The sequence below is a fragment of the Sorex araneus genome, chromosome 4, assembly GCF_027595985.1.
Source record: "Sorex araneus isolate mSorAra2 chromosome 4, mSorAra2.pri, whole genome shotgun sequence".
Lineage (NCBI taxonomy): Eukaryota > Metazoa > Chordata > Mammalia > Eulipotyphla > Soricidae > Sorex > Sorex araneus.
This window is the reverse complement of record NC_073305.1, coordinates 70411433-70555611: the sequence shown is the minus strand read 5'-3', so window position 1 is coordinate 70555611 and position 144179 is coordinate 70411433. Positions and strand designations below refer to the sequence as shown.

Sequence of the window (144179 nt, the reverse complement as noted above, 5' to 3'; positions counted from 1 at the left end):
TCTAAAGCTTTTGCGTGAGGACTGACCTGTCCAGTTCTTCCCTGGTGGGTCCCTCTGGGCAGCATCTCTATCACGGACACAGAACCGGATCCTTGCCTCATCCGGCCATGCTGGACCTAAACTCCTAGCCATGAGGGCTTATCAGGGCAAGGTCTCTAAGGCCAGAGGGGAGCAAGGGTACAGATTCTGCCTACAGAGCTCCTTTCCTTTGCTGCACTTAGAGCAGACGAGTGGCCATCTGTGATAGGGGACCAGGTTCGGCTGAAGTGGAAACGGAGGTTAAACCAAGGATTCTGAAGTGAATGAACTGGCTAAAGTTTCTCTTGGGGTCCAGGTGCCCAACACAGTACAACTTTCCTCATCCAGGCTTCCCCATCCCCGCTGGCCCCTTGATCCTCTGTCCGACAACTCCACATGTGGAAGAGTTTCTGGACCACACTCGAAATACTTTCGGATTAACGAGCATGTTTTGTGAAGATTCCTGCTGTGTTCTTCTGGGTGATGAGAGGAGAAATCACATCCAGCTTATCTTCAGTATTTTCTGTCTTTCCAGTCAATCTGTTTTGTTTTGCTTTTGTTTGTTTTGGGGGGGTCATACATCCAGCAATGCTCAGAGGTTACTCTTGGCTCTCCATCAGGAATTATTCCTAGTGGTACTTGAGGGACCACATGGGATATTGGAGATTGAACCCTGGTCAACTGCGTGCAAGGCAAGCCGCATGTAAGGCAAGCACCCTACCCACTGTGCTATCTATCACTCCCCCACTTTCCAGGGAATCTAGAGGCTGATGTCAGGAGTTATTTGACTTCTGATTTGGACCTATCCCATTGTATGGATGAGAAATCTAAGGTTTGGAGGGTAGAAGTGACTTCCATGAATCTCTCTGTGAGGGACCCCGCGGGAGGCGAGAGCAAATCTTTCTGGCAGCTTTCCCCCACAGCCTGTCCTGAATTCTAGAATTATTCACTCACAGTGTCATCGTAGGTCAGCAACACTGGTGTCACCTGAGACTTGGTTAGAAATGCAGAATTGCAAATCTAATTCCAGCCTTTGGGAAACAGATCCTGCATGTTAGCAAGCTTCCCTTAATTCACAAACACTAGAGAATTTGCAAAGCACTGGTCTAGAACTCATTATGCACCCTCACCCTCTTCCTTTCTCCTTTCTCATTGTGATGCCTACTGGGGCTACATTCAGCCCACTCTCAACATCTAATATACTAGCAATCCTGGTATTATTCTACATTATGTAGTTTCCTAGCAGAAAAGACATCTGTCCTGTATTCGGACATTTTTCCTTTGCCTTATTTAAAATCCTGAGCACGAGCTGGAAAGATATTACAGTAAGTAAGGTACTTGCATGTGCCTGACCCAAATTTGATTTCCAGCCCATATCATCCCCCAAGTCCCACCGGAAGTGAACTCTGAGCATAGAGCCAGGAGTAAGCCCTGAGCACCACTGGGTATGGCCCAACAAACAAAAATTCTGAGAAGGGGCCAGGGAGATAGATAGCTTGGTGGGCGAGGGTGCACGCTTGGCTTTGTTTTGATTCCTGGCACCACGTATACCTTCCCCCACCAGCACCATTAGACGTGACTCCTCTCCACTGAGCATGAAGCTGGGAGTAACCCCAAACACTGCCAGGTGTGGACCACCATCCCCCTGCCCTACTCCTCAATAAAAGCATAAACGAAACAACAAAAATATTAATGAGAAAAGCCTCCTGAGTGGAGTCCTTTTCAGAATGGGCAGGAGAATCCACTGCTTTGAACTTCTAATAGAAAAGATATGATAGACATTTAGTACTTAATAATCATTCCTGGTAGTGAAATGTAGGTAAGAGCAGTTTGGAGATAAGGGAGGGTGTGCAAACCTTTCTTATTCTCATGCCAAGACTGTAGAATCCGGAAACAAGGTCCTTCATGTGCCCACTCAGGGGGAAAATGTTTCTCGGCAATAGGCAGTGAAACAAAGTTTTCTAATTAATTCTCTTCTTATTAAACAGCTAAGGAGCTCGAGAGTGATTTTCAACCCTGGCTATGCATTAGAATAACTTGGGGAGTGTATTTACTTCAAAATGAGCCTTGGCGTTAGTCCTAGACTTCTTTCTTTCTTTCTTTCTTTCTTTCTTTCTTTCTTTCTTTCTTTCTTTCTTTCTTTCTTTCTTTCTTTCTTTCTTTCTTTCTTTCTTTCTTTCTTTCTTTCTTTCTTTCTTTCTTTCTTTCTTTCTTTCTTTCTTTCTCTCTTTCTCTCTTTCTCTCTTTCTCTCTTTCTCTCTTTCTCTCTTTCTCTCTTTCTCTCTTTCTCTCTTTCTCTCTTTCTCTCTTTCTTTCCTTTCTTTCCATTTTTGTTTTTGTTTTAGGACCACACCCAGCAATGCTCAGGGGTCACTCCTGGCTCTGCACTCAGGAATCACTCCCAGCAGGCTCTGAAGATCATATGGGATGCTGGAGATCAAATCCAGTCGGCTGCATGCAAGGCTAGTGCCTTCCCCATTCTACTATTGCTCCAGCCACTCTTTCCTTTTTCTTCTTTTCCTTTTCCTTTTTTTTTCTATTTTAAAAAATGGTCCATGCCTGATGGTGTTGTGGGGCTACTCATGGCTTGGTATTTGGGGCAGCCTCTGTTGGTTCTGGAGAAAGCATGTGGCAGAGGAATTATATCCCAGGCCTCTGGCATGCAAAGCATGCATTCCAGCCCACTGAACTCTCTCTTCAGCTCTAGGTTTTGTTTCTGGGGATCTCGAGGGTTGGGTCAAGGGTATATATAAATATATAATACATATATTTTGATGGGGCACTCCCTGCAACATGGATATGAGGATTTGGTGCTTGAGCTATTCAGGCTGGTAGTGCTAGGGAAGGTGGGGGGTTGCATGTGGCACCCTAGATTAAAATATTAGAAACTCGTGCATGCTAGGCATGTGCTCCTTGGCTCAAGACTATATTTACATATATATGTAATATGTATATTTACATATATTGTATATATACATCAGTTGTATCACTTGTCATCCCATTGATCTTCGATTTGCTCGAGCGGGTGCCAATAATGTCTCCAATAACGTACCTGTCATGTGTGAGTGTAGCCCAATGATATCTGCTCACTCCAGGAACACGAAGAGCCTCAAATCCTTCATTCAGGGTTTTGACAAAGAAGTCTGACCATCTCATTGGTGGGTGGCCACATGGTCTTTTGTCGTCCCGTGGAATCCAGTCAGTAACACCTCTAGTCCAGTGGTCGTCTATGAATCACATTACTTGTCCAGCCTATCTGATTTTTGACACCTTGGCAAACGAGACAGCGTTCCTGATTCTTTTTTTTTCTTCTTTTATTTTTAAAATTCTTTTTTATTTTATTGAATCACCGTGAGATAGTTTCAAGCTTTTTGTTTGGGTTACATTCTCACAATGATCAAACACCCATCCCTCCACCAGTGCACATTCCCCACCACCGAGGTGTCCCTGATTCTTGATCGTCAACAGAGGTCAGAACTCCGGATTCCTTCTCTCACTTGAGTGAAACATGATACTCCTAGTATGGCTCTTTTGATTCCTCTTTAGGATACCCGAATAGCATTCTCATACTGTTTTCATAGGGCCCAGGTCTCTGAGGTGTATGTTAGTGCAGGAAGAATGGTGGAGTCGAAAAGATGTGCCCAGAGCCGGAGGTTCTTCATCCTCTTAACCACTTCTTCTTGAAGGCGTTCCATGCTGCTCTCTTCCTCCTGCACAGTTCTGGCTCCAACTCATTCCTCATGTTGAGTTCTCAACCCAGTACACATAGCTGCTGCATTCAGAGATGTTCATTCCGTTGAGAGCAAATGGACTAGTCAGGGACTAGTTCGTTTTCATAAACATCATTTTGTTGAGATTCAGCTGCAGTCCGACCTTTCCACACTTGCAGTCAAAGTCGGCCAGCATTTGTGCTGCTTAGCTAATATTCGGCGTTATGAGAACGATGTCATCAGCGAAGCGGAGGTGGTGTAGTTGCCGACCGTCTATCTTCACTCCCATTCCTTCCCATTCCAGTCGTCGCATGACGTTCTTGAGGGTGGCACTGAAGAGTTTTGGTGAAATGGTATCACCCTGCCGCAACCCTCTCTTTATGTCAATGATTACTTCCTTGTAGAATGGTGAGATCCTGGTGGTGAATCCATAATACAGCTCTCGGAGGATCTTGATGTACTGAGTTTGAACTCCCTGTTTGGCTAGGGCTTTGATGACCGCTTCAGTCTCAACAGAATCGAAGGCCTTCTTTAAGTCGATGAACGTTATACAGAGCGGCATCTTGAACTCTCTCGAAACTTCAATGAGTTTGGTCACGGTGTGGATATGGTTGATCGTGCTGAATCCTTTTCAGAACCCAGCTTGCTCGATTGGTTCTTCTTCATCTAGTGTTCTGCATATTCTATTCAGGATGACTCAAGTAAACAACTTGTAGATGACGGATAACAGGCAGATTGGGCGATAGTTGCCGATGTCGTGGATGTCTCTCTTCTTGTACAACAGAATGGTCCTGCTGGTTTTCCATTGGTACGGAACCTTGCATTTGGACAGGTAGCGTGTGAAGAGCCGAGTCAGTGTATTGACAAGTACTGGTGGCAGATTCTTCAGGTGTTCAGGTCTGACCTTGTCTGGACCGAGTGCTATACGTGTCTTATGGCATGTCGGATTTCGGAAGGGATGACATTGAGAACGACATATCCATCCTGTGGAATTTGGTATGTGGGCAGGTGGACGTGGCTGTCAAAGAGATCCGAGTAGAAGTCGTGAATAATCCTCTCCATTGCCCTTCTGGAGGATATGATAGATCCATCAGGCTGTCGGAAGGCAGTCATCTTGGTCTTGTAGTTGGTGAAGGACAGGAGAGTGTTGTGAATACTTTTCCCGGCTTCTGCTGCATCGGCCAACACTGCTGCTCTTCTCTCTTTGGGGTCTTCCTTTATCGCTTCTCTGCACAGCTTTTCGAGCTCAGATGTTAGCTTGTGGTTGCCTGAGGCTCATGCCAAACCACGTTGGCAAATGAGCTTGAGAGTTTCCGAAGACAGGAGTCTATTTATGGCTTTCCCACTCTTGGCATTTTTCACACAATCATGGAGGTACTGAATCAGTCGATCGTATTCCTCATCGATGTTGTCAATGATGGGATATATACATACATATATATATATGTATATATATATGTATATATATATATATATATATATCTTGGTGGGGGCACATCCAGCAGTGATCAAGCTTCAGTCCTAGGTCTGAGCACAAGGATGACTCCTGGAGAGGCTTGGGGGTCCTATATGGGATTGTGGGGTACCTGGGATCAAACCCAGGGCAGCAGCATGCAAGGCAAGTGTCCTACTCATTGTACCATCTCTCTAGTCCCAAGACTGCATTTTAAAACACATCTAGGCGATCCCTACACTGTGAGGTAGGATAACTGCTAGAAACTCTGTCTTTCTCTCTCTTTCTCTTCTTTCCTTCCTTCCTTCCTTCCTTCCTTCCTTCCTTCCTTCCTCCCTCCCTCCCTCCCTCCCTCCCTCCCTCCCTCCCTGCTTGCTTTCTTTCTCTCTCTCTCTCTTTCTTTCTTTCTTTCTTTCTTTCTTTCTTTCTTTCTTTCTTTCTTTCTTTCTTTCTTTCTTTCTTTCTTTCTTTTTCTTTCTTTCTGTCTTTCTTTCCTTGACCAAACCTGACTGTACTCAGAGCTTACTCCTGGCTCTGTGCATAGGGATCACCCCTTACAGAGCTTGGGGTACCAAATGGGGTGCCAAGTTTGGGACCGGTTTGGTCCCGCCATGCAAGCCAAGCTTATCCACTGTACTTTCTCCCCAGTCTCCAGAAAAGTTATCTTCTAAGTTTATGGTAAGGATATGTGATTTAATATTTGATCCATATTTACAATATGGCTAAAGTTAAAATCTCTAAATCTTAATGATAGTTAAACCACCTGGAAATATTGCCCAAATTGAAATACTAAGGGCAGTTGATTCTAAGTGGTATTAAATGGTAATGACAACTTCATTAATCATTCATTCTTTCCAAATTTAGCAACGAACTAAAATGTAGTGTATTGAGGACTGACCTGAATCCTGACAGTCTATTTGTATACAGATCAACAACAAAATCCTCAAATTCTATATAGTTTGTACTCCAGTGTTTAGACTTTGAAAAAATACCTTTGAAAGACTATTGGTGAGGATTTTAGAGATATAAATTCTAGACAACATTCTTTGGAGTTGTCTGACCTTGGGTCAATTTTCTGCTCTGAAACTTAGACTATTGATTAAGCTAGTGGGATCAAAATTGGCTGACCAGGGGACCAGAGAGATAGTACAGCAGGTAAGCTACTTGTCTTGCGCTCAGCTGACCTGAGTTTGACCCCCAGCATCCCATATTTTCCCTTGAGCCTTGCCAAAAGTGATCCCTGAGTAGAGCTAGGAGTAAGCCTGACCACTGGGTATGACCCAAGAAACAAAACCAAACTGGCTAACTGGGACCAGGGAAATAGTGATTTAGAGTGCCTTGCAACCTTTATGAGCAACTGGTGATGAGTTCAAATTCCTGATGTGCCATGTGTGACAAATGTGATTTGGGCAGCTCTGCTGTCTGAACCCCAGCACACAAAAACAAAACCTAAAAAACTGGTTAACCATCAGATTTACCTGGAGAGCTTTGCAAACCCACAGATTTTGAGGTCCCAGACCTGTTAGATCTAAGCCTTTGAAGAAGAAGAAATCACTTTGGAAAAATTGGATCCCTGTAAAAAAGAATCCGTGTGGCCAGAGCAATAGTACAGCAGGAAGGGTGCCTGCCTTGCACATGGCCAACCTTGGTTTTATCCCAGGCATTATGGTTCCCTTCTGGACACCCCATATCCAACCCCACCAGGAGTGATCCCTGAGTGCAGAGCCAAAAGAAAGCCCTTAACATTGCCAGGTGTGGTCCCCAACCTCAAAATAAATAAATAAATAAAAATACAAAGAAGCTGCAAAAAGAAGCCATGGAGCTAAGGATGTGACTTTGAGGAAAGCACAAACCTGCCTGGGTCAGGTCTTCAGTTAGCTCTGGGGCTACAGCCAGCTGCCCCTCTGAATCCCAGCATCACCAGGCATGGCCCTCAAACTCAGAAGAAACATCCTGGGTAGACCCGCTGCTCTTTGCCCCTGTGTGCATCCATAATATTAGACCCACTCTTAACTTTTATATATATGCACTGTATCACTGTCATCCTGTTGTTCATCGATTTGCTCGAGCGGGCACCAGTAACGTCTCCATTGTGAGACTTGTTACTATTTTTGGCATATCGAATATGCCACGGGGAGCTTGTCAGGCTCTGCTGTGTCTCGGTAGCTTGCCGGGCTCTCTGAAAGGGACAGAGGAATCGAACCCAGGTCGGCCGCGTGCCAGGCAAACGCCCTACCCACTGTGCTATTTTTCAGTCCTATATATGCTAGAAGATGCTGGTTTGGGGGAAGGGCTGAGCCAGGGGGATAACACACAAATGGAAAGCACTTGTAAGGCACCATCTTTAACAACCTTTTCTCCACAGCTCCAGGTGTATGTCTGTGAGCTTCTGTTCAGGTCTTTCTAGGGCAGTTGCTAAATGTGCAGCTGCTGTCTCTTCAAATCACTTTCCAAAGCTGCTGAAAGGATGCCCGTTGGAAATTAAGTTCTTAGCAGGAAGAATATTTACTGCTACCCACCTCCCCTGACTTCAAAGCCAATTCTAACTTCAAGGCACCCCAAAAATCTTCCTGGCAAGCTTGTTGAAAATGGATTTCTGCACCTTCCTCTGATTCTAACTCAGGAGATTTGGGTTAGGTTGACAACCCTGCCTTCTTAGACAAGTGTCTGAGTCATGCAAATGTCTCTTACTCTCCCTGTTGGACTTACTGTGCAGGCTAAGTGCCAAGACTCTGCTGGGCCCACTAATGAATGAAGGGCTAAGTAAAATAGAGGGTGTTCTCATCGTGGAGGACTAGCTAGCCCTGACATCAAGCGAAGCACATGCTAAACCTCAGCTGCACCTTGAAAATATTGTGTGGCATGAAAGAAGCCAGACAAGAAAGGTCACACACTGCATGATTCCATTTATAAATGGGATGTCCAGAAGACGTGATTCGGAGAGACAGAAAGTAGATCAGTGGTTGTCAGGGGTTTGGGGGAGAGAAAATGGGAAGTGACTGCTATTGAATAGGGTCTTATTTGGGACTGATGAAAAGTTTTCAGATAGTGGTAAGCATTGCACAACTTTGGGAAAATATTAAAACCACTAAATTATATATTTTATATGGGTGGGTTTTGTGGTGTGTGAATTATATCTTAGCCATAAAGATAATCAACTCCTTGGCCAGATATGGATGCAGAAATGACTCAAAGGTTGGAGCACAGACTTTTCATGTAAGAGACCCAAGTTCCATCTCCAGCACCGCATGGTCCCCAGAGCACCACAGAAGTGACCTTTGGAGTCCTGAGCCAGGAGTAACCTCTGAGCACTACCAGATGTGACCCCAAAACCAGAAACAACAACAAAATCCCAACTGACTAGAAGCTGAATGAGGCGAAGATGTAGAGAAATCAGACCCCCAGGCCACTGTTGATAGAAACGTAATATGGGGCAGCTGCTATGTTCGAAAGCCATATGGAGGGTCCTTGAAAGAGTAAAAATAGAATCTCATGTGATCCATCAACTCTACTTCTGGGTACATCTCCAAAAGAAGTGGAGGCAGGATGTTAAAGAAATATGTATGTGCCCTGTTCCCAGCAGCAGTATTTATGATAGCCAACAGGTGGGAGCAACGCAAATGCCAGTGTTTGAAAGAAGAACGTGCATGGACATTGAAGGGCTGTCACTCATTCACATAAGGACTATCCTTCAGTCTTAAAGAAGGATATCCTGTCCCGTGATGCAACCTAGACAAATGTGACACCATTCTACAGAGTGAAAGAACCCAGTCACAAAAAGATAAATACCTTATGGCTTCATTTCCACGAGGCACCTAGAGAAACCGCACGAAGAGTGGGAGATGTGTGGAGGGTGCAGTTGCCAGAGTTTAGAAATTGAGATTTGTTGAGATGACAAGGTTGTGATGGGTCACATTTTGAGTACACATAACACCGCTGAAGTAACACAAGCTAAAAGCCACCATGGGCCAGAATGTAGCTCAGTGATAGGGCACCTGGGTTTCACCTCTGGCTTTGCAAAACCAAACAAGAAGTAGGTGCTTGTTTTCCAGGCTCTCTCCCTTTTCCTGCGGTCACTCACTGTCTGGCTCTCTCTCAGGTCACCAGCTGCAACCGGGCAGATTCTGGACAGTCCCACATGGTGGAGCGTTTGCCGCCTGCCAACGGCCTGCCACCACAGCCCTGAGCCTGGACTTGAACCAGCTAAGGGCTGCCAACATGTAAATGAGCTTGGAAGCAGACACCCCCCTACCTGTCAGATGAAGCTGCAGCACCGGCAGCCTTATGGGAGACCAGGTGGGGAGTTCAGTTGAACTGCAGCCGACTCTGGAAGTTGTGTGGTGCCGAAGATTTGTTGTGGAAGTGGCTAAATTCCAGGGTAATTTCTTGGGCAGCGATAGAAAAAAAACACACCATCACACGCAGTTTGCAACCTTTAGCAGCAACCTGCCTGTTGGAATACATGAACATATGTGTTGGAGTGGGGGTAGGGGTGGGAGGCTGGAGAGAGCACAAGTGGTGGACATATGTGTGTGCAAGGACCTTAGTTTGGTCACCAGCACCGTATGGTCACCAAGTCCTGTCAGCTATGGCCCCTAAGCACTATCTGGTCGCTGAGCACTGCCTGAATGTGGCTCTTATACCAAAAAGTGTGTGTTTTATGTTAATCCAAATAATGCCATTCACCCCCTCCTCAAATATCTACACTTTAATTCCTGGACCTTGTGAATGAAGTCAAGTCACATGGTGAGAGGAACTTTGAGGACAGAATTAAGGTTACACTTTGTTTGGGACCACACCAGGCAATGCTTAGGAGTTACTCCAGGCTCTGCACTTGGGGATCTCTCCTGGAAGTATTTGGGGGACCATATAGGATGCCAGGGATTGAACCCAGGTCAGCTGTGTGCAAGGCAAATGCCCTACCCCCTGTACTATTGCTCTGGCCCCAGATTACACAGTTTAAGAGAAATGACCCCAGATCACCCATCGAACTCTCCCTAGTCCCATAATCCTTCAGAATGGAGAGTGTTCCCTATCCACGGGAGGGAGATTGTCAGCAGGAGCAGACGATGGAGAGGTGCCAAGCGTAAGGAAGTTTCCACTGATGCCTGGCAGGGGCAAGAGATGAAGCCAGAGAACAACTGTGTGTGGCTTCTAGAAGCAAAGACCAGTCTCTGATGATAAAGAACTCAGGTCCTGTATTACTCGGGACCCAGTTCAGCCCAATCCCTGTAGACACTCATGCCTGAAGTCTCTTCAAAGGAGCTCAGCCCTGCTGACTTCTCAATTCCGTTCTGGGAGACTCAGAGCAGAGAACCAGGACTTGGAATCTCTGCAAAGGTGTGGGATTGTTTGCAGTCAGTAAGTTTGGGGTAATCTGTTAAGGCAACAACAGAAAATGAATACATCTCTCTCTCTCTCTCTCTCTCTCTCTCTCTCTATATATATATATATATATATATATATATATACACACAACTCCTGTTTGATGTATATATATATATATATATATATATATATATATATATATATGGTCTTTCTGCTTTTTTAGTACTTTTCCTGCCTGGTGCTTCAGCTCCGTGAAGGTTGCACGATGCTCTCTGTCATTTTCCACTTATCCTGTCGAGGTGATCATTCACTATCTCAGAACCTCTCTCAGTTGCAAGCTGGAATGCTCCATGCATTATTTTTCAAGGCTCTCGGGAAAGACCCTCCTTCTCCAAGAGCCTGGCATCTGGCTGGGAGCAAGAATGAATGTCTGCTGGTCGTTTCTGAGGCTGCTAATCAATACTTACCATTAGGATGACAACTTCATGCATCACTAAACTTTGACCTCTGTACCCCAGAGCAGTCCCAAGATACCAATTGATGTAAAGGCAATATACATATTCCTCAAATGCAAAACCTCTTTCATAGACTTCCCTGAATTCAATTTTAGAGACTTTGGAAAAATCAGTTTGCTTATTTCAGGATATTCATAAAGGATGCTGGTGTAAAGCTGATGTATTTTTTAAAAACGTATGCTTTAAAATTCCCATCTTCTACACAATTGGCTGGTGCTGGCATGAAGGATCCCTTAAACTGGTCACAAAAGCCAGTGACAAGAAAAGATATAAAGGCAAGCAGGTACCACCCTCCACTGGAAATCACATTCAGGCTTAAGGGCTCAATGGAACGTTTAAAAACTTAAAAGCTTTTAAGTTTTTTATCTACAATTTGAGGAATGTTATTTCCCAGTGTAGTCTGGGTCAGAGAACTCCTTCAAATATCACGATGCTCTCTGCATAAAAGGTGATGGTAGTCCTGTTTTTCTAGGTAAAATTCAAGTGTGGTCAATTGCCAAACAGTTGTTTGGGATTAAAGTCAGAGATGAGACTTGGAAAGAAAATACAGGGGATGCACACAGCCAACTCATGTTTGATCCCTGGCACTGCATATGGTTCCCTGAGCACCACCAGGAGTGATCCCTGATCACAGAGCCAGGAGTAAGCCCCGAGTACCATCGACTGTGGCCCAAAACAAAAACCAAGTCAACAAAAATTTAAAAAGCAAATTGGGGCAGTTATCAAGAGACAGTTATTTAAATGACATATATAATCTGAATGAACTAATTTGTTGGTTAACTATCCAGTCTCAGGGCCATACACTTAAATTTTTTGTGGAACCAGTTGTCAGCTTGAGTCAAAGAGAGGGTAGGGCTCTTGTCCTGCATGCAGCTAACTCAGGCTCGATCCCCTCTACATTCTTTTGAACACCACCAGGAGTGATTTCTGAGCACAGGGCTGGGAGCAAGAGCTGAGCACAACCAGGTATGTCTCAACAATAAATAAATCTGTCACTGTCATCCCATTGCTCATCGATTCGTTTGAGCGGGCACCAGTAACGTCTCTCATTGAGAGACTTATTGTTACTGGTTTTTTTGGGTCATATAAATAAATACATACATAAATAAATAAAGGGGTATTCCAGTGAAACCCAAGCGAAGAAAGAACAGGCAGACCTAAGGGCAACTGAAAAGTCAATTTGAACAACAAAATGTTACACCCTCTGTTTTTGTTCTTGCGACTCCTTCTTGAGACACGTGTCCTGGCTGTCGTCACTGTGTTCCTCCTGAATTTTCTTTTTAATTCTCAGACCCAAAGTTGAGAAGCCTTGAATCTATATCCTTTTTAGTTCTGTACGATGAACTTCATTCTGAGTCTGGATTTTAATCTATTTCATTGTAAATTCCCAGGAGATAATTTGTTCCATTGGGTGTTTAGCTTTTGTCCAGTCAGCTGTACCCCGGATGAGACAAGTCTTGTGAGACCTGGAAGGTCAGCCCCTCCAGAGGGTCCCTCGGGGAGGAAGAAAAGATAGATATCTCAGAACATTTTCTCATAACAGCATTTTTTTTTTCTTTTTGGGTCCCACCCTGCAGTACTTAGGGGTTACCTCTGGCTCTGCACTCAGGAATTACTCCTGGCAGTGCTTGGGGGACCATATGGGATGCTGGGAATTGAACCCTGGTCAGCTGCGTGCAAAGCAAATGCCCTACCCACTGTGCTATCGCTCCAGCCCCCATAGCAGCATCTTTGCTACCCCTCATGGATCTGCAAATGCTTTTTTTTTTCTTATTTTGGGTCACACCTGGCGATGCACAGGGGTTAGTCCTGGCTCATGCACTCAGACATTATTCCTGGCAGTGGTCAGGGGACCATATGGGATGCTGGGAATCAAACCCGGGTCGGCGGTGTGCAAGGCAAACGCCCTATCCGCTGTGCTATCACTCCAGCCCCGGATCTGCAAATGCTTTAAGAGTAGGAAACATTATTTTTTAAAATCAACACCATACTTAGTACCCCATCTACGCAAGATGCTCAATAAGTGGGGAAAAAAAAAGATAAAGTTGGGTGTGCCTACTTCCAGTCATACCTGCTTCAAATAGTTCCTATCATGATGGCCAAGGCCCATCTAACTACTAAAAAGAGGGTGGTTGGAGCCAGAATACTAGTACAGCCAGAATGCTAGTGTGCTTACCTCATATGCAGCCAAACTGGGGTTAGTCCCCAGCGCAGCGGGTAAAGCGTTTGCCTTGCATGCGGCCAAGCCAGCTTCGATTCCTCCGTCCCTCTCGGAGAGCCCGGCAAGCTACCGAGAGTATCCCACCTGCATGGCAGAGCCTGGCAAGCTACCCGTGGTATATTCGATATGCCAAAAACAGTAACAACTAGTCTCACAATGGAGATGTTACTGGTGCCCGCTCGAGCAAATCTATGAACAATGGGATGACAGTGCTACAGTGACAGTGATCCATATGGTCAGGAGTGATACCTGAGCACAGATTCAGGAGTCAGCCCTGAGCACTGCTGGGTGTGGCCTAAACACCAAAAGAAAGAAAAGTGCGGTTGGGGGTAGGGAGTAAGACTGATTGACTACACCTGTGTTCTTTCTCTTCCCCCCCTCCCCTCCCCCCACTCCTTGGCCAGGTTTAATAGTTGTTTTCCATGGGGAAAACATTACATAAAATGTCTTATCCATCATTTTTCAATTTATCTACTTATAATAACCCCAGAAGGGAAGTGGAGCTCAGAGAAGTTAAGTGATTTGCCCAAGGTCACACAGCTTTTACGTGCTGTGGCCAGTTCTGAACCTAAAGTCATAGCCTAGCCCTCTTAAGCACTGTATTTTTCCTTCTTCCTGTACTCTGAGGAGCCATGAATGAGGCCAAGAAGAGAGGTGTTGGCTGGGTCAATGCCAGTTTTGTGAACTAAACAAAATTCTGCCTTGCTAACAGTCTTTGAAAGCTTTTTGAATGTGGCCTTGGGCCTTTCACGGTTCTGAGGTTTTCCTCCACCTCCTCCTAATTGAGTCTTTCCAGTCCGAGCTACAGGATTTAAGTAATTCTACCTCACCACCAACAGAAAAAGGGTTCTCAGAATGTCCCTCCTTTCTCTTTAAACTGGGTGAGATTGTGCCCCCACCATTTGCTTTTAACAACTGGGAAACTTTCTGGGAATCTGACCCAAGGCTTGGTTTCAGGCCACCATTTTTTTTGTTGTTGTGCTTTGCATAATGAGCACTGAAATACAATACCTCCACTGACCTCTCCTCCCTAATTCATCCTTTGGCACCCGATGTCTTGCCCAGAGGAAGAAATCTTGCAGGATGTGAAGTGCTGTAGGCAACAGTCACCTTGACTGAGATAACATTATTTCTCAGCCCCTGGTTTAGCTTTTATCCCCTTTTGTTTCTTGCTTTGGGACCATATCTGGTGATGCTCAGGGCCTCCTCCTGCCTCTGTGTTCAGGGATCACTTCTGGGGATGCTCAGGGGGTCAAAGGGGAGACTACCTGCATGCAAGTCACCACCCTGATCCCTGTACTCCTGGCTCCTGCCTGCATTAGCTTTTACTTATGACTTGTAGTAACACCATTTCTAAATAATACTTTCAATCTTTCTGGCAAGGGAAGTGAAGTCATCCAAAGGGGGAGTGGGCTGTTGGTGCCCATACCTGGTTTTCTCATGTTGGTGGGAAGAATTTCTCCTCATCTGCCAAAGGAGGCAAGATCCCTGTCAAAGTCGGCAATCTTAGCAGTCTGGGAGTGACAGGGAAAGGACGAGAACTAGACCAACAACCTAGGACCAACAATTAATTATCCCTGAGCAAAGCAGGCTTGCCTTGGCACTCTTTCTGAAGAAGCCGGGAAGCTCTTCCAGCCAACCCCTCTGGGTGTAGATATGGGGTTACATCCATGGGTCGGGCGGGTGGCGCTTACCAAGTGCCATACACTTGTGATGCTTGAACATTTGATGGAATGTCACACACTTTAGTCACAGTGCCCACATGCACCTTGCTGCAGTGTACTGAAGATCAGACACTCTGTTTACGCACCAGGGGTCCCAAATATCTGGTTGCCAGGATGAATCGCCAGGCTGGAACTCCATGCACACGGCACCAGCAAGGATCCAACTCATGGCCTCAGGCTTGCAAGGCAGAGCTTTTGCCACTAAACCATCCAGTGTTCCTATTTATAGCTCCCTTCGTTTTGTTGTTTGGTACTCTTAAGATGCCTTTCCAGTACATTGTCATGATTTAAATTATGTATGTGTGCTCATCCAAAAATAGATACACTTGGAACAGAAATAAATCAACAGAAATATTGGGAGTTTCAGAATCACTTATCTCCTGCCCCCATCCCATTTCATTCCTGGAGGTACTTATGCCTAGGGATGACGAGGCAGTAATGAAGGTCATGGTGGTTAAAAGTGGTCAGTGGAAGGACTGGAGGTGCGGGGGGAAGGCACTTGCCTTGCACATGGTCAACCTCAATCCTCTGCACTGCATCTGGTCCCTTGAGCCCCACCAGGAGTGTTCACTGACACAGAACCAGGAGTCAGCCCGGAGCACTACCAGTTATGGCCCAAATCTCCACCTCACCTCCCCCAACCACCAAAAGGAAGCACAGACACAAGTGGGTTCACAGCTCATCTTTGTAACCCAAGGCAAATTGCCTCATCTACCTCATCTGTAAAGCAGAGATAATAAGGGTTTCCTCTCTTTCACCTGATTGTGAGGGACAGTGAAATGATGCACATAAAATGCTGACACCGAGCTGAGTGCATAGTGCCCATTAATGCCAACTCTTCCCTTCATGTTGCAAGATGTGAACCTATGTTCTGTCTGGGCACCTGTTAAGGCACTCAAAACAGACTTTGTCATCTTTTGTTGCAGGCTTTCTCTTCCCTGTGTGTGATGCCTTCCAAAGTTTTTACTGTAATTCTTCTGGAATTACCAGCAGGAAAAGAAAGAAGGAGGAAAATAAAAAGGCAAAATAAAAATTTTTAAAAAGCACTGGTTCATATTGCTGCTGCCAGCAAGGATTCTGGTTGTAATGATATGCACGTAGCCTGAGACCACACCCAGCCTACTTGTTCTCTGGGTCCCAGCAGTGTGCTGGATGCCTGAGGTGCTTGTAGACAAGGGAGCAAAGGTAGAAGGAATGGGTGTGTGCTACAGTAGTGGCAAATTGTGTGGGGAAATTTTTTTTTAAATAGGGTTGGAGTGATAGTACAGAGAGTAGGAGGTTCTCCTTGCACAAGGTCAACCTGGATTCAGTCCTCAGTACCACATATGATCCCCAGAGCCCTGCCTAGAATGATCCCTGAGCACAGAGTCCTGAGTACTTGAGCACTGCCAGGTGTGATTTTTAAAAAAAAGAAAATAAAAAGGAAGGAAGGGAGGGAGGGAGGGAGGAGGGAGGGAAGAAGGGAAGAAGGGGGGAGGGAAGAAGGGAAGAAGGGGAGGAGGGGAGAAGGGAAGGAGGGAGAGAGGAAGAGGGAGGAAGGAAAAAGGAAAACTCAGAAACTAGTCAAGTGAAAATATTCATGGCAGCAACTTTGCCATTCTTGTGTACAATTGCTCTGACCTTCAGAATAGAACAAAACTTCTAGGGACTTCTTTTTATCTAAAGAGGTGGTAAGTACAGTCGGTATGAGCCCTGCTTTGGGAATGATGCAGCCCTGAGTAGGATGCTATTACCTGAGGGACTCTGAGCAAATGATAAAGCATCTCTATTCCATGGTTTTCTTCTCTATAAAATTGAAATAGAAGTAGCATCGTATCACTTGTTCTGAGACTTCATGTAGATGATGAATGTGAAGCGCAGAGCATACAGTAAGTAATCAGAAGGTCCACTTTTCTCAACAGTACATCAACAGAATGATTACCTCTAGCTTGGTGGTTTTGAGCATAGGGATATAAGATCTGCAAAGCTGATAAAAGACCAGTTTTCTGTGCAAGTTTGGACTCAATAAGTGGTGACTATTCTAATGTATCTGTTGTGAACATCCACTTTCAAAGCTAATCATTTTCTTCGGAGCTTTTCCAGAACTTACTCCATTCAGCAAAGTCCCCCTCACTCCATCTCATCCGATGACCTGTGCCGTGTCTTTATCCTATGGAAAATGGCTTCTGATGGCTGACACTACTGGTTGACACCCTACCTGCCAGTAGCGCCTCTCCTAGTGGAGAGAATATTGGTCTGTTCAGTCAGTGCTGTGCCTCAGCGCTGGGAGAAATCATGATTGTTGCAAGCCATAAGCGGCACCTGATTTACCCTTCTAACTGAAATGAAGCATTTACAATACAGATTGCGGTTATGGGGGCATGGAAGTGAGCTTGGGGAAGTGAACGTCCCGTCTAGCAGCGGCCATGGAGCAAGCTCTGGCCAATGAGCTCTAAGGGAAAAGATTAAGAGGTGGCCTTCATTTTGATCTTCCTTCCTGCTTTATGTGCTGTTGGGGGTAAAAGCGATTCTTGGAGCCATGGTTGCTGTTTTGTGACATCGCTGAGCTGTCAGATGAACAATGGGACTGTTTTCCTCCACGCGTCTCTTATAACACACAATCATTGTTCTATGATCTGGCCTAGTGTAAATCTCTTTCTGCTACTTGGTTGATAAACCTCTTTTCTGATTGCCACACCTGGAAAATTATTGCTATGTAAATTCAGCAAATATAGAGATTTCTTCCTTTGCATTTGGGAAATCAGTGTGTTTACTCACTTGTTTAATTTGATTTTGGGTGAGAGTGGTGCTTGGGTACACTTCCCAGGTACACTCCCCAGCGTGGTAGTCGGGGGTCACTCCTTGGGGTGTTTCAGGGTCAGAGGGTGCTAGAGAAGTCACCCCAGGGCTCCAGTACAAAGCACATGCTCCAGCCCCTGGAGTTCTCTCCTATGCCCCTTCAAATCCTTACTTTCTCTCTCTCTCTTTTTTTTTTTAGCAGTTCTGGGATTGAACCCAGGGCCTCACATCAGGCAGCAAGTGAGCAACCACTGAACTATATCCATGACCCCATAATCAAGTATCTTTAAGTAAACAGCAGTCACTGTTCCTTCCTGGAAAGGTCATTAGTGACCTCTTGATTTCACCTAATTCCACATTCAGCTCATCTCCTGCTCCGTGCAACATTCTTATTCCTAGAGTAAGTTACTCCCCCACTATCTGGTTATTTCACTCTTTCTTCCTCTGATCCTTACTCTGGCTTTATTATTATTATCATTATTATTATTACTATTATTATATTATTTGCTTTTTGGGTCACATCCAGAAATGCACAGGGGTTACTCCTGGCTTTGCACTCAGGAATTAACCCTGGTGGTGCTCCGGGGGACCATATGGGATGCTGGGAATTGAACCCAGGCCTGCTGCTTGCAAGGCAAATGCCCTACCCGCTGTGCTATCGCTCTGCCCCTGATCCTTATTCTGGCTTTAGATGGTCAGTGGTTCCTCACTATTCATGAACTCTAACATTCTTCCCGGGGCCTTCTCATCTCTCATGAAGCACTTTCCTGAATGTCTTCTCTACTTCCAAGATTTTGACACATGATGGGGTGCCAAGGGATCCCACCCCCCATTTGCTTCTTCAGTGCCTCAGATCCACCTTTCTGTGAGAACAAGGGGTGCCTAGATGGATAGCCTCCAAGCCCATCAGTACCCTATTTCTGAACAGAACCAAGCATCCTCCCTAACTACCTCACCACTTACACCAGCCTTTCACAGGAAACCTCAGAGTCCTCCTGAGCAATCCCTTTTCTCCAGCAACCAATTTCCCAACATGTGGTACAGCTTCCCCAAGCTCACGGCCACAATAATGTCTGTATTGCAAGTGCTTCTTACATGCCTTCATGTTCTTCTCCAATCATCTGATTGCTGTTGGAGTGAATCTTTCAAACAGAAATTGAATCATATCACTGAATTAAAATTTTTTCTGGGTCGTGGGGCCAGAGTACAGTGGGGAGAGCATTTGCTTTGCATGCCAGTGACTCGGGTTCACTACCCAGAATCCCCTTTGGTTCCCCAAGCACCACCAGGAGTAAGACCTGAGTGCAGAGCCAGGAGTAATCCCTGAGCATCACTGGGGGATGCTCAGACTAAGAGTCGTTCAATGGTCATTGTCATTCCACACCCCCATCCCTATCCCTGTCAGTGACTAGTTGGTGATGTCTGACACAACCGGGAGGAAGTGCCACCAGTGCCACCTTTTTTTTAAAAAATATTTTTTTAGTGCCACCTTTTTGTGACCCAAAAAGAAAAAAATTTCCAGGCCAAAAAGATAGTATAAAGGGTAGGGGATTTGCCTTTCATGCCGCCGTCCCTGGTTCGAACCTATCAGCACACATGCTTTTCCACACACCACCAGGAGTGACCACTGAGCACAAAACCGAGACGAGCCCCAGAGCACTGTTGTATATGACCTAAACACCCCTCAATTTCAAGGGCGACATGCCGTTTGTGTGAAGGGGACCATGGGGTAGATTGGTATTATCCCTCCTGCTCTCCAAATAAAATCCACATTTTATCACAGGTGGGTGCTGTGACACAGATGTGACAGAAGGAACTCTCCATCCTTGACCAAATTTTGTGTTCAGTCTCCTACCATCTCCTTTATCACCTGCCCCACATCCTCTGCTCAGGTTCCTGAGAAAGCTTGTCCCCTCCTCTGTTTCCTCTGTTTTCCTTCTTTTCTGCATTCTGCTCTTACTCTCCATCTTCTGTTCCTAAATCAAACAGCTCTTCTTTGCAAAAGCATAGCTGTGTGTAGAACTGGGCAGACTTCCTCAACGTCACACCATCAACATTCACGGTTGGATCTTTGTTTTTCCCCAGGGCAGCCTTGTGCCTTGGGGGATACTCTGCTGCACCTGGGGCTTCTTCCTACCCTACCCTGGTGGCACTTCCTCCCGGTTGTGTCAGACATCACCAACTATTCACTGGCAGGGGTAGGGATGGGGGTGTGGAATGACAATGACCATTGAACTACTCCTAGTCTGGTTCCATTAGCCCTTAGCTAATACTCTTTCGTGATCATGGTCTCTTCAGCACATCTTTGCATTTCAGGGGTTGGTTGGTTTGTTGATCACACCTAGCAGTGCTGGCTTGGGGCTCAGGGGTCACTGCCAGCCTTGGAGAACCAGGCCTGCTGGGGATAGAAACTGGGCCTTCCAGATGTAAAGCATATGCTCAGCCAATTTATTAAGTTAGCTCTGCACAGACACCCCCACATATACACCAAAGCATAACTTTTTGTTTCTTTTATTTTGGGGTCCCACCTGGCAGTGCTCAGGGTTTATTCCTGGCTCTGCACTCAGGGATCACTCCTGGCGTGGCACAGAGGATCCTATGTGGTGCCAGGGATTGAACCCAGGTCGGTTGCATGCAAGGCAGGCTCTCTGCTCAGTGCACTACCTCTCTGCCCCCCACCAATACATCTTTGAGGTGACTTGTCTGCATCATCTGTTCTCTCCAGCAGGGCATCTCCCAGTGCCTGGCATTTTGGAAGGATATGGTAGAGTTTGTGGGAGCAAGATCTCTATAGGGCCTGCAACCTTCATTTGCTGGGGCCCAGACTGGTGCAGACTGCAATAGTGAACTCGTGGTTGAGTGAAGAAATTACTGATCTCCTTCTAAGAATTCTCTTTTTGAAATGGACTTTGGGGGAGAGCCGCACTTGGCAGTGCTGAGGTGCTACTCTGGACTCTGTGTTTGGGGGTTGCTCCTGGTGGAGTACAGGGGACCATGTGGTACTGGGGATGGCACCCAGCCTCCTGCATGGGAACCACACGCCCAGTCCATAGAGTTGCCTCTGGTCTGCAATTTCCACATCTTCACCTTTTCCCTCACTGGGCCATGCTAGGCCATGCATCAGGATCACCTCTGTGTGTGTGTGTGAGTGTGAGTGAGTGTGTATGTGTGTGTGTGTGTGTGTGTGTGTGTGTGTGTGTGTGTGGCACCAAGATCATCTCATGGCCTCACACTTTCTCACTAGGGCTCACCACCAGCAGGTGGTCTGGGTGGCCTCCATGCTGGTTGGTGGCATCTGGATTTGAACACAACTTTGTACTGGCAGGGCAGCACTTTCAGCCTCTCAGTCATCTCTTTGTCTCTGCTTTCAAGGCTCTTTTTGTTTGTTTGGGGGCCACACCCAGAGATACTCAGGGCTTACTCCTGCCTCTGCCTTCAGGAATTATTCCTGGAAATGTTCAGGGAACCATATGGGGTGCCAGGAATCAAACCCAGGTTGGCAGTGTGCAAGGCCCACCAGCTCTCTGGCCCATGAAGGCTTGACTGAAGCCCTTGCCACGATGACAACCTCTCCTTCTCTTCATGCCACATGTCTTTCACAAACTTCTGTCCCCCGGCATTGAGTACCCTGGCTGCTAATGACAAGAGTTCAATAATAAATGTTTGTGAAAATTAAAGCACATTCTATCATTTAGCTATTTTTCAAGAAACAGAAGGTTTGTCCCCCATCTCTGGGAGTTTCAGGATCAACCTTTTCCTTTCCCGCTGCTCCTGCTCAGGCTCTGGTTGCTCCCAGCTGTGCTTCCCCCAGGTCCATTCATCTTCTTTAGCCGCCTTCCAAAAGGAGGAACGGATGAGTGCTGCAGAGAATTGGGAATGAGACCCACATACCCACGCTCTCCCTGGCTGCTCTCAGGGCTAGAGCTGAATTCTCACAGGTCTAAAGACCAGATGGTGCGTTCTCACGAGCATTCCCTTGGCAGCGTCCCACTCCTAATAACTGACGGGCACGAAGCTCCCGTGGGTTCCCGCACGGGGAGCTGTGATAGTATTAAACTAGACCAACATTCAGAATCCTTCACAGCTGGGACTGCAGCACATGCTCTTGTATGTGGGTTCGATCCCCAGAACTGCTGGGTTCCCTGAGCACAGTAGCAAATGACCCCAGAGCCCAAGGGTGGTTCCCAAACACAAACACAGAATGGACAAATGAAAGCATCCTCACTGGCACACTGCTCAGTCTGCTTTAGAGGCTAAAATATTTAAGGAAGTGTTGGCATAACTTTGAATGCACGGAAAAGGGTTCGATGCATTCTTGAGTCACAAAGACTTGTGGGAAGAAGATGCTGAAGTTCCTATTTCTATTGAGACGTACTCTGTGCATACATGGCTGTACAGAGGCAGTGTTTGGTTGGAGGTCAGCTTTGTTTACCCAGTGATGCCAGAGGGCTAGAGAGAGAGGGTGCAAGACACTTGCCGTGCACACATCCAACCTCAGTTTGATCTCCACGCACCACAGGAATGATCCCTGAACACAAAGCCAAGAGCAAGCCTGGAACACCCCCAGGTATGGCCCCTCCCCAAAAAAGCAAAAACAAATTAAAAAAACAAAAACACCCCTCCCCCCAAACCAAGACTATAAACAGTCACGCTAGGTGCAGACACACATGCTGGACCTTTGAACTCTGTGTTGCAACCCAGATGTTTAGGTGATGAACTTGAGTCACTGACGGTAAGAGTGTATAGTGGTTTTCTAGCATCTTCCACGGGGAACCCTAAACTGTAGACTTGGCCCCAAGCCTACTTTCACTGCTAGAGTCAAGAAACAGTAGCAGCTGTGGTTGTTGCTGGGGGTGAGGGATCGTGCTCAGGGGAGCTGATGGTCTGGAGTAGGAGGAAGGGTACCGCAGAGGTCACAGAATTGACCCTGCTTAGCCGCTGTCCATGTTCACATTACTTGGAGAGGTTCTGCAACGAGAAACATGTTAGGCTTCTAATGGCATCTATGATGAACATGATTTTTGCAACTGAACAGGTTGAAAGCAATTGCTCTCACTACTTTGGTGGGGATGGCGGCTTGGGGGCCATGCCCAGTGATGCTCAAGGTTACTCCTGATTGTGCACTCAGGAATTACTCCTGGTGGGGCTCAGGGGACCATACTTGGGATGCTGGGGATCAAAACTGGGTTGGCCGCTTACAAGTGTAAGTGTAAGTATAAAGTGTAAATCTGCTGTACTATCGCTCTAGCCCCACCTCACTTCTTTTTTTTTTTTAAAGTTTTTATTTTATTGAATCACCGTGAAAAAAATACAAAGCTTTCAGGTTTAAGTCTCAGTCATATAATGATTGAACCCCCATCCCTTCACCAGTGCACATGTTCCACCACCAAGAATCCCAAAATACCCCCCTCCCACCCAGCCCCCACCTAAGTAGCTAATGATGTTCACTTTATTCTCTCTATACTTTGCATACATTCAATATTTCAATAGAGAACTCACTATTATTGTTTGGAATTTTCCCCAACAATCAGTCCTGCTGAAAAGGCATCATTTAATAATTTCTTTTCATTGCTGAGAATGAAGACTCTATGAACTCGCACAGCCACTGTTGCGGCCGCACGGTTTTGGATTTCTGATATTTTAGCTAGTTCACAGTCTAGGTGCATTTCTGTAAGAAGCCGCTCTGGGTTCCAAAATGGGTTAGAAGACTTCTGGGATCATAGTCTTTAGGAGCAGAGGGTTTGTTTTGCGTTCGGCAGCTCCGAATCTTATCTGGGCCGAGGGCGTGCCAGTAACACCAGCTTCCCAGGATCGCCTATGAGCCACAAAACTGCAAAATCCATACCTCTGGGTTGGGAGTCTTAGAAGGTGGCTCTCGCCACATGGATGTTGCTGCCGCCGCCATTTTCCGCGCAGAAAAACAGCCCACCTCACTTCTTAAAAGGAAGATTTACCCAACTATATAGTTCTTTGAGGGTTTGCCTTGTCCCACACTTGGTCTCAAAAACGTGCACAGAGTGAGGGGTTCAAATTCTCTGAATTTAATGCAAAGCACATATGTTGTTTGGGTTTTGTTTGTTTGTTTATTTGTATGGTTGCAAAATATGTTATACAAAAAAGAACCATCTAGCACGAAGATGGGAATTTAAACACAAACAAGGAGGCAACATATCTCTAATGAATGGAAACAACCACCTCCTTCACTTTCTCTACAAAACAAAAAATCAAATAAAAATAAAAGCCACTGTAGAAGGACTGTTTCATCCCCAGACTGTGGAATCTTATTGTTGACTGCTCTTCAAATGAGGAGTTCTGATGCCAAGCCTGGCTTAAGTTGGGAATTGTCAACAGGCAGCCGCTGTGGGCGGGCCTCAAGGGCCGGCGGATGTTGGCAGCCGGCAGTGTGCGTTCCAGGCTGGAGCGCTGACCCCAGCTTCCAGGCTCCCCACCCCACACTACACTCAAAGTGCTCCTGTCAAGGGCAGCAGTGACCTTCTAATTGCTAACTCCAAAGGGTCCTTTTCAGGCCACTTTTTCTGACCTGACCTCCCTTCTGCAGATGACATAATTGCCCACTCTTCCCTCCTTGAAATGCTCTCACCCTGTGCCTTCAATGACACTATCCTTGGCTGCCTGTTGGCTGGCCTTCCCCACGTCCCCTGCCCCACAGGCCCAGAGTGGCTGCTGTAGGCTGGGGCTCTGCCTGGGGCTCTGGGTTCATTTTCTTACCTACTCCTTACCACAGCTTTGGGAGGGATGGTGGGAGGGGCCACGGTTCCATTTCTCAGACAAGGCTATTGTGGCCCTGAGTAATGAAGGGTCCTCACCAAAGTCAATGGCTAATAAGCAACAGGATTAGAATTTTCATTTTAGGAGGTGGGAACTTAGAGCCAAATTCTCAACTATTCCACAGCAGTTTCCCTTCCTTGGGTAAGCCCTAATGTAGAGGTACTCCCCTCTCCTTTCCCCTTTCCTCTCTGTTCCTGCCCCAGTAGCACTGTAGCACTGTCGTCCTGGCGTTCATCGATTTGCTCGAGCGAGCAACAGTAATGTCTCCATTGTGAGACTTGTTACTTTTTTGGGTATATCGAATATGCCATGGGAAGCTTGCCAGGTTCTGCCATGTGGGAGAGATACTCTTCATAGCTTGCCGGGCTCTCCACGAGGGACAGAAGAATCGAACCCAGGTCGGCCGCATGCAAGGCAAACACCCTACCCGCAAGCTACCAAGAGTATCCCTCCTGCCCCAGTAGGCTCTCTTATTTTGTTTGTTTGTTTGGATTGGAGCAATAGCACATCGGGTAGGACATTTGCCTTGCACGCGGCCAACCCGGGTTTGATTCCTCTGTCTCTCTCGAAGAGCCTCGCAAGCTACCGAGAGTATCCCGCCCACACGGCAGAGCCTGGCAAGCTACCTGTGGCGTATTTGATATGCCAAAAACAGTAACAACTGTGTCACTGTCACTGTCATCCCGTTGCTCATCGATTTGCTCGAGCGGGCACCAGTAATGTCTCTACTGTGAGACTTGTTGTTATTGTTTTTGGCATATCGAATACACCACGGGTAGCTTGCCAGGCTCTGCCGTGTGGGCGAGATACTCTCAGTAGCTTGCCGGGCTCTCCAAAAGGGGCAGAGGAATCGAACTGGGGTGGGCCGTGTGCAAGGCAAACACCCTATCCACTGTGCTGCTGCTCCAGCCCAAACAGTAACAATAAGTCTCACAATGGAGATGTTGCTGGTGCCCGCTCGAGCAAATCAGTGAACAACTAGACGACAGTGCTACAGTTTGTTTGTTTGCTCTTTGGACCACACCCAGCAGTGCTCAGGGCCTACTCCTGGCTCTGCCTTCAGGGATCCCCCTGATCATTCAGGGATCACTCCTGGTGGTGCTTGAGGGACTTCATGGGGTTCCAGGGATCAAACCTGGGTCAATCACATGCACACCCTCCCCACTACACTGCCCCTCATCCCCAAGGCTCTCTTACATCTTTACTGACAGTTATTACTTCTCTGACACCTTCAGTACACATCTATCCTCTCATCCAGCTTGTTCCCAGCTTTCTCCAGCTGTCCATGCCACACATGCCCCTGATCCATATATGGCACTAGCCAAAGTTCATAATCACTGAAGGGTGGACACGTGATTGCAATTCACAGCCGACGAGGGAGATTTCTGGAGATACCAGGGAGAGATTTTTCTCCCCATTACAAAGATACATGAGCATTCAGAGAGAGCAAGAGCTCAATGGGCAGACTTTGAGCACAGGCTTTGCATGTGGGAGGCCCAAGCTCCATCCTTGGTACCACATGGTGCCCTGACCACCACCAGAAGCAGCCTGTGAGCACAGGGACAGGAGTAGCCCTACAGTACTTCCAGGTGTGGCTCAAAAACCAAAAATAAAAATAAAAGACAAACAAAACATATTTTTGTTTTTTTGACTTTCCCTAGGTGCTTCTCTAGGAGCTCAGAATGCCAGGACAGGAGAAGCAGAGATGCCAGAGGCCTTTCTTGTCTTGACTGTCACATTCCAGAGAGAACACAGACCCAATCATCTGTCTAAGGAAAGGAAAAATTGAGCAGATCCTCAAATAAAGTCATTTTGTTCCATGTCATTTTGTTATAATATTGATGAGGGGGGGGGGGGAAATCATCCCAGGCTACATTGGAACAAGTGACATTACTCTGGAAGCTGCTTTCATTCTGTCATTTTGCTTCAAGTCACAGTCTCTGAGAACCTATTATATATTATGGGGATTAGGATTAAACACAGGTGACAACAGTAAAAGAGGAGATTACAATCCCTCAGAAACCACCCCATCGCCTCAACTCCACCCCATCCCACCTAGAATCCCCTGTCTTCTCTGGGCCCACCTCTTTCTCACTGTGCCCCAGTAGCCAAAGGGGACAAAGTCTGGTCTCTAGCACCCAGAAGTGGCCTTAGAAATGGCTCCCATAGAGGCTGAGAGACAGTAGAGTGAATAGAATCTTCGCCTTGCATGGGGCCGACCCAGGCTCATCCCCGGTACCCCATATGAACTCCCAAGCACCCCCTGGGGTGATCCTTGAGCATGGAGCTAGGATCAAACCCTGAACATTGCAAAGTGTGGCCTAAAAACCAAAAAATAGTCACACTCAATGGGACCATCCCTCCTCCTACCCCCAACCCCTTTCATGACCCCAATTTCTTTATCTGATGCCTCTCGTCCTAGGCACAGGGTGTTGTTACCTCTGGATGTCTGCTGGTCTCGCCAAGAGAACCCCTCCCCACCCCCCGTCAGCCACCTTCAGAAGTCTCGAGTCTCAAGGACACTGTTGATGATAACACGGAGAGTTTGGCTTTCCAGCTCAGCCTCAGTTTGGGGACACCGGGTGTCTGTCTCTTCATTTGGAAGACAGAAATGGTAGCACGTCACTACATCCTCCAGAACCTGGGGCTGGGAACAAAGTTGGCCTGGGCTCAAGACCCAGTCTGACACTTTTCAAATGGGAGGCTCAGGGCAGGAGACTTGTCTCTGCCTTCCTGTGGCTCAGAAAAACAGGGCCTCATCGCTGAGGCTTCCTCAGCAGGCTGACCACCCTCCTGGAATTAAAATGTCAAAGAATCGAGTTAGCAGCTTATATTTTTTTAATTTTTTGCTTTTTTTGGGGGGGGGTCACACCCAGCGATGCACAGGGGTTACTCCTGGCTCTACACTCAGGAATTACCCCTGGCGGTGCTCAGGGAACAATATGGGATCCTAGGAATCGAACCCAGGTTGGCCACGTGCAAGGCAAATGCCCTACCTGCTATGCTATCGCTCCAGCCCCTAGTTAGCAGCTTTTTATCTTCTTTTTTTTTTTCTTTTTGGGTCACACCTGGCAATGCACAGGGGTTACTCCTGGCTCTGTGCTCAGGAATTACTCCTGGCGGTGCTCAGGGGACCATATGGGATGCTGGGAATCGAACCCGGGTCGGCCGCATGCAAGGCAAACGCCCTACCTGCTATGCTATTGCTCCAGCCCTGTTAGCAGCTTTTTAGAGTAAACCCTTCAGGCTTACTGGGTGAGCCTAAGGTGGCCTCCCTTAGTGACCCACAGACTCCTGGAGGGCTTCGCCTGCTCAGGCTGCTGGCGGGTGGCGGAAGGACCAGGATGACTTCCTCTCTAGCAGGAAGGAGGCTGTTCTCGCAGGCTGGGATTTTCTTGAGGTCTCACTCCTTATCAAGCACAAGCCAGTCTCTGTACTGCCACCTCGTCCCGTGCCTCCTCTGTCACATGCAACTGGATTTCTCTTCCTTTTCTTAGAACACCACCAGTGAGAGAGTATTAGACTCAGTGGCCTTGATTTTTGTTGTGGGGCCATACCAGCAGTACCCAGGGCTTACTCCCTCCTAGCTCTGGGCTAAGGATCACTCCTGGCAGGGTTTAGGGACCATATGGGGTATCAGGGATTGAACTCAGGCTCATGGGGTGCCAGGCAAGTGCTTTACCTGCTGCACTGTCCCTCCGGCCCCATTATCTGGTCTTGCTTTGACTTAATCGCCAATTTAAGGGTCCTGTCTCCAGATAGAGTCACATTTGGAAGAACTGGAAGTTAGGGTTTACCCTATGAATTACGGGCAGTCACAATTTACTGTGTAGTAATATGTAAAGAGACCCCAATATTGTATGTTCCTATAGGTAAACTAATTTCTTTCTTTTTTTTTCTCTCTCTCTCTCTCTTTCTTTCTTTCTTTCTTTCTTTCTTTCTTTCTTTCTTTCTTTCTTTCTTTCTTTCTTTCTTTCTTTCTTCCCTTCCTTCCTTCTTTCTTCCTTTCTTTCTTCCTTTCTTTCTTTCTTTCTTTCTTTCTTTCTTTCTTTCTTTCTTTCTTTCTTTCTTTCTTTCTTTCTTTCTTTCTTTCCTTCCTTCTTTCTTTCTTTCTTTCCTTCTTTCTTTCTTTCTTTCTTTCTTTCTTTCTTTCTTTCCTTCCTTCCTTCCTTCCTTCCTTCCTTCCTTCCTTCTTCTTTCTTTCTTTCTTTCTTTCTTTCTTTCTTTCTTTCTTTCTTTCTTTCTTTCTTTCTTTCTTTCTTTCTTTCTTTCCTTCTTTCTTCCTTCCCAGGGGAGGTTGAGTTGAGGCTGTACCCATAGAGCTCAGGGGGGCTTTGTGTTCTGGACTGATGCTTGGTGATGTCTGGGATACCGTGTAATAGGGTTTCAAAATGGGACCATGGCAAAAGAAGTGCCTTAACCCCTGGACTTTCTCTGGCACTGAGTGTTTTTCTTTTTCTTTTTTTTTTGAGGGGACCATGTATAGTGCTGAGGATTAAACCAGGACTGGCACCATGCAAACCTAATACCTTAACTGGTGTACTATCTCTCCTGTCCCTAAGATGAGATTTGGCTGGTTGGTTTTCACACCTGGCTGTGCTAAAGGCTTACTTCCGGTGCTGTGCTCTTTCTTCGTGTTGGATTTCAAGATCTTATTTGTGGGAGAGTAGAGAGCAATAACAATCAGAAAAGATTATATGGAAGTTGACCCTATAGTTTGCTTGGTGGCTGTGTGCGAAGGAGAGGAGGAAGAAAAAACGAAGAGGAGGAGGAAGAGGAAGAGGAAGAGAGGGCAAGGAAGAGGGGAAGAGGATGAAGAGGATGAGAAGGGGAAGGGAGAGAAAAAAAGGAGAAGAAGGAAGAAAGATGAGAAAGGAAGGGGGAGGGGGAGGAGGTGGAGGAGGAGGAACAGGAGGGAGAGGAGGAAAAGGAGGGAGAGTGAAAGCGGGAAGGGGAGGAGGAGAAAGCAAGAAGTGGGGAGGAGGAGGAAGGAGAACAGGAAGGAGAGGCAGAGGAGGGAGATCAAAAGGGGAGGAGGAGAGAGCAGGAAGAGGGGAGGAGAGAGAGCAGAAAGAGGGGAGGATATGGAGGGAGAGCAGGAAGGTGGGAAGAAGAGGAGGAGGGAGAGGAGGAAGAGAAAGAAAGGGAAAGAAGGAAGAGAAGGGGAGGGGGAGGAGGAAAAACAGGAGGAGGAAGAGCAAGAAGGAAAGGGGAGAAGGGAGAAGAAGGGGTGGGGGAAGAGGAAGAGGGGAGAAAGGCAGAGGAGGGAAAGGGAGAAGGGGGAGGAAGAGGAGAAGGAAGACAGGAGGAGGGAGGAAACTCCTGGCAAAGGGCTTAACCCTCGTGGGGCTCGGGGAAGCCCCGTGTGTCTTCCGGCTTCTGTCTCCCAACACTCACCCTCAATATTCTATGACTCTGATTCTCAGCGTGGAAAAGATCAAATATCAAGATCAAATATTAATTGCCTACCCAGAAGAACAAGCTTCTGGGTCAGAAATTCCAGGCCTAAGGCATCCACAGATGTTCAGTGGAAGAAGGATGTGGCACTGTGGTGTGTGACTCTGCCCTGAGGTCCAGCTGGCTGGCTCGGACGGTGCACAGCACCCATTCCCCAGCCCTGCCATGCTGACATGGGCCTCTTGGACAAGAACTCTCGGGAACCTGCACCCCAAAACAGAGTTGGCCAGGACCAGAAACTTCCCATCTTGAAGGTGGTGCTGATCCTTCAGGAAAGAAGCCTTTGGACTTAACCTCTGTCTACTTTCCTTAGGCACCCCCAAAAATCACTGTCTCTTGTTTAATGACAATTGAGCCTTACATGACATGCAGGAACCAAACATCCCCGATAACATGTATGGTCCCTGAGCTGACTGGGCACACCACTCATTCCCAAGTCCTGGCATGCTTGGGCAAGAACCCTCAGAGGCCTGCGACCAACACTGACCCTGTCGGGAATGATCCCTCAGCACAGAGCCAGGAGCAAACCCGGAGCACCTTTCCGGCGGCCTCCAAGTAAAACAAAGCAGAATGGAAGTCATCACAAAGTTGATCACCAAACCCAGTATTTTCTACTCTCAGCCTCCTGCTTAAGGCAGATGGCTTTTTTGTAGTCTGCAGAAGGCATGCCCTGAGTCAGCACTTACCTGCAGAGCACTTTTACCCTTCATCCAGAGACCCACGTCCAACACAGAGGTTGCTAAGCAGCCTGGGGGTCCTGGAGAGGTGACATGAGCTATGGTGAGCTGAGAAAGCTGAGTCAGGGAAAGCCTGCTGATGGCTGCAATGACTCGCTGGAACCTGGAAACCACAGCCATAGCCTCATCTAGCCTGTCCCATGTACCGGGAAATGAGTGACTGACGGGAGGTAGGAAGCAGAATGGATTCTAACTTGGCAAGGAGAAAAAAGGAGAAATAACCAGACTCGGAATATCTACTGAAGGTAAAGTGGAAGGACTTGAGGATGGCCTGCTGTGGCGTATAAAGGGAGAGGAGACAGAGAGACTCTAAAGGGTGAGGGTCTTTGGAAACTGGGTGAGTTCATGCAAAGAACAGCCCAGACAAAAACAGGATTACACAGTGCTGGGCACCCAGCAAAACGATCAGATGCCAGTTTTTGTGCACTACTTAGGGGATGGGCAAGAGGGAACAAATGTATGTAAATATTTATGTCATCTCCCCCTTCCCTTCTTTTGTTGCAGGTGTTTGCCATGACTGGGGATCAAGCACGCCTGATTGTGGTGCTCACATGCTCAGCTGTGGTGCTTACGGAAGGTTATGCATCTGAGATGTGCTCACATTCTGGTTGTGGTAACGGGGTGGGAGAGTTGCAGCGCTCACCAGGAGGTGCTCACTTTGTTGGGAGCTTTAGAGGTCCCCAACAGCAGAGAGCTGCTAGGACCACCCTATGTGCTTATAAACAGTGCCAGGGTTTTAACACATGACCTCATGCTTGCCAGCCATTTGCTTTTGGCCATTGCATCTCCCGACCCAAGCAATATGGAATATAGAGACTTAGAGCATTTTTCAAACCCAAATGATCAAAAGTTAGGTTGAGGATTAGAGAGATAGTACAGTGGGTAGGGCACTTGTCTTGTATATGACCAACTCGGTTTGATCCAAACACTCCATAGGGTCTCCTGAGCCCCACCAAGAATAATCCCTGAGAGCAGAGCTAGGAGTAAGTCCTGAGCACTTCCAAGTGTAGCCAAAAAAGCAAAGTCAGTCTGAGAGTGGAATATCTGACTTGCAGTATAATGTCCTTTTTCTCGTAGCAGAGTGCCAAGCTTGGACAGCGACAGTTTCTTATAACCACCTCCACAGTCAAGATGTAAAGTTCTATCACCAACCCTTCAAATTCCCTTTGTAGTGAATTCCCCCTCTCCATTCCTAATGCCCTAACTTACCTCTTTTCCATCCCTCTAATTGCCTTTTCTAGAATATTAGAATGCTGGAATCACACAGCTTCTGCCCTTTGGAGCACAGATCCGAGGTCAGGTTATCCAGCAGTAATAAAATATTATTGAGTTTAAATTAAAATAAAATAAAATAAAATAAAATATTATTGAGTATCTCTTCTGTGCTTACTAATTACCTCTCTCTCCATATATATCACATGTAAATACATATTTATGTATATGTTTGGGGGCCACACCTGGCTGCATTCAGGACTTATTTCTGGCTCTGCACTTGAGAATTACTTCTGCCATGGCTTGGGAACCTTATGGGGTACTGGGGATTGAACCCCGGTCTGGAACATGCAGGGTAAGTGCCTTACCTGCTGTACTGTCCCTCCAGTTCCCAATCCATATCTATTTGTATGTGAAATGTTCATTCGAAGCTTTTGTTTTCATTAGGTTGTTCTTAATTTTTTTATGTGGAGTAATTTTTTAAAATATGTTCTTAATAGAACTCCTTTATTAGATATTCTTTTTGGGGGTGGGGGGCAATGAACCCAGCTGTGCTGAGGGCTCACTCCTGGCTCTGCACTCAGAGATCACTCCTGACAGGCTCAAGGCATCATATGGGGTGCTGGGGATCAAACCCAGATCAGCCACTTGCAAGTGCTATACTATCCCTCCGGCCCATTGATTTGCTTTTTTTTTTTTTTTTTTTGCGGGTTGTGGGGGGAACCCAACCATCAGTGTTCAGGGGCTTTTCCTGGCTTTATGCTGGCTTTATACCCTGGTGGTGCTGGAGATGGGGGTGGGGGGAGTGGAGTGGGGTTAGGGAACAAGGACAGTGTGGAATGCTTGGGATCCAAATGGGATTGGTTGTGTGCAAGGCAAACACGTTCCTTCCTGTATAGTCTCTCTTTAAGTCTTTTTCTTCTATTCTTTGACTTGTGTCTTTACAAGAGAAGAAGTTTCTAAATGTCCAAACTATGCACTTTTTTTGTTGTTATTGGGGTAAAGGTGGTACTCAGTGGCCACACATGAGTCTGTGCTCAGGGGCCACTTTTGCCTCAGTGGTCAGGGGACACACATCACCCGCTGGTGGTACTCTTGGGGGATTCGAGTCAAGGGCACGTGCTAGGTAAGCATCTTTAACCTTTGTACTATTTCTTCAGCCCCACCAACTTTTCTTTTATGATCATTTTTTTGGATAGTTATCTAAGAAATCATTGTGTCTTCAAGACCGCAAAAATTTTCTCCTAGATGTTCTCCTGGCAGATTTTCTGTTATTTGGTGAAGGAAGGACTTTATATTGAAACCTATTTAGAAAGATGTGAGGGGAGAGAAAGAGAGAAATATGCATTTGAGAGAGCACAGGCTTCTCCTGCCTGTGGAAACAGGCCAGCAAAGAGAAGAAGCCAAGCCAGAGAGATGCCTGTTTCACTGGCTGGAAGGGCAAGCCCTCAGTGGCTTTCAGGGGGAGTTTTTACACAACTTTTTGAAATGGGTTTTTTTCCTGGAGTTTTGCATACATAAAAGATAATCTCGGGGGGCTGGAGAGATAGTACAGTGGGTAGGGATTTGCCTGGCACAAAGAGGGTCTGGATTTGATCTCTGGCATCCCACAAGGTCCCCCAAGATTACCAAGAGTAATTCCTGCATATTGCTTCATGGTTGGCAGCCTGCCTCATGAGCTGGGGGAGAAGACAACTGGATTAGAGAAGGGATCACTGAGTCAATGATGGTTGGAGGGATAGTTCGGGATGGGGTATGTGTGCTGAAAGTAGATAAAGGACCAAACATGATAGCCTCTCAGTATCTATATTGCAAACCATAATGCCCAAAAGTAGAGAAAGAGTATGGGGGAAATTGTCTGCCATAGAGGCAGGGAGAGAGCTGGAGGGGGGGGGGCGTGGATACTGGGGATATTGGTGGTGGAGAATGTGCACTGGTGGAGGGATGGGTGTTCGATCATTGCATGACTGAAATTCAAACATGAAAGCTTTGTAACTGTATCTTACAATGATTCAATTAAAAAAAAAAAAGAGTAATTCCTGCAGGCAGAGTCAGGAATACCTCTGAACACTGTTGGGTGTGGCATTCCTCTCCCCACAAAAAAAAGTTAATCTGGTTGTTGTCACAGGAAAGTCTTGCACTGATGATGATCTACTCATAATGTCTTCCCTCACATGTTGATGGTCTCTTCATAACCTCATAAATCTCATAAATTCTGTAGTCTCCTTTTCTGAAGGGTCCTTCCTTCTCTGGGTGAGGCCTCAGTTTCTCCTCTTCAAAGAGCTCAGGATTTGTATTTCAAGAGGATGTGGTCTTCATGCCCTTGGGCTACCTCAGGGCTAGAGAATTTCTTAAGTCTTATTGTACAAAAGTACATTTCCAGGGGGCTGGAGGGATAGCACAGGGGGTAGGGCGTTTGCCTTGTACACGACGGACCCGGGTTCAATTCCCAGCATCCCTGAGCACCACCAGGAGTGATTCCTGAGTGCAAAGCCGGGAGTAACACCTGAGCATCACTGGGTGTGACCCAAAAAGAAAAAAAAAGAAGTACATTTCCAGCTCTACTGCCTCCTCCCAACCCCCATCTATCTGCTTACAACAATTGCGATTGTTGTCTGTGGCTTGATAAAGTGGTGAGGGAGTGGGGTGGACTCCAGGAAAGAGAGCTTCCACCTCTCTGCAAACCCACCTTGGCAGCCAGCACTCAGAAAGATGCCTGACTTGGGTCAGGATGGGTAAAGTCTGTCGTGAGCCCCTACCTGATACGGACACTCAGGTCCCACCTGATGTTCACTTGTTCTGCATAGAATGACGGATGATTCTGGCCTCCGACTGCTCCAGGAGCTAGGGACTCAGGAATGAGGAATTGCTCTTTGCAGGAAAGAAAAGTCAGTCCTTACCTTGGCGCAGCCAGTCTGGGTCTATCTCTCCCTCATAGAAAAGAATTTCGGGAGGAGTCAAAATCAAAATAGCAAAGCAAGATAGTTTTTATTGAACAAAACTTGCTTAGACATGAGCGGGGCCAGGGAGGCAGCACAGAGGGTAGGGCTCTTGCCTTGCATGTGGCTGACCTGGACTTGGTTCTCCGAGCACTGACAGGAGTGATCCCTGAGCACAGAGCCAGGAGTAAGTCCCGAGTACCGCTGGCTGTGCCCCCCACCCCCCAACAAAGATATAAGACGGAAAGAGTGGGAGTACGTACTAACATGGACTTTTCCAGCGTGGAAAAAACAAGCAGAGACAAGTAAGAGAGATACATGTTCAAGGGGGAAGACAAGCTGAAGAGAAGCCTTGCCCGGCAGTTTTACAGTTTTCGATGCTACATTAGATCTGGGTCTCTTTGAATCAGTTTTGTAAATCATATTGAGGTTATTACCCAGGACAATTTTGACTTGCAGTGTTTCCTACTGTGCAAGAAAGCAGATCAATAAAACTTCATATCTCTGATAAGCACACGCACAAGTGACATTGTAACTGGTTGCACAATCTGGTTAAGGTTCAAACGCAGATGGCCAGGGACACTCCACGGCTGCTGCTTTAGAAGTTAATCCTGTCTTTAGTGTGGCTCTGCAGATGTCCCTAGTGATACCTGCACAAGCCAGAGTCTTTAAATGAAATGATCTGAGTGCTTTCCAGTTTCTAAGAAATTCCAGGTGGTTAGTTGCTTCAAGAAGCAGTGTTTTCTTTTAAACCAACAAAGGAATGTTCAGTGCAAGATAGGAACTCAGTCTTAGCAATTAGGATAGGATCTCGGCTTTCCTAGTCCCTTCTCTTTGGCTGTATTTTTTTTTCCTTCAGTCATCAAGTGTTGCTACTTCCTCTTTCCCTTCTATCACTAGCTTTGAACAATTCTTTGAAATCGTTTACATCTTGGTGCCTTTCACAGATCAACAATAAAAATCAATGAGGAGAGATGATTGGGGGACAATTGTAAATTGACAGCTTGCAATTTGGTTAATTGTAGATTTTCTTCCTGAATATTCTCTCTCTCTCTCTCTCTCTCTCTCTCTCTCTCTCTCTCTCTCTCTCACACACACACACACACATCATGGATTGAATTTAGGAGCTGACACATGTGAGGCATGTGCTTTTTACCACTGTGCCACATCTCTGACCCATACCGAGGGATATTTTTTAGAAAGACAATTGCCCTCTATATCACCATTACTCTATGAAAAAACCACTCCAGGGACCAAAAAGAAAGCGCAAGAATTAAGGCACTTGCCTTGCATAGGACTGGCCCAGGCTCGACCCCAGTTCAATCCCTAGCATCGTACAGTTCTCTGAGCATCACCAGAAGTGATCCCATAGAGCCAGGAGTAAACCCTGAGCATCAATGGGTGTGACTCCTGTTGCTCCCTGGCCTCCCAAAGAAACAAGTGTTGGTAAGTTTGTGGAAGAAGGGCATGCTTGTGCTGTTGGTGGGAACGTAAATTGGTGTAGCCATTATGAAAAAAAGGAGAGATTCTTCAAAAGAAATTAATGAATTGCCAGTTTCAGGTGTTAACTGAAGAGCACATAATCACCAACTTGAAGAGAAATTCACAAATCTCTACATTCATTGCATCATTATTTATAATAGCCAAGATTTGGAAACAATCTAAATCTCATGGACAGATGAATGGATAAAGATGTAGCAATTATACATGATGGAATACCACTGAACTATAAAAAAGGATGAGATCTTATTCTTTACAACCACAAGGATAGAAAAAAGAAAAAAAAACAAACAAAAAACCCTATGAAGAATGACAAATATGATTTGATTTATATGTAGAAGATACAAAGTAAATGAATGGAAAAAACAAAAATAAACTGACTATTTAAAGATAATAGTGTTCACCTGGGGGGTGGGCAAGAAGGTTAGGTACATGATATTAAAGGGGTTAATTGCCTTTGCATTTTTTTTTTCTTTTTGGGTCACACCTGACAATGCTCAGGAGTTACTCCTGGCTCATGCACTCAGAAATTACTCCTGGCGGTGCTTGGAAGACCATATGGTATGCTGGGAATCGAACCCCGGTCGGCCGCATATAAGGCAAAAGCCCTACTCGCTGTGCTATGGCTCCAGCCCTGCCTTTGCATTTGACTACTATATTTTCTCCTAATAATAGATTTTAGTGGCTAGGTTTATGGGATGGAGCAAAATAGCCATGATCTGAAGATAGAGGATTTGTGTCCTCCTCTAATATGAAATGGTTGAACAAAAATAAAATAAAATAAAGGAATCAATTGCATGAAAAGAGGATATGAGATAGCACTTAAGAATCATATGTCATAAAGTAGATGTTGAATTATAATTTTCAATCTGAAGTCTATCAATATAGCACTATCATCTCGTTGTTCACCCATTTGCTTGAGCAGGCACCAGTAACATCTCAATGTGAGACTTGTTACTGTTTTTGGCACATCAAATACGCCACAGGTAGCTTGCCAGGCTCTGCCGTGCAGGCAGATACTCTCGGAAGCTTGCCGGGCTCTCTGAGAGGGATGGAGGAATCAAACCTTCGGTGGCTGCATGCAAGGCAAACGCCCTACCTGCTGTTCTATATAAACGGAAATGACTTCAGTAAAAAATTTAAAAACAGCAATGATAAAGACTTTCAAATTACTATCAAAGAAATAAAAACATGGGGAAAAAAGTCTGCATGAAAGAAAAAAAACTTGTGAATTTTAAAATAGGTATGGGTTTTTTTGCACCTTTTTGTTGTTGCTGTTGCTTTTGTTTGAGGGCCAACCTGGTGATGCTCAAGGGTTACTCCTGACTCTGTGCTCAGAAATTATTCCTGTTGGGCTCTGGGGACCAGATGGAATTGCAAAGATCAAACCCAGGTCAGTTGCATGCAAGGCAAACACCCTACCCACTCTACTATCGCTCCTCCAATATCTGTGACTTTTTAAAAAACAGTGGAGTTTTTAAATTTTCCAAACCTGCAGGGAAAGAAAAAAAATTAGAAGGGCACAGGAAAAGAAAAAAATGAGAAGGGCAGAAACTCAGAACAAAAAGAAAAGTAGTCCTGGGGCTGGAGGAATAGCACAGTGGGTAGGGCATTTGCCTTGCATGTGGCTGACCCAGGTTCAAATCCCAGCATCTCATATGGTCCCCTGAGCACTGCCAGGGTGCATGAGCCAGGAGTAACCCCTGTGCATTACTGGGTGTGACCCCCCTAAAAAAAATAAAATCTTTCCTGAGAATCAACTCTTACTAAATTACTTATAAAATTTTTCTAATTGAATCACCATGAGATACACAGTTACAAAGTTGTTCATGATTGGGTTTCAGTTGTACAGCTTTCCAATACTTATCCCTTCACCTTACTAAATTACTTGAATGTAACGAAGTATTCATGCATTTACCCCCCTCCCCTTTATTTTTCTTATTTTACTGCAGATTGGGAAAACCTCACCCTGAATTAGTTTGGGCCAAAAAGGAGTAACCCCTGAGGTGTTTGGAGAAAGGCTCCCCCCTCACGCCCCCTCTGGGGCTGCCTATCCCAGTCTGGTGAATAGCTGAGTTGACAATGCTGCAGACTCATCCTTTGGCATCACCCTTTGCTCCTTCCTTAAGCAAAAGAACGAAGGGAACCCCACAAATAGACAGCCCCTCCAGTTCCAATGCCTAATACCCCCCTCCCCACCGCCCCAAGGGGCTGCCATTCCCAACACTTCCTCTTTAAGGCCAACCCCAGACAGTTTTGTAAACTTATCATGGCTTCCAAACTTAGGATAAATATCTTGCTCTCACTCTAACCTGCCCTGTCCACCTGTCCAGCCTCTCCCCTCTCTCCTTTCTCACAGACCTCTGGCCACAGCTGCCTGCCTTAAGTTCCTCCAACAACCTCTGCCCTGAAACTTCTTCCCTTCTCTCCCAGTCAATCTGAACTTCAGCACCCATCCGCTGCCGACCCCCCCCCCCCAGCCAGCTGTATCACTCGCCTCCTTCCCCACCCCCCAGCACCCTCTCAGTACAGGCTGTACTTGGCCTTTGCAGCGATTGTTACAATATAATTAATCATTGTATAAAATCTGGCTTCTCCACAAGAATATGAACTCCAAAAGATTGGGAATCAAGTCTATCTTATCTGATCTCTCAGCCCCCTGGCATGGGGCATGGCTCCTCACAGCTGCTCAGTAAGTTATTGCTAAATAAGAGTTAAATGCAAGCAGTTCTCCTCAACTCCTATTTATCAGGCACTGTTCCAGGAACTTGATATATATCAGTGGAGGGAGGGGAAAGGAAAAGAGAAACAAAAATCCTTGACATTATGGACCTTATATTCTACTGGGGCAAAGAACTGCTGAAGGAGATAAACAACAGGGACTCTTAGACGGGTGCTAAGTGCCAAGAAGAAAAAAAAGTACGGGTGGGGGGAAGGAAGGGAGAAGCAGCAGCAGCTGTGAACTAGTGTATGTTTTTAGATCGGGCAGCCAGGGAAAACCTTTGGGAGGGAATGTGACTTTTGCAAGTAGAGCTGAAGGAAGTGTGGTTCTCCGGAGAAAGAGCCTCCTAGGCACACAGAACAAGTGCAAAGGCCCTGTGGCTGGAGCATGCTTGATCATCTCTGGCACAACCAAGAACCCGGTGTAACTGAATTGGCATTAAGGGTAAGGGAGACCAAATGTCTTTTAATCTGTCCCATATATCCATGGAATCATTTACACCATATGTTTCTTGGGAAGCGCTTCTAAACAGCAACTAGAAAACCAGAGGAGCAGGGGAGGGGGATTCTGTCTGCTCCTCCTCCCCACCTTTCTTCCTAAACTGGCCCAAAGCCACTCCCTGGACCAAGGCATCTGCCACACCCCGCTCAGCATGAAACCTCTGCTCAGTGAATGGCTCTCCCCGGAATCGGGTGCTCGACAGCACGTTGCTCTCAAGCCCTCTGCTCGCTCTGCTAACAACGAGGAGAATTTCAGCAGTTATTTACCTCCAACATCTGAACGAAATTAGAGCCTCTACAGTTACAACCACATGGTGATGTCTGGGTCTGATAGATTCAGCTCTCTATTCTTTCTTATAAACATTTCAAAACTTTTTCTTTTTGAAAAGGTAAGAGAGATACAGAAAACACATGAAAAAAGCCTGTGCAAGGCTAAGTTAAAGTGCTTTTGTAATCAAAGTCTATACTTGGGTAAATAAAATACTGCCATGCACCCAAGAATAAAAAAGGATGTGTCAGGCAAAAGGTGCTAGCCATGGCCTGTCTATGTGTCCACAGACACACAGTTAGTCTGTGGGGCTAGTGGTCAGAATAGTAGTTACCTGCTGGGAGGAGAAGAAAATATCCTTTATCTTGGAGATGGATATAAGAGTTCAGAGCTGCAAAAGGACTTGTGCATTTAATTCCGTGATTAATGAAATCAGTGCCCGCCCTTCCTTAGACCTGTGGCTCCCAGTTACCTATTTAACTCTTCACTCCTTCAGCTGATATCTGTTTTGTTTTTGTTTTTGCTCCACACCTGGCTCTGTGGAGTGGAGCGATAGCACAGCAGTAGGGTGTTTGCCTTGCATGCGGCCGACCCGGGTTTGATTCCTCCGTCCCTCTCCGAGAGCCCACAAGCCTCTGAGAGCATCTCATCTGCAAAGCAGAGCCTGGCAAGCTACCCATGGCGTATTCAATATGCCAAAAACAGTAACAACAAGTCTCACCATGAGATGTTACTGGTGCCCGCTCGAGCAAATCGATGAGCAATGGGATGACAGTGACAATGACAGTGACTTGGTTCTGTGCTGACAGGGGGCTTGAGGCCTGCTCCCAGACTCTTTATGGGCAATGTGGTGCCTGATACACACCCCACACTCAAGCGTCTCCCCCCGCAGGGCACTCGTAGTGCTCCCTTTCTTCAGCACCTGCACTCCAGGTCCAATGTCCAGGGGACAAGCCAGGCAAACGCCAGGAGGTCAAGGTTGTGGGCACTGGGTCATAGCCTGTGTGTGAGTCCCTGGGCTTTCTCTGGTCCCTTTTGGCTCTGAGGATGCAGGGATGGCAGCTCTGTGCGTGGGCTGCTATGGAAGAAGGTGCTGACCCTGGCTAAACAGCTGTTTCTCCCAGGTGTGCTGCCCGGGAAGGACAGCATGTGCCCATCACGTTTTTGTGGACACATCCTCTCCTGCCTTATTCTCTCCTTCTGATCTCCAGAACTTTCTACTAGTGCTTCACTCATTCCTGGAGAGAGCTCTGGTTTCCAGCCACCCACCGTCAGTCCTGATAACCCATTTTGTGTTTGCATATAAAGGGACCCTATCTCAGTGGCTGTCAAGGGCCTATCTTATCTTCCCTCTACACCCAGCCCCCATCCCCCAACTTTCAGCATCACCCTTTGACCTAGTTCCTCCCCCCACCCCGAGCTTCATCCCAGCCCAAACTTTCATTTGCTCCTCTGGGGTCCTCCCTCGCCAAGACTTCCCCGTTGCCCGAGGGCAGAGAGAGCCCGGTCAGTTCAAGTTAACTCGGCAAGCACTCATCCATTGGGGCTGGACAGAAAGCAAGGGGTACTACCTGTTCCTGCCTTCACCAATCTCTCTAAAGCAGGGGAAATGATGCACGACCCAGGCCCAGATATCAGAGTCCTCAACTTGCGGCTACTTTGTCCCTGTCCTTCCCACGTGTCCGGCACTGCTGTGCGCGCGTTTCAAGCACCGTGTCTGAATTTCGACACGGCGAGGTCGAGGGCTATCGGCCTCTTTCCTCGGAGAGGCAGGGGCCGAGGCGCCAGACACTGCAGGCACGCAACCGCCTGCATCTGAACAGCAACTTCCCGAGGGAAACGCCCTATTTCGGCGGCGGGGCCACCTAGCGCGAGTCCGTCGCCGGGAGTCAGTGTCCGGCCGCCGGGGCCCCGGAGTTGTGCCACACCCTTTCTGCTCGGGTCCCCGGCGGCAGGGCCCGGGAAGGGGCTGACGGCTGACGTGCGGGGGGCGGCAGGGACTTCAGGAGAGGGAGATACAAAGCTCCGCGTGGCGGAGAAGCCGGCGGGCGCGGGGGGGCGACCCCGGCCCCACGGGGCCCGCTGCCCCCGGCGCCCCGCGAGCCTCGAGGCGCCGCGTGCGGCGTGGCTGTCGCGGGCCCCGGCGGCGCGCGCCAACTGAGCGGAACTACTTCCCCAGGGCGGCCGCGGGGCCGGGGTCCCCGCGCCGGCCCCGCGGGACGGCCGCGCGGGCGGGGGCCGGGGGCGCCCGCGGCCCGCCGCGGCCACGTGCGCCCCGCCGCGCTCGCACGCTCCGCCGCGCCGAGCCGCGGGGGCCACCGGCAGGCACGCGCGTCCCCCGCGCGCACACACACTCCCGGGCACGCACACCGCCGACCCGGCCCACGTCCGCCACGCCCCGCCCTCCCCCGCGCCCCGCCCCCGCCCTCGCGGCGCCGGCCGCCGCCCGCCCATTGGCCGCCGGGCGCGTGACGCGCGGCGCCCGGCCCCGCCCCTCGTCAGTCACTCGGCGGAGGCGGCGCTGGCGGGGACTAGTCTCGTCCGGAGACTGGCGGCGGCGGCGGCGGCGGCCGGAGCTCGAGCCCAGCGGCTGAGGGCGGGCGGGCGGGCGCGGGGGAGGGAGGGGGGCCGGTCCGCGACGACTCTCCGGACGGCGTTTCTCCGCCGAGCGGCGCCGCTTTCGGCTGCGGGGGGGGCGGGGGTCCAGCCCATCCATGACCATGGGCGACAAGAAGAGCCCGACCAGGTACCTGCCCGGGCGGCGGGGCGGAAGGGGAGGGCGGCTGGGGGCGGGCGGGGGCCGGCGGCGACTAGGCCCCGGAGCCGCCCGGGCGGGGGGAGGCGCTGCTAAGATGGAGATCCGGGGGCGGGGGGAGGCGGTGTCGCTCCCGCTCGGGGCCGGCGGCCGTGCGCGCCGCAGCCATGGCGGCTCTTCCTCGCCGCCCGCCGCCGCCGCCGCCGCCGCCGCCACTCCTCCCAGACAAAGGGAGATTTAACCAGGTGGGGCGGGCGGGAGGACGCGAGCCCGGGGGGCCGAGGGCCGCCGCCGGCCCGCTCTCCGCGCCCCGTGCCGGCCGCGGGCTGCCCCCGCGCGCGCCCTCGGGATCCGGCCCGCGGCGCCCGGCGGCCCCCCCGGCCCGCGCTCGCGTCCACAAGTCCGCCCGCTTCCTGCGCCCGCGCGGCCCTTCCCGGCCCCGCCGCGCCGCCGCCTGCGCGCGGGCGAGCGGGCGGGCGGGCGAGCGAGCGGGGCGCCGGGCCCGGCCCCGGGAGGCGGCGGGCGGGCCGGGGTCGGCGGCGGCGCGGGCCGCCCCCGCGCGGAGCCCCGCCGGGGGTGGGTGGTCGCCCTGGCGAAGTTTCCGCCGCGGCTCACCCGCGCGCGTGTTCCTGCTGTCTCCCCCTTTCCCCTGCCCCCGTCCCCCCGCCCGCCCGCTCCTCCCAAGGCCAAAAAGACAAGCGAAACCTGCGGCAGACGAAGGGTTCTGGGACTGTAGCGTCTGCACCTTCAGGAACAGCGCCGAAGCCTTCAAATGCAGCATCTGCGACGTGCGGAAAGGCACCTCCACCAGGTACGCGGAGAGCGGCGGCCCCTTTTGTTAAGGGACTTTTCCCCTCTTCTCTTTTTTTTTTTTTACAATAAAAAAACCCCAGAAAACAAAAAAAAAAAACAGTGGAGCCAGAGGCTGGTGAGCTGTACTTTGTGCCCTCTTTCCAACTTGTTGATCGGGGCATTTTCTGCCTTGGCTTGGGTGGGTGATGCGTTCTCTGTGGTGTGCCTTTAGCGTTGGGTGCAAAGCCTCATGTTCACTAAATGATTTATAGGGAGGGAATTTTTCCAGGTTTTCGTCTTATTTGAAACAGACGCTGGATTTATTTGACACTTGTATCCATTGGCTTATTGGTATTGGCTCAAGAGGAGGAAGCCATGCTTTTGCTGTAGATTGTAGGGCATTAGGCTCCCCCCCACCCTTCTGGCCATGTGCTGAGTGTTTTTAATTTGCCTGTCCTGGATTATTTTTCTCTTCCTGGAGAAATGTGGTAGTGCAGTAATGCTGGTTATGCTCTTGCTTCTTTGAGCTGCAAATGTCTTATTTTCTTGCACTTGAAAATGAATGTTGGGGTTTAATAAGTGTGGGTTTTTTTTTTAAGGGGGAAACTAAACTGTCAGCTTTATTCCCCCTTATTAACTGCTGTGAATGGTGATCGAGGACGATTTTTATAGAAATGGTGAAAAATGAGAAGTGAAGTTTGTGTTTAAAGCCTGATTAGAACAAAAACCATGGATGGAATTCCTTTTGCGTTTAGTGAAGGTAATAAACTGCACTTGGTATCAAACGTTTACCATTTATACTTGGATAAAATATCAAAGCTGCAGTCTTAAAATCATCTTTTTACTTGTGTCTGGAATTTGTTTCAGTGATGTTTGGTTTGAAGTTTAAATTATTCTTGCTGTCATTTAATGGACAGGCATGGGGTGTGTGTGTGTGTGTGTGAGAGAGAGAGCGAAGAAGTGAATTCCTGGTGGATTCTTGAAGACTTAAAGTTGATTGCAAAAATCTCATTGTATCAGGTGATACACATTTTTGGTGTTTCAGTAGGACCAAACACCATAGTAACTGGTGCTTGAAAATGAGTGTGTCCTGGTACTGCTTTATGCCTGGGTTAAGTAGGATATTGGGAAGTTTAAAAGAATAGAACTCTGGGAATAGCTGGTACTGTTAATGACAGAACACTATGAATTCTAAACTAATGTCTTGTTTTATAGAGTGAATTTAGTTTAACATTTCATTTTGAACTCAGTAGATTTTTGTCTTGTTATCTAAAACAGGGAATTCCGTCAAATGGCACAAAAGTTTAGAAATGTATTTATTATTAAAAGCAGTAGTGATTGTATTTTATTTATGAGTAATGTTTTTTACATGTAGAATCCCTCAGAGGCCAAACCTCTTTATTGTGGTTTTGCTTTGAGTGTTACTGTAGATGATGTTCAAGTAAATGACTAGGAAACTCCTAAGAACTTGAGAACTTAACCAGTGAAGAGAAACTTAAACCGAATTCAAAAGTTTGCATCTGCTGTGTTGCTGGGAATAATTATCTCAAAGTGAAATGCATTTCAGTTTCTGTATGTATAAGAAAATTAATCTTGATTCATCAGCTTATTTTGAAGCACGTGAAAAGGTTTTGATTTTGAAAACAATATAGATGTTTAGTTTTTTCAGCACCACAGATAATATCAAGTTCAGTTTTAAGAAAATGTATTGAACTATTAATAACGAATATCTTAGAATTTTTTTCTGTAGTAAGATTCCCAGTATTTTTAAGGGTCTTTGTATAACTTTTTATTTGATGTCTACTGTTAAGTAGAATTTGAACAAGAGATCTGAGGTAGTTTGAACTCAGTTGATTATATATATTTTCAAATAACCTGAATTTGTTTCTTTTTCAGTGTAGATTTGTTTCCACTGGTCAGTGTTTCAGATCCTAAGAGTCATTAATTGGAAGGCTTCTATCATTTTGGCTTTTAAAAATGAATTATTTATGTTGTCTCCTGCCCTTCCAGTCATTGTTGGTTGTTGCTGTTTGATAAAAGGTCAGTCCACATACATTAGTTGCACATGTGGTCCCTCCCACTGTGGTTCTCTTTAGGGTGCAGACATCAGGTTGCTGAGCTCCCTGAGGTTCGAAAGCCCGTGTTGGCTTTCGCTGGTGTTGCCAGGGACAGTACTCGGTATTCTCAGGCACATAGGTTATGATTGTGGTGTTCACTGGAATTTGCCTGGCCTGGTTGTGGTACTTATGCTGCTTTTTTTTTTAAGTTGTGATGTACTTTGGGGGTTGTACCCCTTCTTTTGTGGCGCTCACACACACCTGTGTCTGGTGTGACCAGAAGTCGTCTGTGACGCTGGGGTCACAGAGAGCCTAGCTGCCAACCTGGAGCAGCAGCAGAGTTGGAGTAGTAGCTGCTCAGCACAGGTGACACACTGGGCTTTGAGTCCCGGACCAAGCCTTGGAGACAGACGCTGGCTGTCTAACCCACGGCACTATTTCTTCAGGTAGAAAGGCAAATTTCACAGGAATTCATCTTGACCTGTTTATCTGGTGCATTAACTATTAATTTCTCTGTGAGATCAGTTTTCATAGCTTTTTGTGTCTGATTCTGTGGACTTTTTTTTCCTTTACTCGTGTATTTTTGAGGGGAGGCACACCTGGCCCTGCTCAGGGGCTACTCCTCCTGGCTGTGCTCAGGAAGACCATGAGGTGCACCTGGGCTTCCTGCATGCAAAGCGCACACCCCAGCTGCCCAGCCTTTTGAATTATTTCCTAGACACACGTAATTTCTTGATACCTCAAAAGTTTGATGTTTTCAACCTTGCAGCAGATTTGGTTTTGATAGCAGTAGAAAGTTTGGTTCTGGATGCAAAGTCATGGCATAACTGATTTAAAATAGTTTTTAATTAATAAAATGGCTTCTATAACCTGTCTGGATATGCAAATTGGGTTTTATTGCTCCTTGCTGATGTTTTATATTATATTCTTGTTAGTTAGCTGTTTTATCATTTATCATTCTTATTACTGTTTTCATTTACCAGTCAGCCAAAGGAAAGGACCTTTGTATTAATAGCAGAAAAATAGGGTACATACAGTGCCTTATGAAGATAGAATTGAGATTCTGCAGTTTGATTAGGAAAATATTGTCATACATCTAAATCCCTAGTATGTGGAAAAGACAGCTTAGGACATTAGGGATGGGATGAGGCTTTTAAAGTGTTAAGATATGTATCCAAATGGTAATCCAAATCGTAAAGAATAGTGTGAGTGGACCTACATGTGTGTGCTGTAGGATGCTGGGCAGTTCATGTTTAAAAAGCAATTAGGAAGATCCCCTTCTCCCTTTTATTTTCTGTACAAGGAGAATTGATTCCTACAAAAACACCTGCCAACTTTACTGTTACCTTGTATACCACTTATGTTTAATTCTGTACTTGGAATGATGACTGAGAAAGTCTTATCCCCTCTTTGTCCAGGGAACAGAAATAAAACATCAGAAACTTGTGAGGAAGAAGGGTGGGTGTAAATAGTAAATAGGCTGCTGTCTGAGGTCCTGGGGAAGTAGATCTGTGTTTCAGTTGTAGTAATTAGTTAATGTACTGGGGTCTCTCGTTTTGTTTTTGAGTCAGACCCATTTGTGCTCAAGGATCATTTCTGGCAGAGCTCCTGGTACTATCTGGTTCTGGGTACTGAAGTTGGATTGGTTGTGTGCAAGGCAAATACTGTAGTAGCTCTCAGTCTCTTTCACGTCTGGTTGTATCAGCTCTTGTTTTTACATACTTTTTCCAACCAACTCTACCATTCCACTCCTTCCTCCTTGCTGGTTACTGTTTCTTCCTTTGGTCATTTTCTTACTTTGTGATGCCAGGGATGGTACCCGGGATCTCATGTGTAATGCATATGTTCTATCACGAAGCCATACCCCCAGCCCTCTATTACAGCTTTTTTTGCGGTTATAATTTCATAACTATGAAAACCATCTAGAGTGTGTACAGTTAAATGATTTTTTTTTTTTTATCTTTTGGGCGATATTTTTACCCTCGATGCTGCAGTATAAGGGAGTTATGCTGCTGGAAAAGTTGCCTTCCACATGCCTGTGTACTCTAAGCCTTTCAAGGTGGAAAATAAAAGACCTTGTATGGGGGAGGGGGGGTGTCGGGGGAAGAAATACTATCCCTTTTCTAGGTGATAGCTAAAGTAGGATTTCCCAGACTGCTGCCATTCTCATGAAAGAGGATACCAGCTTTCAAAAGGAAAAAAATATCTCACAAATTCACTAACTTACCTAACTGGTACTGTCCTTTGTTGTTTATTTATTTATTTATTTATTTATATTTATTTATTTATTTTTAATTAGAGAATCACCGTGAGGGTACAGTTACAGATTTATACACTTTTGTGCTTATACTTCCCTCATACAAAGTTTGGGAACCCATCCCTTCACCAGTGCCCATTCTCCACCACCCGTAAACCCAGTGTCCCTCCCACCCTCCCCAATCCCATCTCCCCCCCACCCCACCCTGCCACTGTGGCAAGGCATTCCCTTCTGTTTTCTCTCTCTAATTAGCTGTTGTGGTTTGCAATAAAGGTGTTGAGTGGCCGCTGTGCTCAGTCTCTAGCCCTCATTCAGCCCGCAACTCCCTTCCCCCACATGGCCTTCGACTACAATGTAGTTGGTGATCGCTTCTCTGAGTTGACCTTTCCCCGGACCGTGAGGCCAGCCTCGAAGCTATGGAGTCAACCTCCTGGTACTTATTTCTACAGTTCTTGGGTGTTAGTCTCCCACTCTGTTATTCTATATACCATAGATGAGTGCAATCTTTCTATGTCTGTCTCTCTCTTTCTGACTCATTTCACTCAGCATGAAACTTTTCATGCCCATCCACTTAACTACAAAATTCTTGACCTCCTTTTTTCTAACAGCTGCATAGTATTCCATTGTATAGATGTGGTACTGTCCTTTGAATTGAAGTTCTTGAGTGTTGGGCATAGTATCTTCCTAGATTTGGTGAAAAATTGATTTTACTTTTTTGGTCTTGTTATTTCTTGTATGCAAGGATATCTTTATTGTAAATGAAAATTTATAAGAGCTAGCTTTAACTGGTCGATTAGTGATGCTTTGGAATTAGTGCTGCATTCTAAGCTGCAGTTACTGCTTACATCAAACTTGAAAAACTGGAAAACCTTTGTTTTGGGTAATTACCATAGATTTATTTAATCATTGTTATTTGAATACTAACCCTCTGAATTCTGGTGTACAGCTTTTAAAACTTTTTATTTTATTTTTAAAATGGCAGGGATTGAACCCTGGTCGGCAGCATGCAAAGCAGCGCCTTACCTGATATATTACCTCTGCAGTCCCTGCTCTTCAAGCTTTTTATAGACATGTGAAAATGAGGAATTCTCTTTAAACATGTAATAGGATTGTGTAGGAATTGCTAACTTAAAGTTGGTAGCCATGGTATTAAATTTGAAGTTGTTACTCAATTGTTTTGTGTGCAAAATGTTTTTCTTGTTGAGAAGCTTCTGATTCCTCTTTTTTGGGAGTGGGGGTGCCACACCTGGCTGTGCTCAAGGGTTATTCCTGGTTCTGCACTTAGGATTACTTGTAACGGTCCTCAGGGACCCTCAGGGGTTCTGGGGATCCCCAGGTCAGCAGTGTGCAAGGCAGTACACTTTTCCTATTGTACTTACTATGGCTCTGGGCCCAGAAACTTCTGATTCTGTAATTTTAACTTTGGACTTTTTCTTCTTAAATTCATATACCCTAACAACTCAGTCTTGATTACTTAGTCATGAAGTACTTTTAAAAGTATTTTGGAAGACACAACATAAGTTACACATGAAAGTATTCCTCTTTCCTTGAAACATCAAAAGTTCATCATCCTGAGGTGCTTTTTTGATAGAAAAACATCAGGAAACAGAGGAGGCACTTCGCCTGGAGCAGAGCCTACCTTCTTCCCTTTGGTTTCTTGTCGTTCACTACAGAGGTTTGCTTCTTTAGGTCACTGTATCACTGGGTCACTGTCATCCTGTTGTTAGTTGATTTACTCGAGCGGGCACCAATAATGTCTCTATTCTCCCAGCCCTAAATTTTAGCAGCCTCTCCTTACTTGTCTTTCCCAACGATTGGAGGCTCTCTCTTTAGGTCACAATACTTTTATTTTATGTAGTGTTCATCTTTCAGAAAGTGTTTCCAGAAAACACATTGAGAAATCACCTGTCTTTCAAGTCGTTAAAACTTATTAAACCTGTCAGCCTCAAAGCTGGAATAGAAGCTGGTTGTTTTAAAGATTGTATTTACCCAGAAAGAGTGATAATTTATTTTGTATTTGCTGTTATGTTGGAATTAGTGATTTATTGGTGTTGACTTGATCTTGTGTATATTTGGTGACCTTAAAGTAAATTACCTGGATAGTTGTGGTCACTTGGCTTGTTTTTATTGTGCGCGCGCGCCCGCGCCCGCGCCCGCGCGCGCACACACACACATACATACACAGAGGCTTTTGGGTTCTGGGTTCTGGATTTGTACCTTGAAGTGAAGATAGACAAGGTGTCTATTCTCATGGAGCTTAAAGTAAGAGAAAATAAACAAAATAATTTTAACTAGTGACAGGCCCTGCTTGTGAAGAAATTAGAGCCGGATAGAGAGCTGAGTGATCAGGACTGCTTTGCAGGCAGTGTTGAGAGGTGCATGGGAGTCTTTAACCTTGCTTTCTTTTGGACAAAGGGGAGAATTATTTCTGCATATTTGCTTGGGTCCTTTAGTTCCTTTGGTTGAGATCTTGGTGCACAGGCAACTAAACTTTTTAGTTGCACATCATAGACCAAATGTAGGCCAGATAACTTGTTGGTATCAGTTATTAAGATGGAAAGTTTTATTGGTTTTGGTGATATAGTTATTTATGTGGTATGCCTTTATTGAGTGCTTCAGTAGATGATGAAGAAATTCCAAGATTGTTAAAAACTTGAAGTGGTTGTAATTTACCAAGACAGTTACCAGCGTTAATTTTGTTAGTACTGTAGGTACTGGTGGGTAACCAAATACTTCCTTTAAACATTTTATGGTCTTTCTGATTCTCCTTCTTCCTTTTACACTATATGGAGGAAAGGCATGAATTGTAATTTTAAAGCTTGATGAACTTAATAAAATGAGCATACTCTGTAACTAGCACATCCCAGTTAAGAAAGAGGGTATCACTGGAATCTCAGGAACTCCTTGGACACTCTCCCTGTCTTTTGGGCCATATGGTACTCAGAACACCTGAGTTCTGCGCTCAGGGATTACTCCTGGTGGGCTTTGGGGGACCATCTTGTAACAAATTTGAACCAACTTTGTGCAGGACAAACACCTTGTGCCATCTCTAAGATGCCTCCTTTGTCACCACCCTCTAACCAGAGATGCATTTTGCTCATTTTTGACCTTTTAAAAAAGTGTAAACAGTACATACACTTTGAGTCTCACCATTTTCATTTGTGAGATTTATCCATGTTGTATGTGGTGGTTTATTTCACCAGTGCTATTCAGCTCTTTGTATGCAGGGGCCCTTGTATGTTTTAGAGATGGTTAAGATCAGTATCGATTTCTTTTTTTTTGCTTTTTGGGTCACATCTGGCAATGCACAGGGGTTACTCCTGGCTCTGCACTCAGGAATCACTTCTGGTGGTGCTCAGAGGACCATATGGGTTGCTGGGAATTGAACCCAGGTCGGCTGTGTGCAAGACAAACGCCCTACCTGCTGTACTAATGCTCCAGTCCCAGATGAGTGTCGATTTCTTTTTTTTTTTTGCTTTTTGGGTCACACCCGGCGATGCACAGGGGTCACTTCTGGCTCTGCACTCAGGAATCACCCCTGGTGGTGCTCAGGGGACCATATGGGATGCTGGGATTCGAACCCGGGTCGGTCGAGTGCAAGGCAAACGCCCTACCCGCTGTGCTATCACTCCAGCCCCGAGTGTCGATTTCTTACTGTTCATTACCTACAGTCTTAAGCAGAGCTATCTCCTTCAGGCAGCAGCAAAACTTGTCACATCATAATGTGTAAAGAATAAAACTTAGTTCCTGAAACTTTCTAGGATATGGGGATGGTGCAATAGTACAGTGGGTAGGGCGTTTGCCTTGCACGCAGCCAACTCGGGTTCGATTCCCAGCATTCCGTATGGTCCCCTGAGCACCGTCAGGAGTAATTCCTGAGTGTAGAGCCAGGAGTAACCCTCTGAGCATCCGCTGGGTGTGACCCAAAAAGCCCAAATAAAACAAAACCCAAACCTTTCTAGGCTAACACATAAGTGGAGTGAGCACACTCCTGCTTCATTTTTAGCATTGCTTAGTAATCATTTCTATTTCACGGCACTGTTTAAAGCAAATTGAAAATTTCTGATTCTAAGGAACTCTTTACCATTGAAAGATAGCCAAGGACACAAAATACCCAGTGATCTGAACTTCTGAAAGACATCGAATGAATACGCACAAAATAGAGACTAGAAGCCTTTTTTGGGTGGGAGGAAGATTTGCACCACACCTGGTGATGCTCAGGGGTTACTCAGGATTTACTCCGTGTCATGCACAGGGATTGTATGAGATGCTGGGGATGGAACCCAAGTTGTCTGTGTGCAAGGCAAGTGTCCTATCCCCGTACTACCTCTCTAGCCCAGAAGTTCTTTATTTAGAGGAGAGAAACTGCCAGTCTGTGGGGTAGATTGGTGAAGGCCTCCCTGAATCTAGGATTAAACTAGGCCTTTATAATTCTTGTAGGTAGGATTTATTCTATCCACTAATAGGAGGGTTTTTTTTGTTGTTTTAGTGCCACACCACCAACAGTACTTAGGGCTTTCTTCTGCCTATGTGCTCAGGGATCACTTCTGAAGGGGCTTGGAGGACCATTTTCAGTGCCAGAGATAGATCCCAGGTTGACTGTCTGCAAGGCAAGTGCCCTACCAGCTGTACAATTGCTCTGGCCCCTTCAGGTTATCTGTTTGCACCCTTCCTACTGTTTTGACCATTTCTCTCTTCACATGATGGAAGCCGCATCTCACCACTTTTTGTCATAGGTTGGATATTTCTAGATACTTTTTTCTTTAACTGCCTACCTTTTAGCATGCATATACATGACAAATTCAACTGGCTCTTGGTTTTCTTTTTTTTTTGGGTCACACCCAGCGATGCTCAGGGGTTACTGCTGGCTCTGCACTCAGGAATCACCCCTGGCAGTTCGGGGGACCATATGGGATGCTGGGAATCGAACCCGGGTGGGCTGGGTGCAAGGCAAACACCCTACCCCCTGTACTGTCGCTCCAGCCCCCTCTTGGTTTTCACTTGTATAGTTTACCTCCTGATTTTCAAAGCCTTTAGGATAAATTCCAAATTCTTTGCATCCTAGGGGCTTTTTACCTTTACTGTTTCTTTAGAATTCCTGGAAGCAGCTTATCTCTTTCCCCTCTACCCTTCACATGTCGCATGTGTGTTTCATCGGATTGCTTGATGTTTTCCAAACATGGACCAAAGTGTCTGTGCACATTTTCCCACATTCCTTTCCTCTCAGTTCCTTTTCTCTTTTTGTATACTGGCTAACTTAGTTGGCCTCCTAGGTATCTGCGGAACCCTTTCCATTCATCTTTATCTTGTCATGACACTTGATCATCACTTTCATGGTTTTACCTTATTTTCTGGTCAGGACGTTTTTTATATATAGCATTATATTCTTTGACTCAAGAAAGCTGTCACTTGTAGGGATTAAATAAATGTATATAAAACAAGTGAAGATGGGGTATCAGTTGGAGTTTCTTTTAAAACTGTTCTATTTAAGTGATCCAATAAAGATTGCTTTACATTAGAGCTTGTGGCCTGTGTGTATAGTGTTACTAGGTTAGGGGAAAGTTGTCTTTATGAAGTTTGTCCTTTAAAGCACTATTCCTGTTTTACTGGTTTGTTTTTGAAATACACTACAAATGAAACAAAACTTATGGGTTATAGGCTGTGCATTTAAAATGCTTCCCATAGTGCTTTTGAGCTTCACTGCTTTAATACACCTACTTAAGTAGCAATAATTAACAAATAATTCTTAATATTTTTGATGGCTAATTGGTATTTTAGTAACTTAAAATCGTATTGAATAGTCTGGTAGGAGCCACAGGTAGTACTGAGATTAAGTCACTTGCCTTGAATGCAACCAGCTTGTTCTATCCCTCACACCACATAGGGCTCCCCAGTCACCAGCAGGAGCGATTCTTGAGTATAGAGCCAGGAATAAGCCCTGAGCATCACTGGGTGTTGTCCAGGAAACCCTCCCCACCATGTAAAACATTTTGAATAAAGTTGTAAATGCTTTGCTGTTTATTACTTGGGTACATAACTATTCTTGAGTAATTTGGATTCATTACTCTGTCAAGGTCATCTTCACTTCCCATTTTTCATTTACTTAGCTGTAAGCAATTCCAAATCTATGTAGTGATTGACACAGACAAGTGCCAAAAGTGAATTCTCAGTAGCGGCGATGCAAATAAATTGCTGTGTTACATAGAAATAGTGAATAGTTGAAGTCATAAGGAAAACAGGTGAAACTTAATATTATTGTTGCTTTTTGGTGTTTGGGCTACTCCTGGCAGTACTTGGGCTGTTCCCAGCTAAGTACTCAGGAGTTCTCCTGTCTTTGTTCCTCAGGATAATGTGGTGCCAGGGTTTGAACTCAGGACTTCTGCAGCCAAAGATATGCTCCAATCTTTTGAGCTGTCTTCCAGCATAAATTTTACTTTAAAAATTTTTTTTGTTGCTGCCCTTGGCAGTGCTCAGTTTTTTCCTGGCACTGCTCAGGGATCACTTCTGGCGATGCTCTGAGAACCATGTGTGGTGGTGGGGATAGAATTGGGTTTGCTGGCCATGTTTAGAATTAGCGCCTTAACTCCTGTACTCTCTCTCCTCTCTGCCCCCAAATTTTTACTTTAAAATGGGAGTAGATACTTTTATTCCTTCTTCATTTTAGGAAGTCTATTTAAATTACCCTGCTGTTGGAAAAAGAAGTGCAAGTGTTTTAAAAAAAAGTATTTTGTAGCTAAAGAGATAGTATAGCAGGTGAGGCATTTGTCTTGCAAGCAGCTGACCCGGATGTGATCCCCGAACATAGAGCTGGAATAAGCACTGAGCACAGCCTGATGTGACTCCGAAAACAAACCAAAGATGCATCTTACCTTGTTCAAACATTTTTTTTCTCAAGACTTTAGGAGCATTGGCAGTATAATTTAGGATAAGATTTTAATACTTTTTCAGAGGGACTAGGAATTTGGGGTCTGAGAACTTTGGGTCACGTGCAGAGGTGTTTAGGGCCTACACCTGGCTCTGCTCTGGGTTCACTCCTGACATTGATTGGGAAATCCACGCTGTGCCCTGTGTGGGTTGAACTAGAGGTCTGCTGTGTGCAAGGAAAGCATCTTAACCTCTGGAGGTTAATCTCTTCAGCTCTTGGTGGGACTAGCAATTAAAGATGATGGAGAATATAATTTTCTTCAGGATGTTGGGTCTCAATTTGAAGGGAGAAATCATATTTGGTGAGTGCTTTCTAAGAACAGATCAGATTTCATGGGTAGATTAGAGGTTTGTTCACCCATTTGTTAGAAAACAGTGTGTATTCTGCAAGACAAGGCTCCAAAAAATAGGAATTCAGCTTACATGATTTTAATGAAAACCTAAGCAAAACAGAACATTAACTTGCATACATAATCAATGAGAATACCATTTGAACTGGGAAAGAACCAAAGGAAGAACTCAGGATCCCGGCCTTGCTCAGTGCCTGGATCATTCTTTGTTGCATGGAGATTGGGATATTTGGAAGTTATGCCAAGCCTGACATATCTGCAGGGAATTGGGTGACTTTAATGAACAGAAACTAGCTATCATAGCTAAGTATGCTGACTACATTACTGGGTTGATTTGTTACTCCTAGTAGCTCAGTTTTAATTTTAGACTATAATCAACTCCTTGAGTGGAGTGGTATTAACTCAGTACTTTATAAAATTTTATCTCAGATTAGCAGTGAATATTAACCTGTTATTTACAGTAAATTTAGGGGTAGAAAAAAAATACAAAGGTCACATATAATACTATTTGTGCTCTGTTTAATACCCTAGTTTAGTGAATTTCCAAAATGATGTGGAGGTGGTGGTTTCATGTGGAATGATTAAATTTGGCAGTGTGATAGGAAACAAGTGGAGTGGTTGCCTTGAAGATTCATGTTTTGACCTTCTGATTTTAAGACTCATTTCAGACTCCGTAGGGACAAATTTTGTGAATGCTTGATAGTTTTCAGGATTTCTATATGAAATCAAAATCCAGTCCACAGTTTCCTTTCTGGAGTGTTTTAATTGGGGAAGAGTGAAAGTGTATTGAATTCCTTCTTTTATCTTGGCTTTGCTGATGCTTGGTTGGGGTGCTTGCATTCTTGCTGGCCATGGCTTGTTCTCTTCATTGTAGTCATGCATGTAGCACTAGTTGTCATTTGGGGTGTTTGGAGCTGGGAATGGGGGTTGTTCCTGCTGTGCTCAAACACTTGCTTGGGGTGGGCGTGGGAGGTGGTTGGTTGCTTACACATCTCTAGGTGTTTAGGGGTGCTTGCTGGAGGCGCACTCCTGTGACACTCTGGGGCTCAGGCAGCACCTGCAGGGCTTCACTATGATGATGACAGCAGAGAAGAATCAAACTCATGACTGAAAGGCAGGCACTTTCTGCCATTGAGCCTATCCCCAGGGTGCCTCTCAGAGAATTCTTAATATCTTCTGCATGATTAATTTTGCCTATATTAAAGGATAGTAAGAATTAATCTTTTTTTATTTATTTTTTTTAATTTTATCACCATGTGGAAAGTTACAGAGTTCTCAGGTTTATGTTTCAGTTATACCGTATTCAAACGCCATCCCTTCACCAGTGCCCATATTCCACCACCAAAATCCCTGGTATACCCCCCGCCCCCCACCCCAACTGTATAACTGATGAATTTCACTTCATTTTCTCTTCACCTTGATTACGTTCCATATTTCAACACAAAACTCACTATTGTTGTGGGAGTTATACCCCCAAACAAGATAACACTAATAAGGAAGCATTTGATAATTAGTTTTCCATTAAAAGATTGTATGTTTTCAGGTTTTAGAAAAGGTCGGCTCGGATGTGTCCCAGTCCCGAATCCTGGAGCCGTGTTAGTTGCTGTTCAGTGTCTCCAGGGCTCCATCTGGAGAAGGTGTGCTGGCGGCACCTCCTCCTTCCGGCTCCCCGGTGTTGCTGGCCCCAATTCGGGTCCGGAGCATTTTCCGGGCCGAGTTGCTCACCAGAATGCCTGCTGCTTCTCTGAGAATTAATCTTTTTTAAAAAAACAAACATTACTAGGTAACCCAGATTTAATGTTTTCATACTAAATTTGTTCTGTTTTTTGTTCTCAGAGTTTAGGTGGCATCAGAATTACATACAAGCTTGCTAAAAGTGAAATGCACTTCTTTTCCAGGTCCCATCCTTACCTTGATTTTTTTTTTTTTTAACTTAAAGAACTGTGAGTTACAATGTTATTAATAGTTAAGATTTAGGCATATAACATTTCAACACCAATCCCATCACCAGTGTCAACTTTTCCCTATCAGTATTCCCATATTTCCATTTTGGGTATATGGCTATACCATACACCCGTATCATCAGTGTAACTGAAGCCAGGTTGCCTGTTACCTGTCACCCATTACTTCCTGTTCTTTTCTTCCCTCCTTGATTTCTTTGCTTCCGTCCCCTTCTCTAAATACTGGGGACAGTGGTGATCTAGGCATCCCCCTTTAGCGCAGTATATTTCCTCATCCTGTATTCTGTACGCCACAGACAGGTGAGAGCATTCTGTGTTTGTCATTCTTCTTGCTTACTTCACTCAACATGATATTTTCCGGTCCAACCAGGTTGCAGCAAATTACCCAATTTCCTCATTCCTTGCAGCTGTGTAGTATTCCATTGTGCATATATACTACGTCTTCATTAATTTGTTCTCAGTTGGACACATACGTTGATTCCATATCTTAGCTATTGTACTGAGTGCAGCAATGAATAGTGGTGCACATGTGCCCTTTTGAAAGCAGGTTTTTATGCCTGGAATTTTTGATTAAGTGGAGTTCTAGGACAGGACCTAAGAACTTGCTTTTCTAACAAGTTCTCAGATGATGTTGATCCTGTTGTCTGAGAGGTGCACTCTGAAAACTGCTGATTTAGATGATCTTAAGTTCCCCAATTGAGGAGGCAAAGATTTCCTGGTTGAAGTTGAAGGTAGATTTTGGTGGTGGTTATGGGATCATTGTTTCTTGGCTTTTCAATGTAAAATGAAGAGAATAAAAGATTACATACACGGGGCTGGAGCGATAGCACGGCGGGTAGGGCATTTGCCTTGCACGCAGTCTACCCGGGTTCGATTCCCAGCATCCCATATGGTCCCCTGAGCACCTCCAGGAGTGATTCCTGAGTGCATGAGCCAGGAGTAACCCCTGTGCATCGCCAGGTGTGACCCAAAAAGCAAAAAAGCAAAAAAAAAAAAGAGATTACATGCAGGAATCACAATTTAATCCTAGAGCTGATACTAGAACTGATTCCATAGAATGCCTGTGTGACAGATATATTTATAGGTTGGGGGACAGGAAGAATTGAATCATGTTATTTCCTGTGTGGGGGGGCCTTCTCCACACGGGATTTGCTCCTGACTTGTTCAGTGCTTGGGTACCAGGTGGTGCCCGGGGTTGAACTCACACTTCTGAGCACACAGCATGCACTCTTCCACCTGTTGCGCTAGCTCTCTTGCCCTAAATCATTGGTTACATTCTAGAATCAGCTATGTCTTGTATACTGGCCTATGGGGTCAGATTTTGCTTTATGTATTACATTTTCTTTTCAATATGTATTAGAGACTTCCAAACAGCTGATCTACCGCCTCCTTTTTAGGGAAAAAAAATTACTCAGTATCCTCCTGGAAGTCTACCTTCTTTACATAAACAGAAAACACCCCCAATTGCTACTGCTCTACTCCCGCCTGCCCTTTTTGATTGTCCCCAGACTCCTGGAAGTCTGTCCCTACTTAGGAAACACTGTTAAATAGAACAGGGTCCTAATCAGTAAACCATCATTCTAGTAAAATGTTGGTAAAGAACTCAAATGTCATTCATAAAAGATTTGTAAACCAAGTCTCTAAGAAATGTATTTTTCACTTCAGTACAAAATAGCACTTTTTAAATTTTGTTATTTTTTTTGCAAGTCAGAGGTATAAAGATTAAAACAAAAATTGTGGTCAGTCTGGAGAGAATAATATGGTGATGAAGCCATACAGCTGAGCTAGGTTTGATCCCTGGCACCTCATACAGTACCGCAGCACTGCTTGGAGTGATCCTTGAGTGCAGGGCTAGCAGTAAATCATGAGTAGAAGCAGGGTATCACTCCCTAAACAAAAAAGAAAAGTAGAAGTCAAATTCTGTTCTCAGTCTACTGGTGAGTATATAAGTTGATATGAACTTCTCACATTATGGTAGTTGAAAATCAGATGCCTTTAAAATGCCTTAAGACCCAACAGTTTAATTTGTAGAAATTTGTATCACCTCCGTGAAAAATTATTGTGATATACTTACTGTTTGATTATAACAAAAAATTGAAAATTGCCTAGCCATAGATCAGAGAACTGTTTAAAACTATTCTCCGCTCTTAACCTCTCAGACACTGCTGGTGGTAAAGTAATATGGTATAACCAGTCTGGAAACTAGCTCAGCAGTTAATTCTGTGTTTGTGTGTTTGGTTGGGGCGGATGTGTGTATGTGCGTGTATTTACACATACCGTATGATCTAACATTGCATTCCTGGGTATTTATCCCAGAGAAAAGGAACTATGTTGACACAGAATCTTGCACCACAAATGTTCATAGACAGCTTCACTTGTGATATGGCCTAAAACTGGAAAATAATTCAGTAGATGAGAGGGTACAATTGTATTTTTTTTTTTCTTTTTGAGTCACACCCGGCGATGCACAGGGGTCACTCCTGGCTCTGCACTCAGTAACTACCCCTGGTGGTGCTCAGGGGACCATATGGGATGCTGGGAATCGAACCCGGGTTGGTCGCGTGCAAGGCAAACGTCCTACCTGCTGTGCTATCGCTCTAGCCTCTACAGTCTATTTTAGAATGAACTCAAAAACTACAATAGAATAAACTTGATAAATAGAAAACTTGCCTGGATTTCCAGGTGTGTATCAACAGTCACCCTCTGGAAAGTCACATGCTGCAGGAGTCACTTTAATATTGCAGTGATAAAATTATAGGGAGCACAGGCTAAGGTTGGTGGGTGGGAGGAGGGAGAGCTTCGTGGTGGTGAAACATGCTTTTACGTGTTTATGTGGGATACCCCAGTTGGGAGCCTGTTGGTTTAGTGCTCAGGCCAGTTGCCCCGGTGCTTGGAGTCTAGCAGTGTTATGTGGGCATACACAGGCTTCTGTGTATGGTGGTGATGGTTGAACTTGGGGCCTTGCACAGCGTGCTAGGCATAAACCCTGCCACTGTGAGCCATATTTCTGGCCCTGCGTGACGTTAATCTGTTGTTTTGGTGGTTACATGAATCTACAGGTATGATAGACTGGTACAGAATTATTTGTAAGTACATGCCAAGAATCTCTGTTTCAGGAAAACTGGGTGAGAACTTCTCTGTACTGTTTTTGCAACTTTTTTTAAAATTTATATTTCAAAATAAAGTTAAATATTTAAAAAAGCATGGGCAGAAGAGACAGTGCAGCAGGTAGGGCGTTCACCTTGCACACTAGTGGTCAATCCCAGCAACACATATGGTCCCTTGAGCCCTGCTGGAAGTGATCCCTGAGCACAGAGCCAGGAGTAAGCCTAAGCCCTGAGTACTTTAGAAACCAAAAAGCATTTTAAAAAGCATTTGTAAGAAAGGAAATTGAATTGTCCATATCGGCGGGGGGAGGGGAGAAGGGGAAGCAAAAAGATGCAGAATTGCTTGAGATGTACTGTGGTATAGTCTTCTTTCTTTCTTTTTTTTTTTTTTTTTTTTGCTTTTTGGGTCACACCCGGTGGTGCACAGGGGTTACTCCTGGTTCTACACTCAGGAATTACCCCTGGTGGTGCTCAGGGGACCATATGGGATGCTGGGATTCGAACTCAGGTCGGCCGCGTGCAAGGCAAACTCCCTACCCGCTGTGCTATTGCTCCAGCCCCGGTATAGTCTTATTTCTTGACCTGTGTTCCATTCCCCCATCCCTCCACCACACGGATTGGCTGTGTTGTGGTTCCCCCATTGTGATTCTTTTTTTGGGCTACGCCTGGCAGTGCTCAGGGTACACACCTGGCTGTGCTGAGGGGACGATATGGGGATTGAATTCAGGTAAGTCATGCACAAATCCAGCACCCTACCCATGACTATTTGCTCACCCTCCGTGATTCTTATATTTTTTGTTTTTGAGCCATACCTGTGGGTACTTAGGTTCTTACTTCTGTTGTGCTTGGGAAGGGATCATGCACAGTGCCCAGGATCAAACTGAGTTGACTGAATATAAGGCAAATATGCCTTAATAAAACCTTGTATGATCTCTAGTCAGCACTGCCAGGAGTGATCCTCCACAATAACTAAAAAGGATAGATAATGTGTGATGCTGTTGGAGTGCTTCATAAGTAATTACTAGTCAGAATGTTAATACTAGTGATAATAGTGAAAGTGGGCCTTTTGTAATTTCTGTAGTGTTTCTGGGTGAATTAGTAAATACTGCATTGGGGAAGCAATTTTTATAGTAGGATATTGAAATCCAATTTATTTGAGGATTTTGGGCCACACCTGGGGGTGCTCAGGCTTGTTTCTTGCTTTGCATTCAGGGATCACTCCTGGTGGGGCTTGGGGGATGTTATGGGGTGCAGGGGGTTGAGCTTGTGTTGGTCATGTGTAAGGCAAGTGCCCCACTTACTGTACTATCTCTCTGGCCCCCTGGAGTATTGAAATTTAAAGAAGTGAAACTACATGTATACATTGAGGTTTAAATTTTTTGTTTATATCGGTTATACCAGTTAATATTAGAATACCAGTTAATATTAAAATAATCTTAAAGTGTTTATAAAATTATTTTGTATTTTTTTGTATTAATACTGTATTACGGTGTCAGACAGAAATATTTATTTATTTTTGCTTTTTGGGTCACACCCGGCAATGCACAGGGGTTACTCCTGGCTCTGCATTCAGGAATTACCCCATGGTGGTGCTCAGGGGACCATATGGGATGCTGGGAATCGAACCCGGGTCAGCTGTGTGCAAGGCAAACAAACGCCTTACCTGCTGTGCTCCTACCTGCTGTTCTCCAGGCCAAGACAGAAATATTTAGAATGGAATAATATGTCCATCACGAGATGTAATTTAAAATTTTTTGTAATCACAATTAAGAAAATAAGCAGATGAAATTAACGTTCAGAATGTACTTTAGATTGGAGAGAGTGCTAAAAATGACTGAGCATGCGCTTTGGATATGGGGTGTCTGGGTTTGATGCCAAGCACTGCTGGGGTTGTTCTCCAAACAAAAAGTGTATAGACATCAATTTACCTGTTTCATCCAGAATATATAAGCATGGAATTATAAAACTGCAGTGAGGGGGCTAGGAGGTAGTAGAATGGTTAAGGTGCGTGCTGAGCATGCACCTGACCCAGGTTTGGTCTCAGCCCCACAAGTGCCCCAAGCCTGCTGGGGAAACCTGGGTACCCTGGCACTACAGAGGGTGAGCAGCATCGCATCCTGGGCTTGTGACTGAACCTCTGGCCAGGCTGACCGGGAATTAGTGCTGGTGTCCCTGGGCTCCAGAGTACAACATTTAGTGAGTTATTTACTTTACATTTATTTTATCTAAGAATTCTGCAGGATTATGTTGCATGTCTTAAAATTGCAGTTGAACGCAGTTAGGACTAGAAGTTGTTCAAGTGCTGGTAGCTGCATGTGGCTGGTGGGGCTAATATATGGAAAGTCTCTGGTAGTCGGTGAGAGTCAGATCTGAATTTGAGTAATAGCAGTTCTGTTATTTTCTAAGGTCTGAAAGTGACCTTAGACATGTTTCTTGGATACTAGTTTTTCATTTAAAAATACAGATGATCAACTTCTCCATTGGGATACAGAATTAAATGAGTGAAAGAATGTTTGCAGTCTACTTGGCACAGGATTGGACACAGAACATATAATATAAACTGGTTCTCATCTGCTGGCTCGGAGACTGGCACCAGTGGACAGTGTAAAGTGGTGGAGTATTGGTCTTAACAGCATGTGGTGTATTGGGTTGGGCGACTGATGTTCTGAAGGTAAAACTGGTTTCTTAATAGGGAATCAATATATAAGTGAAGTAATCTTTATGTTTCAGAATTAATATATTCAGCCTTAAGTAAAAATTTTTTTTAGCCTTAAGTAAATTTCTGACTAAATAAGTAGAGAAGCATTTGAACATTTGTGTGCAAAATATTGCGACAAGCACTGGAACATTTAGACTGTAAGTCTTAAGATATTCTCAAATGCTGTCTATTTGCATAGTACTTTATAGCCTGCACTCCAGTTTTATGTCTGTTTTCCCAATGTAGTACTCAAAGCAATCCTGAGAGGTAGCGGTTATTCTGGTTTTCACAAGTGAAGAAGCAGAGGCTTAGAGAAGTGAAGTAATTTATTAGATTTCATGGTGACTTAATTAAATGAACAAATGAATAAGGCACCAAAATTAAATGGCACCAAAGTATTTTAACTGCATTCTTCTATTCCTTTCTATCTTTGTCATCTTGGGCATAGCACACACCACCTTTTCCCAGAGCCATTTAAATTAGAGAAAGTGGTACAGTTGAACAGCTTGAACAGTTGAACAGCTTCTATGTTAAACAGCTTCTATCAGTCTCTGAATTATATTGATTGTTAGTATAACCAGACAAATAAAAAAAATTAACATAAACCTGTATATATATCTGAGGTAGTTCATTTTACATGTTGTAATGCTTCTCTTTATGAAGTTGTCTTTTTTCTTGTTTGAATGTACTGTAAAAATGGATGAAGGGAGGGAAGTAGTTCAGCAGTAGAGTACACACTTGGCATAAAGCTTTGGGTTTGGTATGCTGGCCCCCTTAAAACCAGATTATTTGAAAACACTATTCAGAGAAATTCGCAGTTCTTTGGGGAAAAAATGTATGCAGCCTTTAAAATCAGCAGTGAGAGGCAGTAAGTTTATGAATGATTGCCTTTCTCAGGGTGGGGCTACGGTTGAAGGCACTTGTTTCCTAGATAGTCAGGTTTTGCATATATGATTTGGTGTTCAGTCTTCGTGTCTTAATATGTAGAGTTTTCATTTACTGTATTATATAGGTGTATAACGCATTTAAAAGTTGATATTACAGAATACTCTCCAGTTTGTCATTGTGCATCTTGACAAGTGCTTTTGTGTGTATTGTTGAAATATTTATAAGAAGGGAATAAGTTCTGTTTTGATGTTCAGGAGTAAGGCAGTGATGATGGGGGGAGGGGCAAAGGTATAGTGTCCTTTGTCCTTTGGGTTTTCTCTCTGCCTTTCAAGGTTTGTTTTTTGACTAGGCAGAATTTGCTTGTTAATACCTTTAATCCTATCTTCCCAACATTTACTATAGATTGGGAATTCTTGGAGAATCTCGGCAATATGAAATTCTGCCTTGGTGTTTCCCTGCGTCAACCGCCTCCCCCCCTCCGTATTGGTAGGTTGAATGTGTATACTGATTGACTTGGGTTAGGGGTATTTTGTGTGCCTGTGTCAGAGAGAGGGGAGGGGTGATGTTATCTTGAAAAGATGGTTAATTTAGAAAGGAGAACTAAGACTTTTTTTTTTTTTTTTTGACCATTCTGTGCTTAGGGATCACTCCCAGAGAGGCTTGGGGGACCGTACAGGGTTCCAAGATCAAGACCAGGTTGGGCATGTGCAAGGCATTTGGGCCTTAGAATGGAAATCTTAATACAAGGTTTTCTTAAAAGTTTTACTGCACAGGATCAGTGAGTTGGCTGTGTATTTTGCATGCAGAAATACCTCCCCCTCCCCACCTCCAAGTTTGATTCCTGGCACTGTACAGTCCCCTGAGCACCGCTGATGTGCCCTCCCAAGTTCCACTGTAGAGTTTTGACTTTAATTTCGTTGTGAAGAAAAACTTTAGTATATCAGGTTGTAAACTCAATTGCAGTTGAAAATTGAAATTCATAGAACTGGATGATTTCTAAATCTCAAGTTTTAAGATTCTGAACTTAATTGGCAGTTTATTTTACAGCAAAAGAACTCTTTAAGTACCATGCTAAATTACTTGCCTGAAAATGTATAGAAAATAATGGATTGTAATATTTTACACCTACCCCCAAAATATGTATCAAGTATTAAACGTTGCAGGTTCTTTTTGTTGTTTTGCTTTTCAAATTTGTCACTCATGGGTTAAGAAATCTATACCCTTTATCTTCCCAGTCTGAGAAGCTAAACTTAACATGAACTAATCAAAACACTTATGTTTAGTTATTCTCTACTAAGGAAGTCTTCTGGGGGTGGTGTCCCAAGCTGCGCTGGTATCTAGAGAGTCCTAGCAATGCTTAGGCTTAGCTAGGGGGCCACGCAGTGCCAGGGGACTGTGGATTGAATCCAGAGCCTGTAATCCTAACCCTGGGGCTCACTCATCAAGAGCACGTGCCCCTACCCTTCCACGGAATTTTTTTGTTTGTTTGTTTTGGGGGAGGGGTGGAGAGAGGCCAAATCCAGCGATGCCCAGGGGTTGTTCCTGGTCTGCACTCAGGAATTACTCATGATAGTGCTCCAGTGACCATAGGTTCTGGGAATCAAACCTGGTCAGCTGCGTATAAGGCAAGTGCCCTTACCTGCTGTACAAATAACCCCACTCATGCAGTTTTGTGGTTTTCGTTTGATTTTGGGTCACCATCTGGTCCTCGGGAGTTACTCTTGGAACTCAGGAAGTGAAGGAGGAAAACTAAAGAAAGAAACCAAGGGAATGGACAGTGGTGTATGAAAATAAACCCGTGGACTGTGACTGCAGGTCTGAAGAGGGGTGGGAGTGGGGTACCAGGCAAAGGGCAGACAGCATTAACACTGCTATAGAACAGCTCTTCCTGCCATAAGACCTGCCATAGGAGATTTTTTTAATTTGTATTTATTTGGGCCATACCCAGTGGTGCTCAAAGGTTTCACACTGGGCCTTGCAGTCAGGAATTGGTTTCTGGTGGGTGCCGGGGGGACCATGTGGTATGCCTGGGATTGAACCTGGGTTGACTGCGTGCATGGGAGACGCTCTGCCTGCTGTGCTACCTCTCCAGGCCCCATGAGGGGCGAGGTATATGCTAAACATGGTGGACCACTGCAGTCCCAGGGAGTATTTACTTAGTTTAAAATCTTTTTTGTTTAAGTGGAAGAATGACTCTGATGTTTGGGATAAATTTTTATTAATGAAATAGTTAATCCTTGAGTCATGGCCCAAAGCAAAGCTTACTTCCACATTAGTGTATGCTGAACATTTTCTTAAGATTCACATTTATCAAATAGCTGCTTATTAAACATGCTAGGTGCTCTAAGTGTGACACAGACCAGGAAGAGCTTCCTTAGATAATAGGAACTGTGGAACACGCTTTAGAATGGTTTCATCTTACCTAATATCATTTAACCTAGTACTTTTTTTTTTTTGAGGGAGGGCACACCTCCTAATGCTCAGGGGTTACTTTTGTTTTATACCAGGAATCTTTCCTGGTGGTGGCTTGAAATCCTATGGGATGTTGGGAATGGAATCCGGGTCAGCTGCCTGCTAGGCAAGCTCCTTACTGCTCTACCATCTTTCCAGCCCCATCCAGCCTAATACTGACAAGGACCAATTTTAGTGAGCCCTTTACATATTACAAGTATTACGTTAGTACCATTTTATGTATTGTTTCACTTAATCCTTCCGAGGCTATGTTACTTCAGTATCTCCCCATTCTACAGATAACAAAATAATATTTAGCTCTTAAATTTTACAGAGCAGAGGTGCCCTTGATAGGGATCCTTTTCAGCGTCACAGGTTTTCCTGTTATTTCTCTTTAGTCTTTTTTTCTCCCCTGATAGTGGGATTTCCATCTATATAGTCACTGTAAAATTTGTACACATCAATTTAGATATCCCTTCTGCATTCTCCATGCATGATATCCTATCAGCAAAACAGAAAACAGCACCAGGCTGCTTTCACGCCGGGCCCCCCAGAGGGGGGCGGGTGAGAACCTTCCCCGCCCCAAGGGACCCAGCCCTGCCAGCTGACCAGTACCCAGCCGCCGCCACACTCAGGCTGCAACACATTATAAGACACTTCCTACCATTTCCCATAATTACCACACCATTTTTGATGGAGTTCAGATAGTAGGGAACAAAACATAAGAGCAATATGCAATATATATATATATATATATATATATATATCACTGTATCACTGTCACTGTCATCCCCTTGTTTATCAGTTTACTCAGGCGGGCACCAGTAATGTCTCCATTCGTCCCAGCCCTGAGATTTTATTTTATTTTATTTTATTTATTTTATTTTATTTATTTTATTATTTTTTTTTCCTTTTTGGGTCACACCTGGCTCTGCACAGGGGTTACTCCTGGCTCTGCACTCAGGAATTATCCCTGGCGGTGCTCAGGGGACCATATGGGATGCTGGGAATCGAACTCGGGTCAGCCGCATGCAGGGCAAACGCCCTACCCGCTGTGCTATTGCTCCAGCCCCCTGAGATTTTATTTTAGCAACCTCTCCTTACTTGCTTTTCCCAATGATTAGAGGCTCTTTTTAGGGTCAGGGGAATGAGACCTGTTATTAACCTTTATTTGGCATATTGGATACGCCACAGGGAGCTTGCCAGGCTTTGCCGTGTGGGTGGGATATTCTTGGTAGCTTGCCGGACTCTCCGAGAGGCATATACATATATGTATATGTATATATATATATTTATTTCCTTTTATGATGATGTGTTGTGCAGCCATTTTGCAGCCACGCAATCCAGGAATAGGTTCACTCATGCATGAGGGATATAGCATACTCTCCCCACATTACTGTATACAGCTGTTAAATATTTAAAGTATCCAAAGTGGGGGCTGGGGGGTGGGAAATAATGCTATCTTAAAAACTCAGGTATGGGGCTGGTGAGACAGTTACAGGGGTTAGGGCGCTTGCCTTGCTTGCAGTTGACCCTGGCTCAATCCCCAGCACCATGTGGGAGGGGGTGGTCCCCTAAGCACCAATAGGAACCATCCCCGAGCAAGCACAGAGTCAGTGTGGCCAGACAAAAGAATGAAACAGAAAGAGAACAACAAAATTATTAAAAATATGGGGATCCAGGTGTGTGATTTGGTGTTAAAGAGGTCCTGCCATGCACGTGTAAGGCTCTGAGTTCATTCTCCAGCACAGCCCCAAATCACTGAGTGTGACACCCAACAAGTGTGCAATCCCGGGGTTTCTAGGTGCTGGATGGAAGCACATGCAAGGCAAGTGCTCTTCCAGTGAGACCCCTCCCCAGCCCCGAGACTCCGCTTTTGCTATCTCCCCTTTCAAACTATCACTCGGAGCTCTGCCAGCCATACCCCCAACCCCCCAAAAAAAAGGAGAAAAAGAAAACAAATTACACAGGAATAATTACAGAAGTAGACCTAAAAGAACAAGGTCAAAGGAATAATTATTTCAAGAAAGAAAAAAATGGCGACTACTACAGTGATCAGAACACATTAAAACCTATTACAGAAGAGACCCAGGTATAAAAATTTAATGCAATGTACTTTAGGTCCAGAATTGAAAACTTACATGTGGAAATGAAAATAGATATTTTATATTAAGCAGTTTTAATTTCCTTGCTTACATAGGTTAAAATCGTATAACAATCACAAATTGGCTCTTATCGATTTCTTTTCTGATCATTCTATTTGCCGTTTCCTTAAGTTTTGTTGAAGCAAGCAATATAAAGTAAATTTGTTATGTGCCTAAGGAGGCAGGCTGGGGCTGAGAGGGAAACTGGGGACACTGGTAGAGGGATACAGTTTGCAAAGTTGCTCAGTAATACAGCTGTTTCAGGCAGTCAGTGTTGCAACACCACCTGTGTGTCAGGTGTGTCAGGTGGTGTTGGAACACTGCCTGCCTGAAACAGCTGTATTACTGAGCAACTTTGCAAATTGCTGTGTTTTTTTTTTTCTTTTTGGGTCACACCCGGCGATGCACAGGGGTCACTCCTGGCTCATGCACTCAGGAGTCACCCCGGTGGTGCTCAGGGGACCATATGGGATGCTGGGAATTGAACCCGGGTCGGCCGTGTGCAAGGCAAACACCCTACCCGCTGTGCTATCGCTCCAGCCCCAAATTGCAGTGTTTTAACAAAAATAAAATATATATACAGAAAAATAAATACAAACTTAAAAAGAAACTTAATAAAGATTTATTAGAAAGTCAAAATAGGTCTCAGAGGAGCGCACACACACACACACACACACACACACACAGGGTTCCAGGAATTGAGTACAGGTCTTCTGCGTGCAACTCGGGCACCCCAGCCTCTGTGCTCTCTCCAACTCCTTCATTTTGTGTTTCTAAATAATGACACTTCCAATGATTCTTCTTTCAAATTCTCGATTTTTTTTTTCTTCTTTCTTGGGCCACACCTGCCAGTGCGTCAGTCAGGACTTGACAGGAGAATTTTAATGTCAAAATTAAAGGTTTAGACTTTTGAGAGTTATGTTGTTGACTATATATGTATATTGTATACACATACATACATACCTCTCGGAGAGCCCGGCAAGCTACCGAGAGTATCCCGCCCACACAGCAGAGCCTTGCAAACTATCCGTGGTGTATTTGATACGCTAAAAACAGTAACGATAGGCCTCATTCCCCTGGCCCTGGAAGAGCCTCCAATCATTGGAAAAGACAAGTGAGGAGAGGCTGCTAAAATCTCAGGGCTGGGAGGAATAGAGACGTTACTGGTGCCCACATGAGTAAATCGACGAACAACAGGATGACTGTGATACAGTGACAGTGAGCAGCATTTATTTATTTGGCCTTTTTGGGTCAAACCTGGTGATGCTCAAGGGTTACTCACTCCTGGTTCTGCATTCAGAGAGTACTCCTGCTGGTGCTCCGGGGACCGTATGGGATTGCGGGGATTTGAACTTGGGTCAGCCACGTGCAAAGCAGATGCTCTACCAGCTATACTATCATTCTGGTTCCAGTAACAGTATTTTATTTTTATTTATTTATTTATTTATTGCTTTTTGGGTCACACCTGGCGATGCACAGGGGTTACTCCTGGCTCTGCACTCAGGAATTACCCCTGGCCGTGCTCAGGGGACCATATGGGATGCTGGGATTTGAACCCGGGTCGGCCGCGTGCAAGGCAAACGCCCTACCCGCTGTGCTATCTCTCCAGCCCCAGTAACAGTATTTTAAATCAGTGCAGACGGAGAGGGAATAGAGCAAGGAAAAGAGAAGTGCTTGCCATAGAAGCGGGGTGGTAGGATATTGCTGTGAGGGAAGCTGGGGACATTGATGGTGAGAAGAAGGCATTGTTGAACATTGGTGTTAGAGCCTAGACACTCCTCATGTTCAATGCCTGGAAATCCTTGATTATTTACTTCTGGGCTCATCAAAACACTTTGTGTCTCTGATAATAGCAGAGCAGCATTTTTGTTTGGAGTTCATATTTTACATTTGTTATCCCCCCAGTGTACAGTGGAAGATGACTTGGGCTGCGGGAGGGACAGTTGTATTCAGAGGTATGCTATTACTATGCTACTTTTTGTATTCTTCAGTGTACCATTTACTTTTGGGGCCTCTCAAACAGTATTCATGAGGCTGCTACTTTTTTCCTTTGTTTTGGGTCCACACCTGGCAGTTCTCAGGGGTTACTTTTGGTTGTGTATTCAGTAATCAACCCTGGCAGTTCTTGGAGGACTATGAGATTTTGGGGAATGGAACCTGGGTCATCTGCAATCAAGGCTGCATACCTGCTGTACTATACCTCTCTGATGCCCACTCTTGAAATTACTCAGCCAGCCATGCTGTTGGTTAAGTGTAGGGCCTGAGGATGTTCTGCTGCTCGGAAAGCCACGTGATGCTAGGGATCAGACCCCAGTCAGGGCCATGGGAGACATGCACTTTAACCCCTGTATTATTTCCCTGGCCCAATTTTTGGACCACACCAGATGTGCTCAGGGGGTTGTTCCTGATTCTTTGCTGAGAATCACTCCTGGTGGTGGTTGGGGGACCACATGCTTTACAGGGAGGGATTGCATGTGCACATGCCCTGCCCAGTATGTTCTTAGCCTCATTGAAACAAAACAAAACATTAGTTTTTTGGCTTTGGGCCACATCCGACAATGCTGAGGTCTTACTCCTTATTCTGTGCTCAGGGATCACTCCTTAGGGTATTTGCCTGACCCTCATTTTTAAAACATGGCACATGTAAAACTTTCTTCTTAATCTTGGTTTTGTCGTGGTGGTACCAGGTGGTGGTACTCTGGCAGTGCTCAGGACCACTCTTGGAGGTGATCTCGGGGGCCTGTGGAGCCTTGATGCCTCTTAGAAGTTGGACTGATGTCTGTACATATCATCTTTGCCTTTTTATTGTTTCAGTTTTTATCATTAGACACCTTGATTTATCAAGATGTTCATAATAGTTATATCAGGCAATGTTCCCACACCAGTCCCGTCCCCAGTGTGACCTTCCCTCTACCAGTGTCCCCAGTTCCCTACCTGCCTCCCAAGTTTGCCCCCTTAGCAGGCAGGCGCATTATATTGTTTGTTTACAACACAAAGGCAAATGGAATTAAAAGATCAGTAAAAGTCACTTTGTCATCTTTGTTGTTCTATCTCACAATGGTGTTACTAAAGGCATTGAGGATTTTACTGTGCTGATTGGTGCTAGCAGAGCTTTCTGTTAACTTGATGTTCATTGAGCTTGGCAGTCTTATACACAACTTTCCAGTCAAATTTGCTGTGGTCCTACTGGGCAGATAATGCTATGAAATTTGAAGTGTTGCATAGCTGCATATGTTGCACATGTTACCACATGCTCCAAGAATTATGGAATTGTAGTGATTTGGTGGTTTGGTGGCTTGATGAGGTTCACTTCTGGACCTGGGCTTTGTGTCTGAGGCTTTGGCTTGGAGCTGCTGTGCCTTCAGGCAGAATGGGGAATCTGCCTGCTCTTAAGAGAAGGCCCTAGAGTTTTCAGCCCAGACCGTGTTTACCTCGCAAGATTCAGCTGCAGCTCCCTAGTCAAACAACTCAACCAAAAATATGGAAAAGTCATGAACAGACATTTCTTTTGATGGCTGTACAGGTAAGCCAGCAATTGTATGAAAAAATGCTCCGCATCACTTATCAGGGGAAATACAAATGAAAATAATAAATGGGATTTGCCTCACACAAGTGGTACTGGAACACATCAAAAAGAACAAAAACAACCAGTGTTGGTGAGGATATGGGGAACCTTCATGGCTGCTGGTGGGAATGTGGGCTTACTGGTTCAACCTCTTTGGAAAATAGTGGCTACATCTGCAAGGACTTATCAGTTGAGCTCCCATGTAAGCAACCAATTTCACTTTTTGGCATCTGTTTCAAGGGCTCAAAAACCCTATTCCAAAAAGACATTTTTGTTTTCCTGGAAGCACTGTTCATTGTTGCCCAAATCTGGAAACAACTTCCATTTCTTTCAAAGATAGTTTTGTTATCTTTGTTATGTATGTGTATTCTCCAAATGGAGGTATGCCCAAATTCTCCTAATGGGTATGCCCTTTAAAAAAATGCTTTTCAGTAAATAACTTTGAAATACTGTCACTCTGTCTTTTCTTGTTCTTTTTAGTTTGTGATTTCTTTGCATACATAGTCTGTTATCTTGAGAGAGGTCCCTTGATTAGCTCTTTCATACTTGCCTTTTCTGTTCAGAGCTAAGACTGTTTGGAAAATCGAATTCTTTTAAAAAGGTGTTTTTTCTCTCAGGAGAACTCTTAAAGAATGCCTTTTTCTTAAATTTTATCCTGTTTGGTGTTTCCTCGCTTGGGTTGTAGAAATGTCTATATCGCAAATTTTGAAGAGCCTCCAGCATTTTTCAACTGGAGGCTATGTGCCCTTTTGTGGAGTCATACCCTCTACTCTGTCCCCCTCCCCGTTATTCCAAGGGGCCAATGGTGATGATTGTGTAAGATCCAGGAAGGGCTGCAGTATGATAATGGGGGGGGGGGCAATATGAAGGACGGGGTGTCACTGTCACAGGAAGGAAACAAAGTAAGAATAGGGGGGCATTGTGGATAAAAGTAGGAGTGCTGAAGTCCAGAAAATGCCTAGAATTTTAGAAATTTTGCAGCTGAATAGGATTCAGACTAGAATAGGTGTTCAAGAGGTTTTTGAAACTCATTTTTGAATTTTTGAAAAATCATTAATACTTGTAGCTACTAGAATTTTTTCTATTTTCCAGGGGAATGAAGTTGTAGATGTTTTTTTGGCCACTGTTTTTAACCTAAGGCTTTACATTTTTATTGGTTTTTCCAGAAATTTTAACATAAAAGTGAAGATATTTCTCCTGATAAATTAGAAATGTTTTGGTAAAAGGATAATTTGCTATATTTATATCCTATTAACTAAATTTTGGGAGATGAACTTTTTTAGCAAAATTTTATTGAGTCACTGTGAGATAGTTACAAGCTTTCAACACCCATACCTTCACCAGTGCACATTCCCCACCACCAATATCCCCTGTATATCCCCCTTTCCCATCCTCCCCCTGCCTCTATGGCAGACAGTATTCCCCATACTCTCTACTTTTGGGCATTATGGCTTGCAGCACAGACACTGAGAGGTCATCATGTTTGGTCCATTATCTACTTTCAGCACGCATCTCCATCCCGACTGATTCCTCCAGCCATCATTTTCTTAGTGATCCCTTCTCTATTCCATCTGCTTTCTCCCCTCCGCTCATGAAGCAGGCTTCCAGCTATGGGGCAGTCCTCCTGGCCCTTGTATCTACTGTCCTTGGGTGTCAGCCTCATGTGATGTTATTCTATACTCCACAAATGAGTGCAGTCCTTCTCTGTCTTCCTCTTTTCTGACTCATTTCACTTAGCATGATGCTCTCCATGTCTATCCATTTATAAGCAAATTTCATGACTTCATCTCTTCTAACAGCTGCATAGTATTCCATTGTGTAGATGTATCAAAGTTTCTTAAACCAGTCAGGGAGATGAACTTTCGAGAATAAATACATTTTTTTAAATTAATACATTTTTAATTAAAATGGAAATGAATGTTAAAATGCAAAGTTGATTTTTAAATAGATATCACTGAAACTTTTGTAAATTTGTTGCCTTAGTTTTAAAAAGGACTGGAATGATAGCATAGCAGGTAGGTATTTGCCTTGCACATGGCCGACCCGGGTTTGATTGTTCCGTCCCTCTCAGAGAGCCCGGCAGGCTACCGAGAGTATCCCTCCCGAGAGGTGAGCTGACTGAAAGCTGCCCGTGGCGTATTCGATATGCCAAAACAGTAACGCAAGCCTCACAATGGAGACGTTACTGGTGTCCACTCGAGCAAATCGATGAACAGTGGGACGACACTGCTACAGTTTTTAAAAATTTCCAAACAGAAAATAGCCTATACAGAAGTGAATAAATTTAGTTCACAGCAAATAGGCTGATCCCTAGATCTGGAAATTTTTTGCTAAATTCACTACTAGAGTCAGTCTTTTTTTTTTTTTTTTTTTTTTTTTTGGCTTTTTGGGTCACACCCGGCGATGCACAGGGGTCACTCCTGGCTCATACACTCAGGAATCACCCCTGGTGGTGCTCAGGGGACCATATGGATGGGATGCTGGGATTCGAACCCGGGTCGGCCGCGTGCAAGACAAACACCCTACCCGCTGTGCTATCCAGCCCCTAGAGTCAGTCTTAATAAGTAAAACTAGCTACAAATATTCTGAAACTATACATGATCCGCTTGTGGTTTTGAAAAGTATAGTTTCACAATATTTGTAGCTTGTTTATAGGGATATGGTGTAGGATTATTGTTGTTTATCTCAGTGACCTATGTAGTCTCCAGTTTTTCTTTTATTTTTTGCTTTGGGGCCACACCTGTCAGTCTCAGGGCTTATTCTTGGCTCTGCACTCAGGAATTACTCTTGGTAGGTCTTGCCTGTTGGCTGCGTACAGATAAGCACCCTGCCCTGCACAGTCCCCAACTTTTAACTTGGAGTTTGCTAAGAAAGGTAGTTCTTACTATTACTTTGTAGTAATGTTGCAAAACTTTTCAAGATTTTAACAGTGACAGACCAAAGTTTTTGTGTCTTCTAATTGTTTCTAACCCTAGTGGTAATGAATCAGATTTTAAAGGAATGAGGTAAGAGCTAAACTTAAAATTTTCACTTTATGGTGATCAAATTTTCATACTAATATTCATTTGCTTCTGTGATTTAGTTAACCTATCTGGCTGTAGAAAACAAGATACTTTTTCTGTTTATTTTCTTAGTTATGCATTGATAAAATTTTTGTAGTATACATATAAATCAAAGCATTCATTCTAATTTTTGTTTTACTTTTTGGGCTACAGTGGCATTGCTCAGGGGTTAATTCTGGCTCTGCACTCAATAATCACTCCTGGCAGGCTCCAGGGACCAGTATTAGGAGACTGGGGATTGAATCCTGATCAAGGCAAGCACCCATCTCTCCAGTTCCTCATTGTTCTTTTTGCACAGATACAGTTTGACCTGCCATTTAGCAAACTCTCGCATAAAGCGGTGGAATACTTCTTTTTTTTTTTTTTTTTTTTGGGTTTTTTGGGTCACACCTGGCGATGCACAGGGGCTACTCCTGGCTCTGCACTCAGGAATTACTCCTGGCGGTGCTCAGGGGACCATATGGGATGCTGGGATTTGAACCTGGGTCGGCCGCGTGCAAGGCAAACGCCCTACCTGCTATGCTATCACTCCAGCCCCCGGTGGAATACTTCTTATTGTATGTGAATGAACACATTTTTAGTTCTTGGCATTGGCTGTAGATAGAACCAAGAAAGCAATCTTGTTGGATCTTTCTGCCTCTGGTTTATAACTGAAAAGCCATGGGAATGAATGGATGTAAAGCATAGCATGTTGACTAGCAGCCAGTTATCTTAAGTGATTCAAAATTTTGTCCAACCCAAAATTTACTTTCAGTCATTAACCTCAATCTTTTATCCTCCCACCATTAAAAAAAAAAATCAAACATTGGAATAAACCATAATACAACTTCTGTCAACTAAAAGGTTGTTTTTAACACTCAGGGACGCAAAAGTAGTCGGAGGAAAAGAATCCTACCTCTCCGGGTTTCTACAAAAACATTTAGTTGTTATAGTAGGAAGGCTAACTACATAGTTAAATTGAATAAACTCAGTTTGGCTATTTCACTTTTCTCTCAGATCCAGTGCTGGACATTAAAAAATTTGGAGCAGATGCAGTTGTGGAGATAAGGGAAAAAAGTGGAATTACCCTACTATAGGGAATATAAGAAATAGCACATTGATCCCCCCCTCCTCCCCAGTTGCACGAAGATGTAAATAAGTTGATTTATGATCCCTTCCAATCATAAATCCACTTGCAGGAAAACCTCCTTTGGCCTTTTGGAATTCTTGGTGGTGCAGATTGTTTCTGAAAAGACACATAAGATACATGTTACGTTTTATAGGGTGTTTATGAGTATAATGGTAATAATCCTACTGATACTCATTTTATTGTTAAAATATGAGATTTTATTGCTAATTAAAATCACTCAGGAATGAAGATAGACCATCTCGAAAATGCCAACTACTGAGGAAAAACTGTGCTTCTCTATAAAAAATATGTATTTTTAGATTTTCTCAACTACATTTCAGCTAACACAAAACAGATTTTGTTTCCTGATTTTAAAAGATTATAGTCAAAGCTGCTTAAACCACCTTTTGTTTTCAGATTAGCCCTGTACCATCCTGTCAGTGCTGGGGCTTGAGCCTAGGTTTGCTCCAGCACCCAAAGCTCAGGCTTTCTTGAGCTCCGTGTCTGGATACTGTTGAGAAGTGAAAAGGCCAGTTTTATCCTGCCCCTCCTCTCCAGATGTATCAGAGCAAATTGGCATCATGTTTAAAGAATCATGTGGTGTTTGGAGATGGCTCAGCAGCTTAATAAGTACCCCAGGTGTAGGGTGGAGGGGAGGGGGGCACTAAGAAAAAGCCCCAGTAGCAGAGTTCTTGCCCTGCATGTGTGAGGCACTGGGTTCAGTGCCTGGCACCTCATGATCTTCCAAATACGGCATCACAGTGAATAGTTCCCAGCACCATAGGGTGTGCCCCAAAACTAAAAAGTAAAGATATCCTGAGAAAATAGGAGATTTTGTCCTCTGCTACAACTTAATATAAGCTTATTCTCTTTTTCATTGCTAATAAAAACAAGTACATGTATATTCCACTGTTCTATCCATTTGCCAGTTGATCTACACATAAGATTAGAACTGTTACAAAGAACCTTTTTATATATTCTGAAGCCAATCTCATTGTGAACTTAAAAAACTTTTCTTCAGCTAGTGAAATGGATGGGTATGTTTGACTTTTTAACCTGCTGACATAACTTTTTTCAAAGTGGTTGTATAATTTAAATTCCCAGAGTAATGAGCGTTCCTGCTGCTCCACATCATTGCTAACCTTCAGTTCATTGTCAGATATCAGTTCAGGAGGTAATAGAAGGTGCTTAATGGTGTCATGTGGTTTTAATGGGTTGCCCTAATTATTGGTATTGAGCAAGTTTTCATTCTTATTTGACATTTTTATATTTTCTTTTTAGGGGTTTTTTTTTTGTTGTTGTTGTTGTTTGCTGGAGGGAGAAGTTGCATTTAGGGCCTCACTAAATGCAAACCATGCACCCCACCACTGAACCACCTGCCTGGCCCCCTTTTTGTTTATTTCTAATAGTATCTTATATGACTTGCTGAATTGTGTTCGTTATTGTAGGTAGATGCAGAATTTTTTTTTCTTTGTGGGTCCCACCCGGCAGTTCTCAGGGATTACCTCTGGCTCTGCACTCAGGAATTAACTCCTGGCGGTGCTCGGGGGACCATTTAGGATGCTGGGATTGAACCTGGATTGGCCGCATGCAAGGAAAACGCCCTAACCGAAGTGCTATTGCTCCAGCCTCAGATGCAGAAATGTTTCTAAAGATTTCCGATTCTTGATGAAATTATCCATTTTTTTTTTAAAAAAAATCTTTTTGTATCATTAAAAAAAAAATTTGCCAAACTAAACATCACTCTCCCAAACATGCTATTGCAGATTTCATTGTTTGAACTTAGTACATTTAGCTCTTTAAGTTTTTAATGTTTGTACATAAAATAGTAAGAGTGAGTTAAAGTGTGTTTTACATGACAGTTGTTATAGAACTACTTAATGACAAGATTATTCTTCCCTCATTGAATTGCTGTGGCATTGTTGATGAAAATAAGTAGATTGTGTATTTGTTGCTTCATTTATGGGCTCTCCCATTAATCTGTCTTCCTCATGTAGACACTTTTCTCAATTATTAGAGCTTTATATCCTGGAATTTATTATCAAAGTTCTATTAAATTTTGTATATTCTGCATTTCTGTAGGCATTTTATTTATTGTTTTGTGTGTTTTGGACTGTACCCAGTGGTGCTCTGACTTCCCATCATGCAATATTAGGGATTGGACCTGGGATTCCAGCCCTCAAAGCATGCATTCCAGCCCTTTGAGCTTTCTCACTAGTCTCTGACTGTTTTATAAGCATTCAGTCTTTGGCATACGTTAAATTTGGTGTTAGGCTATAGGGATTTTTTGCTTGTTTTTGTTTTAGTTTGATGTCCAAGATGTCTGCTCCATTTCACCTATTAAAACAGTTACATGTTTTTTCATGTCTATTATTGAATTATGTTAGTTGATTAGGGGGGAGGGGCGGAGGGAGAGGGTTGGTCTATACCCAGTGATGCTCAGGACTTACTTTTGGCTCTGTGATCAGGGATCACTTCTGGCAGGCTTCGGGGGACCCATATATGTATGAGGTACTGGGATTGAATCCCCATCAGCTGCGTGCAAGGCTGCCCTACCCACTATACTCTCTCTCCGGCACAATGGTCTTTTTTTTTTTTTTTTTGCATTTATTTTTATTTATTTATTTATTTTTTGCTTTTGTTCTTTTGAATGTGTGCCAGTCTCTGTGGTGTGAGATGGTATCTCATTGTTGTGCTAGCTTTTTTTTTTTTTTTAATTTTTATTAAATCACCATGTGGAAAGTTACAAAGTTCTCAGGTTTATATGTCAGTTATACAATATTCAAACACCCATCCTTCACCAGTGCCCAAATTCCACCACCAGAAACCCCAGTTTACCCCCCGCCCCCACCCCCTACCCCCTACTGTATAACTAATGAATTTCACTTCATTTTTTCTTTACCTTGATTACATTCCATAATTCAACACAAAACTCACTATAGTTGACATAACTCTCTCTCTTTTTTGTTCTCTTTTTCCTTTTCCATTTTTTTTTTTTTTTTAAATTTTTCCCCCTCATCCCCCTTCCTGCGCCTCCTAGTATGGTGTACTCCACGCCACGTTGGCCAGCGTGGGGCTTTTGCTTAGCTCATAGTCCAGAGGTGGCTGTTACATTAAGAACCTTCAATATTTCAACAAAAACTTACTGTTATTATTTGGAGTTTCCCCCCCAAGTCTGACCTGTTCAAATGGAACCCTTTCACATTGATGACAATTATAAATGTTAAGTCGCGCGGACGCTGCTGCGTCCGCGTGGTTTTGGATTTCTGTATAAAGTCCTGGGAAAATTCTGCCAGAAATTACATATTTCCTCCGTTAGCCGGCGTGGGGCAAAGGCTTAATTCACAGTCTCCATACATGGGTGCAGGCACTTGCTGGAACCCCAATTCCTAAAGCTGTCTCTGGTTGCCGCTTGTTCCACATCCACCGGCTCTGCAGGGGCATGGGCGCCCGCGCTGAAAACCCGGCCGGCCGGAGCCGAGCACGGGCCCGACTCAGCTTTTTTTTTTTTAAATAAATTTATTTATTTTTAATTAATGAATCACCATGAGGGTACAGTTACGGATTTATACACATCTGTGCTTATGCTTCCCCCATACAAAGTTCGGGAACCCATCCCTTCACCAGTGCCCATATTCCACCACCAGTAAACTCAGCATCCCTCCCATCCTCCCCAATCCCATCTCCCCCCCACCCCACCCTGTCACTGTGGCAGGGCATTCCCTTCTGTTCTCTCCCTCTAATTAGCTATTGTGGTTTGCAATAAAGGTGTTGAGTGGCCACTGTGCTCAGTCTCTAGCCCTCATTCAGCCCGCAACTCCCTTCTCCCACATGGCCTTCGACTACATTATAGTTGGTGATCCCTTCTCTGAGTTGCCCTTTCCCCAGAATGTGAGGCCAGCCTCCTAGCCATGGAGTCAACCTCCTGGTAGTTGTTTCTACAATTCTTGGGTGTTAGTCTCCCACTCTGTTATTCTATATGTCATAGATGAGTGCAATCTTTCTATGTCTGTCTCTCTCTTTCTGACTCATTTCACTTAGCATGAAACTTTTCATGCCGATCCACTTAAATAAAAAATTTGTGACCTCCTTTTTTCTAACAGCTGCATAGTATTCCACACAATGGTCTTTTAAAAAAAATTAAAGCCAGCCTTACATTCCTGTGAAAAACCCACGTAGCCATTAAGCATTATCATTGCAGTAATCCTTGCTGGATTGTTTAGTGAAGGATTAATTTGTTACTTTATTCATGAAGAACTTTGGTCTGTTTCCTTCTTATCTTGTAATGTATTTGTGTAGTTTTATGTTTGGGCCAATATGGGCCTCAGAATGGTAGGAATTATTTTTTTCAGTTACTTTAAAGAATTGGTATTATGATTCTGAGTATAAAAACTGCATAATTTAAATATAAATACCTTAAATAGTATATTGCCCATTTTCATCACCTACACATAGTAACACATTGCCCCTTTCCTTCACAAATAGCTTTTTTGCTATATGTCATCATATTGAATACATACATATGTTATTTCATAATATATTACAACTTTTGAGTCAATTATTTTCCCTTTTACATTTTTCTGTCTTCATTTCTTTATGTAGATAATAGATACATCTAGATTTCCATCTGGCAATATTTTCCTTCTGATGGACTTCACTTAAAATTTTATAAAGGGCAGTCAGTTCTGCTAGTGATTCCCTTCCTCCATAGTTTTTTCTTCTGGTAACAAGTTTGTTAAGATACACAGTTCACTTATGTGCTTCTACTTAAAGTGCAATTACATGGTGTTTCTAGGGTTTTTTCTTCCCCCTTTTTCGGGATGGCCGGGCTATGTATACCCAGCAAGAATTGGGTTACTCCTGCCATGGTTCTCAGGAAAACTACTAGTGGTACTCAGAAACCATGCTTATACATCAATACTTGGCCTTCAACACACAGAGCTTTAAATTATCTCTCCAGCTATTTGTTAGAAATGAAGTTGTGAGATGCATTTTTTCCATCACTGGCTTCGTGATTTCCATGGTGTTTTCCAAGGCTCACTTGGAAATGCGTGTGCTGTGACATGTACTAATATTTCATTCCTCTTTATAGCCAGATAATTTATAGTATCAGTCGATTACATTTGTCTTCCATTCTTCAGTTGATAGGCATTTTGAGTTTTCATCTGAACTCTGCAGTGTGATAGTTGCTACTGTGCTACCTGTTGTTTTAGGGATTCTTTCTCTCATGGCAGAGAGTCTCTTGCCCGAGCGCCTGGCTGTCTTCCCTGGGGCCCCTCGGAGGGGATGGGCTCCAGCTTTCCTCCCCGCCATGGGCAGAGCTCCCGGCATCCGAAGACCACCGGAACCTAGCCACAGCCATGCTCAAGGCCCCTCTCCACACATTGGACAAGCCTCACGCATGGAGGCACCGGCAGAGAAACCCAGGTGTGTGTAATTCCATCAGCGGCCAACATCCAGAGACTTAAAAGCCAGCTCCTGGAAGCGGTATCTTATAACCTACTTCCCCCTCTGGGAGAAACTAGCAAGCTACTGAGAGTTTCCTGCCCACATGGGAGAGCCTTGCAAGCTTCCCATGGTGTATTCATATGCCAAAACCAGTAACAAGCTGGATCTCATTCCCCTGACCCTGAAAGAGCCAACGATCAACAATCAGCGGGATTTCGTGATTCGTTCATTCGTTGATTTTCTCATGAGTCAGAACTATGTCAAGCATACATATATTTGATACTAAAGTAAGAAATTTTGTTTCCTCTTAGGTTTCCTCAGTACAAACACAAGATACAATTCTTTTTTGTAGCCTGTAAAAAATAACTATTTTAGATTTCCAGTGTTTATAAGTTCTCTTGGAAGTCCGATTTGTTTTGCTTGACCAAGGTAGACTTTTACTTGATATGAGAAAGGTTAGAATAAAAAATGGTTTCTCTTGGCATATTTGGCCTTCTGCCCACCTATTTCTCCCAATGGAAAGCATATCTGACAGCTACAATTTTTTTTTAACATTACCATCTGTATCACATGCGTAGCCCAGTTTTTTTTTAATCATTTTATATTTATTATTCATTATTTTTGATACTTTTCTTTGTAGATAATTTTGGAGCATTTGGCTTACATTGGCAAAGGTGGAATGCTTTACATATCCTTTTTCTTTTTGAAATTTTACTTGATTGGTAGTATATGCACATGCATTAGAAACAGATTTTCTAATAATAAGGGAACATCACCTTACTTTGCATAGTGAGGTTTGGTAAAGCTGGCGATATGTGGCTCTCAGAAAGCCATATAGTAGTACCTGTTCAGAGGAGATTTTTAAAATGGAAAATATTTTAACAGAGAGCAGGGTCATAACTCAGACTCAAAGGGCTGAAGTACTAGGAGACCTGAAAATTCAGTTTTGACACCCTATGATCCCTTGTGCACTGTGCCTGCGAATAGCACCCAAGCACCAACCACAGGTTGTGACTTGAAAAACAAAATTTTAGGGGAAGTTGAAAAAAAAATCTGACATTTTCTTTATTCAGTGTTGGGGATTGAACCTAGGACCCCAAGTATGCAAGGCAAGTACTCTACTGCCAGACTCTATCACTGCATCCCCATTTGGCAAGCTACCATGTTTCCGTACTTCTGTGTATTTGGGGAAAGAAAGTCTTGTGTGTTGTCCCCCACAATTGAGTAACTCTTCACTTCTATTTTTTTTTTTATAGCCTAGCTCATGCAAAGGACTCTGGTCTGTCAGTGAGGTTTCCACAGATGCCCAGAGAAGGTGCTGTAAAGCAGGACTGAGATTCTTTCTGCCCTTCCCATTGAAGACGTTAGGTCTTTCAAGTATAGTGAAGGAGGGAACTACTTTTACAGAGAGCTTCTCCTTTGTACAAGTAAATGAACTTAAAGGGGAAAAAAGTGCTTTTTTAAAAGGCATTCTCCTAGATTTCAGGATTCCTTCCTTGAATGCTAAGGCATGTTTTTGAATGACAGATAAATTTGCCCCCCTACAATGTTTTCTTGGTAACAGTTATCACACACATGTACTTTGAAAAGTACATGTACTTTTAAATTTTCTTAATAATATCCTTCAGAGAGGAGAGTCTGTCTTTTTTCATTTTTTCTTTTTTTTTTCCCCCATTTTGGTCACTTACCTCGATGCTCAGGGTTACTCCTGGCTCTGCACTCAGAAATTACTCCTGGCGGTTCTTGGGGGACCATGTGGGATGCTGGGGATTGAACCTGGGTCGGCCACCTGCAAAAGCAACCCCCCCACCCCGCTGCCCCTATCATTCCGACCCCTGAGAGTGATAATCCAAGGAAACTTTGCTTAAAGGTCATAAAGATTTTTTAAAATATATTTTAGAAGTTTAGTAGTACATTTGAGATTTTGCAAGTGTGTGATTTGTATTCATTCTTGTGTTTTGAAGTTCTTAAATTTTACATACAGAGTTCATATTTTTAAAATGTTTAATGATATGTTTCTGCATTAAGTTATATTGGTATCTTTATTGAAATTCAAAATATCCTTGTTTGTGTGTGTAGACTTTTGGATACTTGCTGCATTAATTCATTGTGCCTTTTTGTCAGTACCACACAGTCATTAAATCTGTAAATACTTCTTTTGAACCACGAATATGTAGTATTAGCCCTAAACTTTGTTGCTACTTTTTCAAAGTAGTTTTTTTTTTTTTTTCTTTTTGGGTCACACCCGGCGATGCACAGGGGTTACTCCTGGCTGTACACTCAGGAATTACTCCTGGTGGTGCTCCGGGGGACCATATGGGATGCTGGGAATCGAACCCAGGTTGACTGCGTGCAAGGCAAACGCCATACCCACTGTGCTATTGCTCTGGCCCCTTTCAAAGTAGTTTTGAATATACCAGTTCATTAGCTTTTCTATATGAATTTTAGAGTCCTCTTGCCATCATTTTATTATTTAAATTTTTCTATGTGGTTGGTTTTTGGGTAACACTTGGTGATGCTCAGGACGTGATCCTGGTTCTCCCCTCCAGAGTTGCACCTGGTGGGCTAGGGAACCTGCTGGGAATCAACCTAGGTTGGCCTTGTTTGTGCATGACAAGTGCGCTATCTAGTGCTCTCTTTTTGAGCCCATCTTACCATTTTGGGGGGCAAGAAGGGGCCTCCTAACTGGTGCTCTGGAGGCTCTGTGGTGCTGCTTGCGCTCTGAAGTGCTGGAGATCACATATCCTGACAGTCCCAGTAATGCTGGTGGCCTTAATCCTTAATCTCACTAGCTCCCCCATGAAATTCACTGCCTAGGGGAGAGGAAGGGCGTGATGAGATTACATTGAAACTATATTTTTGATTGTTCATTGCTAGTATGTAGGAATGAAATGGATTTGTATTACTTAAGTGATATATATATGTGTATATATATATCACTTTGGCCTTTGGCATTTACTGCATAGGCACTTTGTTCTTTACAGTAGAATGTTGACTGGAAACATTAGTTTGGTTTTTAAGCACATTAGTTTTGTATTCATAATAAAAATTACTACGAGTGGATATTGACTTACGGCTTTTACTGCATCTGTTGAGGTGTTCAGTTTTTTCTTTTTTCTTTTTTATAACTTTATAACTACTTTATAAAATAGATTTTTTTATTTTATAAAGTAGTTCACCATATTTCATTACATTTGCTATTCAGACACCAATCCCACCACCATATTTCGGATGTTTCCATCCCAAACCCCCAATCCCTTTCCCAATATGTTCAGTTTTTTCTTCAACTTGTTTACATGTTGAATTATTCTGATTTTTTTTAAATGATGAAACAATGTGCATTTATGGTATAAATCCCATCATGTATTATCCTCTTAATATTTTGCTAGGTTCAATTTATTAAAATTTATCTGGTAATTTATTGACAGTTTTGGGTCTGTAGTCTTGAGATTGGTCTGTATTTTATGTGTTTTGTGTCTGCTTTTGGTGTTATTAATTAATGCTAGCTCTTTAACAGCTAGTTGAGAGGGCTCTCCCTGCAACCCCACAAGCAAGGTTGTGAAAACTCTGTCTTTTGGGTTTTGAGTCACAACCTGCAGTGCTTTGTGATCGCTCCTGATGGTGCTCAGAGACCCAATTTATGTGGTGCTGAGATTGTAACTGGGCGGACTGTATGTGGTGCTGAGATTCTAACTGGGCTGTGTGCAGTGGCAAGTACTATAGACCCTGTGTAATCTTTCCAGCTCCTCTTCTTAAATTGTTGATAGATTTCACCAGAGCAGCCACCTTGGTTTGAGAGATTTGTTATGTGAGTTTTCGAGCTTTTTAAAAACTTCTTGATGGGCTTTTTTTGTTTTTCAAATTGTGTCAGTGTTTGGACCCATGCATTCAAGCATATACTTGGACATACTTAGCCCTGGTTTTGCTGTTTTAATTGTTGAAGATTTTAAAGTGTAAATCAGTTTATATACTAATTTCATCTAAGCTAAGTATGAAATTGTTCATGATTTTCCTTGTTACCCTTTTGATAACACATTTATCCAAAGATTTAGGGTTTTATGGATTCTTTCTGAGAATTTACATCTACTTTTCCTCTTTGACTTAATATATTACCTGTTTTCACAATTAAAAAAAATACAATTCTTCAGACTAATAGTAAAGTACATTTGCTTAACTCTTAAAATTTAAAATGTTCATGCAGTAAATATTTAGCAATGATAAATTAAATGGTAAAGGCCTTTTCTCACACTTCTTTCCCCATGGCTGCTACTGAAGTACGTCGGTTCTTTGCTTATTTTCCTATTTTTACTACTTCCTTGACTCCATCATAACTGTAAACCTTTTTCTTTGTCTAGTAAAGTCTATATTGTGGATTGCACACATCATTTTGCAACTTTGATTTTCACTTGGCATGTTTGCGACAACCATGCTATATTATATCTAATAGCACATTTTAACTTGTCTTACATTTCGTTGGGTAAAATATAGCTTGTGTATCCTTAGGTGGTTTCTCCTTTTATTAAATAAAATTACAAATAACATGGTTGTAGGCGTCTTTATACACTACTCCTTGACAAGTAATTTTTTTAGCTATTTTTCAGTGGACTTGGTGAATCACAGGATATGGGCCTTTTAAATATTAAGGATTATCAAATTGTTTTCCAAGGTTTAACCAGTGGCAGAATTTGAGTTTTCCTACATAATGTAAGCACTTGGTTCATTAGATTTAAATTTGAGACACGTGATATTGGTTGGTACAATATCACGTGTACAGGAATGGTACTATTTTGCTTTTTTTTTTTTTTTTGGTGGGGGGTGTGTGTATGCATCATACCTGGCGATGCTCAGGGATTACTCTTGGCTCTGCACTCTGGAATCACTCCTGGTGGTGCTCTGGGGATTGAACCTTGGTCGACCATGTGCAGGGCAAATGCCCTACCCACTGAACTATTGCTCCGGCCCCTAGTTTGCTTTTAAATTCTTACCCCCTCCTTTACTTCTTACCCCCAACTTTATATATAAGTTGTATATGGTTATCCTTTTAATTGCTAAGTGGTATGCCATGATATAGTTGTACCGAAGCTTACCTTCACCTGTGGGTTTTTTTTAAAAAAAAAATTCCCTCACCTCTTCCTTTGTTGTTGTAGTGATTGTCTGGGGCTCAAACAGTTACTTGTGATGTTTGCTGTGTGGGGTTAGACATTCAGCAGTGAAGCTGAGGTTGGTTCTTCAGTGCTCTGCGTATGCTCGCTTCGGGCTGCACTCTTAGTTAAGGCACAGTGTGTTGCTTTTTGTTCCCATGTGGGGCTGTAGGGTGTGCGAGTGCTTCACAGGATCACAGTTCTTTGTTGGGGGCACTTGTGCATCCTTACTTTTGTTGGGATGCTTGTTGAGAGTTGCATCCCTTTTTGTTTTATTTGTACACTTCGCTCTAGTGCTGCCAGGGATCACAGGATTGCCTCAGCATACAAAGTGACACTGGGAGTTTGAACCCAGTGACCGTATATTCGCACGGCAGGTATTGAGAGCCACTGAGCCAAGTCCCCCTGGACAGCATTCTCCTCTTGGGAGATTTGACTTACTTCTAGTTCTGACTGATATTTTCTTTGTTCAGGATTTTTGTATTAGGTCACACCTGTAGTGTTCAAGGCTTACTCCTGTCTCTGCTCAGGGATCACTGTTGGTGGGGCTCAGGGAATATATGGGGTTATGGGAATCGGACCTTGGCTGGCTACATGCAAATCAGTCTCCCTACATGCTGTACTCTAGCCTTCAGGGGTTTTTTGGTTTGGGTTCACACCTGGTGGTGCTCAGGGCTTACACCTTCAGTGTGGTCCCAAACCAGCGAAACAAAAAAAGGAGCAAAAGTGATTGTAGTGCTTTATTGTAACAACAGTATATGAGATTTCTAGTTTTTCTATGTCCTCATCAACAGTTGAGGTTTTCTTTGATAATAGGTTTCTTAGTATGTATTATAGTTCTCAAACAAATGATGAAAAACATCTTTTCTTAGTAGCTATTTCGGTATCTCCTTTCGTCAGATGTCTATCTAGATAGTTTACTATTTTAAAAATTGGGTTGGGGTTTAAGGCACTTGTCTTGGATGCAGAGGACTCCAGTTCGATCACTGACACTGTATTCATGATCTCTTCCCCCCCCCCCCAAGCAATCCTGGGTGTGGCCCCAATTAAAAATAATTGTGTGTCTATCATTTAGAATCTTCCTTGTAATCCAGGTATATGTCCTTTATCAAATACACTTGTATCTCTTTATTCTCCCCCCCCCCCATACACACACACTTAAAAAAATTTTTTTTTATCTTTTTGCTTTTTGGTTCACACCTGGCGATGCACAGGGGTTACTCCTGGCTCTGCACTCAGGAATTACTCCTGGCAGTGCTCAGGGGATCATATGGGATGCTGGGAATTGAACCCGGGTCGGCCTCATGCAAGGCAAATGCCCTACCCGCTGTGCTATTGCTCCAGCCCCCCAGTTTTTGTGTGTGTGTGTGTGTGTGTGGTGGGGATCAAACCCAGAACCTCACGTCCAAGTCAGATGCTACTGAGATTTCAGTCACAAAACCCGCATGGCCCCTAACTTTTCATTTTTATGATTTATCTCTTTGAATAGTTTTTCAGCCACATTCAAAAATGGATCACTCAGGGATCGTTCCTTGGTATTCAGGGTCGCGCAGTGTCAGGGATGGAAACCCGGACCTCTTGAATACAAAGCACGTGCTTCCAGCTCCCCCCCCTTTTTTTTCCCCCAATGTAAGAGTACTGCTATTTATTTAGCCATTGATGAAGCGGATTGAATTGGGCATGGGCTCCATATAACTTTTTTCTTTTTTTTTTTTGAAGTAAAACAGATTTTATTTGGAGGTTTTGAAGAGAAGGAGAAAGAGAAAGTGAGAGTGGAGAGTAACGTGCTCGAGAGAGAGCCCGGGCTTCTCCAAGGGCAGAGAGAACCCCTACACCCATCCCAGCATTAGAGTTGAAAGCATGAAAGTATACATCTCAAGAGGAGAGATGCAGACAGCACATGGGCTATGGTAGCATATATGTGTCCTCTCTTTGTTCAAGGTGGTCTTTAAAGGGTTTCTCCCCCATATCTTAAAAAAATTTTTTTAATCGAATATTCATGAGATAGACCCTTACAAAGCTGTTCACAATTGGGTTTCAGTCATTCAGTGATCCAGCACCTGTCCCTCTACCAGTGTACATTTCTGACCACCAATATCCTGTTTCCTTACCACCATTCTCCAACACCCCACCCCCACCCCCAGCCTCCCTCTATGGGAGGCACTTTCCTTCTTGCTCGCTCGATCTCTCCTTTTTGTGTATTATGGTTTGCAATACAGGTGCTTAGAGGTCATGGTGTTTTTTCAGGACAGTTGGTATTATTGGGACAGTAAGGCTGGAGTAGCTTTTCAGTAGGGTTGCTGCTTTGGTATGTGGATGTGACTGCCAAGGCTTCTGGAAGTATAGGGAGGTAGGGAGAGGAGCTCATTCTGACCTTGAGCAAGCCTGAGATTTCAGTCACAAAACCTGCATAGAATTTTCAAAGGATTGTGTCTTGGTGAGATCTGTCCTGAGATGGTGGATCAGGCCGGAGGTATGGCGGCAATTTTGGATTGTGGGAGCAAACTGCTGCCAGGGCTCTGCTTGGAGGGGCACCAGGTTGACCTGCCCCCCTCTGATTTAACCCCGCCCTGTTGTGCGGGTCTGAGATACACTGTGGCTTATATGGTAGCGCTGGAGTTGGTTGGGGGGGGCGGTGACTGCTAGTGCTTCCAGGAGTATTGGGAAGTGGGTGAGGTAGCGCATCCCAACTCCGAGAATGCCTAGTCACAAAACCTGCATACCCGAATTTTCAGCAGATTCTATCTTTTAAAAAAAATTTTTTTAAAAAAAATTTTTACATGAATCATCGTGAGGTACAGTCACAGACTTACAAACTTTTTCTCATGTGTACATTTCAGCCATACAGTGATTGAGTTCCTACAGCAGATTACATCTTGGTGAAGTCCGTCCTGAGAGTGTGGAGTCAGGCAGGGGGTATGGTGGTGATTTTGGACTGTGGAAGCAAACAGCTGCCGGGGCTCTGCTTGGGAGGGCTCCAGGCTGACCCACCCGCTACAGTTTACCCCAGTCCAAGATTAATTGTGGCTTCTGATCTCTTATGAGATTTATGAATCTGAAATAAGGCCAGTGAATGAGCTTATATTGCTGAGTCGAGGTGATTTATGGGTGTGGCTCCCACATACCTAGCTTTTGGCCTTTAATTTCTTGGTAATCCTGATCCCAAACTTGGGGTCCGGCCAAAGGCACAGCTGCCATTTTGGGGGTTTCAGGAAGCCTGAAGGCACCATCGGGCTGCTGATGCACTCGCCCTGCAGGTACAGGTTGACCTGCTGCTCCCACCATGCTGGGAGGCACTATATCCCGGCTACCAGCCCTTTTAAATCATCTCATTTCCCTGGTCCTATAAATCTCCTTCCCTCATTCCTGCCCTGAAGTCTCTTTTGCCTGTGCTCAGAGGACCATGAAGTGCCAGGAGGACCCCAGTCCTAAGCCTCAGAATTCCTCCCCCTGCCCTTTAAAAATATATATTCCCCTTCCCTTACTTTTGTTGCAGTGACAATTGGACACACTCAGTTTTGATGCTCGTGATCCCAAACCTGAGTGACACTGCCACTGGGATCACACTCCACATTTAGGGAGATGTTAGGGGTCAAGTTGTCAGGGCAGGTGTGCTGCCCCTGAGCTGTTCTCAGGCTCACTGCTCTAAATTTCCATCCATCTTTTAATGAATCAAACTCTCATTGCAATCTTTAGAATAGGAAAGGTTGCTGGGTTTTGACCTAGTCCAATTTAACCGTAGAGACAGTTTCTTTAGCAGGTGGTTTTACAACCATAATACTCTACAATGCTGAGTTAACTCTCGATTATTTTTTGGTTTTTCTTACCGAACAATGAAAATAGCTTATGTTATGTATGTTTTTGCCCCAGAGCCTTCTGAATGTATAAACCTTATGTGAAAAGATTGGTTTTCAACATGCTGCTTGATTGTAAAAAAGCAGTGAACAGGGGGCTGGAGCAATAGCACAGCGGGTGGGGCGTTTGCCTTGCACGCGGCCGACCTGGGTTCTAATCCCAGCATCCCATATGGTCCCCTGAGCACCGCCAGGGGTAATTCCTGAGTGAAGAGCCAGGAGTAACCCCTGTGCATCGCTGGGTGTGACCCCCAAAAAAAAACCAAAAAAAAAAAAGCAGTGAACACCTTCACTCTAGGTTTATTCAAGACATTTTCTTGAATAATTAAACTTGATTAAGTTGCCCAGTGTATATGTTAAAATTAATAAAGATCATTAGATATATATCACTATCATTCTTACTTGAAAGATGTTAGATTTTGTTATCTTTTTTGTTTCATACTTATATTCCAATTTTGTCTTAGTTTTTCATCAGCTCACTGGTAATAAATTGCCAAAGTACAAGGTAAATGTTCAGCCAATTGCTCTTATTTTAATTTTTTTGGTGTCCTGGGAGCAAAACCCAGGGCCTCATGTAATGTGATGTATATACTCTACCACTGAACTACTTCTCTGACCCATTCAACAGATTGCTTTTAGATGGAGAAAATTTGGTGAAGGAATGCAAGTATACATCTAATGATGACATTTGGGTTGAGTATCCACACTCGTCTTCATTTGGAAAGGCAGCACAATGGTAGTACTTACTGACAAGGAAACTTGTCTGTGAAATTCAAGATGTGTACAAGTTGGATCATTTGAGTATTGGTCCATTTGCTTAACACAGGTTTGCACCTGCTGCCTTGCGGTCTGCTATGCAGAGTACCCCTGGTTTTGCCCTTTGTGTCTTATAAGTGACTGATTGTGAATATTAGAAATTATTGGGGCTTGAAATAACTTTTTAGATAGACTTTAAGAGCAAGGAATGCATACTTTTGCAAAAATTAAACACTTTCCTTGCTAAGAAGTACAACGACTTACTGAAACTGGTGATAAAATGGAGAAAAACAATAGTAATTTAGTTCAGTGAAATTTTTTTGTTTCTGTGCCATATCCAGTGATGCTCAGGGTTTATTCTTGGCTCTGCACCCTGGGGTTACTCCTGACAGTGCTTGGGGAGACAGTGCACGGGAGACTGGGGATTGAACTCGGGTGGACCATGTGTAAGACCTTACCTGCTTACTATTTTTCCCCGCTCCTCAATGAAAAAATATTTTTAAATGAGAGAATTCTTTAAGAAGGTAGCACCTAGAGAGTTGGTGGGGTTAGGTTCTGTGCAGGATCATTCCCATCAGAGAATTAACTGACATTTTGGAGTTTCTTCTTTCTTTTGCTTTGTACACAATTATGTGGAGATGTATCTTGCAGACTTGAACCTCCTCCTTTTGCAGGCATTCATTGTAATGGGGGAGGGGCCAGGCACCACCAGGGTCCTATAAGTTGATGAATGAGGGTGTGGCAGGAATGTGGTAGTGGGAATCTTACACATGCAAGTACTCTATTGCTAAACCACTTCCCTAGTCTAGGAATTCCAGTTTGACCAGGAACTTGCCCTGGTCTCTAGAGTGCTTAATCTTAAAGTGTTAGAATTCATATTCTCTCTCCACACCAGCATTGCTCAGGGGTTAGTCCTGGCCATGTACTCAGGAATCCTTCCTTTCAGTTCTCAGGGGATTCTAAGGGTTGATGGGGATTCAACCAGGGTCAGCTGCATGCCAGGCAGACACCCTATCCACAGTACTATCTCTCAGACCCTAGGTGTTTGATTTCTTAGCACTTACTTGCAGATCCAGGAGAAATACTTTGCAGTCGGCTGATGGCTAAGATAGAATTGAAAAACAATGCAGAATCCAGTTCGCCATGCAACAGTGTAGTTCCAGAATCTACTGGATTATTCCTCACTGCACTGCAATCACTCCTTATGGGGGCTGGAGATTGAACCTTGGTTGGCTGCATGCGAAGCCTTATTCCTGAACTGTCTCTCTAGTCCTGACTTAGAATTTGTTATCTGGGCTAAAATTGATTGTTCATTCTCTCCTTTCATATCAAATATGTTAAAAGTTCTCTTTCTCTTACCCCCCCCCCCCCCGCCCCACACACTTTATTTAAACACTGGTTTACAAAGTTGTTCATGATGATTTATTACATTCATTGAGTATTCCAACACCAGCCCCACCCCCACTGTCACTTTATCTCCATTGTCTCCATTTTCTCAATCACTCCCCAGGCCTGCCCCCCACAGCAGGTCCACTATAATTATTTTATATTGTTTGTTGCCACTAAATGGTTAATAGAGTGATCAAAAAAATACTTCAGTAAGAGAAAACTTGTGAGAATTGTTTTATCTCACCATGGAGATAATAATTCCTTGTCTGGGGATTTACTAAGTTGTTTTTGCTAGCTCAGCCTTCTGGGTTACTGCTTTTGTTAGTCAAGATAAGTTGGCTTCTGAGTAACATTCCCATCCAATCTGTATGCTTCTACTGGGATGTAAGTATTGTAGAGTTTGGAGACACCCCACAGATGCAGCCAGACACTCTAGAAAATCCAGAATTAAAATATATTTAGGTTTGTGTTCCAGTATAATTTAGAACAGTGATCTTCAACCACTGGTCTTCCCCTTTGATTACAACTTTCTGATTTGTGGACCTGTATGCAGGGTGGGAGCCAGTCTGCAGGTGCGCAAACATGGAAAAAAAAAAAAGCCAACAAAAATTAAGTATCAAACACCTAACATAGTGAAAATAACTTATTTTGTCTTGAGTCAAGTAAATCCAAAATTTGTTCCTTTTGATGTAAAGCAGAGATGTAAATGGGTTATTAAAAATGAAGTTAGTAATTTACTTTTAACTTCAATATTTTGAAGCATTAAGAAATTGAACAGATATTCAATGAATTAGTAACTCACTACTTAGAATATAATGTCAGTAGTACAGTAGCAAATTTAGAAGGTATTTTCAGTACTGGAGAAAGAGAAAGGAATTAAGGGACTTTATTTGCATGAAGCCAACCCACTCTGTGTGACAGTGGGTAAGGCATTTGACCTTGCATTCCACGACCTAGATTTGTTTCCCAGTACTAGTTGCATCCCCCTGAGCATTTCTGAGTGTGGCTGAATACCCCTCACCCCTGCCACCCAACCTCTCCAAAATTTGACATCAAATTTTTTGTATGTGTGTTATAGTGAATATAAAGGCTGAACTTGGAAAATATTGTAAAATAATGCCTTTTCATTTCTGCCATTGCTGGTGTTAATTACTACTTTTTATAGTCTTATCTTTTTTATTTTTTTTTATTTATTTATTTTTTGGTTTTTGGGTCACACCCGGCGATGCACAGGGGTTACTCCTGGCTCTTCACTCAGGAATTACCCCTGGCGGTGCTCAGGGGACCATATGGGATGCTGGGATTAGAACCCGGGTCGGCCGCGTGCAAGGCAAACACCCTACCCGCTGTGCTATCGCTCCAGCCCCCTATCTTTCTTTTTTAAAGTGGGGTATTGTTGGTTCAAAATAGGGTGAGTTGTGAACCAAAATGGAAGGTGCCTGAAAAACCTTCATCTGGTACAAGCTGTTTAAGCACCTGGGGAAGGTCTGGGCAATCCGCCTGACTTTTGTTTTCTATTCTGTCAACTGAAACCTCATACTAAATGGATCTAAATAGTGCTTTCCAGCCCTGAAATAGGTATAGAATGTGGTTTATTTAAAGTGTTTATTTAAATAAATATGTAATTGGACACACCAGTGGGGTTATACGCACATTTTTTATTGGCTGTGGAAACATATTAATACTTCTCCCACCTCCTTTCACCTCTGAGAAAAAATATCACAGTAATGAAACGTCCTTACTAGCTTCAGAGGATAAAAAGCCTCAGCTTGAGTTTATATATAATTATGTTATAGAAAATGAGCTTCTATGTATATGTTCCATCAATGATTTATGTGGTCACATTCTATTTTTTGTTTGAAATAACTGCAAAGCCAGAGTTCTAAAGCTCAAAAAACGTTGCTTACCCAGTTTTCAGAGAATTAAACTCAAGAGCTTTAAGACTTCTACCATCTACAGTGAATTACTTTCTTAGCTATTCAGAATCTAGCTATTAACTAGTTATAAAGAGCTAGATCAATAGCACAGCGGGTAGGGCCTTGCACGTACCCGACCTGGGTTTGATTCCTCTGTCCCTGTCAGAGAGCCTGGCAAGCTACCCGTGACATATTCGATATGCCAAAAACAGTAACAAGTCTCACAGTGGAGACGTTACTGGTGCCCACTCGAGCAAATCGATGAACAATGGGACGACAGTGCTACTAGTTATAAAATAACTGCCGAAATCATTGTGTTCAGTGGTTCATTTAAGGGTTCGTTTAAGGGTTATAATACCTGATCATATAATCAATTTTTGTTTAAATTAACTAATGCAAAGTAAAGGTGACTGCAAAGATGGTTTTTGTGTTTGAGACATTGCCACAGCATATTGTTTTAATTTTCCAATAATTGAGCAGATTCTTTTAGTCGCTAATGGTAATGTGCTTTGACTATTCAGTCTACTTGGGAGTCCTTGTATGTGTATGTGTAAAGAGAAAGTGAGTGCAGGTAGTGCAGTCTGTAGGTTCTTGGAAACTGAGTTAAAGTGAAAGGATGAATGAACATAGGATCTCAGAGTTGTTTATTTTTCTCTCAGCATGTAGAGAAATTACTGAATAGGAAATTATTGGAGGGTATGTTGTACTTCTTCCTCTGAGAAGACGTCTTAGTAATTTCTTCATTACAAAGTTGGTATTTACTCTTTTTTTTGTTACAATACCTAGCTTCATAACCATCTTTAGTATTTAGTATTTAAATACAATGCTTTACAAAATACAGTTGCAAATCCCATCCCTATTCACTTTCAGAGAGCAGGGGCTGTCAACCACTAATATGTGTGGTTGGATTGTGAATGATTCATTTAAGGCTGTCCTGTGTAAAGGGTAATAAGTAGGCCTTTCTAGGAAGATTTTGTAATAATAATAGCGGCAGACTGTCTGGGCACCACCTAGCAGGACACCTTGGTTATAAGTGACATCTTGCTTATTAGTGGTGATAGAAATATAGCCTTGACTTTCAGTAACACTGTACTTCAACTGAACTCCTACTGACAGGAGTATACAGACATTTTACAACATGTTTTGAGTGATTTAAGACTATAATATATCAGATACAAGAATGTAATTAGTGGCAGAGAACAAGCTAGCGGGGAATTTTAAAAAAGTTTTGAAGAGGAGAGGTCTGTGCCCAGAAGACCTAAATGAGATGGCCCACGTTATCATCATCTGGTATGTCTGTGGTCATTACTCTCGGTGGCCTCTCAGTGTGTTTTCCTACTGAGAAAAGTTTGAATTGCTGAGATTTCTAGCTATCACTGTTTTTGCCAATCCAAGATTAATAAATAAGACCTTGCATATTAGAGGATGTTCAGTAAGTATTTGTGGAGTCAATGAAAATGTGAAACTTGAGAATATAATGAACGGAACGATACTATCTTTAATCAGACTAAAGGCTCTTAAACTTTCCTTCAGGAAAGATTTCTTTCCTGAATCTGAGTGATTCAGATAACTTTAAAAAATTCCTAATGTCAGTCTTCTAATGTTCTGAAAAACATGGTTGGTGGCCAGATCACAACAGTGAAAATCCTATCAGGATAATCTGTGAGAGAGGGGCCCAGGCTTCAGTATTTTCAGGTCTGTTCAAATGATTTCAGCGTGCAGCCAACTTTGAAAACTAATGGTCTAGGCAAAGGGTACCTCTTGAAAGTCTGATAGTGCCAATGCTACTTGAGAATTGAAGTGTGAAGTTAAGCAGGTTGGGATGTTTGACCCACATCTGCCTGAGTGTGTCATTTTATATTTAAGGCATATTCCCCCTTTCAGATAAAGTGACCCACATGCCTGCTTGAGGTATGTACTTTAGGCTCTGTCCACTCTGGGGAAGCTTGTGTTCTTGAACGTGTGAACATATTAGCCTCCCCCCACCCCCATAATGTGTAAACAAAATTTTGACTTAAAAAAAAATCAGGGTGGAAATCAAGTCTTGTTGTGATAGTGTATGTGGGGGGCTTGTGTTTTGAGGAAGGGAGTGAGTGGTTGGTTCAGTGACAGTAGAAAGAAAAGCTTTGACATTTCTTATGATAAAGAAGGGACAGTGCTAGGGACAAGTAGGTTTGTAGTTAAGTAGTTTAGGTTACTGTACTTTGATCTACAGCAGGAGGTGAGATAATAGCCATTCATTGAGTGACCATTCTAGACCTGTAATAGGCATTTTATAAGTTGGCTTTTATCTTTATAGCAAAAGACAGCCTAGTATTATTCCCATTTTAAAGATAACAATAGACATAACCTTCCTAGAATATATGTATAGTCAGAATAATGTAAGTTAACAGAGTTGGACTGAGGGATAAAAGTGGAGGTTAAGTATGGTACCTTTATTTTTTTTTTTAAAAGAATTTGATACAGGAATGGTGGTAATGTAAAACTTGCGCAATAGATTTTTTTCCTTTGTAGTGTTGGAATCAAACCTAAGGTCTCACGAGTGCAAATAAGAACTTGACGCTGAACTCCATTCTCAGCACTAAACATTCTGAATTGTGGTAGAAAAAAGGAAACAATTTCATACTGTGAAAGCAAAACTAAGTCATCAACATTCCTCTCAAGTAACTTAACCATGTAAACAACCCAAAGAATAAATAAAAACATTTATTATTGAAATATTTGGCTTGTGTTCTAAAGCCCCCTTTCTTGAGCAGATTCTTTTCCTCTTATGTTCTCTAACATGTCAGTATACTAATCTGCTACTTAATTTGTATCAGGTATTGTATTTCATTGCACTATGTGTCCTGAAGAATATTTTTTTTGGTGTTTACAGTTTTAGATCAGTGTTCCTCAAAGTGGCTGGGTGGGTGGAGAGGTCTGATAGCTGCTTGCACTGCTGCCATTCCACTCACCTCCCCACCCACAATGATCCGGGGAATTACTAGCCCGATTTAATGGTTATATTTGTTCACTTCGATAAAGTATTTTTCCAGAGGGATGTTGAATAATTTTGTTTCTGGAAAGGAGACACTAGACCAAAATAAGTTTGAGAACCTTTGGTTTAGATCATAAACTGTGAAAGGGGAATTGTACTAGCTTTCATTTGTTTGGCATCATGCTTTCACGATTAACAAGCCCAGAAGATTTTTAGTAAGAAATACTAATTTAGGGTCTGGAGAGAGAGGGCATTGAGGAAGGTGCTTGCCTTTCATGCAGCTGACACCCCTGGCACCTCATAATGTCCCCTCAGCCTGCCAGGAGTGATCCTGAGTGGCAAGAGTTAGCCCCAAGCATCACCTGGTGTGGTCCCAGACAAAAAACAAAGAAGTACTTTAGATCTGTGTTTTAGCTACTTTGGTTGGATAAAATATTAAAGGTACTGAGGATGTTTTGAGGAGTATGAAAATGCTAAGTTTCTAGCAGTAACATGGTTTTCTGCTTCTGGTAATTTCTGCTTCTCAGGGAACTGTGTGATTCTAGGGATCAAATCAGGGGCTCCTGCATACAAGGCATGTGCCCCAGCCCTTTGAGCCACCTCTTTGGTCCCTATAGAAATAACTGTGTTGGGGTTGGGGCTCAGAGATCATTCTTAGCGGGTCTTGGGGAAGCCAACTGGGTTCCAGGGATAGAACTAGGTTGGCCAGGTGCCTAACCCACAGTACTGTCTCTCTGACCCCAGAATAAGTACCTCACAAAGTGAAACGTATTTCAAAATACTTGAAAAAGATCTGCCAGTACTAACAAATTAATATTTTAAATACGAAGGTATAGTGTTGCCTTGATGGTAGTGATGGATCTTAGAAACACTCCAAGAATGCAGCCACTGTGAAAAGGGTGATTTCTATTGGATGACACTTTAAAGCCTCATTAAAAAAAGGGGTTTGACTGTTTCAGGAAGAAAATAAAATGCAAATGAAATGTTTTAAATCCTGTCATAAAAAGGTTCAATAGAATGTTCTTATTCCTGGGTTCAAAAAAATAGTCAAATAATCAGTTATTTTACATTGAAGATGAGACGTTCTAAAGCAGAAACACTTGCCAAGCAGACATTGTTTTTAACCTTCGTTCACCCAAGCCCCTTCTTAAGACACCTTAAGTTCCACAGTTCCTTATGTTACAGAGTTCAGGCACAAAGCCAAGTGTTCAGCCTTCAACAGGGAATGAAGACATTATGATGCCCGGTAATCCTTTTCTTCCATTGACTCTTTGTACTCTTGTCAAATTCTGGACATTAAGTGGGTGGGCACTTGAGCCATATTGTAAAACTTCAAATGGAAACTAACTTCAAATATTAGTGTCAGGATATTGTGATTTATAGTTGAACTAGGCTCTTATTAGAATGGAAAATAGTTGAAGAGAAAAAAAATCATTATGTCACTTGTAATTGTCATGAAAATGGACTCAAATTTTATTTAATTTTGTGGGAGTTGGACCACACCTAGTGGTGGTACTCAGGGGCTATTCCTGGCTTTGTTCTCAGATGTGACCCTGGAGGTGCTCCAGGACTGTATGTGGTGCTGGGGATTTGATCCAGGGTTAAACGCATACGAGGCAAGTGCCATAACTCCTATTCTCAGACCTGGACTTTTAAAGCAGAGAAAGTGAACTTACATTGCATGTTTTTAAAATAAATTGAGTAGTGTCTGACCACCCCCACAGCTCCAAAGATGTGAAATTGCCTATGGCCAAAGACTCTTAGCGTATTACCCTGCTACTATAGAAATACGAATGAATAACCTTTTTGTTTGGGTTTTGATTTTGGGCCATACCTGGTGGTATTCAGGGGTACTCCTGTCTCTACTCAGGCGCTGGAGACCATGTGGGATGCTGGAGATTGAACCCAGGTCAGCTGCATGCAAGGCAAGCACCCTCTGCACTGTACCGTCTTTTTAAAAAATTTTATTTATTTTTATTTTTTTATTTTTTTAATGAATCACTGTGAGATAAGTTACAGACTTTCAAATTTTCATGCTTACGTTTCAGTTATTCAATGATCGAGTACCCATCCCTCCACTAGTACCCATTGTCTACCACCTATGTTACCAGTTTCCCTCCCACAACCCTCACCCCATTTCGTTCCTCTCCTCCCCTCCCCCCCGTGGCAGGCACATTCCCTTTCATTCTCTCTCTCCTTTGGGGTGTTATGTACCATCTTTTTGGACAATTCTTAATTTTGGATTCTTACTAACTACCATTAACACTTATCTTTGTATACAATGTTGGGTCAGAGAATCTTCTTGTTATAAAAAAAATTGACTAGCAATTTTATACATAAGAAAACACAAACTGGGGCCAGATAGATAATACAGATGACAGGGTGCTTGTGCTGCATGTGGCTGACCTGTGCTCTGTCTTGGTACCATATATAGCCCCCCAAGCATTACCAGGAGTGATCCCTGAGCACAGAGCCAGACATAGCTCTGAGTACCACTGGGTATTTCCCAGATCTCCCCGCTCCTGCATCACAAAAGAAAACAAATTATCATCAATGTGTGTCTGTTTAAATTCAGGCAGTTCTAGCCATTTAGGATTGGCCCTATATTTGTCTTGCATTTGTGGGGTTTGGGAGGGGGTGAGGGTATTAGTGAGGGTATTTGAGGGGTTTGGGAGGGGGTGAGGGTATTATTAACCCAGCGGTGTTAGGGCTTACTTCTGGCTCTGTGTTCAGGGATCACTGACAGGCTTGGCCCTAGGAGCATATGGGGTGCTAGGGATTGAACCCGGGTTTTGTGTATGCAAGGCAAATGCCCTACCCACTGCATGTTGCTCTCACCCCAAGATTTATGTTTTCTTAATGTTTGAAACTTTAAACACTGATTTAAAAAGTTGTTGGTAATAATAGTTTTTAGGTAATCCACACTAGTCCAACTACCAGTGACCTGCCCTCCTCAGCTTGCCTCTTTAGCAGGCACAAAATAATTTACTCTATATTGCTTGTTAAAACAGACATGTTTTTAATTGATATTGTAAAGTCATTGAGGATTTACTGAGCTGTTAGGTGCTAGTTGAGCCTTCTGTACAGTTATTTTCACTCATTTAGCTTCGTGGGTTTCTGTGCACCTTTCTCCACTATTTTCCATGTTCCTTCTGGACTGTCAGTACTTTGAGACTTGGAGATGTCGCATATGTGTGTGGCTGAGTGCTCCAGAAGCTCTGACACTGGGATAATTCAGTAGCATGGCGTCTCAGCTGGACTTTTTCTGTGTGTTGGTGGTTGTGTGTGTGGCTGGAGGACTGGCTTTTCCACAGGGTTGGGACTTGGCCCACTCTTTTCCCAAGAAGGCCTGAGAGATTTGGACACGGAGCCTACCTGGGTTGACTCAGCTCTGGGGTTTCTCACACTGGAGTCCTTAGAACTGCCCCAGGCCTCCAACTTCAGGAGTGATGTTGAGTCCACCCTTCTTCGATGCCTACAGGACAATTCTAACATTCTCTTCGTCACTTTGCCAAAGCTGCTTACTTGGCAAACAAGCTTTCCCTGAGCAACTTGCTAGTTTGGGAAGTTTTGAAAATAATGAGTGTGAACTTCAGGATATATATAGCTCCTTAGCTGTGCTTAGGGATCCCAGCTTTTGGGTTAAATCTAGGAGGAATGCTTTAGGCAAGGGCGCTGGGGAACAGTTACGGTTTTTTACCCAGGCTTGGTAATTTGCTTCCGGTATTAAAATACTTGGCCTGGGGTGGGAAGATCCTTTGGTTGAATGAAATCTCCTAGTAGGTGTGTCTAGTTTTTCCTCTTTCCCTCCCTCACTATTCCAGAACTTCTAGCTTAGTGCTGGGGGTGCGGAGCTTTGTTCCTGTGCTGCTGGTTTGAACCTTGGGACTCTATGCCTGCACTGCAGCCTCTTTCTTGTTGGTATTTAAAGCTGTCTTCTTTCAACGTTTAAAAAACACCTGCAGAAAGCATTTTCTGTGACTAGGTAATTGATGATACCCACTGTATTTGTCTATTTGGGGGTGGGGAGGGAAGGATTGGTCACACCTTGTAGTGCTCAGGGCTTACTTCTGGCTCGTGCTCAGGGATCACTCCTGTTGGGACTTCTGGAGGACTGTATGTGGTGTTAGGGGGCGGGGGTCAAATGGGTTAACCACGTGCAGCCTTATTTTTTGTAAGGTACTTAGATCTCTTCACCCCATAGACATTACTTTAAAGATTTCCCTGTTCATTGCAGTGTGAAATCAGATTGTAGAATCAATGATAGGAATCTGGTGGTTTTGTCCACCAAACATAAAATATCTCCCCGCCCTCCAGCACCATATGTGATAATGGGATCTAATCCAGGTTGGCCTGTGTAAGGCAGGTGCCCTACTGGCTGTAGTCTGTTCAGACCCCAGATATCATTTCTTTAGCAACTTGCTTGTTTTGCTTAGTATTCATATCTTGGTACTTTCGTTGTTTAACATTCAACCAAGTGGGTTTAAAGTTTTCAACTATATAGAACTGACATAGACCGTGTAAGGGATTCATAAAACTTTATACATGATTCCTAAGTTATATTGCCAGTCTATTCCAATAGTTCCTTTCTCTTGCAGACCTTGCAAACCAGCTACCTTAGTCTTCTAGTATTACTGTATACCAGTGGTTTTCAGTTACCTGTCTGCAGGTCTTATAAGGGTTGAGAAGCCACTACCATAGATTTTCTTTCCTTTTTGGGGCTATTTTTCATGTTTCTCCTCCCCTAAGATCACCTTCCTTGGATAGTCCCCAGGTTTCCTCTCCTCTCTTATTCAAGGTTACCTCCCTTAACTTATAACCACTTTTTAATATAATTTGGGGGAGGAGGGGTCGGAGAGCTAGCTCAGTGGGACGAGCACGTGCTTTGTTTGCCAGATGCCTGAATTAGATTCCAGCAACACATACTTACTTTAATACTCCTTTGGGCCAACCTTTTTCAGTGAAGAGATTGCCTGTTTTTAATATCATTTTATTACCTAACTTTCATTTGAATGAATGAGAGAACAAAAGCTTGAGATGTTTCGACAAATTCCATTACTTCTGTCTATAGAATCAAACAGTGGAGCTAATAGGCATGCCAGAGTCTGCAGGTGCTGCTGCAGACAGGAGCAGTCCAGGGGGAAACAGGAGAGGGTTATCAGGATTGGGGGTGCTGGTGCATTTGTTGAAGTAGTCAAATCGGGGGGGAAAAACAGGTACTAAGTCCATGATACATGGTAGACTTCGGTTTTATTTTAGTGTGTAGAAAGATAGAAGGTCTTAGAGGAATATTCAATCACTGTTTTAAGAGAAGAATTTGGAACTAGAACTAAAGGTAGAGTAAAAGGAACGAGGAAAACTAGGTGTGAGAAGAGAAAAGGCAGTGGGCTTTCCTGAACTGTGGGGGTTGGAGGAAGAGAATTGTGCTGGATATTTGTCATGCCTTTTTATTGTGGATGTGCAGTAAAGAGTCGGTATGAGGAACTTTGTGGAGAAATGGCTGCTTCCAAAAGCCATTATTTTTTTCAGTTACTATCAATTGGTAGTAGAATTTGTTGGCATTAATGAAATAACTGATTTTTTTTCTTGGTTTAAGTTTTAGGAGGAAGATGGGACAGGAATGTGTATTAGCCATAGGAATACACATGGGAATAGGTATTAACCACATATGCTGTATGTGTGAGGCTCTGGGTTCAATCACTGGCACTTCAATCAGTCAATAAAAAAAGAGACAAAGATAATCCATACCCTTGTAAGTTTATAATTAGCTGGCAGGCCAGTGTTTTATTGCTTTCTTATTAATAGCTTATTAGTCTTAGGGAAAATTTATAATATTTAGACATTTGTAATAACTTTGGATTGTATTTTCACATGTTCATGAATATTTTCAAGGTATTTGTGAGAATTTCATAAAATTCTGTTGAAAAAAAGGATTAGGCTCACCGTACTTAGGAATTCTAAGACTAACCAACAAAACTTTGGCAAACTCCTTCAGCCTTTTGTTTTTGTCATCTGTAAAATAGAAGTTGTTCTGAGTATTTTCTATGTGGCAGGAGACAACAAAATATAAGGTTACTTACCAGTCACACATAATCTCCCACAGCTTAAAAGAGGCCACATTTTAATACATAAACCAAGGGTAAAAAGAATGATGAATGGGTTCTCTCTCCTTTTTCCCCGTGTCCCCTGTTCTTCCTGTATTTAGTGGTTAAGCTTACCAGACACCCTGCAAAGCTGGAACGAGCATCCATTGCAATTTTCTGAAGACCTGAGATCTTAGTGGACCTCTCTGGTAACAGTCTTTTCAGATGAAGATCCCCTTACATAGTATGTCATGTAGAACCCCAGAGAGGTGGTTTAGTACTGGTACCTGTGCTGGGGCGACGCTCCAGGTTTGTGGAGGAAAATGGCTTTGGATAGTTGCTGGTTCTGCTGTTCACATTATTCCCTGTGGGTGGATGATCCAGTTTAACTAACTTAATTGTCTTCATGGCTTATCATTTATTTCTGTGTCTGATTTCTAGTATCTAGGCTCTCATTGGAATATTCCTTCAGATTTTGTTTAGCTTCTCTTAAAAATCTGCAAAAATAATTGGTATTTAAGGAAGGTTAAAATTACTTAGTACATTTGCCTCTCACTGGAGGCTTGTTATGCATTGGTTTTCAAGCTTAGTTCAAAGGCTTAGGAAACTTCCAGCCAAATTTGAAGTTCCTCAAAGTATTGAAACTATGTTGTCATTTTCTCCAAAATTTCTTTTTCAGAATTAAGATGAATTTTTTCTTTTTTAATTAATATTCATTTATATAATTTAATAGGCTGGAGCTATAGCACAGCGAGTAGGGCATTTGCCTTGCACGAAGCCGACCCTGGTTCAATTCCTCTGCCCCTCTCAGAGGGCCCGACAAGCTACCAAGAGCATCCCGCCTGCACAGCAGAGCCTGGCAAGCTACCCGTGGCATATTCGATATGCCAAAAACAGTAACAACAAGTCTCACAATGGAGACATTACTGGTGCCCTCTCGAGCAAATTGATGAACAATGGACTATAGTGTTATATAATGTGTGATTTAAAAGGAAAAATTTGAAAACTACAGTTCTTCAAGGAACACAATGGAGGGAGAATAATTGTTGAATTTAAGTCCCAGATATGCTCTTTTGCATATGGAAGACTTAACACTCTTTGTTCCTCTCATCAGTTTCATTAATGTGGAATATATGGTAGCAAATTTATTTAAGGTACTGAGTTAAGAGTTATTTGTAATTGAATTTTAGGCATTCTATGTTACAGCCTCACTCCTACTACCAGTTTTGACTTCCTTTCACCAGTGTCCCCAGAACATTTCCTGATTATTTATTTATTTATTTATTTATTTATTTATTTATTGGCTTTTTGGGTTACACCCGGCGATGCACCGGGGTTACTCCTGGCTCTGCACTCAGGAATTACCCCTGGTAGTGCTCAGAGGACCATATGGGATGCTGGGAATAGAACCCGGATTGGCCGAATGCAAGGCAAACGCCCTCCCCGCTGTGCTATGCTCCAGCCCCCTCCTGATTTTTAAATATCTCTGTGTGGATTCTGGTATATTCACAAAAACTGGCCACTAATATCTCAGCACAAGTTCACTTGGTTCATACTGGATCTTTATATGCCACTGGACAGTTGAGTTCTTCCCTGACTGCATTTAGTCACCAAGTAGGACATTGTAGCGAAATGGAGTGCAAGTGCAATCTCTTAGTGCCAAATGGTAGCTTGAGCACATCATTTTTCCTATTGGGGTGAGGTAGGACTCAGGGTCATTGATTTGCCTGTCAAACTGCTTTCAAGTGATTTCAGTAGTATTTTCACTTGAGAGAGGACATTGGACAGAAACTAGGAAAAGAATTCTACTGAGAAGATTAATTGGCCCATTGCTTTAGAGACAGACAAAACACTGTCTCAGGCCAAATTAAAGATTGGTTTTTCTTTTAGAAAGAACATCACTGACATTTCGAATTCAAATATGAGAACTTAAGCAAATGGAGTAATTTTTTTTCTTTTCTATTTTTGAGCCACACCCTGTGATGCTCAGGGGTTACTCCTGGTGTCCACTCAAGGATCACTCCTGGCGGTACTCAGAGTGCCGGGGATCGAACCCCAGTTGGGTGCATGCAAGGCATGCTCTACCCATTATACTATCTCTCCAGCACCATAAAGGGCTATTTTTGGGAAAACTTAGTTTCTCCTCTCCTTTCCTCACTTTCATATGAATGTCTAATTCCTAATACTGGTTAATTGGAATTAAATTGAGGTCCAGAGAGCAAGTTCAAAGGGCTTGAGTGCTTTGAATTCTATTTCTTGTTATATTGCCTGCATGTGGTTTTGTTACTCATATCCCTTATTTTTGTATTGGAGGTTTTTTTTCTAGGAACATCACAACCCCTTGCCCTCAATAAACTGGCTGAGAGAAATTTGCATTTTCTTCCAGTTTGCCAGAATTGTATGCCTTTGTTCTTATACCCTGCTGTTGAGTTGTAATTTAGAATGCAGGCCTTGCTCAAATTTGGGGGGGGGGGGTAACTTATTTCAGGGTTTTGTGTGTTTGTTTGTTTTGCTGCTTTATTGAGCTTTAAGTAATAGGCAAATCTGTGGGAAAATCCTTTAAAGAGTGGAAACAGAAATTAGTGTAAGAATCCATACTGCTTATAGTGTAGGCTAGCCTATGGCCTAAGGTTCCACTTGTATTTTTAGGGCCTTCATTCAGATCACGTCACACTCCAGTGTTGCCCTGTTCTGACTTTATTTCAGACACCCAGAACATCCCCCTCAGACAGACACAGACCTCCATGCCCTTCCAGCAGTTCCCCAAATACTCCTAAACACAGTCCTTAAATGCATATGTTTTTCAAAGACATATATCAGGACACCAAAACATACATAAATGCAACATTCAAATAAAATAGCTCCTGTTTTCACACAAAGGGCACACTTAGTGGGGCTGTAAAATAGTACGAGGATAAGGTGCTTGCCCTGCACGTGGCTGACCTGCCTTCCAGTCCTTGGTACCTGCTTCATCTGGAGTGACCCCTGAGCACTGCCAGGTGTGCCCACTCCTATCCTCCAAACAAAACAAATAGATATACATACATACCTTCTTTCAGTCATATACCTCAAAAAGTCACCAATACAAAATAATATTCAGACTCTCTCTTCCTCCCTCTCCCTCACTCCCTCTCTCCCTTTCCCTCTCTCCCTCTCCTTCTCCCTCTCCCCGCCCGCCCAAGCTACCCATGGCTTATTTGATATGCCCAAAACAGTAATGATAGGTCTCATTCCCCGACCCTGAAAGAGCCTCTGATCGTTGGGAAAGACGAGTAAGGAGATGATGCTAAAATTTCATGGCTGGGAGGAATAGAGACGTTACTGGTGCCCACTCGAGTAAATCCACAAGCAACGGGATGACAGTGATAGTGATCCTTTACAACCAATAGAAACAATCGTGTCTGTGCCTACCAGAGGTAGGAATTGCAGGGAAAGTAAGAAATTAATAAAACAAAAATCGTGCACATAAAACTTTAAAAAGCATGTACATTGTGAACCTCTGCCACAACCACCACCACCACCACCATCACTTAAATAGATTTTGCTGGTCTTACATTTTATCCACAAGTCCTTCAGAACCAAACAAAACTCAGGAGCCTTCCTTATTTAACTCTTGAGTGTGTAATGAGGTAAATAATCTGACCAATATAAACTGACTTAAGGGCGTTGAAGTCAAAACATGAAAAGATCTGTGGAGTTCTCTCCCTCTCCTAGATGTCATGTCTTGAGGACACTTACTAAGCCTTAACTTGATGTGATGAACTGAGACAACTGGCCTTAACTGGCCAGCTTTGCTGAGAGCCAGTTTCAGCAAAGTCATGTAAGTTTCCTGTAAAAGCAGCTCTCCAGCTCCACTGAGACCTTTAGAAATTGCACCCTCAGCAAACCCCATGGGATCCCTGAGCCAGACAGCTTGAACAGTAGCACCCTAAGATTCTGCCAGTCCCAGATGAATCTTGTCCGGTCATCCCTGTCCTTGTGTGTTTGTGTTTATGATGTTTGCTTGACCAGTCATAACAATGGGATCTACAAGTTTCCTGAAACTGAATGCTGACACATGGCTTGTTTATATATATTAGTAATTCTCATACTCACAAAAGCGTTAAAGAAAGGCCCTGACCACACTAAAAACTGCTGGAAAATATATTTGTTTCAGATAGTATTCATGTTTCTTAGCACCCTGAGTTAAAAATTAGTTCCAGGAACACAAGTCTGGCAATTTTCTGTTACTTGTAGAATATTCTATAATTCTATCCACTAGTCCATGTTCTTGCTTCCTTTTTTTCTTGAGTCCTAAAGAGGAGAATCAAATGCAGCGCATTTATACTTTTTTAAAAAAATTTTTATTTTATTAAATCACCATGTGGAAGATTACAATGCTTTCAGGCTTAGGTCTCAGTTATACAATGCTGAAACAACCATCCCTTCACCAGTGCCCATATACCACCACCAAAAAAAAACACAAAAAACCAAAAAAACCACACAGTACACCTCCCATCCCGCACCCCCACCCTCCCCGCCTTGTAACTGATAAGTTTCATTTTACTTTCTGTTTACTTTGGTTACATTCAATATTTCAACACAAACCTCACTATTGTTGTTAGGAGTACCCCACTAGAGTCAAACCTACTGTGAAGACAAATGAGGTTGGTTTTGAATGTCTGTACTTTAACAACTAAGTCCAGGGAGATTTCTTCCAGATATTGGATCATTGCAGGCTTCAAAACCCAATCTGTGGTAGTCATAATATGGCGGACACCGCGCGCCCTTCATATATATATATATATGTGTATATATATATATATATATATACATATATATATATATACATAGAGAGAGAGAGAGAGAGAGAAAGAGAAAGAAAGAAAGAAAAAGACCTTTCCTCTCCTGGGCGGGCACGGGGCCGAGGCTTAGTTCTCAGGCTGCAGACATTCTGCGAGGAGTTGCCCATGCCGAAAGAGGTTTTGCTGGGTCTGGATTCACGCTCGTGCAGCTGCAGAGAGACCGCACACGTGTGCGGCCCCCGGGATCACATCTCGGCGGTCGCATTTTTACTTTTCCTGAGTCATTTTCAAGATTTTTATTTCGTAGACATTTTTAAGACATTGTTGTTATATTGAGTATCTTCAGTACTTCCCTGAAACCTTAAGTATTCTATCACTTTGGCCCCTAACCCAGATTTTTCTGGTTCTCTCTAAATCTGGGTATTGATCTGTAACAATGGGAAAATTTTCATTATTATGAAAAGTATCACTTTGAAGAATGTATGTATCTAACAAACTTCAGTAAACCCTGCTCATGTTCTCCTTTCTCTTTATTGCTTGAATGACATTTGTGATTGTGTAGCTACATGATAAGATTATTACTTCGGGAAAGTAAAACGCAAAATACTTAATAAATTCATCAATTTTTTTTTATCATAGTCACTTTTGGGGGGTTAACTTTCATTTTTGGGAAAAGGAAATGGAAGACAGTAAGCTACTATATCCTTTAAGATAACAATATCACCTTGTCTTTCAAAAAAATAAAGACAAAAAATAAAAACCGCCACCTCTCATACACATAACACAGAACAAAAATCCAGTGACTGGAAACTGGATTTTTTTTTTATAATCATTTACTTAGACCAAAAGTAACGAGAAAAGTATCAGGCCGGAGCTGTAGCACAGTGGGTAGGGCATTTGCCTTACACACGGCCAACCCAGGTTTGATTCATCTGTCCCTCTCAGAAAGCCCAGCAAGCTACTGGAGTATCCTGCCGGCACCTCAGAGCCTGGCAAGCTACCCGTGGCGTATTTGATATGCCAAAAACAATAACAACAAGTCTCACAATGAAGATGTTACTGGTGCCTGCTTGAGCAAATCGATGAACAACGGGATGGGAATGGGACAACAGTGACAGTGACTTAGACCGTTGTTTCTGAATATGGGTGAAACCAGTCCTGGGGCGAGAGGGATGTGGGGAAGGGCTGAAATGATCCCAGAGGTAGGCTGTTGTAGCTTTGGGCTGCACTTTTCTGTTAATTCACTTAAAGAACATAGATTTGTGGGGTTGAATAGGAGGATGCAGAGGTTGTTTTTATTTTTTTTTTTCCCTTATGAAAAGTGGACAAAATAGTTTTGGAGCCTCTACTATCAGCTATAAAAATAAGCTTAGCAAAAGAAGGTTTTGTTATCAGAAGAGCGATATACTATTATGAACTATAAAGGGGATACTGTGACATGTTTATTAAATTTGTGTTTTTAAAAATCACCTATTTAAGGGCTTAGGGATGTAGTACAGCAGACATGGCACTTCTTTGCATACAGCAGACACAGGTATAATCCTTAGTACCCCGTGTGGTCTCCCAAGCACCACCAGGTATGATCCCTGAAAGCAGAGCCAAGTGTGGAGAACCCCCCTCTCGCCCCTCCACTCTCCCCCATTTAAAAAAAAGAAAAAGAAGCATCTGTTTACACCTTGCCAAAACACTGCAAACTATGTTATTCTAAAAACATGACTGAAAATCTTGGAAGTTTGAAAATCCTGTTTATTTCTTACAGTCCGTACTCTGAGGGTATCTGTAATAGGCAGTGCTCAGGGCCTTACCTTACTTCCCTTGCTTGGTGCTGAGTAGACCATGAGGTGCCCATTCGAACCTGGGCCTGCCTCATGCAAACCATGTGCTCTAGCCTTTTGGTCCATCTCCTTGGCCTTATAATCTCTTTTTAAAAACTGGTTTTCATCACACCAACTGTGGGTTTATTTTCCTTTTGCAGCAAACTCTGATACATTGTATATGTGTTTCTGGTGTTTATTCTCTTCCTCATTATGGCCCTCTACTTTCTTGCATTGTCTAATATGTAAGCATATTTTGCATTTGTTCACTTAAATATATAAAGATATACACCCCCATATATCCTCCTTGGGAAGGAACAAGAGGTAAACTTCTGTTCTTAAAGCAGAGCTCTCTTTTAGCAGCGCGGCTGTAACATGACTTAAGCAAGATTCTGTTGATCAAGAGAAGGAAGTAGTTGTCTGTTTGTCAGAGTTGGCTGTCATCTCTGTTGACCATCCTAGGCAGTGAAGCTTGTGACTCTTGGCATATAACTTGTCGCAACTCAAAAAATTAGAGTGGGGGAAAGCTGTACGCTGTACGCTGTACACGGTACCATACCTCCACCATCCCCTCACAACAGAGCTACTTGTTTGTCTCCTCTCTTTAGTAAACATGTTGTAAATTCTGGGGGGTGTTAGATTTTTCTGAAACTTGGTCAGCATGGGGCCTTCATACCTCTCAGTTGAGTGGGTTTATTGAAGTGAATTCTCTTTTACAACAAAAGGTTGAATTGATAATATTTTGAATTTTGTGCTTTTGTAAAAATTAGAAGATAAATTTGCTAATTCAGGTGTTGAGTGCTTTATTGGGTGGGCAATACTTAATGTCTAGTTTTGATGTGTTCCTACTGATCCTCTACCAGTCAAAAATACAGTTCTTAACTCTTGTTTAACAAATAGTTTTGGCCTCGGTGACTGAGTTTCCTATGTGATATTTCACATTTTATCAGTAGAGGTGACTTTTGACAAGTTTGTAGTTTCCTTTGTAGGCATATGTAAAAAACTAAAGAGCGCCGAGGGGCGCTTGCACTCGCGGGCTCTCCAGGCGGCTCTGTCTCACCGCCCGGGTCCGGTGCCCCAGAACTGCTGTGTGTGCCGTCAGTCGAGGGCAGGCGACGGAAGGAAGAAGGAAGAAGGCCAAACTGGTTGCTCGATCCGTTTATTTCATTCTCTCCCTCCGCTTCTCTCCCGCTCTCCTGGATCTCTCCTCGTGGATCTGCCCCGTGGATCTGGCTCGTGGATCTGGCCCCCAACCCACTCTCACAGCCTAGTTAAATCTCCACAGCATCAGGGGGTTGGGGCATACACATAGGTGTGGTCACCATCAATAGGGTAAGGTCCTTTCCCTTAGGGGATGCTTCTCCTAGGACTTAATTCTCTTTCAGCAGGAGGATCCACCCAAGGGCGGAGTCCCATGAATGTGTTTCTCTTCTCTTCAGCCAGCAAACATATAAGAATTCATAATAATTATTTTGTATGGACACAATAAGAGATGCATTAAAGCTTATAGAATTGCTCTCCTGGAGCCATCTCAATCTCAGACTACAGTGCTCAGGCCAGATCAGTCTTTTCTATCCCTGGCAGGGTCCCAGTCTCATAATTACTATTGGATCATGACAGCATTTGTCTATGATCAAGCTCTTAACTTATAGTTAAGAATTAGGCACTTTGGCCAGGCCCATCTCGATGCCAGGGTAGCACATAACTCACCGCTTGCCCTGGATCCTTCCTGTCCCACGTCGGGGACCCTACTTTGGGGTGCTAGGAACTGAGGGCAACTGAGGCTTAAGTGGAGAAAGCAGAGGCCCGGGAGGGAATATTCGAGGCCAATTAAATCCCAAGTTATAAAAACATAATATTGTCTTCTTGTGTCTATACAAAACAGTCATAGCTTTAAAGTAAATTATTCAAAAGGCACAAGAAGAAGAGAAAGGCAATATTAACTTATATAATATAAATTCAGTATCCTAGGAAGGTCTGACCTTGGAAATTAGCAGAGTCAGATTAAGGGAAAGCCGAGGATTAACTCTTTTGGGGAAGAGAGCATGGAGAAGTATTATAGCTAAACAAAGGGATGGGAGAGATTCGGGAACACCTTGATGGGTGAGACTGGGGTAAGCCTAAACTCTGGGTAAAACCGGGACAAGCTACTTGTGGCAAGGAGGGAAAGGGCAAAGTAATGTCATCCTACAGGCATACATATGTATATAAGTTTATAAGTTTGGACTAAGTTTTATACTACTTAGTCAAAAAAAATCCTAAAAGCATGGCAAGTAGAATTATCAGAATATAAATCAATAAGAGTTGATTTGTGATGATTAATTGCTATACGTTTTTATCTATTAGAGGACAACCTAATGCACCATTAGTGACTGCCATACCCAGTGTCAGCTGATGGGAGAAGTTTCTTCTGTCCTTTAAAGTAGTTCTTTTAAAGATTCTTTGCAAACCTGGTTTCAAGGCTCTGGGTTCCCCAAGCTGTTGCCTGTCCTTGAAGCTCGGTGTAGTTCTTTTAGGTCTGAGTGATAGTCTAGCTGGATAAGGGCATTCTTGATGAGATGTTCTTTTGTTGGGTTTCTGTGCTGTATCTTCCATATTTTTCTGACTTATCACATCTCATGATAGATCTGTGGTACATTTTATGGGTTTTGTAGATTCCTTTTTTGATCTTGCTATTTTCAATATTGTCTATATTTTTTCTTTCTTCTTTTTTTTTTTTTTTTCTTTTTGGGTCACTCTGGCTCTGCACTCAGGAATTACTCCTGGTGGTGCTCAGGGGACCATATGGGATGCTGGGAATCGAACCCGGGTTGTCCGCGTGCAAGGCAAACGCCCTCCCCGCTGTGCTATTGCTCCAGCCCTTACATTTTCATTTTGAGTATAAAGTGTTTTGGGCTTTTCCTACTTTCACTGGAACCCTTTGGGCTTCTTGGATCCTGGTGCCTGTTAAATCCTCAACTCTGAGAAAATTCTTACCATGATTTCTTTACCTGTTGTTTTTTCATCACATTTGCCCTCCTGTTCTACAAGGACTCTGGTTCTTACTATAGTTCCTCTTGAAATTATTCCATGGTTCTCAGGCTTGCTTTTCATTTCCTTTCAGACTATTTTCTACCTTCTGCTGTTTCATAGCAGTTTCCTCATCTTGGAACTCTTAGCCTCCACTACTCTGCTGTTCAGAGCTTCTGTTGACTTTATATATCTCATCTACCATGTTCTTCATTTCTGACTGTAGGTTTTTGGTGTTTTTTTTTCCATTCCTACTCTCATACTTAATTGTGCTTTGCTAACTACCTGTGCTGTTGGTTCTTTGAACTCGAACATTCTCACCACAGTGTCGCTAAAGAGGATTTACTGGGTGTTGTTTATGTCTCCAGTGATACTGTTTTTGGTTATTGAGCTTGGTGGGTTTCTGTGTGTTTTCCCCATTGGCTTTCTAGTGTTCTCACTTTGACCAGAGGGTGATTCTTTGTAGTTAACTCCCCTGGAAAAGGCTGCGTTAAGGAGGAAGTTGCTCTATTTTCTTCACCTGTCCTCAGAGAATGACAAGAACAACTGTGAGCAGCATGTAATTTGAGCAGTTCTGTCAGTGCTTTAGGAACTGTGGTGTAGCCTCTTACTGTGGTGCAGGTTGGGTGTGAAGGCTGCTTGGACCCACCTGGGAGGGAGGGCCTCTGTCTTGGAATAGGTCTAGTAATAGCGGGAGGCAGGCCTCACCCTAAGATTTTAATGGTTGGGGTGGAGCAGCAGGCAGGGAGTTTGTGTATTCTTCGAGTTTTTCGTATTAAAGGCTGGGGTATGCATTTGTATTGAGATAACATAGCTATGATTTAATAGAAATAGTTAAGTAGAGCCGGAGAGATAACTTAAAGGGCTGAGTACATGCTTTACATGTGGGAGGCACAGATTTGGTCCCTGACACTGTATGGACCCCAAGCTACTGGTGGGCAACTCCCCACTCCCAGCTTCGTGCAGGAAGTTGTCCCTAAGCACCACTGCGTCTGGTCCCCAAACAGAAGAATAGTTAGCTGTGGAAGGTAATTTTACCTGACAATTTGTTGGAGGAGAAAGTTCTCCATTTTTATGATAGATTTAATACACTTAAGAGAGCAGATCTTTATAAAAGATACTTATTTATGGTTTTGGAACATTGTGTACCTGGAACAACTCTATTATGAACAACTTTGTAAATCACAGTCACTGTCACTGTTATCCCGTTGCTGACCAATTTGCTCGAGCGGGCACCAGTAATGTCTCCATTGTGAGACTTGTTACTGTTTTTGGCATATAAATATGCCATGGGTAGCTTGCCAGGCTCTGCGAGAAAGGTGGAGGAATTGAACCCAGATTGCCCGCGTGCACGGCAAGCGCCCTACCCACTGTGCTCCAACCCATAAATCACAGTATCTTAATAAAAATTTTAAAAGGAACTTGGAAAAGATGCTAAATTAGTGGTCAAAAGATAAATACATAGTTATCTACTTCTGAAATTATATTCTCAAGTCTGGCTTTTTTTTTTTTTTCTTTTTGGGTCACACCTGGCGATGCACAGGGGTTACTCCTGGCTCTGCACTCAGGAATCACTCCTGGCCGTACTCAGGGGACCATATGGGATGCTGGGAATTGAACCCGGGTCGGCCACGTGCAAGGCAAACTCCCTACCCACTGTGCTATTGCTCCAGCCCCTCAAGCCTGGCTTTTTAAGTACATTCCAGTCCTCTAGAATTGAGGACGGTGGGGGGGGGGCATGAATGCTTCTTACACTGACAGCAGTAATAGACACTGTCATTGGTATGTAGCATGAAAAATCAGGATGTGCTGCATTGATCAAAGTAGCTCTGCATTTTTTTTTTCTTTAGGGAATCTCACTGTTAATATAAATCAGAAAATGGTTAAATTATTTTTCACTTCTCTGTTTCACTGTCATCCTGATGTTCATCGATTTGCTCAAGCAGGCACCAGTAACGTCTCCATTCGCCCTAGTCCTGAGATTTTAGCAGCTTCTCTTTACTCATCCTTTCCAATGGTGCCACATTGGAGGATCTTCCAGGGCCAGGGGAATGAGACCCATTATTTTTTTTTAATTTTATTTATTTTTTATTTAATCACCATGTTTCAGAAAGTTAAAAGTTCTCAGGTTTATGTCTCCGTTATACAATGCTCAAACACCCATCCCTTCACCTGTGCCCATATTCCACCACCAAAGACCCCAGTATACCTCCCACCCCCGCCCCCCACCCCCCATCCCTGCCTGCTTAATTGATAAATTTCACTTCGTTTTCACTTTACCTTGATTACATTCCATATTTCAACACAACATTCACTATTGTTGGAGTTTTCCCCCAAGAAAGACAGCCCTACTGCCCATGCAGCATTTGATAGTTTTCCATTGCTGAAACTGGAGAGAGATGAAGTCCTGTTGTTTCAAGTACATAGTTTTTTCCCCCCTCCTTCCCGCGCCACCAAGTTCGTGCCTGCTTAATGAATAGTCCTCATATTTTGGTTGACACCACGCCGCCCTACGAGGAAAAAAGGATATTTCCAGTCCTCTGCCAGCGTGGGGCTATGGCTTAGTTCAGTCTAGCGACATGGTTACAAGTAGTTTCTGGAACCGGAAGTAATCTAGTTAGGCTCCGGGTTCTGGTTGATCAGCAACATCGCGGCCACTCAAAAGTGTGGCCACCCGGGTCGAGTCTCGGTGGCGCATGTGCTGGTATTGGCCCGAGACTTCACAAGCGTCCCGCTGTTCCAAGTATATAGGTTTTTTTGTGTTTTTTTTTCCCCTCCCATTCCCGCGCCTCTAAGTTCGTGCCTGCTTAATAGACTTCATAATATAGTGGACACCACGCCGCGTTTCTCCCAGAAAAGGGAAAAGAACCGAGAAAGAAGGATATTTCCTCACCTCGGCTGGTGTGGGGCTTTGGCTTAGTTCACAGTCTAAAGAAATAGCTGCTACTTTGATTACCTTTAATATTTCAACAAAAAAACTCGGTACTATTATTTGGAGTTTCCCCCCACAGTAAGATCTGCTAAAAAGGAACCTTTTCACGTTGTTGACAGTCAGAAGATATTAGGTTGCGCATCTGCTACAGCAGCCGCATGGTTTGGGGTTTCCATATGAAGTCCAGGGAAAATTCTTTTGGTAATTGCATCACTGCAATCTTTTACTTCCCTTTCGTGGTGCTCATATGATGGAGGAGCCTGGAGAGAAGAACCGTGCCCCGCTGGAGGCACATGGGCCAGTAACTCCAATCACACAGTTTGGAGGCATTTTTGGGGCGCTGCTCATGTCCAAAGGAGTTCAATTGCCTCCGGGGTCGAGCTCGCGCGGCAGCAGAAAAGAACGTACCCACATGGCGCTATGGTTAAATCGACGCAGGGCGGATCCGGAAATCCCGCCCCCTCGGCTTTCCCGGACTTCCGCGGGTATCTGCATACTCTAAAAACCGGCAATCACCTCGCTGCAGTCAATAAGAGAGTTGAAAGAGAAAAGACCGTGCCCCGCTGGAGGCCCAGGGGCCAGTAGTTCCAATCACACAGTTTGGAGGCATTTTGGGGGCGCTGCTCGTGTCCCAAGGAGTTCAGTTGCCTCCGGGGTCGAGCTCGCGCGGCAGCAGAAAAGCGAGACCCATTATTGTTATAGAATGAGCCACGGGGAACTTGCCAGGTTCTGCCAAGCGGGCGGATACTCTCCGTAGCTTGCCGGGTTCTCCTAGAGGAGAACTGGACAATAAGAGGTCATGCGACCACTTCCGGGAGCTTTGTTTTATAGTCTCTGGATCTTGGTCATTGATGGGATTGCAAGGTGCCAGGCAGGTTGTTGATGGGATTACACAGCGTGGCAGGGGTGAGAGTGCCTAGCTACTGGAAAACGGGGGATCTGGGTGGAGGAGGCCCAGTCCCGATCCAAGCAAACTTGGAGATCTCAGCCCTGGTTCCCGCACACCTGGATTCCTCTGCAGGTTCCTTCATGCATGAGGCTCGTCCGAGTGTATGAAGAGGGTCCTTAGCATGCTGTGGCTGGGTTCCAGGGGTCTTTGGCTGCCGGGGCTCTGCTCGGGTCGGGGAGGGAAACTCAACCCGCCCCCCTTTGCGGGGCCCTGGTGAAGACAGCCAGGCACGGGAGCAGGAGACTCTGCTGTTTCATTTAATGTTTAATAATATGAGGAATGTTTGTTTTCTTGTTGGGCTTATGTAGCATTAACTTGCTTAGGCATATATTTAAAACAAGAGGTGAGAGGTGATGAATGTTTTTAGAAAAGCTGATTTTTAAACTTCGAATTTCTTTTTGGGTCACACCCGGCGATGCACAGGGGTTACTCCTGGTTCTGCACTCAGGAATTACTCCTGGCAGTGCTCAGGGGCCATATGGGATGCTGGGATTCGAACCCCGGGTTGGCCGCATGCAAGGCAAATTGCCCTACCCGCTGTGCTATTGCTCCAGCCCTAAACTTCGAATTTTCTTTACGAATATTTATCTGTGAAAAACAAAAACTCATCTAATCCAGAAGAATAAAAGCAAATCTATAATATATAAAGGTTTGTAAGATCAGTGCATTAGATATAAACCAAAACACTAGATAAGTTACAAGATAGGAAAAGATGTTATAGGAATATCCAGTAATTTGAATGATTAGATTAACCGTCAAAGGGATTCACCAAACTGGAATAATGGATTTGAAATCAGATTTTTAAATATTTGGGGGGGGGGTCACACCCAGCGATACTCAGGGGTTACTCCTAGCTCTGCACTCAGGAATTACCCCTTGCAGTGCTTGGGGGACGATATGGGATGCCAAGGATTGAACCCAGGTCCGCTGCATGCAAGGCAAACGCCCTACCTGCTGTACTATCGATCCAGTCCCGATAATAAGATTTTTTTAAAAAACACTTGTCCAGAGTGAGCATGCATGAGGCAGAGTTCTTGCCTTGTATACAGCCTACCCAGATTTGATTCCTGGCATTGCATTTGGTCCTCCCTCGATTGCCAGGAGTAATGCCTGGTGTGTCGCCATCCCCAAACATAACAGCTAGTAGAGAAGGGGCCAGAGAGATGGTAGCCATGAGCTTACCTTACGTGCAGCCAAACCACCACCACATATTGTGGTACCAAAAAAATAAAAAGTAAAGTAGGCTGAAATTGAATTCTGGTTATTATAAATCGTTCTGCAAATCTGTAGAATCAGAGCCAAAATTTCACTTTATGTTTGTGCCGCTTTTTATTAAATGAGTTGCATTCAGATTAACAAATACACCTATTAGCTTCATAAATATTGGTATCCCGTGACATCTTACTAGTTTGATTTTGGGGCCGCACACAGCAGTTCTTGCTCAGGGATCACTTGTGGTACAGCTTGCTCAAGGAACCATGTAGGGTGCCAGGGATCCAACCCAGTTGGCTGTGAGGCAAGTGTCCTACTTGCTCTGTTATCTTTCCAGTTCTGCCCCATGTTTGATCTCAAATCTTATTCTAGCTCATCATCCAAAGTGCTGATGTCCCTACAACGTCTTCTCCCATCTTGGTTACCTGTGCAGTCTCTAATGAGCTGGATTTTCAAACCTTTAAACATCATACATACACTTGTAACCATCAGTCATTTGGGCATTTATTTTTAAGGTTTAAACACTTTAAACCTGGGGATCAGAGAGGTGACACAATGGTTTATAGTACATGCTTTGTGGGTAGGAGTAAGTGGGATATCATTTTGGGAGATGCCACTAGCCAGGGCATGGTTGCTGACGCCACAGCGTCCACCACATACTGCTTGGAGCATCTTCTAAGCATTGAGCCAGGCATAGCCCCCAGCTCTGCCAGATGTGCATCTCTCCCTCCTACCCCCAATAAAAACACATTTTTTGGTGAATTTTCATAGCAACTTATTCATGATAGCTGGTAGTATACCAAATGTCTGTCAGAAGGAGACTTGGCAAACAAACTGCATACCAGCATGAATGAATCTCAGAGAAGGCAGCCATACTCAGAGAGCATATGCCATGCAATTCCATTTATGTGAAACTCAAGGAAAGACGGGTTGAATCCATTTTGATAGAAAATGAGCAAGCAGTCCACTGGAGCTGGGATGGGGGTTGTCTGGGAAGGGCACAGAGGCCCCCGATGAAGGTGGTGACTGCAGTGCTGTCATCAGAACTAACACTGGATACTTTTGAACTTTGCTTTTGGAACCCCACCCAACAGTGCTTTGGGGGGTGGGCAAATCCTTTGAGCTCTTAAGTTGAACTCTTAAAATATGAAGTTCATTTAACAACATAAATCGTACTCTTTAAATTCTAGGCAAAATTTGTCGAGTCAGCAAAGCTCAACACCACTTTTCATTTGCTTTTTATGGGTAATCAAACTTCTGCAAGCTGGAATATCATTTTGGAGATGCCACTAGCTTTTAAACCTTTCAGAGCTGTGGGGGAGGTCTGATGCCTAAAGGCATGTCTTTCTTACCTTCTTTTCTTTCGTCATAGCCTATTTTGTCTCTTTTGAAACATGCTCTCAGCCTTGGTTCTTATATTCTTATTCCTGGGCACAATGTCTCCCGATTTCTTTCAGAGTCTGAAATATCTTCCCTTTTCTTTCCTGGAAAGCCGGGAGGGAAAATACTTGTTTTAGAGAACACTTAGTAAAATGGGAATCTATCATCCGTTCCTCTCGACATTTTTAGCTCTTGCCACAAAATGTTTGAGAGCAGAATCCCATGCCACCTTTGAGCACCCTTGGGAGGCATCTCTATCCCTATCCCAGGGGGACCAGAGGCTATCGCACAGCAAAGCTACAGGTGGACCATACGTGATTCTGTAAGCTGGGCTCTTTGAGATTGGCAGATCTGCCACAGAAGGTGTACAACCCCTAAAACGATGTGTAAACAGGGCCTGAGCATAGTATAGTGGGTAAGGCACTTGCCTTGGACACAGCAAACGACCAAGGTTCAGTCCATGTCATCCCACTTGGTTCCCCCAGCACCACCAGGACTGATTCTTGAGTGCAGAAACAGTATTGTTACCCTGTGCATTGCCATGTGGGATCCAAATCCTTAAAATAAATAAAAATTAATTTTAAATGATGTGTAAGTGTCAAGGCAAGGAGTATGGCCCTTGAGCAAAACTTGTGAGTACCTCCAGCAAACAACACCCCATCCCCAGCACAAAGCTAATTTTGTGGACCAACTAAGAGATAACCCTGGTGAGCATGTGTGTGAAACACTCAACTAAAAGGGTATAACTTACGTTTATTTATTTATTTTGGAGTTTGCACCACAGCCAACAATGCTCAGAGCTTAGTCCTGACCGCGTTCATGAGTCAAATCCAAGTAGCCATGTGCAAGACAAGTGTTTTACCTGCTGTGCTGTCTCTCCAATTCCAAGAGTGTACACTCTGTAAGCACTGCAGCCTTGTGTTCCACTGGTTAGCACCACACCTAAAACATGTGAGCTCCATAGCCAGGCATGTGTGTAATCTCTTGTCATGGCAGCAACAGCAACAAATGGAAGAGGGGAAGGGGGGAGAATGGAGGGAATCAAAATACCATTTGTTAAGAGTGAAATATTTTTTACAAAGCAGCTGTAATTTTTATGGAATTATATTTTCAGCTAATTTCTGAAGAAAATGCATTTGAAGAAACTGAGTTTAAGAGGTAACACATTGGGGCTGGATTGGGGCTGGAGTGATAGCACAGTGGGTAGCGCGTTTGCCTTGCACGTGGCTGACCCAGGTTTGATTCCCAACATCCCATATGGTCCCCTGAGCACTGCCAGGAGTAATTCCTGAGTGCAGAGCCAGGAGTAACCCCTGAGCATGGCTGGGTGTGACCCCAAAAAAGAGAAAAAAAAGAGAGGGAACACATTTCAGAGTCACCTTGGAGTGGATGAGATCCTTATTTTAAGGTGGAATTTGGGGTGGAATACCACTTACTTGGAAAGTTTTTATACCAAAATGATGCAAATACTTGCAAGTGCTATTGCACCATCCCAGTTAGGGTATCTAGTTCCCCCTTTTACAAACCAGGGATTAGGTAAATCATTGTAACTGCAAGGGCTCACAGGGAATATAAGAATCCTGTTTGACGCCACAGTGCCTACTCTTGTAATGGGGTTTGTCTTAGGTTAAGTTAAGGAGACTTTAAACCATTGCAATATTTGAGGTAGGAGGAAAGGAATAGGATTGATTCAGGGGCATGTGTTGAATCCAGTGGATTGGAAGAGAGGAGTTTATCTCTGGAAGGACACGACCTTGATTGGTATGTTTGGCTTCCTATTTTGCGGTAGTCTACATTGATTCTTTATTGCAGGTTCTCTTTGATCCCATTCTTTCACCGACTTGTGTGGTTTTCCTTCTCAAGGTTTACTTGGTGGGCAGTGCAGGTTAGTGGAAAGAGCATAGACTTGGGTTTAAAATTCTGCTTTGAAAGTGTCCCTCTCGATGGTGCTGGGGGGTTGGGGATGGGCATCCAGTACCTGAGATGCAGCCTGAGGCATAAAGCCACTGCATGGCCTAGGTGTTGATATTTATATCTTTCTGTTCCACGATGGCAATCTAGATACTCCAAATTTAAAAAACGAATTGCACAGGGACCAGGGAGACAGATACCTCCAAAGTGGTAAAATTTATGCGCAGCACAGCCTTGTGTGAGAGACCCTGAGTTTTTCTTTTTTGCAGTGGAAGGGGAGGTGCTGTTGCCGCCCTGCATTGCTTTCCAGCTACTGCTGGATCTGAGTGCAGGAGTTACTTATGGCACTGCTGGGAGGGCCAGCTGTTGGGGCTTTAACGAGGGTCAGTTGCATGCAAGGCAAGAGCTTCATCTGTCCTATGTGCCTGAGTTTCATACCCGAATCAGGAGTCACAGGGAGCTGTTCCTATTTGAGATAAAAGGCTATACAGAGGACCTCAGTTCCAAGGCCCCCAAAGTACGTCTTTGTAATAGGATGTGTTGCGTGCTGGTGCAGCCCTCGCTGCTTTGCACAGAGGATCTAGTGACACCCTACTTAGGAAAGGGATGGGAGCAGTATGCTTGGGTAGTTGGGTGAAAATCCTGTCACAAACTGTTCCTTGTGTGTTCTCCACACAACTTGGAAAACCAGTTGGGAAAACTGTGGCTAAACAGGTGTGACTTTTGCAAATAAAGTAGGGGAAGGATTTCCAGAATCTTAGAGATCAGATCTACAAATATATGGGTATGGTAAAAGGTATCTTCTGAGAAAGAAGGTCCTGTAGAACTTGAACTTCGGCTAGAGTCTCATTGGGTGGAAGGAGATGAGGAATGGAGGACTCCTTTGGAATGTTGAGACTAGGAAGATAAGATTTACTTCTGTAAACCGTGTGGACAAGGTGCAGGTTTTAAGCTGAAGCCTCAAAAAGTTTGGACCTTTGGTTTCATGTGTCAGGTAGGATAAGAGGGAAGGGACAGTTGGTAGGCTGCCTGACTTGCACGTGGCCAACCCTGGTCATCAACCCAACATCCCATATGGTCCCCTGATCCCAGCCAGGAGTAGGCCTGAGCAGCACCACCCACCCACCCCTACCTCAAAGGAAAAGAGGAACGACCACAACCCACCAGATGGGACATTGTGGAACAGGTGTCTGACTCCTTAACTAGAATGAAGAGTAATGACGATGTTCCAGTGGAGACTAGATGGAGTCAGGCCTTTCCTGAGGGGGTGGCCAGTGTTGTGAGGGCTTATGGCATGTGGAGAATGAGGAAGAGGAGGAGTACACAGAGAGCATTTCTCATCAAGTTGTTGGAGACTGGTAGTCATAAATGTTTGAAAATGCTTGACAGGTTCCTTACTGGGAAGGTTCTTTTGAGAATTGTGCTTAGGCAAGACGAGTACTCATGGGTGGGGATTGCACAGGATTAACTTTTCATATAGAGTGGTTTTTTTTTTTTTTGGGGGGGGGGAGTCCTAAAGCAACATTTCCTTTGCTCTTCTTCTGATTTAAAATGCAGTCTTCAGTGCACAAAAGGCATTGTTAAAATGATTCAAAGTTTTCTTTAGCTAAAGTGGATTTTGATTCTTGAAAGATTAAGTTCTTAGGCACTAAAATAAGGTACATGCTTGGACCTGTTAAGATTAAGAATACCACTGACGGTGTTTTTCAAAATACTCTTTCTGAAATACTTCTTTTTGAAGGTTGTTTTTTTTTTTTTTGGGTGGTACTCAGTGCTCAAGAGGTCCTGGGACCCCCACTAGTGATTCTTGACCAACTAACTTTCCCTCAGTTCAATACAGGGGCCAAAGGATGCAGTGTGCTTGGTCCCTGAGGTGTTGAGGATGGGTGGGCCCCTAGGGAATCTCACTGTGCAATGGTCAAATCACTCTCTAACTGCTGTATTAACTCCTGACCTCGGTTTCTCTTCTTAATTGGACAATTCAAATTATTTTCTGTTTGTTTTGAGACTAATTCATGTGTAGCAAATACAACTAACATTTTATTTCAGATATTTACTACATTGTTTAAATTGAAATTCCCTTGTTTTTAGCATCCCTCACTACCTCAGTAAAAGGAAATAGTACTTAGAGAAGATCTGGAGAGCTAGTGCAGGGGGTAGCACACTTGATTTGTGCTCAGCTGACCCCAGTTCCATCCCCCGTCCTACTCCCCAAACTAAACCAGGTGTGGCCCAACTTCCCAGTTGTGCTCATTGAATTGAAAAATTCTCAAACTCATGCTACTCTCTGGCTGTTCACTCCTAATCATTTTAGAGTAGTTTAATATTTACTCACTTTTTTAAAATCATTGAGGTAATAATGATACCCTAAAAATGTATCCTTTATTAGAAATGCAGCTTGTGATTAATCTGAAGTACAGGCAGCAATTTAATAATCAAATGTCTTCCCTTTAAGTATCTGTTTGGTTTTTTCCCCCAAACTTTTGTTTTTTATTTTGGTTGAATCACTGAGATATACAGTCATAAAATTGTAGGCAAACTACAACCAAAGGTATTTATATTTAGTGTGCTTTGCAATGCAGTTTTGTGACATGGCTATAACTTCAGAAGGGTTAAATGTATTTAAAGCAAGGTTTTTGACAGGTCTGAAGTGATTAACACAGCAGGCTGGATTGCTTTAGTATTTCTTGGAGAGAGAAAGATTTGATTCATTTATCAAGTTTATTTGCGTCTGAAAATGTGCTTACAGATTTCTAGTGTCTGATTCCTCTTATAACCAGTGACCTGATGTGTTGGGTGAGTGGGTTATGACAAAGCCACTGAATCAACAGTATATTTTGTGTTTTTGTACTTAATGTTTCTTTTTTGTTTGTTTTTTAAGCTAAATGAGTTACTGGCACAGTAAAATGCAAACTTGCTTGTATCTTATATAATACTTGATAGTTTTCTTCATTGAAGAATGAATTGCAGGCACCAAGAATAGCCTTAGAGATCACTTACTCTAATATGTTTGACCAGTGAGGAAACTGAAATTTATAGAGACTTTGTAATTACCCATATTTGATCTCCTGCACCACGTATGGTCTCCTGAGCACCACCAGGAATGATCCTGAGCACTTGCCAGGAGTAAGCCCTGAATATAGCCCAAACACTTAAAACAAACAAAAAATTGTAGTAGGGCGTCTTTGCTGTTAAAGACCTAGCTCTATTTTCCCAGCAGTGTGACCGGAGAGTGGTAAGTACACTGTTCTAGACCTTTATTGGACTCATTTTCAAATCTTGTGCTGTCAGTTCCTTGGAAATTAGATCTAGCATCCTGTACACCTATAAAGCTTTTGAATGCATTGGGCGTTAAAAAGGCCTGTTCAATAACTAGGAAAATTAAGACAGTACCAAGGGCAAAACAGAGAAGATGCTACACCGAGTATTTTCCCCATTTTCGCCCGATGGGATTTGAGCAGCAGGGGCTGCTGATCAGAGGTCAAGTTGGGTGGCCTGTGTAACACCATCTTCTAGGTAAGCCGATGAGGTCTAAACCTGTGGCTGCAATATCAGCATTTGAGGTTCTCTGCCTCAGGTGAGGAGCAGTGACCTTAAAACATGGACTAGACTAGTCTTCAGCTAGCAGAAAGCTCCTTTCTTTTCATTCCAGAATCTTGACCTGTAGAGTAAAATTTTATATTAAAATATGAAATGGAGATACCTAATAGAAATTAAATTGATAGCAAAAATGGCCCATTTCGGGAAAGATGATTGTTCTTTATGTGATGTCAGCTAGTTGTACTTTATCAGTGCTACTTGGGAGAATTTTTGGAAGGCCTAAGGGACATATTTATTATGAGACAGTTACTCAGAACATTCAAATGGCCCCAGTAAGGCACCACAAGGAAGAGGAAGGGAGCCAGATTTATAATCTGTTTGAAATACTTTTATTCCTTCCCTTCCCTTTCCTTTGTTGTTCCTTAATGACCGGGAATCTCACATACTTGGCTCGGGTGTGCTGGAAAACTTTAGGCCCACTTTTTGAAAGTTGTTCAAATACTGTTTTTTTTGCTGGGGATGGGGCAGGGTGCTGGGTGCCACTAGGACTATCCCTCGTGATGCTTGAGTGGCCATGTGGTGCCAGGGTTCAAGCGCCATGCCCTATGCATACCACACCTACTGTCTTTTGAGTGACCCCATTGGCACATGTCTAGTTTATTATTTTTTATTTCTAAAGTATTTTCTTAATCTGCATTTGGAAGTGATGTGGCTTTTCATGTTTCTTTTTTAAAGTTTGAGTTGTTTCAGAAGTTTCTATCCAAAGGTTGATCTGTTTGCTTCCATGATACAGAACACTTGCTTGCACAATAAATCATGGCACAGGTCTTACTTTCTGTCAGAGAATCTCTTGCCTTTTCTTCTCCCCTTGCCGCTGTTTGTTTTGTGAGGGTTGGGGTGACTTCCCAAGCTCGGTGGGCAGGAGCTACTGTAGAAACTACCTAACTTTATGGTATGATTCAGTGCTCAGGTCTGGTGATGCATTGCAGCTCAGGGCGTAGTGCTGGAGACCTCTGGGGCCACCCCCCGGGAAGTGGTTAGGTGCCACTGGTCCTTCAGCATGCATGCGTTGTATCCCTGACCACTTGACTGAGTATTTCCTGGACTTCTTACACTAAAGTTATCACAGAGAGGAGGCCAGCGAGGGAGGAGAAAGGGGTAAGGCACCATGTGACCAGTCGCTCTTCTGTCGCCAGCACTGCATGTAGTGACCCCTGCGGACAGAGCAGGGCATAGCTCTTGATCACCTCTGGGCATGACCAAAGCAACCATGCATCACCTTAAAAAAATGTAGAGACCCTGGAGCTTTTATTCATATTGGTTGCATCTGCAGAGACTTTTCGTACCGAAAATTAGTTTGAAACACAAGAATAAGAGTATACAATAATGCCTTTCATTAGCTGCCACGGCAGTAATGGCACGTGTCATGGAGTCTTTGGAAAGTGCAAAGAAATTAAATAATGTCTTTAAAATGACGATGAAAAATCATTATGAATGGAACTGATCTTGACCTGTGGACTCTCCAAAAAGGACCTGATGGCCCTCAGGATTTTCTGGACCACCCTGGAGGGTCACAGACAAGCCACGACATTTTTTCTTTCTTTCTTTTTTTAAAAATTAAAAAAATTTTATTAGTAAATCACTGTGGGGTACAGTTACAAACTTATGAACTTTCATGTTTGAATTTGTTTTACATTCCTCCAGCAGTGCCCATTCTCCACCAATTTTCCCAGTATCCCTCCCACCACCCCCACCCCAACCCCCACCACCCCACTCTGCCTCTGTGGCAGGGCATTCCCTTTTGTTCTCTCTCCTATTGGGTATTGTAGTTTGCAATAGAGATACTGAGTGGGCCATCATGTCCGGTCTATAGTCCACTTTTGGTACGCAAACATTTACATTTTTGGTGGGGGGGGGTCACACCTGGCAATGCACAGGGATTACTCCTGGATCTGCACAAAGGAATTACTCCTGGTGGTGCTCAGGGGACCATATGGGATGCTGGGAATCGAACCCGGGTCGACTTTGTGCACGGCAAACGCCCTACCCAATGTGCTATTGCTCTAGCCCCAAGCCACGACATTTTTCCATTGTTGTCAAGATGGCTTATAAAAATTTATTTCATTTTCAAAAACTTAAATCCTTTAAATCTCCTTGTACTATTGAGTATGTATCCCTGAGTTTTTAGGACATAAAAATATTTGAAAATGGTTTGTTTTTTTTTTTATCTGAATTGTTTGCCTAGCACTTGGTGTTCAGGAGTCCTGGGAAGGCCCCTCCTTGGCAGTTCTCTTTAGTTCAGTGGGAGGTTTTCAGGATTTGGTCCTTTGAGGGCCCTGAGAGGCTGGGAATTACCAGGCGGTGCCCAGGTGCTCTCACTGGCCCCCAAAATGCCAATTTGAGTCTGGAGTTGAGTGTTTTAGATTTTGCTATTCGTTTAGTTAAGGAGACTCCTGTTGGGATCATTCATGTCACTGCTGGGAGACGGTTACTCCTGATCCAAATATCGCCGGTACAACTTTCACGTGTTACAGTGGGAGTCTAGTGACATCCTCAAAACAGATGTGGAACTGAAGCAGGATTGATGAGGCTACTTGGTGTTCCTGTTACTGCTATATAGCATAATTAACCTTTAGGACACTAACATATGAGACAGTTATAACTAAAATTATGTGCAAGGGAAATTCTTTTTAGAATATCTGCATGCTCTGTGTTAATATGTACAGTGGCACACTTTGCCTCATTTGTTGATTTTACCTCTATTAAAATAGGTATTTTTTCCATTTCAGGAAATTAACTTTAGGCCCAGTTACGTAGTTCAGCTGCGAAGCACACGCCTTGGATGTGTGAGACCTGTGTTCTATCCCTGAAAACAATAAAGTAACTTAATTGAGTTTAACAGCAGAAGAAAGATGAGTGGGAACAAGGAATAGATTTTTAATCTTCAGCAGTCGGAGTCAGGGACTGGAGAGGTACTATAGAGCTCTGGTATGGTGGCTGGCCTCACATTGGTGGATCCAGGTTCAGTCCTTACCTGTATCATCCCACTGCCCTGCCAGACTGATTCCTGAGCCAGCACCATCGGGTGTGACCCCACCCCAAGTAAAAAAGATTAGTGGAGCATAAGGATATTAAAAATGCTGTGCAACAATTGATCTTAGCAAAGTGAAATGATGGTAGACTCAGTTATCCTTGTTACAAAATACTGTTGTCCTCAACAACTGTCACAAGGTTATAGAGTGGTTTTGTTGTCCTAATCATAGCCTGTCATGAAATTGCTGCAAGAACAGCACTGAGAAAGGCCCTCAAATGTGAACCAGCAAATTTAGAGAACACTCCTGTCATCAGGATGAACCATTTGTTACAGGGACATCTGGAGTCTCCTGCATCATGGAAGTAGATTGAAGCTATTCTGTAATTTCATCTCCCTATATCTGAACAGATGAATATGTGTTTATCCCTTTAAGGCTTTGGGAATTTACTTCTAACCTAGATTATCACTCATATGTTCTCATCTGTACTCTTCAGTGAGCTGGATGACCACAGCGGTGTGTCTTACTGATAGCACTGCACTGTAGCACTGTCGTCCCGTTGTTCGAGCAGGCACCAGTAACGTCTCCATTGTGAGACTTGTTACTGTTCTTGGCATTTTGAATACGCTGTGTGGGCGGGATACTCTTGGTAGCTTGCCGGGCTCTCCGAGAGGGATGGAGAAATGCACCAGCTCAGCCGAGTACAAGGCAAACGCCCTATCTGCTGTGCTATCGCTCCAGTCCATCTTACTGATACTGTCCTGTAATACTGAACAAATGGGAAAAGGTACAGGAATATCTTAAAGAAAAGCTACTTTTAAAAAGTCTCTCTGCCAAACATTGTATAACTGAAAGAACACCAGACTAGCAACTCTGGGCATCACATTCTGCTCAGGCTGAGCGGCGCTTCACGTGTACAGGGCGCGCGCACGCTTGCTCGAGCTCACTCTCACGCACTCTCCCTCCCCCCCCAAAGGAGGGCAGATCCAATGGAGTTAGCCACATGCAAGGTGAACTCCTTTGCCTCTATCTTATCTCTTCACTCCCACTGATTTTTTTTAAAACTGGGAATATTAGTAACTTTCTCACTTGAATATTGTGGATAAAATGAGACAACTGGCCTTTATTTTTTAGTTTAAAGTCAGGTAGAAGGGGAAGACCCTTAAAAGTTAGCTTCTTTAAAAACTGTTCCCTGCAATTCAGGATTTTAAAATAGTTGTCTGACGTTGAAGGCCATTGATGTTAGAGCTAGAATCATATGTAGCAGGTGGAATAAACAGAAAATAAGTGTTTCTTTAGGGCTTCTGTTCTAGTCATCACTGACAAGGATCATGAGTTTTTCTTGAACGTAGTTGTTGGGATGTGCGAACTTCGAATCTAGATATGTTCATTCAAAGCGCTTTATCTCTGAGCCACATCCTGGCCCTGTAACGTGGATTTAATAAGGCATTTTTCCAACAAAGAAATTTTGGGGAGTCGCTATTTTCACAGTTTGTTTTTTGGCCACATTGACTGTGTTTGGGATCAGTCCTGGTGGGCTTCTAGAGACCAGTGTCTGCTGTGTGCAGGCAACCACCTGTCCACTCTGTCTCTCTGGCCCCTCTGACTCCCACTTACTTTTTAGAAATACTTTAGTTGGCAGGTGTTACAAATGTTTGTGCATTGAGTACTTCACTGTGTTCCATCAGTAATGAAACATTCATCTATTGTTTAATAAAATAAAATCCATTCTCTCTGTCCCAGTACTCTGTGCAGGTGTAGCACTTGTAGCACTGTCATCCCATTTTTCATCGATTTGCTCGAGTGGGCACCGGTAACGCCTCCATTGTGAGACTTGTTACTGTTTTTGGTGTATCAAATACGCCAAGGGAAGCAGCTTGCCAGGCTCTGCCTTGCGGGCGGGATACTCGCAGTAGCTTACCAGGCTCTCTGAGAGGGACAGAGGAATCAAACCTGGATCAGCCAAGTGCAAGGCAAACACCCTACCTGCTGTGCTATGGCTCCAGTCTCTAAGGACAGGAAAATAGTATGGAGAAGCTCTTTTTCATGACAGTATCATGTGATGGTCTATCATTAATTAGTGGCTCTATGCAAATGCATCTCAGTTGTTAATTTTTTTTTTTTTTGGCTTTTTGGGTCACACTCAGCAATGCTCAGGGGTTACTCCTGGCTCTGCACTCAGTAATTACTCCTGGCGGTACTCAGAGGACCATAGATGCTGGGAATCGAACCTGGGTCTCCCGCATGCAAGGCAAACGCACTACCCACTGTGCTATCACAGCAGCCCCTCAGTGTTAAATTCTTAAGGTTGCTAGTAGATTGCCAAGTCAAGGAAGGTATTTGGGGGGCAGGGGATGTGACAATACCTAGAGAGAAATCAGTGACATATGTAAACTGATTGGATGAAAAGATATTTAATTGTATCATTGTGGGTATAGACTGAATGAATTGATTGATTCTTTGGGCTATTAAAGTTAAACTTGGGCCAGAGAGATAGTGTAGTTGGCAAGGCATTCTCCTTGCATGTATGCATCCAGTCTGATTCCTCAGACACAGCCAGGTAAATAGCTTCAAACAAGGTAAAAACAGGTGGATTTCCGTAAGTGGGGGAAACATGGTGGTTCTGGACAAGCCCAAGGAAAAGATTGTTAGATATTGTTTTTGTTTATTAAATCCCATTAAAAGGTGGCTTTGTTTCTTGTGGTAGCTGAAGAAGTACAATAATAAAAGTGAGGGGTAAGAACACTTGGCTGGGAAGGAAAAAAGTGTAAGGGGAATTGTCTCTTTATGTGTTCTCTAAAAGTGGCACTAGTGCACATCAGAACAGTCCAGAAAGGTATCTTGTTATATGTTTTGATCTGTGTTCATTCTTTTATATATGCTGGAGGATGGGATTTTTCCTTTTTAAAACATACAGACATCACTAACGCTATTTATGCTTCACTTCTTGTAGAATGGACTTTTCTGAAATACTGGCTGCTCAAATGCAAATGTTTAACATTTTGATAATATCTGACACTGAAATTTTTGTGTTTATTTTTAGTGATGCAAAATAGATTATATTGAAAGATTTAGATGTGAGGGGAGGAAGAGAGATAGAACACAGGGGAGAAGCCTGATAGTGATTTACGCCACATTTTTATTTGTGAAGTATTAAAACAACAAAAAATTATACAGTAATTTTAGAGCACAGAGCCTGGGGTGTTTGGGGATCGTGAGACTTTGTTGTTGTTGTTAAAAAACTTTTCCCTTCTCTTTATTTCCACAAGGAGAGGTTACTCAGTTGCTGTGCTTGTCAGGGCCACATGCTTTGTTGTGGCCGTGGGAAAATCCCAGATTACCATGTCTCTAGGATGATTTGTGTGGCAGTGCCTGGGATTGAAGTCAGGCATTCCGCTGAGCTAGCTCTAAAAACCTACTGTCTGTAAGACGCCACAGCTTCAGTGCCTCATTACTTAGGAAGGAATTCATATTCCCTTTATATAGTATCTGTAAAGCATCTGTGGTCAAATAGTTTTTCCTTGATTAACTTTTAAATTTGAGATTTGTTGCCCAAAATCCGTACCATGCACTTTGATGTTTTCCACTATACTGTGAAAACAGTTAACTCTGTTTTGAGGTTTGTTGCTTAGGAAATTTAGGTTATTGTGGAAAACCTAGACTCTTAACTCAGTGTTAAAGGATGACTTTCAGGGCAGAGATGCCATAGGGTTAGGTATTTGCCTTGTTTGTGGCCAGACCAGGTGTGATCCTCTGAGCACCACTGGGTATGTAAGACTTCTCCCCCCCACACCCCCAGGAGACTTCACAGCGTGATAGTTCTGCTCAGTAAATGAACCAGAAATTATGGTTTGACACTGAGGCAATTTCATTAAGTAAAATCTGGGTAACTTTTTATTGATCATCAGTGATAAACACCTTGATAAATATTTCTCCTGGTAGGGAACATCACAAAGGTACTATAAAGCATTCTATTCTTGTCAGAGTGAAGATGGTGGGTAAAGGGTTCTCTTCAGAGGCGTTGGTGATTGGGGCCACTCAGCAGTGCTAAGGCCTTAGTCCTGACTCTACATTCAGGGATTATTCCTGACAAGGCTTGGGGCAACATATTTGGTACAGAGGTGGGGGGGTGGATGTTGAGCCTGAGTTAATTCTATGCAAGGCTAGTGCCTTCCATTGTACTGTTGTTCAACCCATAGAGGTTTCTCTTACACGTTGGCTGCTGGACTGCGGCCTGGGTTCATTTGGACCTGGGCGTTCCTCTTTTCCTGTGCTCAGATCGCACTGTCAGCATAGGTGCACGTGGCTTTTCAAAAGTGGGCTGTCATTTGAGGTCAGCTTCATAAGGAATCCCAAGGACTGGAAGTGGACAGGCCCCTGCCCTTGAGCTGGAGGTGGGGGGAGAGAATCTGCACACACCAGTCTGTGTGAGGTGGGGGAATCCCAGTTCACTACCCCGTGAGCTTGGGCTCTGTACTCTGTAAGATGGAAGTACATCGCCTTAAGGACGTCCCTCAGGCCCAAAGCCCTGATCCCATCTGGTTCTACTGTCCTAACAGTGACAGTGATGTCTTATGCTCACCAAAGATTTATGTTCACTCTGATTTCATTAGCCTGGGAATCGCTCTTCTCAGTCTTACCTGCTATGTATTTCTCTGCAGTGTTTATTCTTTATCCCTCCGCTAAATCTTTTTATTGAATTGTTGCGGCATTTACTTTACACTGTGCTGAATGCCATGGTGGCAAAGATGATTAAGATGGTGGGTTGATCGGCATCAAAGTTTAGTGTGATAGACAGCCTTTGTGTGAATCTAAAGTGAGGTGAGCTTGGATGGGCAGCCAGCGTGCTCTGGTTTGCAGTGCTCTCGGGCCAGATTGCCCCACGATAGAAATTGCAATTCTTCCTCAAGGTGTGATTTTTCATACCTTTCTTTATTCATGTTTGACAAACATGTTTGATTCATGTTTTTTACTTCTTTATGATAGTATCGATCGGTGTATGGCGATTTATGTTAACTCTGATTTCGGTAGCCTGGGAATCCCTCTGGACGGCTAATCTGTTTGTCTCCAGTGCGTGCTCTTGCAGTGCTGAGTTCAGGAGATGGTCTTTGTGCACATTAGCCCGGTCCGTGTCCTCTTTGAAGGGGGCTGCCACTGCCTTGGTTAAGGCCTGTGCAAAGAGCTCTTGTTCGGGGGCCATTGCTTCCTCCCCCCTTTTTTTTTGGTTTTTGGAGTCACAACCACGACTCTCTGGGGTTACTCCTGACTCTGCACTCAGGAATTACTCCTGGCTGTGCTCGGGGGACCATAAGGGATGCCAGGGACCAAACCTGGGTTGGTGGTGTGTAAGGGAAATGCTCTGGCTAGCCCTCGTTGCTCCCTTTCTAGGCTGCTTCCCTAGAAGCAGAAGTTTGGATTCCTCACTCACTGATGAGTAAGACCAGTTAGCGCACAGAGGTGGACTTTGAGGCAGTTGTGTCTCGTGGGATGTGATCGTAGGTGAGCAAAGCCTGAGTGCGGAGAGGCCAGCAGGAGAGCTGAGATAGTAAGCATGCCTTTGTACAGTCCTGCTGAGCTGCTGTTCAGGCCCTTGAAGCTAGCCCTGGGTGGTGCAGGCTCCCCATGATGAAATAGCATGTTGGTGTCACCTGTCCCGCAGCCCTCAGCCCCATCACACTGCTCCCAAGAGCTGGTACTGCAGTACCTAATCTGGCAACTCTTTTCTTGAGATAGACATGTTTAAGAAGGAAGTCTTCTTGGGGCTGGAGTGATAGCACAGAGGGTAGGGTGTTTGCCTTGCACGCAGCCGACCCGGGTTCAATTCCCAACATCCCATATATAGGTCCCCTGAGCACCGCCAGGGGTAATTCTTGAGTGCAGAGCCAGGAGTAACCCCTGAGTAACCCCAGGTGTGACCCAGAAAGCAAAAAAAAAAAAAAACAGAGGTCTTCTTTACGTGACTCTTAGGTGTGTTTTCTACATTCTCCAGTGCTCCTTCACTGATTCTGGTTGATGAGCCAAAACAGACTGTCCAGTTAATTTTCTCTGGATCACAAATCCATCCTGGGGAAATGTGAGGGAAGTAAGATACCACGATGATCCAGCTTGTTTGGGTATTTGTATCTGGCTTCTACTTGGAGCTTACTGTATTGTAAATGCACTCTAAATGGGAAGACTGTTGGAATAATTTTTCAATTTTCCATGTATAGAGTGCATGAGCTTTCCTTTCTCACTTTTCTCTGGATCTGAATGGTGGTGCATTGTGAGTCGTGTTTGGCACCACTTAGGATGTGTAAACAATAGCATGAGGAGCCAGTGTCAGTTGGAGATTGGCTCAGACATAATGGTTAATGGCACAATGAATATATCGCTTGTCTAAGGTTTTTTATGACGACTTTCAGTCTTTACCCTCTTGGGAGCTACTCTGAACCACAGTTGCCTTTTTATTGCTCTCTGTGTGTTGTCCGTGCCAATCACAGAGCTGCAGGGGGCACACCAGCTCGGTATAATTAGATTGACGAGTGAATGTCACACTTGAATTTCATTCTCTTTTCAAGGGATTACCAGTGTCCATTTAATAAAATGAGATTAACCCTCTGCAGCAGGAATATTTAAAAGCTGTCAGTAGATTCTGGACAACTCAAAATAGTGATCCCAGCACTCCTAGGAATAGTTTTGTGTGTTAATTGACTGAAAAGGTACTTCATGAGTGTGGAGGGAGGGTGTTTGTGATAGTGTGTGTGTGTGTGTGTGTAATTAGGTGTCTATACTTAAAGGGGATTGGAAAGAAAAATGTTTTTATAATGTATCTATACTAAGACACATAAGTGAGAAAAAGCACCCATCTGATTTTATTTAGAGTTGCCAGTTAATCGGTAATAAATTACCTAAGAAATCTTGAAGTTGAAGATGCAAAGTCTCTATAAGGCAGGTAACGATGCATCTTTTCTTGAATGTTTAGAAAACCTCGGATCAATTCTCAGCTGGTGGCACAGCAGGTGGCACAGCAGTATGCCACCCCACCACCCCCAAAGAAGGAGAAGAAGGAGAGAGCGGAAAAGCAGGACAAAGAGAAACCGGAGAAAGAGAAGGAAATCAGTCCTAGTGTGACCAAGAAAAATACGAACAAGAAAACAAAGTAAGTTTTCCTGGCTAATTTAGTACAGAATTGTTTTGAGACTGAATTAGACCTTCTTTTAAATGCCTTCTTTTGTATCCCTTCCCCACTTTTAGACCAAAGTCTGATATTCTGAAAGATCCTCCTAGTGAAGCAAACAGTATACAGTCTGCAAACACAACGACAAAGGCCAGTGAAACGAATCACACCTCAAGGTATTTGAACCCTGAATGAAACTACAGCCCTGATTTGCCTGGTTGTAATCAGGAACTGAGGGAGTTTATAATAGCTTAAGAGGTAGAATGAAGAATCTAGGTGTGGATTGTGGGCTTGTTAATTTTTGCTGTAGCTGCACTTTAAAAATATGTGAGCTCTGGTTAGATCCCTGTGACCAAAACAGGAGAAAAAGATACACTGATGGTAGTCCTGCAGTGCTCCAGAGCTTTGCCGCCCTGTTACCACTGAGCTGAATTGTTAGCAGGCTCTCGTGTGGGTGGTGGCAGCTTAGATGCATGGTCACGGTGTCTTGAAGTCTGTGTGTTGCTGACTTCCTGCCAGAAGATGCTCTAGTCTATAGCTGATTTAATGGCCTGTTTCCCTGTGGTGTTGCTTTCAGGCCCCGGCTGAAAAACGTGGACAGAAGCACTGCACAGCAGTTAGCAGTGACTGTGGGCAACGTCACCGTCATTATCACAGACTTTAAGGAAAAGACTCGCTCCTCGTCAACCTCGTCCTCCACAGTGACATCCAGTGCAGGGTCAGAACAACAGAACCAGAGCAGCTCGGGCTCCGAGAGCACAGACAAGGGCTCCTCACGGTCCTCCACGCCCAAGGGTGACATGTCAGCCGTCAATGATGAATCTTTCTGAAATTGCACATGGAATTGTGAAACTATGAATCAGGGTATGAAATTCAAACCCTCCACCTGCCCATGCTGCCTCCACCCCTGGAGAACCTTCTGTGGACATCGACCTCTTAGTGATGCTGCCAGGAAAATTTCTGCTTGCCATGGGCGTCTGGCCACCAAGGAATTTCACACCCTGACGATTACTCTTGACACTTTTATGTATTCCATTGTTTTATATGATTTTCCTAACAATCATTTATAATTGGATGTGCTCCTGAATCTACTTTTTATAAGAAAAAAAATCTGCTGTGCACAATTTTCCATGTACATTACAACTGGTTTTTGTTTTGTGGGGGGGTGGGTGGGGAGGGGGAGGGAACTTTTATTTATTGTGTTCACAAACTCCCATCTTTTCAGCATATCCTTTAAGTTTAGTTCTTTCTTCCAGTTATACTATGTACTATCAGTTTTGATATAACTATATATAAATATAAAATTATATATAAAGGGTTATTGAAACCAATCCATGGCAACGCTGGTGCTTGATACACTGTGAAGTGAATACAACATTGAACAGTTAACACATCTGGAACAAGTCCCTTCTATGAAAGTGCTGAAATTAAGTTAAAATCAGTCTTACATGAAGTGTGTTCCAACCCACGCGGGAACTTGATTCTCATCTGTTTAAAGAGTACTGGACGATATAAAAATACATATATATATATATTTTTTAAACAATGTGATCTCAAATTTAAAGACTGCTCCAGATAGCCTGCATTTGCAATGGAATAACTGACAAATCACAAATGTTTAGTTGGGACAGCTTTATTCAAAGTAACTAAACTAGCTCCAGAATGCCAAGTATTCAGTGTAAATTACGGTTACATGTTAACATTGCTTTTTCTTACATAAGTACTCATGAAAATGTGGTATTCTGTAACTCGAATTCCATCCATTTTCCAGACCTCTACTCATGTCTGAGGTAAATCTATAAATTACCTGTTTAGTTTTAGGAGTAAACTGTCTAAACTGTACTTCGGGTCCTTTCAAGAAGCAAATCCCTGTTTCCATTTGCACGTGACATTGCAGTGGTGGTTTTTGTAATTGAAATTTGTTTGCCTCTTGTCTTCTTGTTTCCCGAATCCTTTCCCTACTGATTTCCTCGTGAGAACTAATTTTCTTTTTAAAAAAATACTCGTTTGTTTAAAATCTACTTGTTTTACTGAACAAAGGTTATCAACCACACATCCAATCCTGACATGGAGCTTTTGAGTGTTTGGAGACATTTCTCAGTTCCCTGCTGTGAGAAGGAGCACAGTGGAGAAAGACGTGAGCATGTGTCCTTGGGAAGACTCACGCTTCCCTCCAGCCTGTCCAGGGAGTGATCTTTTTCATCCTAGGTAGTGGGAAAAAAGTCTCTTCCAAAGTTTCGTTCCATTTGGGCTCTTCTCCCCCACTCCCTCACCCCCATTTTGCAAAAACAAAGACCACTAATATAATTTCATCCCTCACTTAAAATTTTTTTTGTTTCATTTCACTTTGGATTTGGGGTCTCTTCTATTTGACTCTTACCCTCATATCCACAGAGCTCAGAGTCCTTCCAGCACGGGAATGGGACATCACCTTCCTTTATTTGATCATCCTGCAGGGCCTTGCAGGAGGGCAGCCGATCTGTATTGTAGTGCATCACATTTGGTGTGAAAAACGTGGTTTGCTTAAGAAGTAACTTCTGTCTGTGGAGGCAACGAGTAAAAATTTAAAATTAACAGCTTGATTTGAGTAGCCAACAGGAAAGGTTCCTTTCACATTTACATTAAAACTATTCTGTAGTCACTAATGTACCATAATTTAAATTCTGTTCTCAAAGGTATAGATTATAAAGCAGTGCCATTTGTGGTCCTATTCTCAAATGCATGGACAATGTTCCCCTCTTTTTAAAATAATGCTTGTATCTGGGATGCAAGCTATACTTGTCTTTTTAAATACATTTTTAAAGTATTTATTAATGAACCAAAGGAAATTTGATGCTTTCTGTAAGCATCAGGATATATAATACATAGTGATTTGACTATGAATTTTAAATCCACATTTTAATATTAGTGGGATATTGCAAAGACATTCTAAAGTTTTAATATTCCTTTTATTAAGGGTCTCAGGGAGGGTAAATTAGTCAGCCATATTTATTTTCCAGAGATGTAAGGAATTGCTAAGTTTTTTAATTAACTTTTTAAAAAATTTTAAATGCCACCAAACTCGATGTGGGTTGCACTGCTTTTTGAACCAGTAAGTGTTGGCATGCACTTTGTTCAGAAACACTGTGTATTTTTGCAAAATTAGTTTCATGTAAAGTGATTGGACCCCCAGATTAGTGGAAAAAGCTGATTAACCAGCTACTCAGGCTGCTAATTAATCCATTGCCAATGTCTTGGTTTTTCAGTTTTGCCTCCATGAAAATTTAACAAATCAGAGAATCGGGAGGGGTAAGGAAGGGAGGATTGCCTTAGAGTAGGTGGGATGAACTTGCCATTTTGATAGAAACTGCAGCTACCATGGGACTTCTCTCGGCAGTCAGGTGTTGCCGGGCCAGACCTGTAGCTGCCTGTGTATTCTGATGAGGTAGTGAGGTGGTAGGAACTTTCTACTTTTAATTTCTGAAATAGATGACATCCCTCAGGCATGTATTCTGGAAATGGAATTCCTTTAACTTCTGGATATGCAGTTTGCCCTGCAATTAGTAGGCAACGCTTAAAGACACTAGTGGAGATTATAAAGATATATATCAAAAGAGGACCAGAAATACTTGGTATTCAGTGGCACAGATAGCAGGTTGTGAAATCAAAACAAAAGCACAGTGTTAACGCTTGCAGTTTTCCATTTGTTTTAGTACCACATGGTCGCTCACACTTGTGTGTGTGTGTGTGTGTGTGTGTGTGTATGTGTGTGTGTGCACACACAGTTTTCCTGACTTGCTCTATTTGAGTCATGCAGTTGGGGGAAAAAAAGTGAAGACATCCTGTGACACCCACAAAATGTTTTAATCAGAACCTTTCAGTTTCAACCTGGATATTTAAAAACATTGGCAGAAGCTTCTGTGAGTTTAGTTCCACTAAGATGTATCACCTGCCTTATCAAGACCATTCTCAGTCTACTTTTTTAAGCTACCGTATCTTAAATTATTGAAAATTTATTAATTGCTGAGTATATAATAACCTTTGCTTGTATGTAACCGAAAATGGTTTAAGAGCCAACATTTAGAGTATGACAATGGAGCTGAACAGTTTTTAATGCGCAAGCAGTTCTGTTCTTGTGTATGACTTGTAACCTTAATTTACTGTGTAAAGATGGTTACATTATTTCCTTAGCTTTGTTTGTTGGAGACAAATAGAGAATGCTTGTTAAGTATGTCAAAACATAATCTTGTGAATTTTTGTTAATGTATTATACGAGCTATATTTTTCATTTGCCCAAAAAAGACAGCTTGTATAACGCTTTTGGAAGTTTCTGCTCTGTAACGTCCTTAGAGCTGACAGTCTGTTAGGTTTGTTTTTTTCTTCATGCTAAAGTGTCAGTTGGTGGTTTTGTGAACTGGTCAGAAATTCACAGGTCTTAAATGTTTTGGGGAAATTTATATTGGACACTGCTCTTTGTCTAGCAAATAAAAGATGTTAATATATTCCTGTTACTGGCATGTGCACGACTATGTGATTAGAAGCCACTTTATCATTTTCCTGCTTTAAATAGAAATGTCTATTTATGAATTTTGCTTGTAGTTTTTTCACAAATAAAATAGTAAAATTTACATTGAAATCTTTATTTTGTGTGTGTGTAGATTTTAGCTCTTAGGAAAAGAGTTGGTTACTTTTTGTACCCAGACCTTTAATTTGTTCATTTCCATTAGGAAGTTGAAATGAATTTTTCTGTGAACGGGGGATTTATTATTTTTAAAAACTTGAGTTGTCAGAAACTAAAGTTGAGTTGCAGGTCTCTGTACTTATGACAAAGCTATAGCAGAAGATAATGTGCATTTGGGAAATGTTAAGATTTGGGGGTGGGGGGGACCAGGTTGTGCCTGAGTTCACACCTCAACAGCCTGCAATGCTTAAGAGAAGGAAATAGCATGATCGACTAGTTAATTCCCATTAGAAACATTCTGACCAGCTGCACTGGGTAAACTGTGATGCAGACAGAAGTGAAGGAGGTGTGGAGTCCAGGTGTAGCCTGCTCATTGCACTCGCTGAGACCACGGCCGAAGCCACCGCACTCAGAAAACTTGTCTTGCCCATCATCCCTGGTCTTGTCCTGGGTCTGCACATGAGGTAGAACTGAAGGACCTGTGTAGAGTTTCAGAGCAGAGGTCAGATAGTCTTGGGCATCTCCCAGGATGCTGATGGTACTCCACCTGCTCTCCTGCCCATGAGCAGGAGAGATCCTTTTGGAGAGTGGCCCCACCATTGAGGAATGGTGGAAGTCACCAGCCACACGAATTGAAGGCCTCCCACAAGAGGCCGGCCCTACAAAAAAAATGCGAGGGTGGCTTGTAGGAAGAGTGGTTTTTTTCCCCGTACATGTAGGCATTCCTCCTGCATGTCCTCATCCCCTATGGAGCCCCATGGCGAGGGCATGACACATTGTAACAGTAAAGAGCATTTGCTGGGTAGGGAGTGTGGAGTCGGAAGGCTCCCTGGTCAGTAGGTCATGTCTCTGTGGCCAGCCAGCTTCTCGCTTGGTCGAAGCAGTGGCCCCACAGCTCTAAGAGCTACTCCGAAAGGTTCAGGACGAGCCTCAGATTGAGGCTTATGAACTCCTGATGAAGGGGTTGTATTTTAATCATCAGAAGCGAGGTTCTCAAGCCTACCCTGATGGTGTGGGTCAGCAAGAGCGCTCATGTCCCCAGCATCCTGGAGTGTGGTAAGCCTGGCAGAAATAGACAACTGTTGGCCTCGTGCAGGCTAGTCAGAAGGCCAGCCTGGCTTGTCTTGTTGGCTCAGTCAACCTCAGGGACTCGTGACAGGGCAGGACCTTCAGGGGCTGATTCCTGGAAACAACAGGTGCGCACTGAAGATCAGAATGGACCAAGACCGCACCTCCTCCCTGCCGGTGGGCTGGGCCAGGCTGCCTTCCTCTGCTCCTCTCCTTCTGGGGAAGAAAACTTCCACCCCCTGCCCTCGGTTCCCAGCGCCCTGGCCGGTGGCCTCCCCACTCCCCACTTGTGTTGTGCAGCCCATAACGGGACACAAATTCTGCCTTCAGACTCTGTTGGGTAGAGTGAATGAAAAGGATTGGTTTTGTTTCAAGATTTTTATTGTTATTTTTTTGGCCTAGAGATAGGAGCTGTTGATTGAAGGACTGTGATCTTAGTTTTGGTGTTGGCTTTGATTTCTATGAAGGTTTATGTTCATGAAGTTCAGCTGTTCTCGCCAGCCCCTCCAGTGTAGGATAGCACTGGTTTGTCGTTTCTCCCCGGCCACAGGGATCTTAGTTTATCGGTTACACCCGGCACAGTGCTCCCGAGGCACTCTCATTCCTCTGGTTTTATATTTAACTGCTCTTCTGTGCTGTGCTTCCTCTATCTGTTAACCAATCTATATCCCTAAATCAGACTCTGTAACTTGTCAAGTTAGATCCTTCTAAGGACTCCAGATTTTGTACTTGTAAGTGAAATACTACTTTTCTCTTTCCCTTATGTTTTTTGCAGTTTACTTTAGAGCAGTGTCCTTTTTGTATAGACACAGAAACAGTTAATTGACACCAAATTACATTTACTCATATTTACTTGACTTAAGCCTCAGTTGCCCTTAGTTCCTAGCACCCCAAAAGCAGGGTCCTGACGAAGGTCCTGGATGGACCCAGGACAAGCTGTGTGTTACCCTGGCATCAAAACGGGACAGACCAAGTGCCATAAAATGGTTGTGGACAAATTCTGTCTTAACCCAGGGAAGTGACTGGACAAGGACTCTAGCAGGGTTAGGAAGGCCTAATCTGTAGTCTGGGATCTACAGAGTGATGTCCCCAGGAGAGCCACCCTATAAGACTAATATATCTCTTACTGTGTCCATACAAAATTATTAGATTATTAAGAAGTAAGTAAATCATAGGTGATTATTTGTGGAGTTAGGAAAGAAGTATGTCCTTAGGTGGGATTCTGCCCTTGAGGATCTCCCAGCAGGAGGAGATCTTTGTCTTAGAAGAGCTTCCCCTGAAGGAAGGGCTTTACATATGTTGATTGCACTACCTGACCTAGGGGTAGTTGCGACCCTCAACCCTTGGAGATTGGGCTCTAAACTAAGGTTGTGAAACTGGGTTTGGGAGAGTAGCCTGAGGGACAGGAGGGGACAGGAATGAGGGGCAATGGAAGACTGGAACAGGAGCACAGAAGAATAGGGTAAACTGCTGGACAGCAGGACAGCCACTGATCACCAGCCAACCTGGGGCCATGTTCCCTCCTCATGGGTCTGTTTGCAGTGGCTGCAGGGCGGGGTGGGGAAACAGCTCCTGGCCACCTAACGCCTCACCAGGGCAAGCGAAAGCACAATTATTGAATACACATTCTAACAACTTTTTATTTTTTTTTGGGGGGGGGGGTTTGGGGTGGGAGAGCCCACACCTGATTGTGCTCAGAACTTACTCCAGGCTCTGTGCTCAGAGATTACTCCTGGCAGGCTCAAGGGACCGTACGGGTTGCCGGCGATCGAACCTGGGTTGGTGGCATACAAAACAAGTACCTTGTACTATTGCTCTGACCCCTACAGTGGTGGTTTTGACAGTATTCTGACACTGCCTGAAAAGTGTTGCCATGTACATGGGTTTATCATCATTAAAATTTGTATTAGGAAATGTTTATTGGTTCACTATCAAATACTGAATTTAGGGCTGCTTACCTACGTTCAATCACTGGCACCATTTCTCTGAGCCCTGCCAGGAGTGATCCCTGAGTGCAGAGCCAGAAATAAACCCTGAGCACTGCTGGATGTAGACCCACCCCCCCAAAAAAGTTTAAAGTGGGTGGTAGGTAGTAGACACGTACACAAGCAGACCGAGTGGGGCGCGTGGCGGCCATAGTGATAGTACAGTGGGGAGGGAGTTTGCCTTGCACCTGGCCAAGCCGGCTTTAGTCACCCCATATGGTCCCCCAAGCACTGCCAGGAGTAATTCCTGAATAACCCCTGAGCATTGCTGGGTGTGACACAAAAAGGAAAAAAAAAAGCCGTGTGTATGTATTCATTTGCAGTTCTTACCTGTTGAGACCTACGGGGATTTTTTTTTTTTTTTCATTCCTGCATGAATGTCACAAACCAGCAGAGAGCTTCAGACCACTAGTTCAGTCACAGCTCAGGCTGGAGAATGAGTTCTAGATGAGAATCACTTTTCTCCAGCCTGGTAGTTTAGCCATCGCCTGGCCCCGCAGTGGGGTGAGCGCTGGCGCCCTGCTCATCTCTCCTTTGCATGGAGCCCTTTGTGTCCATTGGCTGCAGGAGAATCATCTCACTGGCTGGAATTCTAACAACCTGCCAGCATTTGAGGAACTTGCCGGTAATCTAATCTAACCCATGATACTTGTCAAACTGTGGAAGACTCCTGCCTCCCAGACACCACGCTGGGGACCGAAGCCAACAGAGGTTGCATTCACCTGGGGGTGCTGGGCAGCACTGGTGCTGTGCATCGTGGGTGCCTGGTGAACCTGTCTCTCCAGTCTGCCTGTGTGCCAGCGAGAAACTGACCACTCACCGTGGCAGCAGACTGGCAGTTTGGATGCAAGGAAGGCTGGGTGTGGTGGGAACATCCCTGATCCTGTGCCAGAGGCATCCTCACTGTGGAGTCCCCATGGGACCGAGTGGGATGAATTGCAACCCACACCCCAAACTCCCCCCTGCTGCCCGCCTCTGAGCAGAGAATGGTTTTTATGGGAATGGTTGAAAGAGTTTTTCAAAATAATATTTGTGACGTGAGTTTTATGAACTTCACATTTTAGTGTCAATAAATAGTTTTATTGGAACCTAGTCATGCCTCTTCATTTCCTCATGTATTTGGGTTGTGGTGTTTGTTTGTTTGTTTTTTGTTTTCTTGGCAGGGGGTTGGCAGAGGGACAGGCACGCCTGGC

At 43.7% G+C, this 144179-nt stretch overlaps 1 protein-coding gene and 1 non-coding gene across 2 annotated transcripts; both read left to right on the top strand.

The window, feature by feature from the left end:
* Positions 1 to 37019: 37019 nt before the first annotated feature.
* LOC129404694 (small nucleolar RNA SNORA29) lies at positions 37020 to 37155 on the top strand. The gene has a single exon (XR_008630063.1). It is a non-coding gene; the product is annotated as a small nucleolar RNA SNORA29 (small nucleolar RNA).
* Positions 37156 to 42449: 5294 nt separating this feature from the next.
* Positions 42450 to 136430, top strand: RYBP (RING1 and YY1 binding protein). Its single transcript, XM_055136524.1, has 5 exons — positions 42450 to 42617; positions 43312 to 43437; positions 135079 to 135255; positions 135351 to 135449; positions 135851 to 136430. Exons 1-5 carry the CDS (start codon positions 42586 to 42588, stop codon positions 136101 to 136103), a joined length of 687 nt encoding a protein of 228 aa, XP_054992499.1. The 5' UTR covers positions 42450 to 42585; the 3' UTR covers positions 136104 to 136430.
* Positions 136431 to 144179: the final 7749 nt, after the last annotated feature.

What these genes read in the sequence shown, in the direction of transcription:
- RYBP (XM_055136524.1), top strand. Translation starts at nt 42,586, where the DNA reads ATGACCATGGGCGACAAGAAGAGCCCGACCAG. An exon ending in GACAAGAAGAGCCCGACCAG is followed by an intron (nt 42,618 to 43,311) that starts GTACCTGCCCGG and finishes GCTCCTCCCAAG; the next exon opens with GCCAAAAAGACAAGCGAAAC. An exon ending in CGGAAAGGCACCTCCACCAG is followed by an intron (nt 43,438 to 135,078) that starts GTACGCGGAGAG and finishes TTGAATGTTTAG; the next exon opens with AAAACCTCGGATCAATTCTC.